This window comes from Hippoglossus hippoglossus, chromosome 10 (genome assembly GCF_009819705.1).
Source record: "Hippoglossus hippoglossus isolate fHipHip1 chromosome 10, fHipHip1.pri, whole genome shotgun sequence".
In the NCBI taxonomy this organism is placed as follows: Eukaryota; Metazoa; Chordata; class Actinopteri; order Pleuronectiformes; family Pleuronectidae; genus Hippoglossus; species Hippoglossus hippoglossus.
This window is the reverse complement of record NC_047160.1, coordinates 12,269,982-12,377,930: the sequence shown is the minus strand read 5'-3', so window position 1 is coordinate 12,377,930 and position 107,949 is coordinate 12,269,982. Positions and strand designations below refer to the sequence as shown.

Genomic DNA, 107,949 nt, shown 5'->3' with positions numbered 1-107,949 from the left:
TCATGGTGCTGATAAAGCATGTGCCTGTCAGCAGCTGTTAATGGAGTATTTCACATTCACGCGGACAGACCTCTTTAAATACAGTCTATGATTCAGACAGCTAGACAGTGGGCAGTATGAGAAATTATGAATGAAAAGAATACAAGGCCAGGCAGTGGAAGTGAATGATGCACTGCAGGACCTCGTATAACACACTACAAAATAAATCTATAGAGAGGTCCAAACAATTATTACATAGATCTGTTGCAATTCATAGCTAAAGTGGATGGAGGTACTTGATAGTTCACACTTCATTTTTCCTATTAATTATTGTGCTGCCCCACAGGGCCTCAAGAGGACACCCAGTGTCACTGAATGGGATGCATCGGTTAATTAGGCTATTAGAAGTGACCTGTAATTAATGAGTCACCTTTTCATCGTACTATTTAAATGCACATTTTGAGTTGTTTAAGGCAAGTAGGCCAAACATTTGAATGAAACGGAAAGAGAGGTCAGAGTTTTTTTTTTTTTTTGTATCACTATTAATTTATGATTTAGTCTGCAAAGGACAAATAACATTTTGTTACTTGAGAGATGCCAGTTCACACGTCTGCCTCTTCTGTCAGGCAGGATAAGTAGAATAACACAATTTTCCATAAGACAGAACACTCACAAGCTTATCTGTAAAACTACACACCGGGGGAACAATGTTTGGTGACCAGAATTGTAAATATATTGATGAATATTTCATCATAATGTTGGTCAATATTTTGAATCTGTCAGATGCATTTAGACATGCAACACAACCTCACCTGCCTCTAAATGTCGTCATTGGCCTCTAACCTTGAAGAGGCCTATTAGTGCGTTGTGCTGCGGCTCCAATTGCGTAAACTGGAATGAGCTGGAAACATGAAACTTGGACCAATAACTGGACATGATGTGCAAACATGAGATCAAACAGCCACATGGTGGCGCTAGAATTAATGCCCTATGCCAACATATTGGAAAGGCCACAGAGTCTGATTGACTTGAACTTTAACTCACAAGTCCAGAAATGTGCTCAGTAAAAAGAACCCCTAGACGTTAGAATCTGATGGGCAGAGTTGAACCAGTTTTGGTGATGTTACGTCTTTCTCAGGTGCCATATGATTGTGAGAATAGTGCTTTTATCAACAGACATTAAAGTAAAAAGTTTGAACAGGTTGGCTCCCAACAACATGAGTCTGTCTGACTTAAGATTCTGCACAAATATGCACTTCAATGACATTGGTTCTACACTTTTGGTATTTAAAAATCTAACAATCTAAATCAGGCCAAAACAAAAGTCTCAGCATCATAACAGCACCTTCCATTACTACTATCCTTGTTCTCTTTCCATAACCATTCCATTAACTCCAGTCAAATTATTTAATTTATCTAAGTTTTCTTGTGGTAAAATATTAATATTTTTTTTATAATCAAACAGCTCCAGAATACAGTATATTCACTGAATGGTGAACAAGATAAGATGTTACTTACTGTTGAAGATGATTTTTTTCTCCCTATTGTGATAACAGCTGTGTTCTCTCTCCACACACTCTTTTTTTGAACAGAATTAAACGGGCTGATATGACTTTGCTTTGTCAGACCTGAAACCCACTCACATCTGCACTAAGCTTGAATTTCGGGTGTTTGAACACAAATTTTGTAAGTTGGCCAGAACCCATTAAATATCCACTTGTGGTTACATTATCTTTGTATTTTTTGCTCAAGCCATGCTGCACTTTACAATGAGAGCAAGAGCTCGCAAAAATTGTCATTTTAATGTGACAGAAACATACAGATTTTTCTTACGTCACGCTAGCGTCCATATTGTTTTACATTACTCATGCTGAAGTTGCATGAAATTCAACTCTATTCAAAACATAGGCTCTAAGCTGGCAGTACATATTGCACAGGCAGGAAATAAAACAAAGAGGCAGGGAAATAGGCTCTAATAGGAGGATGAGTGAGATGAATTAGAAGCAGGGTTTATTGCACATATGGGAGTAGAATCATCCCCAAGCAGGGACTATAGGTAATAAACTCCAAGTCATGCTGTTATACAAAGCCAACACACAACCAATATGAGAATTTAGAAACCAAATCCCTCAGCGTAAACTACACCAAATGATATTAGATATTATTTCTTAGGTGCCCACTTAAATGTTACGATCACTTCACCCTGAAAACTTTACAATATCCTTTATAGTATACGCTGTAAAATCCAGCATCACAGAAAAGCAGATCACTGGTATGTTCACTGTCGCTCTAAATCCCCACTGTTTGAATCCCACTCAGTCCCCCGTGGCTGCTTAGCAACCCCTCTCCAGCACAATATACTCCGAATTAGCAGGGTAGAGCGTGACCGCTGCCTCCTCAAAACCAAGAGTCAAGGGTGCTCTCCCATCATCAACGCCTTCTCTCACTCAGCACTGCAGCAATGAAAAGCCTCTGATTTATGACAGGCTTGCTTCACATCACACACACACACACACACACACACACACACAAACACACACACACACACACACACACACACACACACACACACACACACACACAAACAAGCTGAAAAGCAAACAAACAAAGGATACACAGAACAATGTGGCTGTTGTCTGCCTGTCATGTGGACAGTGGACATAAGGTACCTGATACCTCTTATATATGAGACAAACCACCCAATCAGTACAAAAGCAGTCCACAATCATATTGAATTAATATTTACAATTCACTCCCTCATTGGTTGTATGTACCTTATAAACACATCTAGCTCATATGACCTAGATGATGACAAGCATTGTCAAGATGCAAATTCAGCCTCGCGTCTCACTTCCACCAAACTGGATTTTCCGCCCCACAGTGCTCGGCATCACTTTGGAGTATATGATGGCTCTATGACAAATTCAGTGAGCAGGCCCTGAGCAAAAATACAAGTCCCAAACCCCTGTCCTCCTGCTGTACTGTAATCCAGAATGAAATGACTCGGTTGAGAGGAATTTGTGAGTTTTCTCCCCCCTCCTTGTTAAAGGTGGGAGGGGGGGTTAGCCAAATGCACTAAAGTATTATGCATTAAAAGATTAAAAGACACATGGGGATGAAAATCAGTGAATTGTTTTATTTCTTTAAAATAGCACAGAGAGAGCGAGTGTGTGTGTGTGTGTGTGTGTGTGTGTGTGTGTGTGTGTGTGTGTGTGTGTGTGTGTGTGTGTGTGTGTGTGTGTGTGGTGGGCTGAGATCTGTCCGTGGTGCTGAAGTCAGAATTCACTCAGTCAAATCGATGAGGAAAGGATCACTTTTCATATTCAGTCACAGTGTTCCTGCTCATAGAGGTGATACTGTTGACTAAAGGCTCAGAGGACGCACAAGAGGGAAACTGTCATTTTTAAATTTCAGTTTATTTCCTTTAATATTTGAGTTCCTGTTGGAGAGTTAAGGAGTAGAAGTGTGTCTAAAACATCCCTGGAGATCAGCAGGGTCGTTTACGCGTGGCTGTCACTGCCAATGAGCCTTTGAGCAAGACACTGCATGGGGATGTAACCTGCATCCATCTCCCGGGATAAGCGCGTCAGCTAAAAGCGTTAAATGTAAATGCGAAAGCCTCAACGAGGAGTCAGAAGAAGAAGAAGAAGAAGGGATTAAAATCCGCAGCGCCGGGATGTTGAGGCTGCATTAGACCTGAATCCGCTCCGCCAGATGCCCCGTCGCCCGTGGCTGGATCAGGATCTCCCGAAGAACCGCACGGACGCACGCACATCAGTCCATTTCATGTGGATCTCTTGCAAATGTCATTTTCCTTTAAGATGATGTAAGACATCACTTCATGGGACGGTTGTTTCCCCCCTCTCTCCCTCTCTCACTCTCACTATCTCACTCTCTCACAGCTTAGAGCAGCATTATCTTAAACCCTCTGCTGGACCCAGCGTTTCCGCTCTCAGCAGTTTGGAGAATTGGGTGCGCACTGGAGTCCCGCGTCCATCCTCGGAGCATGTTTCAGCATCCCACTCGTCAGGAGCGACGCTCAGTAGCAGGGTGATGATGATGGGATGCATGGCACATCCTTCACTTTATCTCGGACGGGTGTGAACGAACTAGGAGAACGCGCGCAAGAGGGAGAATCTTTCCACGGAAAAACTTGAGAAAGACAAAAATGTGTTTTTACTTCTTTTGATGGAGTGAAGTGAGGATTGTGCTTCTTTGGAGTCGCAGTCTTGCCCCATCGCAGTGGATGTGTGTGTAACATGATGCTGGTTATGATAATCGATTGTGGATTCACCGCGGACAGGCTCATTTACGCATGGGGTTAAAGGATATATACTGTACAGGCACACCTTGGGATTGTTTGTCATTCAGACGCCGCATGGCTGTGAGGGCTGCAGCCTGAAACCAAGACTGTGCTCTGGGTCTGTGTGCATCAACACCATGCAGCTACAACTACCCACACCCTGAACTCCTGGGACATTTGCGCTCCGTGATCGAGACTCAGGTGTCCTGCAAAAATGGCACTGAGCGAAAACTGCAAAACGCAACCTGCAAAAGAGCAAGGCTCGGTGCAAAACCCTCCATCGGATGTTATTGAGCTGAATGTGGGTGGACAGGTGTACTACACTCGCCATGCCACACTGGCGAGCTTCCCAAATTCCTTACTTGGGAAGCTGTTCTCCAACAAGAAAGGGTCTTCTAATGACTTGGCCCGGGACCTCAGAGGACGCTATTTCATCGACAGAGATGGCTTTCTGTTCCGTTATGTATTGGATTACCTTAGAGATAAGCAAGTGGTCCTGCCTGACCACTTCCCTGAGAGGGGAAGGTTGAAAAGAGAGGCGGAATACTTCCAGCTGCCGGATCTGGTCAAACTTTTGAGCTCCGAGGAGTCAAAGCAGATCGCAGACGAGTTGTACTACAGTGATGTGGATGACGCGTCGCAGGGCAGCGACCAGAGGTTTTACCCCTCTTTCTCCCTGGACAGGAGGTATGGCTACATCACGGTGGCGTTGAAAGCCGTGTGCGCTGCGGGGGGCAGAGAGAGTAACACCGACGCAAAGGCCAAAAAGTTGCCGCGGATCTTCGTCAGCAGCAGGATCGGCTTGGCGAAGGAGGTGTTCGGAGACGCCCTGAACGAGAACCGGGACGCGGACCGACCACCGGACCGCTACACCTGCAGGTTTTACCTCAAGTTCAAGCACCTGGAGCGGGCGTTTGACATGCTGTCAGAGAACGGCTTCCACATCGTGGCCTGCAACTCGTCCCTGACTGCGTCCCCCGTCGGTCATTACGCGGATGACAGGGTCTGGTCCAATTACGCACAGTACATCTTCTACCGTGAGTGAAGAATTATTCCTGCACATAGAAGTGATGCGAATTAAATCAGTGCCTTCGACCTTCAGAAGTCATAATGCAAACAACAGGGAAGTAGAACACCAACAACTCATGTGAAAAGTGATAAATAAAAAAGGTGCCCCTCCCTCCCTCTGAATAACCACATCCAGGCTGTAGGAAGAACAGCGTGGTGATGTGAGAAGGATGCCTCACATATATTCTTGTTAAAAGATTACTTTAAATAGTTTCCCATGTGAAAGCCCATCTTTATGTGTTTGCATAACTGTCTTGATTTAAAGTCGATCTGCAGCGAGAGGTGTACAGCTCACACCACCAGGAGGCATTGCAGCGTCCCCTGCCTCCTTGACTCCTTGCACATACCTTGAAGTGGCAGACCTAAAACTTCCATCTGTGTCCCAGCCGAGAGGCAAAACTTGCCCACGGGCCTCAGGGGGAGTTGAGTCACCGTGTAGCTGCACTTTAAGTGCACATGCGTCATGCGTAAACATGGGTTATTGCTCAGATTGTGCCCAATGGTGGGTTATGAATAAAACAGCAACTGTGGGCAGCAGCATCTCCCATGGCTGCTTCTGCTTTGTCTGGAATCAGGCTTGATCTTTTACTTGATAAAGTTTAGTCATCAAACAAAACCGCCTCAATGGCTGCGAATGTGGTTCATCCCATCCTCTGCAGAGGGAGGAGTTGGAACATATGGCCAATTAAAAAGCACTTTGTCCATTATTCTGAATGGCTTCCTCTGGAAGAGCTGAGGAAAAATCAGTTGGTGGGTAGAGATTGGACGTGCGAGAGTAAGACATGACGTGTGGATTGCAAATTATTTAACATTACAGGCTAATTATAACTGCCTTGACCTGCAATAACATCCAGCCAGGTGGGATTTCCCATGTAACAGCATTGTGTGGGTGTTCACCCTCTCCACATTAACAGACGCTGCCCTGCTACAAAGGCAAGTGATGGGACAGATGTGAATGTGAAGGAGGGAAGAGATGGGTGACACCGCAAGAAGTGCAGCACAGAGGGGAAAAAGAGTAAGGGGAGGAAAATAAAAGAGGAATTTAAGGAAGCAAGCGTAAAGGAAGTGAAGAAGAGGGAGGAGAGCAGATGGAGGAGAGAGTGGCTGAGCACGAGGGATGAGACAGTAAAAGTTGCATGAGGCCTGGCCATGGGGAGAAAGTACTGAGGCAGAAAGAAGAGGGGGGGCAAAGAGCAAAAATAGATTAAAGCAAGTATCGGACAGGAAAGTTCATTGAGTGTGAGGGAGAGGCGTGGGGGATGATTTTGGGCGATGACACCCGGAAGACAGAGAGGCTGGGTTTTCATTGAAGGTGATCAGAGGAGGAGAGGGTGAAGGAAATCACACACACACACACACACATATATACTTTATCGCAAGGATGATGGATAGACACGTCAAAGGCACACAGACGTGAGAGCCCTTGCTTCACAGCAGCACAGCGGCCTGCATCCTCCTTCAAAACTAATAGTGTAACCTGATTGTGAATGTGGGACACTGGCTTGCCTAGGGCAGATAGTCCTGAACTAAGAATACACGTAAGTGCACCTTTTTTGAAGGGGGGGTCATAAAACAGATGTGCTTCGTGGTTGTTTGTTGTTTTCAGTCGAACATCTCACTGCTCTCTCAATTACCCCCCCCCCCCCCCCTCAGAACCCTGCCTCCTGCTATCCAGTCACAAGTGGAGTGAAAGATACAGGCTGGGTTTGTCAACAGTGTAAAAAGAACAATCCAGCGCAGTGTAGTAAACAAAGTGAGAGACTTGTCTTCCAGCCTGTCAGTTCCTTAGCATCAAGCGTGCTGCTCTTCTTGTTCAGTGCATCAGTTGTTTTCTACAGACTCCACTGACTCTGTTGTTTAAGCTGACTACAGTTTCCCAAAGTGCCCACAGGAGATATTCATCATTTTACACAGTGGTATTGTGCGTTTAAACAGGGAAGCGAGTCATTCTTTCATAAAGTTAAGATGCGCTACGCTCAATTATTATTATCCATTCCTGCCTGGTTGGACATTTGCTCTTGGTTTCTCCCTCAGACTGAAACAAATGACACACTTAGGGAGAGGGCACCCTCCTCTGGAGGCCACAGTGTCTGAGCATTCATCATGAACAAGAGGTTCTGCACCTGATGGCCATGATGAATAATTCACATTTAACCAGGTATGACATCTTCACCCTTCTAATAAACAAATGAGCACGAGAGACACATATTAACACTAATTATCTGCACACATCACAGGGAACAAGACGGGGATGGAAGCTGGTTTTGTCAAACCCGTGGTGGTTGCAGCATCCTTTGCTGCTTTGAATATGAAACATGCAGACGACCATTTCTGCCATTGAGCCTCTTTCGAAAACAAAAACATGACCTTTTCCCCTCTTCTTGTCAGAAATGGGCTTCCATCCTTTGATAATCCTTTCAGATTATAGATGTAGATATAGAATTCAGGCTGTTTAACATAATAATGACATTTGGTTTTTGACTGGCAGTGACAGCATCATTGTTATAGTGATTAACAACTCTAACCACCCACTTGGCGCTTGGGCTCGGTCTCTTCATTGCCAATTATCTCTGGGGAAAGAGCAGAGTGTTGGCTAATTTAAAAGCAATCTGTGATCCCAAAATATTTCCTCATCTCCACTCATCCACTGGAACTGCAATTTGGAGAGAGATAAATGCCAAGCTATTCTAAGAGCCATTTAAGATACAAGCCATACTTTAAAATAGGTTCTTTCAGTCACTTCACAGATGAATATTAGTCGTCATCCGGTACTAATAAGTCCCATCATAACCTGCTTTGACATTCCAGCCTCCCCATCACAGCGGCAGAGCAAATCATCATTGAACATCAGTTCTGTTAACAGCAGAGACAGTTTCATATGTCCTATTCTGTGCAGAAGAGTCTTGTCAAAAAATGGGAGACATATTCAAGATGGAAAATGATTATCCTTGCCAGGTGTGCTCTGTTAATATAACTCTGCAGTCTTCATTTGGGCTGTGAATGAGATGACGTGCGGCCACAATGGCTCCTGAATAATGGCCACAAGACGGCTGGGAGAGACGGGGGGGAAAGTAATCAATTGCTTGGGTGTAATGGAGGCCGAGATTGGCCCGTCTACGAGTTCCCAGAGAGCCTAGTTGGAGTCTGGATGGATTGGCAGTGCCTACATAAGATGAATGGCGCTCCCATGAATAACTCATACACGTCCTGAATAGCAGCTGGGCAGAAAAATGGTCCGAAGTAAAGCACAGGCGTGTGTGTGCCATATAGTTGCAGACCCTTGTGCAGTGCATCAGTTCAAGTAGACAATCTGGCCCACCTTGGGAGTAAATCTGAGTTTATTGAAAAGGTGCAGATGCAAAAGGAAAACGTAGTTTGTGAAATCAATCATTCTTTGGAGCAGTGTGTGCTGAATATTTAAGGAGCACGCTGGTGGTTTTTCATGCTTTAGGTCAGTTACTAGGAAAAGTTGGCCGCTGCTGCTGTTTGCTTTTTCCAAATCACACTTCAAGGTTTTGCATTGATCCATAGGCAGCCTCTGTTTTCCATTTCATCTCACTGTTCAGCATTAAAACGATGTTGGAGAATTAGTTAAGTGCAGATCGGTGGGTTCAGTTTCTTTCATGTAATACGATGCTTGACACTTACTCTCTCACACCGTCTGCACACGCTCATTGATTGTCTTATGTTTCGCTCACAAATCACAGATGTTGGGAGCCTCCTTGAACACAGCGGCAAGGAGAGTTTTCATGACAGTCCCTTCTTCATTACCCAGTGATGATGAGGCAATTTTGACAAATAAAAGAGAGAGATGATGCTGGTTATGATAAAGAGACATTGATAGATTGCTCATCTCAAGCAGTAATTACGTGTCATATTAAAATGGCTTCATGAACGGCAAAACATTTTCCTATACCAATTCCACAAACGTCTGTCTGTCTGTATGTGGAACACATTTATCGAGAACTGTCACACTTGGCATGTCTCATGTTAAATTGCCAGAGGAAGTACAGTGCTGATTTCGGTGTGATTTAGAAATCCAATACGTTCAATATTAAGAAAAAAATATTAAACAGATGACCAGCCTTCTGTAGCAGTCATTGGGGGGCAGGGCAGGTTGCTTTCAGACTGTGGGCCGACTTGAACATGTCTTCTTCTTTGTCCTCAGATCTACAGCAGTGATCGACAACTTGGTCAAACCTGCGCCAGATGATTTTGATCTTTAACTTAACTAGTTAAGTCAACATCGGTCTGATAGAGACAGACAGACTGACCCATGTTGGGTGCCCATATGGCAATAACAATCACAGAATGACTTCCTGTTTGGCAAGTTGTCTCCAAAGAAAAAACACATGTTTTTCGGGGTTAACAAACTTCATATCGAGCTGAATTACAGAGCTTTTATTTTGTAAAGTTGTGAACTTGGGTCTGAAGATTGTATCGGTTGATAAACAGACCTCTGAAATGAAACAGTAACACTAGTTAAGTAAATCATTTAAACTTGTATACAAGACACACACAGGCACAGTATAATAAAGCAAATTTAGTTTTATTTAAGACAATCGTTGACATAAACTCTTCATTGCAGATAAACCAGGTAGGATGAACACAAAGTTTTCTTTCTTCACTCTGCATCATAGACTCTGCGCACGATGTCCAGCAAGCAAACAATAAAAAAGTGACAAATTATTGAAGTATCTCCGGAGCTTTAACACCGGCCAAGCAAACAGCCCATTGCACTATTAAATCTCAACATGGAACTGTTTAAACTTTCAGTATGATCCTTTAAAAGAAGAAACTAAGACCTAATGTCATTGCTCAGCTGTCATTAGAATGGTGTTGGTTCTGCTGTCTGTGCACAGTGCAGCTCCAGGAGAACAGGTATGGCTGCTCTTACTTTCTGACATCTAACACCCCAGCCCCCCCAGAGGCACTTAATGGCTACCTGGGTGGAGAAACTCCTCACATTGTGGGCAGAGCTAAGTGTTTTCTGAAGACAGGGGGGATCCACTGAGGGGAAGCTTTGTAAGACAGACATAACTCAGCGTGAAGGTTCATGGCAGCAAGTGCGACCTTGTGCATATTAGACTGAGTGGATAAAGTTTGCTCCAAAGCTCTGTTGGAGTTAATGGTAGCGTATTGGATGCTTGAGCGTACTAGCATTACATGGTCCTCTCTGAATATGACCTGCTAGACAGGGAGAGAAACGTCAGAAGTCCCCTTTTTTTCTTACCTCCCGTCTCTCGAGGCATCGTCAAGGTTTTGACGAGAGCTCTGTGGAGACTAAGGAGGGCTTCTCTCTTCTCTCACCTGTCTCATCCTGCATCATCGCGTCCCGTGCAGCGGAGGGGTTCGGGGCTGGGTCAGGGGACAGGCCCGCAGGGAGAGGCTGATATAGACGTTTCTATCTGTCTGCATTGCTTCTTCATCTCCCTGTCAGGGAGCCACTCAGCGGGCAGCTGCCCTCTGACTCTGGGAGGGGACAGCGACCGCTTGTCATTAACAATCAGCCAGCCGAGCTGTCACTCTCCTCGTGGAAAGCAGATCATTTAGGCCGGGGCAGACGATGAGAGACTCTGTGTCCTTGAAATAGGTCATGTGAAGCTCTCTGACTTTTTCATCACCAGTTCTTTCTCTTCACTGCTGCTGATGAGGGTTGTTTTGATGGAGAGGGTTTGAGGTGACTTGTATCGACAAATTCAAATGCATGCAGATATTCCACACATTATTACATCTGGCAAGCAGCTGGCTGTAGCCATCAGTTAGGCTGTGTGGACACAAACTGCTGAAGTGATACTTTTGTAGTGAATAGGACTATCTTGGTGAAATGGATTTTCCTCTCTCTGTAAGGACAGTCACTGCCTTTGCAAGACAAGCCTTTTTCCTGCTGCAAGGACACGCTGGCCTAATTTGTGAGCTAACAAGCATGTAAACCACTCTCTTCCTGAGGCAGCGGCAGACTAGAAAATTATTTGTGTAACTGGATCTGGGAGCTGGAGAATATAAGAGTGTGTCTGAGATCAGAGCGTCTCCCCTCGTATGAGATTAACTCCCTGTCTAGCAGGATGAATATGCATATTCAACCTGCCACACAAAGTTACCCCTCATACATAAAGCAAAATTGTTTTCTTCGCCAGAAAAACAACCAAGTCTCAGGCTGAACTTCCCCCCCCTGATTTTGTCCTAATCTTGACCGAAAAAAAAAGTTTTTTTACACTGGAACCCTGCAGCAACTGAAGCATTTATAATTCACACCACTCGGCCTCACAGGATTTGTTGTGTTTGAACAAATAGCAAGCAGTGATGAAAGTGGATCTAGGAGACATGTTGTTTGAGAAATTCAGAAGTTCTTTTTTATTTTTCTGTCTGGACCAGACAGCCAGGATGTGAAATGCCACGTTGTGTTGAGAACTCACTGCAGAGACTCAAATATGAGAGGCGGACAGCTCAATTCTTCATATAAAAATAAAACTGGCCTCCTGGTCATGTGCAGTATTACAATAACATCACAAAATTGCAGATTGATTGAGTCTTTCTTGTTTGTTTTTATTAATTTTTTGCCTCAGCATATGATTGCACCGAGCCGCTCTCAGATTACTTGACTGAGGCTCAAAGCTGCTGTGCCGTTACAGAAACAAACATCAGACACTCCTGATGAGTCAGTTCAGGAGCACTGGTGAAAAGAAATACATTCACGTTTTGGTAAGGAACTCAGTGACATTTGGATCTGAGTTTGTCAGAGCTCCCTGCCTTCAGTTCTCATCATGTCCTACTTTCCTGCCATTTAAAAGCTAAACGGGTGAAAACCTGTCATTTAATTAAACGCCCAGTCGAGTTTTCATAAAAGTGACGTCTCTCAGGCACGCGGACAAACATCGCTGCTTTCATTAGATACAGAGCCGAGTTTGACAACACCCTGTGTGACACGCCTGCACACTCCCGCACAGAGCTCCACTCCTTCCCTCTCTCTGTGTTGTTTGTGAGAAGTGCAGACGCAGCCTGAGTCCGGCCAGAGGACCAGCCCCGCTCTTTTAATGTGGTTGGAATATGATCTCTTAGACAGACTGTATAGGTCTGAGAAAAACACAATCCAATCAATGGCTTCCCTGAAAAGATATCAAAGTGTATTATACACAGCAACTTGTTTATGTGTACCCAAGAGTGGCTGTGTTTCCTGACAAGGCTCTTAGTTGTTTCCTGCCGCTGATGGGGACGTCAAAGCTTCGACTGGGATTCAGTCCTACACGCATAGATTTATTTTTTGCATTGAAGACTGTAAAAACAAATCAATGTTTTCTTTAGTCCATAATGCAAAAGGTTACATCTACTTCAGTCCATAACACTAAACACTAAACACTCAACAGATCTGTGTACATTTCCATGTCCATATTCTGTTTTGACAAATAGTCATCTACAACACAATGAAAGCCCAGGTGCCTCTCAGCCCGTCAGTGGCTTTAATACAAGTCATTTCCCTGCATGGCCTAAAAATTTGATGATGCTATTATTGGGTGTTGGCTTGCTTCCTAACTGGGTTTCCCCTCTGGACTCCAGCATCCAGCCTTTTATAAACAATACTCAGCCTCCCTTCTCTTGATCCTCCCGGCTGAAGCGCCTGCATCCATTTGCCTGGTGCTGCTCGTCTGCTGGATCCAGCTGGATTCATTTTCTGTGCGGGGGAAATTGGTGCGCTGATTGGCCTCTTTACCCATGGATTAGCCATTAAAAAGCTGTTAGTGACTCTCTCACTATCAGCCCAATGCAATCATCACGCCAGAGATAAGGTCGTTATGACAGTGTGCACAGAGAGGTTAAAATCCCCCTTGAACTCTGCTCAGTATAAATTGGTGCCTGCTCTGAAAGGAGATAATGGACAAATTATTGCTCCCTCTGAAATATCATTGGTATTGAGTCTATATCATCACATTGGGAAAAACCATTAAGAGGGTTTTAGAGTCTGTGCACAAGAGTTTATTTCTCATGCACTGTTGTTTATATTGCAGCGAGCAAAGCATTTTTCAAGCCTGCACATTTCTACCTGTTAGTAGAATTTAATGAGAGCAGAGTTCAGGGATATTTTTGGAAATGAAACAGCGACTGTGTTTGCTGTCTTTACTTGAACACTTCACAAGCCAGTGGGCACTACGCTGCTTCTGGTTTGTAATTAGAAGTGTAGGAAGATGTGAGATGAGACACAAGAAAGAGGCACAGGGGGAAGAATGAAGACCATTAAAATCCCCTGCTTGCACGAGGTTCCCTGCTCCTCGAGTTCGTGACAGGAGATCAGGAAGCCGCAGGGTCTGCAGGTACATCTATTCACTTCACTGTTCACTGACCTGGTTCTGTTACCACCCAAGATATATATATCTTTTTGTGTTTACCTCCTTTCTTCCTCCCCAAAAGGTATAAAGTACATTTGTACACTTATATGACTGAGTGATCTGAAAAAAAGAAAATAATACACCACCTTCTTGACAGCCAGGTTACAATTCTTATAAGAAATTACAACGTCAACGTTTTTTTTTTTTCGGCGTTAAGACAAGCTTTGACCAAGGAAATGGGTAAGATGTTCTTTAGGGAGCCATGGTAAAGTGCATTAAGCCCTGAGGTACTTCTTATCAGGGGAGGCAATATGCACAACCCAGCAGCTCCTTCAGATTCAGCTATTTAATGTCAAACCCACTAACTTGAGTGGTTTTACATCTGTATCCCCCTAAATACTCCCCAATACACACACAAACACACATACATAGAGAGACACGCTCACACACACACACACACACACACACACACACACACACACACACACACACACACACACACACACACACACACACACACACACACACACACCCACGCTCAGACGCACACACATCATTCATTTGATATTCATTTGAAGATATTTGTATGACATTGAAAATGCTGTGTAGGCATTTGTCAGCATTTGTTTCAACAGTAGCTGTTTCTTTCGATTAGTTGTGGAATCTGTCACCACCCCGAGACTTTACATTTGCACTCTCTCTCTGCACGAAAGGAGGGTCGTGCTGTAAAAGGAAATTTAATGTGGTCAGAATGACTGACAAGAGCGTTTGTGTGTGTGTGTGTGTGTGTGTGTGTGTGTGTGTGTGTGTGTGTGTGTGTGTGTGTGTTTCCTAGGTGGGCCCTCAAGGTGGTCGTCCTCTCACTGCGACTGCTGCTGCAAGAGCCATAAAAGTGAGCGCGAAGGCGAAAGCGGCACTTCCTTCAACGACCTCTCGACTTCCTGTTCCGAGACCCAATCGGAGGCCAGCTCCCCTCAAGGGACCGTGATCTGCGGCCCTGTGAGACGGCGGCCCAACATCCAGACGCTGGACCGCCCCATGCCCAAAGGACCAGGTCACATGCTGCAGCACGCAGAGATGCGCCGCAAGACTGACATGCTCCGCGTGAGAACCTTCGGGGTGCGGGAGCGAGATGCCGCGAAGAGGAAAGCGAATAAGGACAAGATGACTCCAGAGCAGGAGCTGGAGAAATGCATCCAGGACTTCCGGCGCATTAGGATTCCAGATCGCTTTCCGGAGAGGAAGTACATGTGGCAATCAGACCTTCTGAGAAAGTATCGTCTCTAAATGCGATTGTGAAGATGAGAAAAGACCGGAGAAGTCAATAGAGATGGTGCTGTAGTATCGTGTCACCATCAATAAAGAGTATTTACTGCATCTGCAATAGACTGCACCCTCGAAGGCACACACTGTACTGAGAAAAAAAATAAAAACAATGGCCACTTTCCCTGCCAGCATGACTAGAGGAGCACACACAGTACAAGGCAGCGTGAGTCATTAATTTGTGACTAGTATGCACAGTGTTGTATATGATATACACATGCATAGATCAGGTTACTCCTGTTGGGGCTTGGATCGCTAACCCTGTCCCCACTTCAGAGAGCTGGGAGCCAGGCATACTAAAGGCTACTGTACTATATCACTAGATGAAGCAACAAAGCAACCTCAGGGGCAACATTGTTTCAATTCATCAACCTATCACCTACTGTACGTGCAAATGCCCTCAATAGATTTTTTTTTTAATGGATGTACCCAGATGGTGCTGTGAGTTAGCAATGGAATATCACTCTACTCCACTGATGACACATATACATATACTAAGCTTTGATAAAGGCACTGCATGTCATTTCACCCTTAGCGTAATTATGCAATTTCAAACAAACGTTCAATACACCGCTTAGTGTGATGGGTAGAAATGGTGTGTTATGACTGAGACTAACGTAAAATGAGGAAAAGCACCGCCTAAATCTGTTTGCCATTGTGAAAGTTCTTGTCTCATTATGTGTTGGATAGATGATGTTGTGTAGGTAGAATATAATGCCAATGGATATTGATCTAATCCTTGATTGTAAGTGTGCAAAAAAGCTAATAAATGGGTAAGAATTGTATCTATGGAGCTTCATATGACCTTCAACATCTTGAGATTCAAAGGGACATCACAGTCTTTTCCAACCTCCTCATGAATGCAATTCTCATAATTGGTCGTTCACTAATTCGCTCCCCCAAAACAGTGACTGATAAATAAACAGCAGACATGGATGCTCCCCAAAAGTAAAGCCAAAGAGTCTTGATCGCCTCCTGGTGGCTGGCTGCAGTGCAGGTCATAAATCCCACTTCATCCATGTTAAAGATAAATTTATAAGTGGAAAATGTAATTGAAATACATAATTTCAATGTTTTAGGCATAATTATATTGCGACTCCCAAGGTGAACTGACAGGAAGTAGATATTACAGATATAAAAAATTCTGTGACACAAGTTTATTGACAGTGTTGGGAAAATTTAAAACACAATATGCTGCTAAAGTCAAATCGTTTTTACATTCGGGTTCAGTTGTGGTTGAATTCAGCCACTATGGCATCGCTGTTGGAGGCAGAGGCAGAACAAGCCTCCGACAGATTATTTATCTCCTGTGCGACTACACTACGGTTGAGATTAAGACTGTCATGCTTGATTTGGCCAAAGGTTTGAATTGGTTGATGTAATGTTCATTTGGAAGGGACCACGCTTGTCCAGATACAAATTGAACAACATTAGCACCAGTCACGGCCGCAATTTTTTCAGAGGTGACCTCATTTTAAACAACAACTTGATTTGAGTTGAAGCTCCACTGGAAAAAAGCAAAAACATTTTGTCTTGTGCTGCACCCATCGTCACCAGCCCCCCCCCCACTAAATTTCATTCAAGAAGTGATATAGATCCTTCATTATTGACATTTAAATGCACACCTCATCCTCTGGAGTGGATCTCAAGGAAACGGACAGAGAACAATATCTGTGCATCACTATAGAGAGCACTATTTTTAGCAAAGAGATATCTGCAGTGTTGCCATATTGCATCGGTAAGGAGCAACGCTTGGGGACCGTATTGCTGCAACCCCCACCAAAAAAAAATGTGAGATGATAGATGAAGAAGTGCGTCTCTCTTGGGACGGTGAGTGTCCTCCCACGCAAGTTCAATGGAAAAACCTTTGTTACAATTTGGTGATACATTTTGCTATATATCTGCAGAAATACAAAAAAAACATACATATACCCCTGTAGCTCTTAGCATTATTAATCCTGGGCAAAAAGGAAGACAGCCTACACCAATATGTTACAGAAAAGAAAGTTTAAAGAAAATTTATATATTTCAAATCTCTGTTAAGCTTAGACTTTACCTCCAGACACTCATTAACAATCGCATTAGCTTCTTCCCTAGTGGAGAGTGAAACAGAGAAACCCTGGAAGGAGACTGTAACATAATAAATTTGTCAGGGATATCGTGGCCATTCTTCCTCTCCTCTTCCTCCCTGCACCCAGACACATATCTCTTCCTCTCAGCCTTCATTCAATAGAAACACAGCATGAAATCTCTCAGCTTGAAATCCAATGCCTCTTTCCCAGTCTTTGAAATCCAGATCCGCTTTGGATGGCGTTTCGCCCTCGCATCACATCTGAATCCTAACACCCCGATAAAAAATCGATGCAATCCGTTTTTTTTGCATATCAAATGTGCGCAGTCTCACGTCGTTAGCCTGGCTTGGCCTGGCCTGGCCTCACACTGATGACCGTGCTGGCCTATCCCACATTTCCACCTGAACCCAGCCGTTGCCACTCTGCTTTCATTACAGATCAATAGCCTCAGATGCTGGCCTTGGTCCTCTGGTCTTTATAGATGGTCGATAACCAACATCCTCCTCTCGGATGCAAAGTAACATTAAATCTTCAATCAAAAAACATCACTGCCACCGCTGACCACCCTCAATTATCCAGCAGGGTTGCCTGCAGGCCTTGCATTTCCCACAGCAGCTTTCTTAAGCATGAGACAGGTCTGACAGCGTGATTACACCCCCTTGTATTAGAAAATGACTGCAAAGCCTGTGTGGATTCAAGAGTGGGAGAATTACCCTGCTTATCAGATAGCAGGCGCCCAGAAAAGGCCGACATTCACACATGGAATAATGGAGGCATGATGTAAAACCAAGAAAACACGATTTAATTTTTCATATGGTGAATGCAAGGATTAGGTCCTGTATTATATGAGGCTTGGAAGATACTGTAATTCACTCTCCTCTTATGTCATAAATTTAAGACGATTAATGCTGGTATTGTTTTGCGACATAGGAGACTTCTGGAATCTGCAACAGGCACAGACGTGACATCTAGAATAAAAAGATAAAATATGCAATGTGTTGCTCTCCTCTGAAAGAATCCCCAAACTCTTAGTGGTAGAGGTCTTGTTTCCAGAGCACGTCTCAAAGACCAACATGTTTACCCTGCTCACTCACCTAATTTTAGATCACCGACATGTCAGAGTTTTATAAACACTGGGGAGGTGAATGGAAATGTGGGCGACTAACTGGGAGACAGGGGAGCTTTCTCCCGAGGTTCTCGTCTTTAGTATTTGCATATTTGTTCAGTGTGGTGGCTAAAAACAGCGTTTCCCAGGGTTGTGTTACCATACACTTAGAATTTTCAAATCAAGAAAGCCAGATATTGATCTCAAACAGCCGTTTCTCACAGTTTGACGGATGCTTATCCTTTAAAACAATAGGTGGATAACATTTACATTCTAATTCCAGTCACCACTTTGGTGCCCAGATTTCCCTTTAGTGTCACTTCATGTATTTATTTGTGAAAAAAAGACATGCAGGGTAATTTCTCCCTTTTCAAGCCGCACTGTTCTCTGAACTGTGATTATTCTAAACCTACATACTGTGTGCTCTTTCACAGGGAGCCTGCAGGGACGTAGTTAGAGACACGGAAGCCAATTTACAGCCTCGCGGTACATTTGGGGTCTTACTCTGGCCTGATTCTGCCAAACCCAATGTGCAGAAATACCAGTGGAACAGATTGCAAATGAATCCGGGGGAAGAAAATGACAAAATCATGGTGGATGTCAACACCGTCACAACCCTGCAGAAAACTGTCAGCGATAACCTGCTCGGTGGGACAGAGGAAGACACAAACCGAAGCAGTATGTGGACACAACGTGTGTTAACTCTTTGAGCCTCTCCTTATTAAGACGATGCACAAAGTCATTTATTGATCAGTTATTGGACCTTCTTGAAATTGTGGACTTTAAATATTCCACAGTACTAATCGACAATTGAAACTCTTTACAGGGTCTTTACCTAACTTTTGTAAAAAATTGCTTGATTTTCACTAATTTACCAGTTTATTTAGTGTTAATACTAAATTCTAGATATTTTGGGGGACAGCAGTTTGTGGTGCTTTTGAATTGTCTGGAGTTATACTGACTGGTATTTTTAATACTTTGTCCATCCCATTTATATGAGTGAGGTAAGCACAATATTACCAACACATCACAGTGTAATGAGATTACAGTCAGTGAGTTAGGATTTCTGCCCTTTTCCATTTGTTTGTTGGTTTGTTGGTTTGTAAGCAAGATTTTACAAACACAACCAAACAGATTCCCATGAAACTTTGCGGAAAGGTGTGGTATGGGTCAGGGAAGAACCAATTTTATTTTGGTTCACATCCCGATCAGGGGCCGGAGCCAGGATTTTTTCTTTCACTCTCTTAAAAATGCTGATATTGGGGTTATTTCAGTTTAACCACAGAATAATTCATGGATCTTGATGAAATAAAAATCAGACACATTTAGGGAACTGACATCTATGTGTGTTAAATTGGTGCAGATCGATTGAATTTAAGGGGACTGTTGGGCTTTTGCCTAGGTATGTGCTATTCTGAGCCATTGTAGTTGAATCAAATTTCCCTAAAGGGGTCTTTTGCAGGGTCGTCACTTAACTTGTGTAGTCAGAAGCTTTGTTTTACACACACACACACACACGCACGCACGCACGCACGCACACACACACACACACACACACGTATCACAGTGACAGGTGTCAGTCAGTAGTGCTGACTTCAGCAGGCATTGACTCCATTGTGAGTGTGCTTTTGCACTTCTTTGGCGCCCAATCTCCTCCCTCAGCTCGCTGCTCTGGCGCCAGCCAGTCAGGTACAACTACATACTCACGATCACTCACCTCCTCAGACAACCACTGTCAGCGATACACTTAGCTATCTCAGTTACATGTGCAGCTTCATATATTCTCTGATAATTCTTCCAGCTTCCTCCTGGGATCCATGCAGCCTCCTACATGCACTGCACAAAAACAAGGTTCTGAATCCAGGTGCAAAGCTTCTAATGAGACAAAATATCCAGGACTCCTGAGCCACGGGAGGAGGAGAGTGGGGGAGAGCGAGCCAGGTACTTGCATACCAATGCTCACCTGGGCTCCCCCTGAGTCCACCAGTGGTAAAGAAAGAGAGAAAAATGAGGATGTAAGAGAGAAGCCACTCCGCTGCCTAGTTATGAGGTCAGTTAAGTGTACTTGAAGCTCCATATCATTTGTGTAGGAGTACATGACTCTGTAGTTGTTTCATTTTTGTTGAACCTTTCAGCTGTAAGGAGACTGATTTAAAGCCAAAGTGTCTTCACCTCGTCATTTTTCCCCTCATTACCTTATCCCTTTCTCAAGGTCTGCTCTGGAGCATGTACAGGCTCAATTAAGCTGTTCTGACCGGAAATCCCATTGCTCATAAATCACCTCCAAGGGCTACTGATCAGCACGGCTACACCACAGCGTGAAGGAGCACACAATGGTTTGTGCTGCCGTGCGGGGCAGCGGCTATTATAAATCACAGGAAGAGCACGGAGTATATTACAGGGGATAAAACTCTGTGGGACACTGTGTCATAAATCTGGAAAATAATCACACAATGACTACGGCAGGTCAGGTAAACAGTTATGATGTTATGGGAGAATGGACAAGGACTTACTCACCTTCTGTATACAGCCAGCCTGAAATTATGACAGGCCCCTCTTATACTTTGCATTTTAATATGAAGCGTGTCAGCATGTCAGCACGCTGGAGCCACGACAGAAGAGTTCACTTTTCCGTCGAGCCAGATTTTGTACAGTCAAAATGTGCTGCACTCAGCCAATGTGTCGGCCTATTAAATAATCAGCAGGGAACTTGGTCTAAATTCCTCCCAGCATTTCCCTGTGCTGTTCAATTAGCATGGCGTGCCCCAACCATACCTTGAGGTGTCATTGCTCTATAAAACATCTTCAAATAGCTTCACAGCACTTTTCCTTACGTGTAATTCTTATTAGTGCATGAGCGAGATAAAGACTCTGTTGGCTGTTAATTTCTTTCATGCCTTTTAACGAGAGCCCAGGGACAAAGCCAGCTCTGAATTCATTACGGAGCTATTACTGTACAAGGAAAATAATCTTAGTATCAGATTTGAGCGTTCAATTTGACTGCGAGGCGATAGAGGGGGTTCGGGTTTAATTAAAACAAATCCTCCACACGACTTGTGTGATGTGCGCTTAAACTCACTGATAGAACAAAAAAAAGTTATTGTTGCTGGATCGGTCTTTTCACACGGAATTGCAAACTTTGTGGAATTGAAATGATGTTCAGTTGGAGCGAATCATTCACCGCGGCCGGTGAAGTGGCACACAAACCTGCAGCAGCCGAGAGTGAGGAGAATTTGCTCCCAGTCTGTCACAATTCTTTGAATGTAATCCAATCTATTACCAGAGGTAATCTGTTGCTTTTAAATTACGGGGTTTCCAGTACTGCACAACAGACGCCCCATATTACTGCCAAATGCATTATTATAGCTAAATTCATTGAACAGCATTCTTATCTTCATCTGCAGGATGATTTTTTTTATATCACAGCGCAGTGTTTTCACAAAGCCGAGAGTGTTTTGCATGTAAGAACCCCTCCATAGAGTTCCAGATTAATCCCTCCAGAGATTAAATGTTGCACACAGATGGTGGGCATGTTGCCTCCCCATCTACTGACCTGCTACAATCGCTCTGTGATTACCAGCACTGCACTAAACATAACTGCACACATTATTTATATGAATATCAGGCCCGAAAATATGAAATACACAGAAATATACATCACACATTAATATTCTAGTGTTTTCAGCAGTGAGCAGAAATAAAGCACTTAGGTTCACACGTCAGTTTTATCTCCCCAAATCAATTACACAAATAAACTTGGACAATAATGAAACAATGCAGATGTTAAAAATGGGGCCCGTGAAAGGAAATGGTCTATGGACAACGCTAGCACCATGGTTCTGTGGGAGGCTCTGTTGGTCTGCCAACGGCTATTGGATGGAGAGCCCAGTCCAGGTTCAGGGTTCAGGTTCTACATCATGGTTACCAGACAATGACTGGTAGTCTTTTACTTAAGTTCCAGTAGTGTATCCCAAAGAATTAATCCAATCTATGGTGGTAACTGGATTAGGATACGGGTTAGTCCCATTTCCAAGGCTTCTTCAAATGTGTCCTTCTATCCCCGAGAAATGAGGGCTCCAATGGGTGGATCCTTCACTGCCCGACTTATCCCAGGATTCATTGCGTTTCAGTGACAAACCATTTTTCAAAGAGGAAATGGCTCCAGCCAGCGACAAGACGTCCAATGCTTGAGTTGCATATCCTCGTTTAAGTGTTGACCTTTGGTTTCCTTGCTTATTATCTGCCACTGTAGGTTTTGTTTCGTTTCACGTAAGACTGTTTTGTTTTTTTCCAAGTAAATTATCCCTCACTTATCAAGCCGCAGTGCCTGCGTTTGTGTCGTCTGCTGAAACCTCGTTTCACTATAGAGCAACAGTACAGGGCCAGTAAATGGCTGTTGGATGGGGTGAAAGTGTAAACAACACAAACCCAAGCAGATGCTGTTTCTCTCGTTGCACTGAAAGTCTTAAGACCCCTGCACTCTCATTAATCTCTATTGGCCGGTGTCACCGCTCAGGGAGAGAGGCGAGATTACTCCCATCCCCAGCCTCACACTCTCATTTAGCCACGTACTTCAAGCCATTATTCAGCCATCATAGGAAAGCTACAAAATAAATGGTATTTACCTCAAAGACCATATTACCTCAGGCGGTAGGGGGACAGGAAGCTGCGAAGGCAAGCGATGGCGAAAAAAGGAAGTGGGGCATAAACAAGAGTTGGAAAGTTATTCATGGAACTGCAGCGCATTCACCTCGTCTGCAAGTGTCAGCGAGTCATCTGTCATCCAAGAACATGACAAACGGCTGAAATGAGCTGGAGAAGGATTTGACACAGATGTCTGACATCACATCTAATCCTTCACTACACTGGGGAAACGCTACGATGGGATGGACTTCATCGCCATGGCAACAGACTCAGAAATAATCCTGCGCACCCTGAAAGCCCGGGTGATTGGGTTTCGATTGTGATTGTGGTATTAAATCACAGACTGTTTTCTAAAACCAAAGAGTGACTGATTTCCAAATTAGACCGCTGTTAATTAGTCAACCTCTATCACAGTCGACAATGACAAAGCTTACTTATGTGGTTTTAATGTACAATCTTCTTACACAGCTGAACCAAAGCTTAGCCTCAGCCGTGACACTGATTAAATCTGTGCTACAGCTCCGTCCATTATTTGTTTTAAGACTCGTTCATCTGGGTGAAATATCAACATCTGGAGAGTGGTTTTATTTAAGCTGGAAGAGGTCCGGCACAAAAAGTGACGCCAAGGTGAAAGTGGACGGGTGATCCTGAACATGTGTGTGTGTGTGTGTGTGTGTGTGTGTGTGTGTGTGTGTGTGTGTGTGTGTGTGTGTGTGTGTGTGTGTGTGTGTGTGTGTGTGTGTGTGTGTGTGTGTGTGTCTGTGTGTGTGTCCGTCATGGATCAGGGACAGGTCTGCAGTGTGACTTACTTTAAGTAGAATAAAGACCTGGCCGAGCTGGATCATAGCTTCTCGAGGAAAGGCCGATGAGATTTACACACGGGATGGAGACCACCCTGCTCTCTACATGGTCGTGATCTGTTATTCTTTAAGAAAATGATACATGCAGATGTTTAACAATATATGTTTCAGACTAATGGCAGCCTGCATGTTTTTTGCGAAAACACTCAATTCGTGACAGAAAGTGAGAATGACAAAGCCGTATTAGTGTGTGTGTGTGTGTGTGAGAGAGAGAGAGAGAGAGAGAGAGAGAGAGAGAGAGAGAGAGAGAGAGAGAGAGAGAGAGAGCCTTGAGCAAATGCATAAACCCCTCTGAGGGACTGGTGACATTTCTCGGTTTTGTGCACCACACAGATTATTTCCACGGTTTAACAGGAGTCATGATCTGGCCTCTAGATGGCATTCATCGTCACCTTAATCGCTTCTGACACACTTTTCTTCACTGCCATGACAAAATCCACCACTTATCCAACAATAGGAAAATGGACTTGTATTTAAATATTTCCCCATACATTTTCACATATACACAAGCTTACTTTCCAAATTATTCATTGTAGAGTGGCCCACCAGGTAGTTATCTGAAAAAGAATCTAATGGGAGCGCTGCATCACAGATGTTTGTATCTGATGGATTTGCATGAATAACGATGAGGCAGAAAGAAAAAGAAAAGACAAAGGCCGCTCCACCCTGTTTTGAAAGCTCAGAGTCTTTCTCAAGAATTGATAGCAAGCAAACAGTGTGCAACATGCGTGTCTGCCGGCTGAATGGAAATTAGACACAAAAGCACATCAAAGGGTGTGTGATTGAGAGAGTTTGTTCCACAGGAAAAGAGTGAAAGAAACCCAGCCAGTCATTTCACATGTGAATCACTTTTCATCAGCCGCACACATGCAGCAGGCCACAATAATCGTGTTAGTGTGTTTACTTTGCGAAAGACAATTTTCCTGTTCACAGAGTCCCGAGGGACAAAAGAGGCCGTCTAGCGTACGTGCAAACAGGCCTGCTCGCTCTGCTCGTCATGAAAAAATGCTAAATCTCTGTCTGTAATGCTGCTTCACCTTTGAATTGATGCTTTGTAAAAATAAAAAAAAACACAAAAGCCACTTGGTAAGATGCTCTCTCAAAAAGAATAATGCTGACATTATTTCAAACTTTTCTTATTGTCAACAAATCCCATGAAAAGAGCAGAGCAGGGATGTGCTAATCCAACTCTCAGTACTTTGAGACGGTGGCCCTCAGCCCAAAGCCCTTTGTTCCCACATTAATCTTCAAAAATGGCTCGTAAAAGTATGGTTTCCAATTATTTTTTTCAGTTTAGCCACTTATTAAAACATCTGTGTACAGTTTAAAAACATTACTGTGTGTTTCAGAGTCCCAATTTTATTCATCATAACCCAGATTTTCCCCTGAACTTCACTATGTGTCATAGTCAGAATTTACTATAATTTACTATAACTACAACCTTCCTGTAACGTTTGTTTGTTGCTTTGTATGTTTGATTGTAAGTTATTATTCACAAAAAACAACTGAATGGATTTCCATGGAACATTGTGAAAGGGTGCGGAATGGATCAAGGCAGAACCCATCAGATTTTGGTGCGGATCCAGGAATTCTTCCATTACTTTCTATAAAATTTAGAGATGGGGCATTTTTTTTGCATTATCACCATTTTCCCAGGGAATAATTCATAGACTCTGATGAAAACTCTACGCGTGTGTGAAATTTGGTGCCGCCTGATTGAATTTAAGGTGATTGTTGGACCTTGGCGGAGGTATGCTCTCCACTAAGTGTGATTCCAGTTAGTTGAGTAATCAACAGTTAAAACGATCGCCAACAATTCGGACAACAAATGAAGAATTTCAATCATTGTTCAAGCACAAATGGTTTAGAAATACAAAATATTGTCTAGTTCTAGATTCTCAGATTTTAGAATTTCTTTATTTTCTCTGTCATGTATTATTATAAATGGAATATATTTGGGTCTTGGACTATTGGGTGGACAAAAGAAAACATTTAAAGACATCTATTTTCGACAACTAACTGAATTGACAAGAAAATCATTGGCAGATTAATCAATGATGGAAATAGCTGCAGCAGAAAGCAAGAATTGACAAGGGTTGACATTAAATATAATGCAGAGCTGGCAGAAAATTGTGCAATGTTTGCTGCTCTCGTCTGGTGATGTGGTTGGATGGGACACGTGACTGCAGCTGAATGTTGTGGCAGCTTTTGGAAACAGTGTCGCTAAACCTCAGGCTCCACTTGTTATTCAGTCACTTCATTGGTTTTGGACTTTTCATGGAGTTGTGAACAATTTTTTTTTTTTAATGTTGAGTATTGCAGGCATTTGTCTTTTACACTGGAAAATGCCAAATTGATCATTGTCAGATCTCAGATGAGAAGTTTATCCGCTGATGGAAAGTTATTTTATAATTAGCACAAAGATGCAGCTCCAACTGCTCCGAGCTTCCTGCTTGATGTCCCGCCAAACAGCACAGAAATGTCTGGCATTTTTCTCGCATGCATTTCAAACAGACATTTGCTAATATCGATATCTTTTTTTTTTACCCACCAGATTTTCTTTATTTGGGATGGATATAACAATTCTGTGTGCTTCTCAAAAAATTGGATCCAAGACTCCTGGAACAGAGACTTCAAATTCTCTGTGGTGAGCCAGTGTTCTAGTTTCCCATCAGGCTAGAGAATAGACCGTACCATGCATGGCGAGGAGGAGCGGTGTTCTGTTTCAGGTCTTTCATGCCAGCACAGGACTAACTGGACACACGATGCCTGAGCCAGGGATTCAGGCAAGTAGAAAAAGAGAGAGAGAGAGCTACTCTGAGAGGAGAAGGAGAGCAAGAGGACTGAGAGCAGAGTGAGGGGAGACGCACAGGCAGTCCCAAAGGCAGAGTATAGACGCAGCTGGCTCAGAGGTGTGCACGACCTATTTTTAGTTTCACTCGTGCACATCTCCAGCAGCTGCCGGAGCATTTGCACACCAAAAGACTTCTTGCAGGCAAAAAAGAAAGTCCATACAATAAGAGAGCTTCAACTTTACCCTGGCCCAGGTGTTGCCGTTGTGATTGGCTCAACTCTGTCCACTTCCCTCAGGTTGTTTTTTTAACGCAAAGGTAAAGCGTAAAGTCACATGACCCAGCGTGCTACTGATGCACACAGCCCTGCAGCCGGATTCAAGTAAAACAGCTGCACATAGCCTATAGTCCTGTGTGAGTAATGTATGAAGGGACCCAACAGGCTGAGAGAGCAGTCAGAGGAGGTCTGTGATGACGTGATGGGCTGACATGTCACACTGGTATCTTCTAGAAAGGCAGAAATGTCTGAATGTTCTCTCAAAGGCTGCTGGGAAAATGGTATATTTATTGTTACAGAAATAATTAATTCATGCGATTCATGAAGAAATCTAAAAATCTACCCCAGTAATGGCTCCAAACTGAGCAGGAGCACCAACTATATTTAAAACCATGTCTGTCATTAGCAGCTAAATGGACGGGTTAGATGCATATTCAAAAACAAATGAAAACATCCCTGAGCCAAACCTCATTTGGGGCGAAACAAGGTCAGGGCAGCAATAATAAGCTCCTGCGTAGGTAGTGGAGCAAGTTAGCGCGCTACGCAGAAGTAAGAAAAGAGGTTGTTTCATTTATTTATCAAATGTGAAATATTTATAGGATTCAATCTGCTGGCAGAGGAGGGCCTGGCAGAACAAACTGTGGGTGGAAGAATCAAAAAGTTTCTTCATGGATGGATGTAAGAAAGAAAACAAAAGCATGTAGTGGAGAGCTGCCTGCTGCTGTGCATTCATCATTTTGTCCTAAAATTGCATTCGCAGGCTTTCAGGCAGTCATGAGTGCATCAGATGACACAGAGTGACACAGCACTGCAGGCCGTTAATGCATCTCTCTGCTGTTTGCAGGACTTTGTCAGACAATGGGAGTGGACGCCTCCCCTGCATGAACAGCCGGAGGTGTCTGTGTATACACAAGCGCACGTGAAGCAAGAATACCTGCAGATGTACCGGTTGATCCAGTTTCACTTGTGTACTATCTTTCCCCCCGCTGCCTCACCTCACATTGTCTTTGTGAGGGAAAGCTTTTAAAAGAAAGTCTTTTATTGAGGCCAGTCAGTACGTGTCTCAAGAAAGAAAGAGAAACAACCCAAATGATTCACCTAATGAGCACCAGGGAACTGCTGCTACTGTGACACAGGCTAACGTTTCGGGTGGCGGATTATTTCTCGGTGTAAGAGAGAAGTTAATTATGTCGCTCTGGTTCAACTAAAGTGCTGTTCGATTTGTGGTTAATCCTCATCAAACTGCTGCACAAGGATTATGCGTTTGGACCGACACCTTGTTCAAATGAAACTGCTGCAACACATATGCCACAGGATCAAACCCAGGCCCAAACAGAGCGGGGGGGGGGTGAGACCTGGGGAAGAGCAATATGAGGGGAAAAGGCAATGCTGAGACAGATCACATTCAATGAGTTAGCAGCACTCTCTGAGCAAGACAGCATTTTAAATAAAACATGAAAGCGGGAGAAGAAGGCACTCCTCCTTATCCAGCAACTTGTGACAAGCTATGATATTCTGAGAGACAGCCCACTGAGCTCAGAGCGATCCCCAGGGAGACCCTTCCCTCTCCATCAGATAGACTATACATCAGAACCATCAAACACGGTCCCTCGTCCCACGACATCCAAGGCTCCTCGGTGGAGGCTGCACTGACCGTCGGGGCTGTGCGACGCTGATAAGCAACTAGACCTCCCCTGAGCAGCAAAACAGCTGCACTCCCTCCTCTGCGTGTGTCTTAGATTGGATGACAGAAGATCCATCGCTCGCAGAGGGGGGGGGGGGGCCCTGATTCATCAAGCTGTTAAGTTTCTACCCAGATAAAAAAAAACTATCAAGTCCTGTTTAGGCCCCTCTTTACTCTGCCAGAGCCATTCAACTGTGAGAGGCTTGAGAGGAAGGGCCTGTATCCAGATTGAGATGAACATGTAAATAAATCATGGATAATCTCTCTCTCCCTCTCTTTCCTTTTTTTTCCTGTTGCTCTCACTCGCCCTGTAAAAGCCATATGCACATTTTTAGAATTCCCCGAGTTCTGCTGATGCGAAGAAAGACATGAAAGATTCATGCTTGTTTAAAAAATTCAAACGAATGTCCTGAACTTTCAGTGCGTAGCCAATATGGATAAATGATTTAGTCCTGTGATGCAAGAAGGGGAATCTGGGGTTTAGACTGTGCAAATAAACTCCACAGAACAATAACACAACTGGATAAAAGTGTGGATTATGATTTGTGACTGGTTTGTGTGTGTGGTAAAGGCTGATACATACACAGTGATGGAGGATAGGGGGTTTCTGGTAGAGTTCAGGTTTGTCTGGTTTCCTTTCATGTGGAGGTTTCCGGTAGGACTGACGTAGAGAAAAGCTGCAGAGCTGGTCAGTGAATGCACCAGCAGAGGGAGACCATGTCACGTCACGCTGCTGTATATGCATGGAGAGAGCTAATATGAAATAAGCGTATGACTGTCCTACACCACTATTAGACTGGATTAAGCATCTCTTTTATATTTGATGTGTTTAATGTGATGCAAAATAGTACTGAAAACCTAAAAAAGTAAACCAGGAATCAGAATTTAATTGAAAAAAACGACACAATAAATACAATAAAACTACATTTTATTTGTACAGTGCTTTTAACAGTGCCCAGAGACAGTTTACATGGGATTACAAAAAAACTGAAAGCAGATAAAAGCACAAAACAATACATTTGAAGTACACATTACAATCACGCTTTGAAATATAACATACACGTCACAATCAAACATTAACAGCAGATATAACCTTTAATAAAGGCTTTACTTTGAAAGGTAAAGGTTTTTAAAGACTTAAGGTCTTTTTTAATGTACTTTAAAATAGTATTTCTTATTTTATATATATACAACATGTACATACACACTTTTATATAAAAACATGCATATATTTACTGTATACACACACACACACACATTCTTTTTCTTCTATCATAGTGAGGACACTCATTGGCATAATGCATTCCCCTGCCCCTTACCCTAACCTTAACCATTAAAACTAAATGCCTAACCCTAACCTGGATTCTAACCCGGATTCTTACCCTGATTCTTACCCTGATTCTAACCCTGATTCTAACACTAACCTTAGAACCAAGTCTTAAACCTCAAACAGTCCATTGAAAAAATGAGGACTGGTCAAAATGTCTATGTTTAAAATGGTCCTCACAAAGGTAAAAGTACAGGTACACACACACACACACACACACACTCATATAAATATAAATATAAATATATATATATAATTTATACATACATATAGACACATACACATACGTATATATATATATATAAAAATAAGAGTCATATATATGCACACACACGCCCGCGAGCGCGCACTCTCACACACACAGCTGATGAAGGGTTAAAGTGTGTTGGGCAGTGAAATCTGATACAGTTCCTAATGACTGAGTTCGGCTGCGGCTCAGACACACGGAGTTTCACCTGTTTGTCTAAAGCTTGATTCCCACTGGTCGGTTTCATGTCGTCACTGAAATGTGGACGGTGCAGCTGAGAGGTGTCACCGGAGGAAAACAAACGCCAGCAGCGCGTCGTCCCGTCCGCTGCCCAGGACGCTGCGTCATCGCGACAGAGCCGAAGACTTCAGTCGTTTCCTGACCGGAGTTAGTGTGAATTGAGTGGAGCTGACCGCGGATACACGTGTGAGTACGACATGTCGGAGTGCTCTGTGTCATTGAGAAAGAAAAAGTGGCCATGTTTCGTCTTCCGTGGACATTTCCTGTTAGTGTCAGTCTCACCTGGCCGCGCAGGTGAGACACCTGTAGCCTCAACAGCAGCGTGTAGCGTTGACTGACTTGTCTGCGTGAAGCCTGGCTGCTGCAGTCAGCCATGCTGAAACACCTTCACTGTGAAATAACAAACAGTAACATCTGAGCCTTTCTCTCTCTTCTCTCCCAGTATGGTGGAGGACAGTGTCTCATATGTACCAGCAGAGGCCCTTGTCTCTAACAGAGGTGGCCCCATATAAAATGGAGGAGCTGGCTCTGATGACACTGCTGGAGTGTCCTCTGTGTCTGGAGCGGCTGGATGTGTCAGCCAAGGTCCTGCCCTGCCAGCACACGTTCTGTGCCCCCTGCCTGCAGAGGTACGAGGTGGCCCACTCCCAGCTGCTCTGCCCAGAGTGCGGTGCCCCTGTCCCGGCCAGGACGGTGGAGGAGCTCCCTGCGAACCTCCTGCTCGTGCGGCTCCTGGAGGGGCTCCAAGGCTCCACGGGGCCCAACGGCAGACAGACTGGCCGCTATGCATTGCCCTTGTTCAGGGGCGGCTCTGCACCGAGGGAGGGTCAGCAGCAGCCGGAGGGTCAACACAGAGAGATGCAAGGCCACAGTGAGGTCAGTGCAAGACCCCGACCCAATCATCTGCATATCTGTAATAAGTCCAGTTTGGGTGCCGTCTATCATCAGTATATGATTATTCCTCTAAATCTGGTTCTTCCTTTCAAAACTGAGATGTTATTTTGAAATGTATTGATAACTGTAAGATTATTAAAGACTTCACTGTTAAAAAAACATTTAAGAACATCATCAAAAATCAACAGTGACTGTGAGGATTTTCTCTCCACAAAAATTAATTGGTTTCATTCAGTCGTGAGATAAAAGCCTGTTTACAATTTCAGTGTCCCCCGTTCGGCATGCGGAAGATACTGAACCCCAAATAGTACCTGACGGTTGTGCCAACACTGTGTGAGTGATGTGTTGTGTTATGAATGCACTGTATAAATATATGTATGAATGGGTGAATAGCAAAAAACTGTACTGGGAAGCGCTTTGAGTGACTAGACAGACCATTTAATATTTATCATCTCCCATTAGTTATGCACTTTGTGGAATAAGGCTTATATATCTCATCTATGACCTGTTGAATTGTTTTCTCACCCCAGTGTATTCACCTAACTTAAGTATTCTTTTTCTTAATAAGTGTTCAGCTTCACTCACGAATGAAGCTGGAAGGTATCAAAATGTTTCCTCTGGTGAAGTGAGCCTAAAGTGATGAGCTTCCCTCAAACCTCCAGGAGGAGTGCGCGTCATTATTTTTACAGACGTACTTCAGACGGAGGACGATTTACTTCTGACATCATAGATGATAAAGGGAACCCCACCCCCTCCTCTCCTCCTCACTGACAACCAGCAACCACCACATCACTCGATAGCAATAACTATCACGATAAATGTCTCATTATTATTTCTGTTAACTTTAAAGACAGATTTTTGTTGAAGGTTGTGGTTTTAAACTTATCACCCTGTGACCTGATTTAAACTCTAAGGATACCTCGCAGTCAGTCGGCCGTTACGCAGCGATCATTTGGTTCGAATGTTTTATTCTCCCATGTGACGAGAAACACAGAGAGCTGCCTTCTCAGTGTGTCTTCGTATAAACTGCTCAGAGCGTTCAAGAGTTTATTTGAAATGTGCAGCTCGAGTTCAGTCACAGTTCAAAAATCTGAAAACAGAGTCTGTGATGATTCTGGCATTTTCCCATGCGAAATTCAGAAACGCGCAGCTCAAACATGACGTGGTGTGATTTGTTCCAGCTTCACCAAAACTGTTAATTTTACTGTGTTCATCTTTAAATTACCTCTAACATAGAGATATGTAAAATAATGAACTCTGAGGAGATGAAATATGAGCTTAGCCTGACAGTGACAGGGAAAGGTGTGTTATTGTTGATATGGACAATAAATTAGACTCGCAATGAGATTATTTAAATGAAGCAAATTCTTTAAATTAACAATGATTTTCCATTTGTCTTATTCGGTGAAACCAATTTATGGATTGTAAACTGTACAACAATATTTCAGATTATTAAAATGCTGTATAATCTTTGAAAAAACTATATTTCGGGTTAAAGCTAGGGTTGGTAATCTGGGAAAATTTCGTAAGACCTGGCTGCATTTGGGCAAAAATGCAACCCACCTCCTTCCATCGTCCCTTTTATCAAAGTTACGCCACAGTATAGTACTATAGTCAAAACTATAAATCCTCTTAGGGGTAAAAGCACGTTTCTTATTATCTGCATATCCAGATCAGAACATGAAAAAGATGCAGAGGTTTTTTCAAACTGTCTCTCATCCTGAGTGAAACCTGTAACACGTTTTTTCCAGAGCTTATTACAGATTTATATACCTGTCCTCTCTCTTGTTCACCAGTCACCTCTGCACAGAACCTGGTCACAGTTTGGCACAGTTGAAGTAAAAGGACATAATAAATAGCAGTGTTTCACTCACTGTCAAATTTTGACAAGACAATTCTCGTGTTCTTCAAAAGGGAGTGCAGCCTAGAGGGCCTTTACATCCCATAATCCATAAAGTGAACGATCTCACCATCTTCAGAAATATGATTTTAGTCAAATAACTTCATCTTGCAGTATAGCTGACGTGTGTTTTTTCTTTTTGTCTGTTCCCAGCTTGCTTTCAGAGCTTCCACGCGAAACCTGCGTGATGACGGATCAGGAAAGCCGGCCCTGGCGCCTGGCAACGGTATCACCCCGAAACACAAAGCGGATGAAAAGTGGCACCAAGGAAACGCTGGAGACGGCAGCGGTTTGTCTGTGACTGCCAGCGCACAGCAGGCCGTCACCCTGGTGCCTCAGCTGCAGCCCCTCCAGCAGCACCCCCAGCCACTGGTTCTCTGCAGGGCGCTGTACAACTTTAATCCAGAAGAAATGAACCTGGAGGACAGTAAATATTGTCTCAGCTTCTTCAAGGTCTGACTCTCAAACTGTAGACTTAATGTAACAGGAAACACTTGATCTTTTTAAATTACTAGCAACTGCTTCCAACTCTTAGATAGAGAAGAATAAAAATGAATACGCAGCTACTACACAGGCCTTCAAGGATTAGTAAAATAAGTGTTGCTGTTGACTTCATCTACTAACGATGTCGATGCAGCAGGATATGAGTGCATGGCTAACTACCAGTTTCCTGCAGAAACCTTAGCTAGCATTTAGGATCGCTGCTAGTGCTGAAATATCATGTCATAAATGATTTTGATTATGTGTTTAGAAAAGAAATATAGTACATGTCATTATTGAAGATCCTTATTATTATTATTATTATTGAATATTTTATCAGAAGTTTATAAAATATCAGCACATTGTGACAAATGTTACACGTGACCTCTTTGTATGTCTGGTTTTGTTTGAGAGACTGGCCTTTATTTGTACTTTAGTAAACGTGCAAATGAATGACAAAAATGTAGTCAACTAAACGTAAAAGAACCACGTCCATTTTTCTATTTGAGTAAAAGTAAGTAAAGTAAAAGTTCTTGCAGAGTGTAGCCTAGTCCCTAAAGCAAAGTTTTACTACATCATTATCTTCTCTGGTTAATAACATTTTGAGTGATGTAAAGAGCATTGGTCCACGGGAGTTTTTTTTATGGATGAATGAAAGATACATTTTGTCGTTTTTAATAGAAGTCGTCTTATATTAGAAACATATTTTGAATATCAGATGTCCTTATCAGATCAGCATATATTCTCCCTGCTCCAATATTAGAGAAATTGTGTGTTTTTTTTTTGGACATGAACTTGCAGTGAACTGATTTTGTGTAGCACAGAAAGTTCCCAGTTGTACTAACACATAGTGGTGATAGCTTTTTTGTTCTTCTGAATGTTAAGAGAGACTTGCGGGGCCGGAGGTTCAGATCTTTGTTGCAGTGGGTTGACTTACCCTGAAGGATTTCTGAGGCAGTTATATAAGGGCTTCAATACTTGTGTGCTCTCCATTAAAGCACACTTGAGCTCGCCTCTTTTTCTTTTTTTAAATGCAGATGGTCAGATGGTTTTTTAGAGCGAGCCTGGCTGCAGAAAGGACTGGGCCTGCAGACACATAGAGCGCTGGGAGAGAAAGGGAGGGAGAAACACAGGGAGAGTTTTCCGAGTTGAGTGCTCCTCACTCTCCAGGGCGAGGACACTCTGTCATGACCACCTGGCCATCTTTTGTCTTATTATTCCTCCCCATGGTTTCTCTGCCTGTTCTCACCTTTTCACAACTTTCTCTAAGTTGAGTTCATTACTTATTTCTGGTTTACAGGGCGACATCCTTACTGTCATCAGACGGCTGGATGAGTACTGGATTGAAGCCAAGCTCGGGGACAAAGTTGGAATTTGCCCTCAGCAGTTTACTGAGGTGAGAAAATTTTTTTTTTTTACAACCTTCCTTTGTAGTTGGAGTGCAGGTTGTGGCCTTCTCAGAGTGATCAAGTTTGACACTTGCTGTTTTGCACTTTGATGGTGTCGCTCTTTTAATGAACTGAACCACAGACGTCGTCGCTGGATGTCATTAATTCCAGGTCACTGCCAGGGCAATACCTTAGTTTTCATTCAAATCTTTGATTCAGCCCTAAATGTTACTCTTGCGCTGCCAAGTGCTGAGGCAGAGAGCTAATCTGTGAAGCCCTGCTGTGTCTGCAGCTGCTCATTAGTCTGTGACTATGTGGCTTACTCAGGTCTGCAGTGCTTGCTTTGCTCGCTTGGCTGTCATTTGTTTTCCTCTGTACTTTCTGCCTCCAGGAATTAACTTCATACATGCTGGGGAAAACTCTATTTGTTCCTACAGTGGCTACATGTGCTGCCTCATTCACTTCTTGCTCACTTCTCTCACTTGTCATCAGTAGTTTTCCCTTAAAATGTCCCCCACTCCCATTAGTCCTATCCTCCTCTCATGCCTCCTTTCATATCCCGCTCACAACATTTCTTTTCCTAAAGCCCCGCCTCAGTGATGCTCTTCATCTTTATCTTCCTCCGTACTCTATTCTTTCATCCTCTACTTTCCTCCTCTCCTCTATCCTTCCCGAGCCCGCCTCTCCTCGTGTCGTGCAGTCAGGCGTGAAGACAGTAATGCTTTCTCTGCTTGGGTGGCATAACAGCACATCACTGTGGGGAGTGAAAGCATTAACCCCACCATGCCTGTCTGTGTGTGCAGCTCCTCTCTCAGCACCAGTCAACCCGTCCTGGCTTATTGGCTGGTACTTATCCTGCTGTCTGCCTGTCTGCCCAACAAGTAGTAGGGGTGAGTGGAGTAGTGATAAGTGGGTGTGTTTAGACAGACGTTTGGCTGCTCAGCAGGAGCAGAGGTTGACAGGCACCGGTAGGAGTGAGTTGAAGAGGATTTTCTTGACTGAGGATTGACTTCTCTGTGTGTTAGGATTTATCCCGATTTTCACCGTGGCTTCTCTTTATGAATTCATCTCTTTCAGCCAATCTCTGTGGCTGCCAAACAGCTAGAGGGAAAGAGTCGGCGGGCGAGTGACTCAGCAGATTCTCACTATCGTTCTGGTAAAGGGGGCAAAGACAAGGCCACTGACGCAGCCAACAGGACCAGCCATTACGGAGTCCTTCAAGTTCCAGCTAAGACGCCCATCATCAATGCTTTGCCCCTCTCCAGCCAGTGGAAACAGCCCGTGGCCGGCAGCAGCCACTTATACCAGACGACCAACATCAGCACCATCAACGGCTTCAACCGTCAGGGTCAGCCACTCCAGCTCTCTGTGCCCTCTGCTGCCCGGGGCCACTCTCACCCCTCCAGAGTGAACTCTCATCGAATAAGACGCCACTCTGACCCCTCGCACAGACACCTGTTACACGTGAGTCACATGCAAACATATCCGTCCCAATGCATTCTATACTGATGTGATAAAGTCGTTTATTTGTATCTTTATTAGATTCCTCTTCCGTAACCTTTGAGCTGAACCGTGTTGGGCTTTGTTGTGTCTGCAGTTATTTAATTTAACAGAAGACATGTGGTTAGCAAGAGGCACAGTGGTTTTGTCTGAGGTAATAGATGTTTGTATGAGTCACGTTGTCCTCAGGGTTACAGGGAGGGAGCCATGACACTAAGCTTAAGGAATGAATGAAAGAGCAGCATCGCCCTTGTGTTTTTGGTCGTTACATGGTAGGTGGCTCTCATTAAGACAATACAGATGTGGAGAGGGGCTGGATATGAAAGGAGTGAGGACAGGAGTTAAGTGAACTGAAACTTTGAAAGGTCCTTAATCATCAGTCCTGGGACATAAACCAGGGTTTTCCCTCAGAGATGAATAACACAGGGTGTGTGTCCTGGCCTATTATTTGTTTTTGTTAGTTTTTTTAAGGGTAGAGAGTTGAAGGAAGCTGTGAACTTGTTGTCTACTGATTCCACAAACGTCTGTCTGTCTTTATGTCTCTGTCTGTCTGTGGAACGCATATCTCACGAACCGTTCCTCTAATCAGCTCCACACTTGGCATGATTATTGTAAATTGTCTGAGGAAGTGCAGTGCTGAGTTTTGTGTGATTCAGACACGCAAATGTTCAGTATTGTTAAAATCTGAATAAACAGGCGAGTCACAATCTGTAGCAGTCAGTGGGGAGAGGGCAGTGTGCATTCAATCTGCGGACCGAGTTGAACGTGTCTTCTTCTACGTCCTCAGATAATCTACAACAGTGGTTGACAACTGTTAGCGGCAAATCATTGCCAGATCATTTTGATAATCGGATTATTTTGATTTCACCATGTTGGACTGACACGGACATTAACGGGCATCATGGATGACAATTTCCATCATGGCAACAACATTTAAGGCTCACTTCCCCTTTAGCAAATTGTCTACAAAGTAAAAGCATGTTTTGTTGCTGCAATGCTTTATATCGAGCTGAATTACAGGGCTTTTATTTTTGAAAAGTTGTAAGGTCTGAAGATTGTGTTGTTTGCTCAACACTCCTCTGAAATGGCAGACATGTAATGTATGAAAAAAAATATATTTTAATTATCAATCACAAACGAATGAGATTAAAGAGATAGTTCACCCAAAAATGAAAATTCACTCATTATCTACTCACCACAATGACGATGGAGGGGTGGGTGAAGTGTTGGAGTCCACAAAACACTTTAAGAGATTAGGAGGTAAACAGCATTGCAGCCAAATCCAATCCAATTTAAGTAAATGGTGACTGATTATTCAAATGTAAAAAAACAACAGAAAAAATCCAAGTGTCCGACATTTAGATTCAAGGTCAAGATCATTTACACCATGTTTTCAGCCTTAATGTCTGCTGTTATCCTCAGCCTGGAGCCAAGTTTGAGGTGGACTAACTCATGATAAGGAATAATTCTAAAGTAGCTCAGGAGCATCAACACAGGACAAGCAAACAGCCCATTCCAAACAGGAAGGTTTAAACAGGCACTGCACTTGTATTCTTAGAATACACAAGGTAAAGACTTTAACGAAAAGAGTAAAGCTCATTTATTTATAATAGAATGACAAGTGTTCAAGTGTATAACACAGAGGACCATTTAAATTACTTCTATTAACCTCTAGGAAGCACGATACCACTGGAAAAACCGAGCTCATCGCTACCTTCTTAATGAATCATTACGTAAACACTAGAGTCATGAACACACTTTCTCTCTGATCAGAATTTAGAAACGTACGGGCCTGAGGACAGTCTGCTAAATAAAGAATCCACTCTTTGAAACCTGCTGCATATTTGATAGGACTGCACCACATGATAAGATGATGGAAGGATGATGAAAGTCTCCAAGGGACAATTTCGTCCATTATTTTTTATTTCCCTAAATCAGGCAAGACAAGAGGAGTTTAGTGGCGGAGGACAAATCAGCTAAACATGACAATGGAAAAGCAACATGATAGAAAAACTGTAAGAGAACACAGTGTAAAATGCTATAAGATAATTCACTGATTTAGTCACTTTTTAAAGTTTAAAGTTCTTGATAAATTCATTTCCTATCACAGTTTTTATAAATAAAGCTGGGAGTCCTGTGAAATCATGGCCAGCGAGTGTCTGAGTGCAGTGTCAACATGAAAGCTTTAATAATACAGTGTAACCTGCTGCGAAGCGCCCCGCCTCTGAGACAATCATCTGTTATGTTTCATTTCAGATTTCACTGCTCTATCCCACAGTCGCACAGTACATTTCAGAATGTCAACATGCTAAACCTATACTGCAGTTTGGAGAAAAACCTAGACAGGAAGGGAGGTACAGGAGACTGAGAAAAATACGGAAATGGGAGAGATAAGAGGGGAAGAGGAAAAGGTGAGAGGGAATGTTGAAAACAAAGATGGCGCAGACCTGAGAGGAGAAACACAAAAGCAACATTTGTGAGCTGCGAAAAGGCAAAGCTGAAGTAGGAAGAAGGAGTGGGAGGCTTGGAGAGTCCCTCAGTGTGTCTGCTTATCTCTCTCATACTGACGATGATGAGTCACTGGTGAAGTTGCTTACATAACGGACCTCTCTCTCTCTCTCTTTCTCTCTTTCTCTCTCTCTCTCTCTCTCTCTCTCTCTCTCTCTCTCTCTCTCTCCCCCCCCCCCCCCCCCCCCATCCCCCCCCCCCTCCTGCCTTCAAACTCCTTCCTCTTCACTAGGCAGGTAACACTCACTTTCACATCAGGCAGATGAGCCGGGCACTTCCCTTTTTTAAGAAGCATAGGGCTCGAGCTCTCCACTGACCAGAGCCACGCAGCGTGCGCTCTATTCTTAGTGTCGCGTTCCATCAACCCTCACCTCTGGCTCGGCTGTTTTTAAAGAGAGGTGCAGCTTCCCACCAACTGTGGATGAAATAATGCGTATTAGTGTGAATAATGGCATGCTTATGTAAGAGCAGAACTTAGCATGGAAATGAGCCAAAAGCAAAAAGTAAACATCCTCAGATGCAACAGAGGAGAGTTGTTTCACTGGTACATTAGGGCACCAGTTAGCATTTTTACATAACGCTTATTTTTAAACCATCAACAATTGAAGCCTGGGAATTGACTGTATAATAGAGCTGATATAATTCGTGGATTAATTGATTGGAAGTATAAAAAAGGTGGGATTTGAGCAGATAATAATGAACTTTATTAATAGAGCACTTTTCAGAAATCCACATTACAAAGTGCTCTACAATGGCAGCAAAGGTGTCCACAAATCTTTACTGAAACAGGAAAGACTTCCAAACTTGAGGAGCCACAACCTGGAGTTTCCAATCACACCCTGAGGTCTTGATATTCATCAGACAACAATTTCTAAAAACCACAGCCGCCTTAATCTCAGGAGGTTGTTGTTGAAGTCAGCGTGAGGGCTGTGTGAGTCAGGATTTAATCTGAAAGAAACTGTCAGACTTTGTGTGGATGATTCAGTGCAGGCCTGTAGTGTGAGCCTAGTGCTGATATTCAATAGAGATGGTTGGTATTGTGTCATTTCCAGCAGAGCTCCAGCCAACAGCAATCTGACCACACGTCGTGTGTGTGTGTGTGTGTGTGTGTGTGTGTGTGTGTGTGTGGGTGTGTGGGTGGGTTGTGTGGGTGTGGTGTGTGGGTGTAGCATTAACGTCGGTTATTAATGCACATGGCACATTTTCACTTTGTGTTCATCTCTCAGCAATAATACTGGTTATCCTAAAAAAACTAAGTTTATCATCTCAGCCTTTGAGGTTATATATTTGCTCCTGTCCATTTGTTTGTCAGCAGAATTATGCAAAAAACCACTGAGGAGATTCCCAAAAACGTTAAAGGTGATGGGACATGGGCAGGAAAGAACCCATTCAATTTTTGAGGGCAGATCAAGGAATTTTTCATATCATTTTCTTTAAGTTAACGGTCATACATACGTGAATGTTTCAGTGGCGAACGTAAACATTTTGTCCACTTCCAATCTGTGAGAGTGAGGGGGCGAATAAAACATCCGCTTCCTGTGGCGAGGCAAATTACAGCGTGGCCACAGGAAGCAGATCTGTGACCGTACCTTAACATTGCAAGATACAGATTTTTTCCCCAATATATATATTTTCCCAGGGAATAATTATATTACGGGGAATTTATTCTTGTAGTTGTTTATTTCATCGTGGCTGATTTATTTATTTGATTTTGAACACTTCGGGGTTTCCTTAGGATTATGTGAGGTTGCTGGTTGAGTTCTCTCATTAGCAGCAACATTAATATTCTGTTAAGCAGATTATTTATTGCAGCAGGAACATGTCAACAGTTTAAGCCAAATAACACTTTATTCACTGCATGACCAATAGTGGAGTAACTGTATGTAAATACAGCCACAGCCACTACAGGGTGATGGTGCCTGGCCATCTCCAGCCTGATACAGCTGAAGTTTTGTATCTTTGGAGCTGATAAAACATTAACCGTGAGTGGTCAAAGTTCACATATAGATGTTAGATACTTTTTCGCCTTTCCCTCAAAAAAGTGATACAGAAAATCCAGAGTGGACCGCGGGCAATTCCCTGCTTTGCCCATCGTGTTGGAACACCCCCTGACACTCACCCATCCAACTCCCCTGTGTGACGTGAAGCTGGAATGTCTTCAGGACATACTAAATGCATCCCAACTGTATCCCTCTTTACTTCTGCCTCACAGCACATCCTTTGACAGAAGAGACTCTGAGACTCTGAGACTTACAGCGTTGGCTGCATCCTAATTATGGCTCTTTGTGTTTCTCTTGAGTTACAGTGTGAATGCAGTGCAGCTTAATGGTGAGAGAGCGGTGGGATCCATGGGATATACAGCACTGTTTATAGAGGGAACCCCAGGCCCACAGGCCAGCATTAATACTTTAAGTAGCAGTTGAGTGCTATAGTGCTGAAAATAGCAGCGAGCATCTGTGGACGTCACTGAGGAGATAAAACATTTCCACCTCTCTGTAATGATGACAATAAGAACACCTATGTGTGTGGGTTTGTTTGGTCAGAAGAGTAAATAATAATTAGAGATCTCACTAAAAAGCCCTCTTCAGTTCAGGTAATGAAGTCGTTGGGGATTAAAACTTCATGCTGTGTCATGAACCGCTGTGAGACACACCTCAGTATCACTCCCTGCTGTCGCTGGCTGAACCAGGCCTGACTCACAGCCTGCTGACTTCAAGCCAGTCACAGTGTGTTAGCGAAAATCAAGTTGGTTATTGTGTGCGTTTGTTTTTTTTATGTATGTTTTTACTGTTACTGGCTGACAATGTATTTCTAAACAGCATTTCAGGAGTGATTTCAAAGAAAATAACCTGAAATCATAAACAGAGAGAATACATATAATTCCAGGAAGCAGTGGTAAATGTTGAGTGAATGGTTTGACGAGAGATCTAACCGAGTTTGACAGTTCTCTCCACTGCCATCATAAAAACCCCAAACTGGGGGAATGTTTTGTTAATGAGAAAGAAGATAATAGAGGATAGGTCCCACATTTTGTCAAGTCCATCTGGAAACAGTACACCCATCCCCTTTTTGAATTGTTTTTGCTCCTATTCACAATGGCCAGTGAAATTGAGTGGAAGGGATTGGGGACAAAACACAGGTCTTTGTTCTTAGCAAGAGCATTTTCCTAAATTAATCTCAAATGAGGCTTCTGCAGTCTGAATTTAACCATTCTCTGGTCTGTCTACCACTTTGGCTGAGACTGAAATACTGCAGCATCTACTTGGTGGATTATAATTCAATTTTGCACATACATTCGTAGGATGAATGAGGGACTTTAGTGACCTCCTCTCCTCTAATTTGAGTCCTCTAAATAAAATTTTCAGCAACATATTTTGGTTTTAGATGAATATCATGGATTTCAAGAAGTTTCCAGGTTCGGATCCCAGTTCGGCAGGGGTCTTTTCTGTTAGGGTTTCCTCCAGGTACTATGGCTTCCTCCCACAGACCAAAGACAGGCAGGTTGGAGTTAGGTTGACTGGAGACTCTAAATTGACTATAGGTGAGAATAGGAGCGAGAAAGGTTGTTTGTCTCTGTATGTTGAACCTGCAACAAGCTGGAACCTTGACCAGGGTGAACCGCGCCTCTCCCCCAACGACCGCTGAGATTGGCTCCAGCCCCCCAGCGACGCTCAAGGGATAAGCTATTTAGTTCATGGATGGATGGAGGGATTTCCATGAAATTTTGTACACTGGTTAAATCATCACACATTAATCCAAGGGTTAAGATTGTAGCCTCAAAACTTTATTACTCCACTACTTTGGTTTGTTAACAGAATGAATGATACCAGCTGCGTGGCTGTATGACTCTTGTTTCCATATTGTTCATCATGTATCATGCAAATATGATGATGATTTTGAATCCATACCATTACAGAGTAAGAAGATGACCAGTGAGACTCCACCCACCATCTCTATGGCTCTGCTAAACCCCCAGATGTCCTCGGCCTCTGCTGACAGTAAAAACTCCTCCACGCAGCAGCTTTCCATCAGTGTGTGAGTCACTGTTTTAAACTGCATATTAATTGTATGATAATGTGGGGTCATGGAAAAAGGAACATAAACATTCAAATAATGCAGAAAAAGGCAGCTAAATATGAAAATACGTTTTATTATACATTATAGAGTTAACGGAGACACTCTTCTGTGTGACCCCCTCAGGTGTGCTGTCCTGTACTCCTACAAACCACGGCGGCCAGAGGAGCTGGAGCTGAGGAAAGGAGAGATGGTGGGGGTGTACGGAAAGTTCAAAGAAGGCTGGCTGCGAGGGTTATCACTCAGGACGGGCAAAGTGGGTATTTTGCCCAGCAACTACATCTCGCCTGTGCTTAGGTGAGAGACGGTGGGAGCTGAATGACATTTAGAGTCAGACCGTGATTTGACGTGGGCAAGATGACATGTCAACCAGCACACAGTTATCCATGAAATATATCACTGTATCACAGAGGCTGGTGCTTGGTTCAAATAAACTTTCCAATTTGTATTTTTCTCCCTGCAGAACGTCAGCCAGACTCCTGGAGACCAAAGCAGCTACTGCGTCCTCACAGTACAACACGGTAGCTGGAAGGAAACCGACTGCTGCCAAGAATCCTGCTGTGGTCCTTGCTCTTGATAGGGTGAACACTGATGGAGCAATACACTCAACAGGACAGGTTCCATCTGTGCCAAATGGAGCACAGCATGCAACGTCATCCACGGGCGCTGGAAAACCGTCCTTCTATGGTCGCTCCCAAGGTTGGGACACTGTGAGGCGTATCTTTAACCCTCATAGAGGTGAGTGTTAAACAACATCATGTCTTTTGATTTCTTAATTCTGTCACTAGGTTATTAGAGAATATCTTTTTTAATGTTTTTTTGTTTTTTTTTCAGGATCAAACCACTTCTCCAATATGTCCACTTTGAATGTCCTGTCCAACTCACAGCACTTTGCACAAGTTCAAGCGTCTGGCTACTCACCTGCCATGCAGAGGAAGAAAAACAGCAGCATCCTCTCCAGCTCTGGTAGAGCCATGGGCTGGATGACTGAGCCAGCAGCGCCCTCTGCTGCTGGAGTCCTGAAGGACAGGGACTTCACCGCTTCACACGAGGCAACAGCTCAGTATGATAGACACCCCTCCAGTGGGCCTCACTCGATTTTAGTCAGACCTGACTCGCACAAGAACAATACAGAGAAGGTAATGTCATACTGCTGATCTCTGTGCATACAGTCTTGAACTCTTACTCTCTATTTGATCACTGTTAAACATGTTTACATTCTGACAGTAAATATTTATGTTTCTAGCCTGCAAAGTCAGTGCGCTTCCTCACAGATGAAGACTCCCCTGCTCCAAGGCCTCGAACCTCCTCCTGGTCCTCAGGCAATCAGGTCCCCACCAACTCCCGGTCGGGCCCCCCTCCATTAGAAGTTTGGGCCCCATCGCTCACCCTGGGAAGAGATGGACCAGGGATCATTCTCAAGGAAGGAAAAGCTCCCGTTCTCCGGAAGGGCCTTGACAAGGCCATGTCAGACCTGAATTCTAACCCACAAAAACCAATGTCATCACAACAGTCCCTGTCAGCTGCATCAGCTCAGTTTATCCCCAGCAGGTGTGTTTGCCTGTGACATTAAGCAGTGATTGATTATCAGAAAGACGAAGTAGACTTGAAATTTTGTTATTTATTGAATGAACTGAAATATAATAATTTTTTTTCTTCAGACACAGAGTAACCATAACGCATTTGGCCCAGACAGAGTCAGAATTCAGTCTGCTCCAAGGAGAGCTCGTCCTTCTCCACAGACCTCGACCAGACGGACGGATTCTGGTTACTCAGGAGAGCAATGGGCAGACGGGGCTATTCCACAGCAGTGTTCTTCAAGCCTTGGAGAGGCTCAGCTGACTGTGTAGTACAACTGTTGTAGTAAATATTTCTATACTCCATATGTTCAAGCTGCCAAACAACTTGAGTGACCTGACGAACTGTGAGATGCGAGCTGAGGTTAAAAGGTTAAGGCTGCTAAATGACAATCCCATGAATGAGTTGTTTGTTTTTGTCCTGAGTACATATGAGAGTATATTGTTGAATATTCCAGAGGTATATTTTGTGTCCGTCAGCGTGTGTACATGTTTGTGACACATACCTTTGCACAAAAACCCATCTAATGACTGTTCCTTGTTTGATACCCATGTTACATACATTGGTGAGTGCCTTTGTTAAAACCCACACAGTAGACAAACTATATTTAAATATATTTAGAGATATTATGATGTAAAATATCTGTAATGCTTATGTTAGAATAAACTTCCAGAACAGTAGCAGTTTGATGTCTTCTGTCATGTGTATAATGTAATCCTTTGGTTAAAATAACAACTTCCAATGTCACATACAAAAATCCTCCTCCTTATCCATAAATCCCTCCATCCCGTCCCCCGTACCGGTCTGACGAACTCCACCCTCATACTCCATCCTGGAACCTACAGTCCTGAGATACAGGTCTGCTCACTGTCCCCTGTACCAACTTGAAAACCTATGGGGACAAGGCATTTAGTGCGGCTGGATGGGATGGGAGGGAGGTAAGCTGAGAGGAGGGGGGTAGGGCGAGAGGTGAGAGCAGGAGCGGTACAGGGTGGGGGAAGACAGTATAGGAGGGGACTGGGATGTTGTCGATGATGGTTGTTGGATGGTTAAACATATGATAAAAGCAGTCAAAAATCAAAAACTGGTAAGTTTACCATCAAAGACAGTCATTCATTCACAAGTGAGAAGCTGCACCAGTTATTCTTTGGGCAATTTTTGCCTGAAAAAATAAAGACTTACACGAATCAATCATTTTTATTTGTCAATCAACCAATTGAACAAATGATTTATGTTCTAGAGTACGGTTTGTCTTAAAATAAATACTACTACTAATAATAAAAATAATAATACTACCACTACTACCTCTCCTACTAATACTAATAATACAAAATAAAACCACTCCTACTAATAATAATAATAATAATACCACTACTATTAGACCTATGGGAACTGTTGGGTCTCTATATAAATCTAAGGTCTTGACCTTATTATATTATGATTTGGCTCTTAAAATTGAACTGAACTAAATACCTTTTATTATAATTCATTCTTCATTTTGCCATGGATTATTTTGTGTAAAGCACCTTGTAACCTTGTTCAGATAAGGGCTATTCAAATAAATGTATTATTATTATTATTATTATTATGACTACTACTAAGAACAATAATAACAATAATACCACCACTACTACTAATCGTAATAATAATACCACTGCTAATACTACTACTGCTACTTCTAATAGTAATAATAATCACAATAATAATAATAATAATGCAGTACAGTCATTATAACCAGAACCAGAGCCAACCGGTGTCAGACTCCCTTCCCTTGTACGCATGCGCAGACAGGCTCAGCGCTAACAACAAGCTAACGGCTGTGAGCCTCACATGTAACGGACTCTACGCTGGCATGTACATTCTTCGGATAAGCTAGTTTCCAATGACCGAATCCTTACGGACACAACGCTTATTCTAATCTCCTCTGTGCAGTCTCACCATGGCGGTAAGTCACCAGGCCTGTTTGCCTGTTTTTTTTTGTTTTGTTTGGAAGTGCGGTTCCTCCCTTCCTCTACCCCACCCTCCTCTCTGGTGTGATGCTAACCGGTTAGCATCGTTACAGGATGTAATGAAATGGCACCCAGCTCACTGCGCTGGGTTGTTTTTCTCACCTCAAATCATGCGTCAGGACGCGTTAACAATGTGCAGTTTTCACAGAGCATGTTTTCCAAATTAGCTTCTGTGCTAGTTGACATTAGCGTTTCGACGTTAGCAACGCAAGCGTTCGCCTGCCTAGCAACACAGCAAATGGAAAAAAAACCCAAAACGTTCCATAGCTAATACCGTGAGCTAAACGTTGAACAGACACACACACACACACTTGGCTTCTATCTTTCTATAGTTGAGAGGACACTCCTTGAAATAATGCAAGGCAAACATAGCCCCTTGCCCTAACCATAACAACTAAATGCCCAACCTTAAAACCAATTCTTAACCCCCAAACAACCCTATGAATTTGGGAGCATCATCCAAAATATCCTCACAATGATGCTAAAACTATAGAAACACAAACCCTGCTGTGTATCTTTGTACGTATAGTAGTGTTCCAGCTATTCCCTTCTACCCATGTTAGCTAGCTGACATTGTAGTTTAGTGAGTTAACTGTCACTACACATTAGTTGCTCTCCTGTGTCATAACTTAGTTTTTCTTTTCACAGAGTAATAAGCTGGAGAGACAGCAGGAGGTCGGTGATAAAGTCAAGGTGGTGGTGAGATGTCGTCCCTTCAACCAGAAAGAGAAGATGATGGGCCACAAACAGGTCGTCAATGTGGATGAGAACCGTGGGACCATAACTGTCAACAAGCTGGAGAATCCTCATGAGCCCCCCAAGACCTTCACCTTTGACACTGTGTTTGGACCAGACAGCAAACAGCTGGATGTCTACAATCTCACAGCCCGCCCCATCATCAACTCAGTATTAGAGGGTTACAACGGTACATTAAAAAAAAAAAAAAAAAAATCAATAAGCCATTGCTGTAAAATCAGGACCCTCACAGTAATGATTGTTGGACACTGTTACAGAGCCCGTTCAGACCTGGTATTAACATCTGTCCTAAGGGATCCGATCACGAGTGATCAGCGCTAAGTACAGGTCCTAACCCACTAAAATGTGTCCTGAGATCTGATCAGTCAGACCACATTGGAAGGCGGGGTGAATGCAGATGCCAACTCAACTTACGTCCTCTGAACCGCGACAGTATCACAATGAATCATATTTTACTAATCTCAGTCACCAATGCGTTGCTTTGTTGATGACACATACAAGGTCAAATACTGTGTAAAAACCACATAATTTTGGCCTTGGAACACAAATGGCAGTCATGTTTGCTTATCTATAGAACAGGAAGTGAGATCCGATCACATGTGGTCACAGGAGACACATCCGGGGCAAATTTTAATGCCAGGTGTGAACTGACCAAATTAAGGCTGTCTGCTTGTGATCGGCTCTCTCTAGACGGATGTTAAAACCAGGTCTCAACAGCATTCATGGCCTCCTCTACATTTAATCTCTGTCAGATGCTTGCCATCTGTGTTTTTATTGTTAACCCTAATAACTGCTATTGTTTCCTTTTAGTCTTTAATTTTCATATTCCACACTAGCACAGATGGTGTGAACTTACACTCTGCTGCTCATTTCAGGCACCATCTTTGCATATGGGCAAACTGGCACAGGAAAAACCTTCACCATGGAGGGAGTGAGAGCAGTGCCAGAGCTAAGAGGGATTATCCCAAACTCCTTTGCCCATATTTTTGGTCACATTGCCAAGGCAGAGGGGGATACCAGGTAAGAGAGGAATCAGTCAGGGAATAAAAACAATTTTTGGTCTACACAAATGGTTAGCCACTCCCCTAAGTTCAGTTGACAACTACAATGACCCCATTTACATAAATGCCAAATTAATTGAAGGATTTTGTGAAGAGTTAATATTTCTAACATGCACACTCCATCTAAAGCAACAAGCATGACATTACTACTGACACACTGCCTTGGTTTTGCACTGTCATAAATTGAGTAAACATAAATATTGAGCTTAAAGTAAGCATTATCTTTATCGCCACCCGCAAGTAATAACAGCTGTTTAAAAAAAGTCTCCCAGATCAGGAAGTGCTTGTAAATCACACGGAATGGCAGAGTGGCTTGTCATATACAATGCAACTCAAGTGGCGGAGCTCCCTAATTTTCTAAAGATATCAAATATTTGGAAGAAGCATTTAAGGAACAAATTTCCATCTGTGGTGCTCGAGAAAGTTTAGGTCACCCCTTTGAAAATCAATTTAATTTCTCTTAGATAGAAGCTATTACTCTGACTAGATTGATTATGTGAGATCTTTTTGTTTCTTAATGAAGTCAATCAATATTATCAGAACAAAATTCCCCATGTTAACAGAGCTTCTGTCAAAGTCCACAAGTGTTACAAGTGAGAAAATTATTCACAAAGCCTTTTCTTTCTCCATTTACCTCACGTTTTGTACACATTTTATTCTCACAGGTTTTTGGTCCGTGTTTCATATCTGGAGATTTACAACGAGGAAGTGAAGGACTTGCTGGGCAAGGATCAGATGCAGAGGCTCGAGGTAAAAGGAAATGTCTTTTAAGCCAGAACATACAGTTCAGTGATTAATACTACATCTGTCTAGGAGGATCTTTCATAAAGGCCACAAAAGATATTTTTCAATATGTGAAAAATTGTTAAAAGTTGCTGAGTATATTAAGGTGAATGAACTATTTGAGGTTGATGACAGTTTTCCCTGATAAAAGGTCTATTTTTTATTTAAAGGTGAAAGAAAGGCCAGATGTTGGCGTGTATATCAAAGACCTATCTGGTTATGTTGTAAACAATGCTGACGACATGGACAGGATCATGACAATGGGACACAAGAACCGTAAGTTGAAAGACGGACGTCATGAAGATGGAAATAGAGACCCATAAAATCTAACATGTTATTTTCCACTGAGATATTTACCTGTGTGATATGTAGTACAATCACCACAACAAGCAGCAGCTTACTTATAAGAAATGGATATTAAAGAGGTTTACACAATCTCGCATTATATACAATATTGAGAGTATTTAGCTGATTGACTTTCATAAATTTAAATTTAATATTCATTTAAGATATTGTTGAGAACTTGTTAAGCATGTGTAAAAAATACTTCACATGATGTTAGTCAGAAACGCCATAAAAGGGAATTTCACAAAGTGCAAAGATAATGATTTCATAAAGATTTTAATTTCCACTCACATTTTAAAGTTCAAAGATAACATGGGATGTTTGGCATATTAGTTTGAGACATTTGGACTCCACTTAACTGATATGAGTCATGTTGTGAAGTTTTTCTCTGTTATTTCACTGTGTTCAGGGTCTGTCGGTGCCACAAACATGAATGAACACAGCTCCCGTTCTCATGCTATCTTCACCATCACCATTGAGTGCAGTGAGAAGGGCGTTGATGGAAACCAGCATGTGCGCATGGGAAAACTTCATCTGGTTGACCTTGCAGTATGTATCTGCAGTCAGAAATTTCTCAGCAAAATTAAACTTCGTCCCAGAGAATGCGATCACACTGATTTTATATATGCTTTATTGCACACAATCCATCCAGCCACAACCAATTAATCAACCACCCCCATCCCACAGGGTTCAGAAAGACAGGGCAAGACTGGAGCCACAGGTCAGCGTTTAAAGGAAGCAACAAAGATCAATCTATCCCTCTCCACACTGGGTAACGTCATCTCTGCCCTGGTGGATGGCAAGAGCACGCACGTTCCCTACAGGAACTCCAAACTGACCCGTTTACTGCAGGATTCACTCGGAGGAAACTCAAAGACCATGATGGTACGATGAAAGTTTCAAAACAAGCTTTGGCCAATTCAAAGCATTTTGCCATACTTGATGCTGACATTACAGTTTTTGCCTCACAATTTAAATCTCATACATTTCCTCACCAGTGTGCAAATATAGGCCCCGCAGACTATAACTACGATGAGACCATCAGTTCCCTGCGCTATGCCAATAGGGCTAAAAACATCAAGAACAAAGCCAGGATCAATGAAGATCCCAAGGATGCCCTGCTACGCCAGTTTCAGAAGGAGATTGAGGAGCTGAAGAAGAAACTAGAGGAAGGTAATAATGCTGTTTGGTTTTTTTTTTGCTGTAGAATATATGCTTTTTAAAATACTCAGGTGTTCCTCTTTGAGGGAAAAATAGATACCATAAGAAGAAATTTCATTTTAGATAATTTTGGTTTGATGATTTCACCTAGAGATGGTCTAATACCAATATCAATATTGAAAATCAACCTCAGCTAGTACGCAAATACCATACGCTATATACCAATCTGATACCATGTCTTGTACATGTTATTTGTTTCACCCAAGGTGAAGAAGAAGTGATTTCCACTAGTGTGGTGTTAGCCAGAGCTAGCTAAAATGCCACCAATTTGGCAATATTTCATGCTGGAACAGCTATTTAAAGGAAATAATAGTTGTGTATTCCTAGATTTATTTAGTTGTGTTCTTTCTCAGTTATGACTGTAGAAGTAGATAACATAAGGCAGAATGTACAACAATGACAGCAGCCATCACCTTCATACAGGGTTAGTACCATACAGCTGTTAAAATATGGTATTTAAGATGTTGTATTTAGATGCAGCTGGTTAGCTGCCTCAGACAGTGTGTTAACACACCTGCAAATGTAACTTTGGTTTGTTTAGATGCTGATGTGGTTCTCACTCTTTCAAGCCTCTATAAAACCACACACTGTCCGTCAATGGGTTGTAGCTGCAGTTCTGATTTGTTTATTTCCTCTCGCTCTCAACTGGCACATTGATGATTGATGACTGATATTTCTGTTAACAATACATTTAAAAAAACTATTTTATTTTAGACTACAAGAATGGAAAAATATATGTGATTTCAATAGCACTTTTGAGACTGCCACTTAAATTGTTGTTGTTGTGTGATTGTAGGTGAAGAGATCTCTGGTTCTGAGGGGAGTGGATCAGATGAGATGGATGAAGGTGATGATGAAGGAGGGGAGGCAGGAGTGGGATGCAGGAGAAGACGAGGTAAGAATATGTGATAAATGCACATGAATATAAATGTGTGGCGCATAGACTGTATATAAAGATGGACGAGATGACAGCTCCCCATAAGTGAAGCCAAATCATCTTTATCGCCATCTGGTGGCTGGCTGCAGTATAGGTCATAAACCTTACCTCCTCCTCCTCCGTGTAAGTGGAAGAGTCATGGGGCTAACTAAAAAGTCAAAAGCACAAATTAAAATACAATTTTCTTAAAGATGGTTTCTGTCATTTTTTGATGTACTAAGTAGAAACATGTTGTTCAACTTAGTATACAGTCTATGTGCAGTATGACAGCAAATGACTAAAAATCGAATGATGCAATCTTCAAAATGTTGTGTTAATTAGTATTGGATATACATCGGTAGACATAGATGTCTACATGTAGTTCAATCCCTTATTAGAATGATAAGTTATATGAGTCAGATGTAAGGTTGTCAGATAATCATCAAGCTGAAGTTAGTTTCAGATCAGTGGTTATTCTATAAACTCAGGGTTATCATTCATAATCTTAACACCTTTCTCATTTAGGAGTTTCCCTACCCTTTACACCTTGCTATGTTTGAGAACAGTTAAAAACGGATGACAGTATGTTGCAATGATGACGCCTTTGTTCCTGTGAGACCATGTTCCAGGATGGTTCATACTGGTCTCTCTCTTTATTTGTCATCAATTTGTTTGCGTGTTTGTAGCATTTGGTGTGAAACAGTTTCTTATCTGTTTATATTCTGTAAATAGTTGGCGTGAGTGAAAGTTGATAATTGAGAGCTACTTGACGGATGTGTTGATGAATGTGTACTGATGAATGCAGTTTTTTCTCTGTAGGGTATGTAGGTGTTTTTTTTAGGGGGATTCCCAGTTTTTCTGGGTTTCTTCTTTGTAGTATTTCCGTAAGTGGGCTTAATGACTTCCTTACCCTTGTGAGTAGGGTGCACAAGATGTATATTATAGTACAGCAGGACTGCATGAAAAATGTGGATTGAACTTATCTAGAGGCCTCATATTACTTTGTATCAGTTGAAAGGTTCCTTGGAGGAAGTAGCATGTTTTTGGTGTTCATCCTGAATATTCTGAGTGTTTTTTAAAGGATTTCTTTTCTTATATCTATTATTTTTCAGTGTCTTGTTTTAAATAATTTATTCTTTTATTTTTTTTATATATTACATATTATTAAATTTGTATAACTTTTATTACATGTACCCAATAATTGCCGCTCATACTCTCTTTGAATGTGTTACCATCCAGATCCAAACAAGGATAACAAAAAAAATTGAAACAAATTACTCATTGTATTTATTATACTTGTTATATTTTTTATATATATTTTCTATCTTTGGAAGGTTGTTCATTATCTTACGAAGAGAGAAATATAATCTATATTGTGTCAACTATACTATTGACACTTGAGCTCTCCTAAATCCTGAGTAGAGTAGACATATGAATGTATTTTGACAATTTATGGATCACATTGCATGTGTGAAAGGGGCTTTAAACTTTCCGTATGTGAGGCAACAGCCCAGATCCCTCCTTTGTTTTCATGTCCCAAAAATGTATTTATTCATTTTTTATTGGATTTACAAAAAAAAGTTGCACACAGATGTTTCGGGACGGATCCCTGAGTTCACACCGGACAGTTCTTGGCGCAATAAGCTATTTCTGCACAAAAATCTTTTAACTTTATATCATCAGTTTCAGTTTACACCTCTTCCACACTATATTGTCTGCAGCCCATGTACCTTGAAGATGCAGTTCCCCAACACAATGCTTCATGTTTAATGTAAAGGGGTTTTATAAAATTTTCTCATCTCTGTTCACTGTCACTTCTCCTAAGGCATTTCATAATATTTGGGATTTTTGAGTTTGATCTCACTTTGTCTCTTTCCTTTTTCACATGCAGTGTTCCACTCTATAGAGCCATACAACTTTCAAGATTACTCTGTAATGTGTTGCTCTTTGTGTGTCTCTCTCTCTCCTTCTGGTGCAAATGCCGCCTGTCTGACTTGCTATATACTTCTTAAATCAAGAAGAAAGAGGTTGGTTTGAGAACCTACATGGTCCTACTGTCTCTGCTCTCATAAACTAATGCGCCATGCATAGCTATTTCACTAATTCTGACCGAGCCGACCACAGACTGTTGTTGGCATCTTTCTGTCTGTCGCAATAAGACTGTCACTGCCATGGGACTCATGCTATACATCTTCATAACCATCATGTTGTTTTACAGATTCTTGTAAGTTCCCTTCAATATGAAATTTTGCTTAGAGGTTCAATGTGTAGAATTTAGTGATATCTAGAGGTGAGTTTTCATGTTGCAGCTGAATACCCCTCACCTCACCTTCCCCTTCCAAACATGAAAGAGAACCTGTGGTAGCCTTCAGTTGTTATAAAAACTCAAAAAGTGTTTAGTGTGTCCAGTCTGGACGACTGTAAAAAAAAAAAAAAGGCAGCCTCTGTAGAGAGGACCCGCTCCCGATGTGAACAGAAAGTATTTAAATATAAAGGGCCCATTCTAGGGTAAAGAAAACAACAATTCGTACAATTTAGATGAAACACACTAGTGAAAACATCACTAGGATTATATTATATAAAATTTCTGCCAATAGATCCCCTTCACCTAAATCTTACACACTGGACCTTTAAACTAACAAGCAAATCATAAATATATGTAGGTGGCTCTCACTGACTCCCTGTTAGAACCAGGGTTCCCTTAAGAAACTCAAAATTCGACTTCTGCTGTGCGACTTACTGAACTAAACTGTAAAAATTAAATGATACTAACACCACAGTTTAAAACTAATCAACATGCTTTTAAACCAGTCTAACTTATATGCGGAAAAGTGCTTGGCATGAGAAGATACAGCGAAAACAACCTGTGAGTAAAGGACACTGTGGTTCCCCTGTGTCTCTCTGAAGGCAGGAAGAAGGTTTCTCCGGACAAGATGGTGGAGATGCAGGCAAAGATCGATGAGGAACGAAAAGCTCTTGAGGCCAAGCTGGACATGGAGGAGGAGGAGAGAAACAAGGCAAGAGCAGAGCTGGAGAAGAGGGAGAAGGACCTGCTTAAAGCCCAGTGAGTCCATTCAAGATATTTGTTTGAAAACCTTGAATATTTTATTTCACTGTTAGCAGACCTTGCAATAAATGAATGATTATTTCAAGTACTTTATTTATCAAGGATACAGTACCTTTCATACCTGATATAACTCGAACCCTTAGGCAGGAGCATCACCTTCTGCTGGAGAAACTGTCAGCTTTAGAGAAGAAGGTGATTGTGGGTGGGGTGGACCTCTTGGCCAAGGCCGAAGAGCAAGAAAAGCTCTTGCAGGAGTCCAACAATGAACTTGAAGAACGTCGCAGGAGGGCGGAGCAGCTGCGGAGGGAGCTGGAAGAGAAAGAAGTAAGGACAGATAACAGTTGGTATTGTTGTAGGCTACTGGAATATTATCACAATACCCTGCTGTTAAGAAGGCATTGACAAATGGTGCCGTCAAACTGCTGTAACCCCAACCCTAACCCTATGAGTCGTTTCGCGAAAGCGTTGCAGCCTGTGTGTGTAGCCCTCTTCTTCTACTCTCTGCAGGCTAAGTGAGCATGACGCACGTTTTTAGCTTTTATAATGACAACAAGCAGAGAGGCATAGCTGCTAATACAATTGCTCTTGCCGAACGTCCACTGTTTGCCAACGAAGCACATGCAAAGTGAAATATGGTTTTATTTCATTTAAAAACAGTCAGGGCAAACCCATGGTCAGCACAGATCGTGTCTGCAAGATGTTTGAAACCTACTCAGACCAGGAGTGTCAAAAACACAATTGTATGTATGCAAAAACATGCAATAAATCTGTGTATCATTACTTCATTTCATATTCATTTGAAAATCAAAAAATTTAAACAAATATAGCTTTATTTGTCGGACTGATTTCATGTTCAGATCAAAAATATAAAATGTAAAAAACAGGCCTGGGGCCGAATTTGATTTTGATACTTAATTTTCCCGATTTCTGCGATCTGAAAGTCAATCCGAAGGCATAGCTTTCTGTTCTGGTGCCTCACTAATTAATGTTTATATTGATCATTCGTGTTTGTGTTTGGCTTGACACAACATAAATCTGTGCATTATTTACATCATATTGAAAACTCTCAGTAGCTTGAATTAGTGTTTGTATGGGCCCTAACAAAATTCACTTCCGCAGTTAAAATGTGAAAAATGTGCCATCTTCACCCACACACGTCACATTGTTGGTCTACAACCCTGCAATATTTCAGAGCTACCTGGATATGACATCAGAAACCAAAATAGTTTGATTTACAGCATCATTTTGCTTTGTGGTACTTTCTCACTTTCTTCATCTACATGTAAAGTTAATGTTTAGAGAAAAGTCAAAGAGGCATGTCCCTTCAGTTTGAAATAAGCCTGATGTCAGGATATGAAAAATATTTCCTATATATTTTTATATGTATCTATATAGGTTCCTTGTAGCCATGACCACAGACCATAGCTTGCTTGCTGGAGCTTCCTTCTGACTAATCATTGCTCCCTTTGCCTCTTAAAACAGCAAGAACGTCTGGACATAGAAGAGAAATACACAAGTCTACAGGAGGAGGCTCAAGGAAAGACCAAGAAACTGAAGAAAGTATGGACCATGCTGATGGCTGCTAAATCCGAAGTAAGTATAACAGAAAAGCACCTGTCAGGGCTGGGTGGTGCGATATCTAGTGACAATCATATGCTCCGTAGGATCATTTTCATCAAGAATTTGACAGATTATTTCCCAGTCAAAATTCAATAAGATAATTTGTTTTTCTGTCTTTAAAGTGATAATTTTCTAAACTCAGTCCATATCATTTTGTCTGTTAGATGGCAGATCTACAACAAGAAAATCACAGAGAGATCGAAGGCCTCCTGGAGAACATCCGCCAGCTCAGCAGAGAACTCCGGCTCGAGATGCTCATTATAGATAACTTTATTCCCCAGGAATACCAGGTGTGTGTGTGTGTGTGTGTGTGTGTGTGTGTGTGTGTGTGTGTGTGTGTGTGTGTGTGTGTGTGTGTGTGTGTGTGTGTGTGTGTGTGTGTGTGTGTGTGTGTGTGTGTGTGTGTGTGTGTGTGTGTGTGTGTGTGTGTGTGTGTGTGTGTGTGTGTGTGTGAACCACTCTAACTGTATCACATGCACATGCAGCCAGTGTGGCCCGGGCACAGGTGTCCACATTGCAGAAGCACCTTTTTTCCTGCAGGTGCTGCTATTGCAGCTCTGCAGCTGGTGGTGCTTTGCATCAGTGGTAATGTCCTGTTTTTATATTTTCTCATGTTTTTCTGCGTAGGAGATGATAGAGAATTATGTGCACTGGAATGAAGACATCGGAGAGTGGCAGCTGGTGAGCTCCCTTTGCATAACTCGTGTGCACACTGCGAACTTTGATTTATATATGTTGGCCCTGAGTTAAGGATGACTTGTCTTATTTTGTGTTTTTGTGATGTCGTTCAGAAATGTGTGGCATTCACTGGCAACAATATGAGAAAACAGACTCCTGCTCCAGACAAAAAAGAAAAAGATGTGAGTACAAGAGGATACATTTTGTGTAATGGCTGATATATTTTTCTCTCTGTGCAGTGCATTGTTCACTTCTCTCTTCTCCTGTCTGTTTCTTCTGCAGCCGTTTGAGGTGGATCTGTCCCATGTGTATTTGGCCTACACAGAGGAGAGCATGCGGCAGTCACTGATGAAACTAGAGAGGCCCAGAACCTCCAAAAGTAGCAAGAGTGGTCGACCCAAGACTGGACGAAAGTAATTTACTTTGTACAAAGTGACACCATGTAGTTTCTCAGGGTACAGTGATTGCACCATAGAGTGTTTATAAAGATGGATGTCGCATCTCCACTTCCTCCCACTATCCAAACATTATGCCAAAATATCCAGGATAAGAACGCTGCCATCTTGCGCCAGAAACATAATTTGAACAGATCGCTGGTCAGTCTCAGCTGTCAATCATGACGTTTCAAATAGCTTACTAAAACCAAATATACAGAAAAAATTTGCGCTTGAACATACATCTGTGTAATAAGCACTTCCTGAAATCAACCTTTAAAAAAAATGTGGCATGTACTAGTTTTGTCACATTGCACCGTTTTTGTCCCATCCATTCACATGGAGGCAGTCATTTTGCCCACCTTAACATACAGTCTTTGTTCTGTCTACGTCAACTTGCTTACCACAAGCGTAGGTGCAGTTGGAGGAGTCATTGAGAGACTGCACCTTTCCAAACTCTGGCTTTAGTGCGTCTCAATCCACCTCCTGAAGTAGTTTAAACAATCACCTTTTTCATATCAGGTCTTTTTTTTTGATTTTGCAACATGACGACACTTAGAGTTATTGTTTGTAAATGGCCATTTCTGAAAAGTATTCTGGGGTAACTCAAAGATCAGTCTTTGCCAATTGTAAGTTCTAGGCCATTTGCCATTTTAATGTGTTTCAACAGTTTTTCATGAATACTTCCGTTAGATTACATAAAATAGTCCTATGAGTAAACAGAAGAGTTGCTAGTTGTGGCTGTTTGGCCTGACCCGACCCCACAATTTCTCTGTATAGCATATGGATATCAAGCGTAAGCATGATGCAATCTGCTGTTATCTTAATATTCTGTCATTCTGAGAAATGACAGGGCTGAAAACGTTCTGAGGTTTTTGATTACTCTTATCTTGCTCTCATCTCCCCACAGGAAAAGATCTGCAAAGCCAGACGCTCTTCTCGAATCCCTTCTGCAGTAAAGATGTAGAGGAAGGTCACACATCTCTGCAACTTTCGTTTTACTCTATCAAGATGTCATTAGTCTAAAGAAGTTACTGTTGAACATAATTTAAAAGATTATCTGAATGCACTGCATAGCTGTGAAGATTTAAGTTGTTGTTGTTAGTCGTTGGATTTGTTGTTGGAGGTGCAATAACTATAGAGTTAAGGACTAGTTATTTATATTATAATGTAAGACTTCTTTGAGGATACCCAACATTTTAGTGTCGCTGTGGAACACATTTCAGTTACCTGTTTGAAATTAAGCTCATTTATCTAAGCACCACTACCTTCAAGGGGGAAATCCTCTGTAAACATATTTCACTCAATAGTTCAATGTTGTTTAAAAGTGACCAACAATCTGAAAGCAGCTACAGATTTCTCAGAATGCTGGAAATATATATCGTGCACATAGCTACTGCATTCATAACCTTGAAAATGTGTACTCAGAAGTGTTGTGTGATGAACACAACAGATTAAGTCTTAACTGTTATACTGATTTCCTGTTTTGTGACAAACTGATTGATAACACATGGCCTATAACTGAATTCATAGAGGGTTGCATTTGCGCTTAAACTAAAGCAAATGATTCTTCTCTGAGCACAGGCTGTAGCTTTAGTCCATTAACATGGAGAGAAACATAGTGAACACTAATGTGTGGGATCAACAAGAGCAGAGTATAATTTCACATAGTTCAGTGAAAGATGTGCTTTATACTTTAAGAAGCATAAGGGAGTGCTTGGCTGCCTGCTCTCGTGCCATTTCCTAATCAAAGCTAGTCACAATTTAAATTTTCTAATGTCACCACGCTCTGTGTTTTATTGAGTTAACCCATGAATACTGTATGCCTTAGTATACTACTTTAATGTTATGTTCTGTACTGGAGGCTAACTGACTTTTATTTTGTACCATAAGGTATGCCAGATGTTTACACCCACCAAACCCCTTGATATTTTATTGATTAAATTATTTTACATGTTGGATCTCACACTCTTGTTGAATCTTTCTTTTTCCTGATTGTTTCAGGCTCCTTAAAATCTTTGAATGTCACAATATCATAATACCTATGTACAGCAATTAGATTTAAAATAATTAAATGTCTCATTCATATTCAAGTAGAAAATCTTAAATGTATTAGCATTGTCTTTATAGCCCAGAAACTGTTTAATTCCACTGATTGCTCATTAACAATTACACTTTTATTCATAAACAATAAATTATGGAATCAAGCAAGTCATTGGTGCTTAAGCTAAAGTCGAATGCTGTCCAGGTTTAAATGTGACAGAGTGAAGAGATATTCCATCTTTCAGAAATAGAATAGGTCACTGAAATGCTTGAATCTATATTTTGGGCAAATAAAAATAGAGGCTCTGTGAGGCACGTTATATGTGCTGCTGTTTAACGCTGTCTCTCAGTTCTTCGACTTGTAAATAAATGTACAATTCGAGTTGCGTCGCTCAACCTACATAACACATTGTTTTGTGGCAGAGAAGGCAAGAGAGCACAGTCTGCTATCTTCACTGTAGCAAAGGCAGACTGAGAAATGTCCACACATTCAGTTAAATCACCTTTATTTTTTTTAAAGAATAATACTAATAAGTCTGGATCTCTGTGTCCTCAATGGTATCTACGGCCATGTATACAGTATAAACATGCATAGCCGTAGCTACTATTGAGGACACAGAGGTCCGGACCTCTGTATTATAACATTTTAAAAAAAAGGTGATTTAACTTCCTAAAAATAACTTGTACAGCTCCAAAATAGGATGTGCTCCATTGTCTGATCATCACCATCATTGCTTGTGTGTGTATGTGGGCGGTGGAGAGGATCATCTTCTCGTAAATATACAATCTTTGGTCAACGCAATTCTGCTTTCTCCGCTGGTTGTTGTATGCTCCGTTCAATGTAGGGGTTTGGAGGTAAATGATGATGGTCTTCACAAGTGACTGACCTACGCAAGCCTATAGTTGCTCTCGACACATCTTAAAATATGCATATTTAGATCGGGGAAATCCCCCCCAAAATTCTGGGGATGCTGCCCTTCGGCCCCCGGAAATTGGTCCTCAGTATTGCTTAAATCCTGGTTACGGGACTGTATACATGTTTAATCAAATACAATTATCAGCAATTAAAATACTTGTCAGAGCCAATATAATGTAATAAATATATAGAAAATAGGATACAGAGTTAATCCAACTAGTTTACATATGATACATCATATAAAAATCCTTTCTTACTCACAATTTGTTTTACATAAATAAATATTAACTATGGAAAGCACCTCCTACTAATTATGTAATGTGATGTAACACTAATATTGTCCAGGGTTAGGGTTAGGGCTGAGGAGTTCATGTTTTAGGTGAACTGAGTTAATATCTCCTCCTCTGTGTGGAAGTTTTAAGTCTGAGTTTCTTCTCTTTTCAACCTTTCTGGAGATTCTGTCTTCTTCAGTGGAAGACAGCTGAATAGTTTAACGATATATCACTAAAACCTTAAACACTGTCAATTACTAAATACTTAACAAAAGCTTTATTTTGCAAGTTACCTGCACAGTTCTATTGTCCAAATAGCTGCAACACAGGATCGTCAGAAAACATTCTCTTCAAGGTCCCAACTACATGAACTGAGCTGGGTAAATAACCACATGCTTGAGCTATGAGACATCTTAAACTTAGAATTGTTACACTTTCAGTTAAAATCTTTTAATATCAATTTTCATAGAGTAATGTTTTTTTCATATTTATTTTCTGTAATTCATCATAGTAACTGATTCCTTTATGTTTCTATGTCTGTTCTTTGTTTTAAATCTGTTTTCTGTGTTTTAGTGAATGTGTGCGTGTTTGTATTGATTTGAAACCTCCGATACTTTGCATCTTTAGAGATATTGCATCTCTGTGGCATCTTCCTGGTTAAATAAAGAATAAATAAGTGGTGGAAAAAACTCGAAACCTCAACAACAAACTGCTGCTATGTAATAATTTATTGATATAAAAACACAAGAAAAATAAATTACATTTTATAATAAATAAGAAATAACTTATGCATATTATATGTGTCACTTAATAAAATATGGTCAATGCAAATCCTTCATGTCTTCACTTCGAGTTCATAAGAGAGCATGTCTTGATGCCCTCCAACAATTTGGATAGATGTATATGATGGGTCTTGACCTCGGTACAGTTGACAACCTGAAAAGAAACAGCTTTTTAGGAACTAAAATGATGGAGAGCATTTGACATTTTTGACATGAATTTGGTTCTGGAAATATATAAAAAGGTGGTTCGATCACATAAAAGCTCCTCTTTCTCCTACCTTGCTCTGTATGTTGTACTGCTTCACTAAACAGGTGAGTTTTTTCACCTGGTCTAAATTCTCGGACTTCAGAGATTTCTCGACCCAACAGAAATACTCCATCTGTGTAGAGAAGCGCACAGTTAGTAACAGCATCTTGCATCTACTAAGACGGATGCTTTTTACAATAATCTCAATACTTATAAACAAAAGGGTTTCCAACATACCACACAATTTGACTCATGTCCTCTTGCAAACTTCACTTGTTTGTTTGCCAGCTTTGATGACTTAAATGACAAAATATAAAAAATGTTAGTACCCAATTGAACAAACAACCAGATGTGACTTTCATAGTTTACTCACATTGTTCCTCGTCAGGTTAGACACTTCATGGTAGATTTCTTCCAGCCTATTTTGTAGAGTGGGCTCCTTCGTAGTTTCTAAGGAGATAGTCATCATCATCATCATCATGAGTGTGAAACTTTGAATACTGAAGTTCTTCATGTCTTTGAAATTGACCGTGGGCTTGCACTGACAGGTTGAGCAGTAAAGCTGAGTAACGTTCAAACTCTTACTACTGATGCTACTTATATTGTCACCATCTATGATCTATGTCACACGTCAGAGGTGGAGGACACCAAATAAGGATTAGGATGATATGTATCTGTGTTACTATCAAATGTTCCACTGGGTGCATATATAGGCCTCTAGTTATCTCTTACCAAGCAGTTTCCAGGTAATGCCAGGCAGGTCATCGCTGGGGGTTAACATATGATGAAGTTTGTTCTGATGTGGAAAGATGTGCAAGAAACTAATCGCCGAACATGACATCATATCAAATGACAAAATACAAAGTAAACTAACTGTTTCATCATGGCCGCATGCTCACAGATGAATATAATTTAATGGCACCTTTCCACAGCAGACATTATGAGTTTTCAGAATAACACACGAGGAACTGATGAAATGAATGATGATCCAACATCGTTCCATTAAAGCGAAGTGAACTGCAGCCATTGTTAGGCTAACCAATATCATTAGTAACACCTACAGTGTCATGGCAAAATGATCACGGTGTGTGGGCAAGTGGGAAATTATTTTGAGTCAAGTTTTATAACTTTATCCCACACATTAGGAGGAGGAAAATGTGACAGGGAAAAAAAAATCTTGACTTTTAGTGAGGTGAGGGGTATTAGGCTGCAACATGCAACTTCACCATTAAATAACACTAAATTCTACACCCTGAACCTTTCAATTCAATAGATCCAGATTTTTATTTGTATCTGCACTGAATTACACACACTCAATGGTTAGTCCCCTTAACATGTCATTAACATTTTTACCATTTTTTTCATCGAGCCATGAATTATTCTCCAAAAAACACCCTGTCTCGCAATTTCAAAGAAAGTTAAAAAAAATTCCTGGATCAAAATTTTAACAGACGATGAAACCATAAAAGATATATCTGAAAATAATAGAAATATCACTAAAGATAATTTAATTAATTACTACTGCTAGTAATCATATCTGTTATTGAAAAGGCAGAGCAACTGAGAAGTAAATGAAAATGCAGCATTTTTGTTTGACTGTCTGAAGTCTGAACGGTGTCACTAAAAACCAAGAGAGAGACTCCCTTCTGAATTGATACAGTTAATATCATTGCACACAAGCACATTCACATCATATTTTACATTTATTATTTCAGCAGCAGGATAGTTTTTACTGTTGCACCACCAGCTGACAAACCTTGAGGAAGAGCCCCATCTTCAGGTAATCATCTGCAAGTTTTAGAATTCACAATATTCACAGCACAGCAATTTGTTTAACGAGGCACAATGGAGGCCATGAGAGTGGGAGCCACTTTCAGTACAGGAATCAAGTTCTCTGACCTGTGCACAGTTATTGCAGTTGTAATGTGAAACTTCAGGGTACAATTTTTTACAAAATACCATGACAAACTCATCAAATCCATTGAATAAACCAGTGAGTCCCCACATTTTCCGCTTGTGACCCCTTATAAATGAGTGATGCACCATTTGAACTGCTTAGATAACTGTCTGAGTCTGAATTAAGACATTTTCAGAATAGTCTGCTTTCATATTTACATACTTAACTTCAATGATCACTCTCTTTTTCACAAGTTTCAACCAAACATGAAAAACTTGAATAATACTTAAACCAAGAAAAGGAGATGCATGTCTCCTCAATACAGTGCAGATGTCTTGTTGAGCATGAAAGTAAATAAGTAAGTAATTTGGGTTTTAACATAACATCTGATCATTTCTGATTATAATGTTACTGTTTTAATCTGACTAACACGAAAAGATAATCTATGTTTATGCTATAGGCCTATGTATTGCAGACCTGCTTTACCAAGTATCTTTCTGATGTTACTCATGATGTACTGAGTCAGCTGTGATCAAATATAGATATATTGTGTGACAGTATATTTTGTATTATATTTTTTGATAGTTGAACAGGCATTTGTTGTTTAGTGGCACACTTTTCCATATGTTTTTGTGTTTTTTCTAAGACTGTTCTTTGTTTGTTTGAATATTATTTACATATAATACATGTTTTTGCATTGACAAATTCTGGTGTGGTTCATCCTTGGTGTGACACTATCATCATTGGGTGTGATGATCAGATCAATCACGTGAAAAATATTATCAGCAAGAGTTGTTTTGGATGTATAACAAGGTTAGTCAGAATCAATTTAAAATATATTGAGCGATTTAGGACACAGCTCTTACTTTGTATGATGACTGAGAAAAATAATATACAAGTATTCAATTTGTACAAGGAAAAGCTGGATCTCAAGATAGTAATGATAAAGAAATATGATAAAGGGGGTAGCCCAACTTAGGAAAGGTAAATTGCATTTCCATTTTATATTCAATAAATGTCATGTTATACTATGTGGCAATTGTGACACTAATACAACAAATTGTTCAAATAATTCAGATTCCAACAAAAACCCTAAAAGATCCCATGATTTACTGGAAATCTAAGAGTCAGTTCAACACAACTCAATAATTTTGTCATCTCACAACCTTTTCATGGGTATAATTTGACCCTTAGGATGTTAAGGAATTAAAGAAATTAAAAGCAGTCCCAACTACAACAGACGTTTACACACGAATAACAAAATAATAGTGTTGTATAAGGCTGGGCAATCAACAAATAAGTATATTTTATAGAAATATACGTAAGAACAATAAGCCTTTATAGCAATATATTTATTATTATTTGTGCACTGAGGTAAAACACATAATTGATCTACTTCAGATTTACAAAGTGCTTGTCATCCTCTGTCCATATAGAATCATTTAAAACCTTAATATTTACTCATGAGCAAAAATTAGTCTTTAAACTTAAAGAAGATAACGATATCGACTGATTTTGAAATCTTTATGCAGCGATATTTTGGCCAATGTGGCCCGAGCAAAGGCCATTTTTTGGGATTGTGACTTTTCATCGTCATAATGCCCATTTGGTTTATAATAGTGGTGTACTTTTCAATCAGAGGGATTCTAAATGCAGAACTTAGCTCTTACTCCAGTATTTTTACATTCCTCCACCACAATTGCTTACATGTTGTTATCAATCTATCTGCCTACTGTGTGTGGATATGATGATCAGCATGTGGAGGGAGTTGAGTGACGCTGCAGCTGCAACGTCTATACAGACAGTGTGTGTGTGTGTGTGTGTGTGTGTGTGTGTGTGTGTGTGTGTGTGCGTGCGTGTGTGTGTGTGCGTGCGTGTGTGTGTTATTACAGCTGCGATCAGGGAAACAAAACAGCGCGCCGTTCAGCACATCAACAAATGAATGAAATGGAAATGGAGCCAGCAGCCTGATCCTTCCCAGGGAACATGAGTCCCTCGGTGCACCGACGAATCGCAGGTCTCCGGAGGGGCCGGACCAGTCGGAGTGGCAGCCCCGTCTGCAGCGCTCAGCCAATGGGAACACGCACAGGATTTAGGCTAGATGCGCCATTTTACTGCGTCCACAGTCATCCGGCAAGATGGTCCCCTCGCTTTGTCTGCCCTGACCGGAGTTGTTTCGTATTTTTTGCGGCTCTTCTCGCCTCCGCACTATCGCAAACCTGTGAGATTCCACCGGACTGTTTGACGGGACAACCAAAACAACACGCGTCTCCGGCGGTCGAGAAATGACGACGGCGGGAAGCAGGTACGGGCGCAGCTGAATGTGTTTGTTTGGACCAGTCGTTGTTACATTGGTCACTGTGCTGCCTCCGCTAGAGAAGAGCCGGGCCATGAGTGCCCGCCGCTAGCAAGCTAGGCTAGCCGAGTTGTAGCTGTTAGCCGATTAGCTGCACAGCCGGCAACATTCAAGTTCGTTCGCACACACGCAGCTGCACACGTGCACATTGTAGGGTGTTGTCAATGCGATTAAAAACCAACGATGCGCTTTAGTGTCCACATGCTAGGACTTGGTCTGTTGTTGTTGCTAGCTATATGTTGTGTTGCTACTTGTGGCTAGTGCTAGCAAGTGGCCAGGCTGCGGTTGTCTCGCAGCTTCGCGCCGCGGTGCAGTCGGAGCCCGGGAAGGCCCGTGCATGCATCCCCCCCGCCCCCCCGCCTCCCCGTTGCATCGCATGCACTGGAGCCTGGACTGCAAGGTTGCCAGGGCAACGTGCAGCAGTAAGAATAAGTAATCTCAGCGACAGCTAAACCGGCTACTGTTAGCTAGCCTCAACCTGGCGTCAGTCCGGAGTGTCTGTGTTGTGTCAGTGCTGAGGGGGGAGATAAGAGCGGCAAATGGAGTGTGAGCTGCTTGTTGCACCGCCGGCCTCTTTGTTTTTGAACGGGGGCTTTTTGGACCCATTTCAGGCCTGGTAGCTGCTGACGGAGTGAGAGCAGCTCCTCGCTGATCTAATCAGCACAGTGTGATGACGCAAAACATCCAAACAAACAGCGGCGCCTCTGTATCAGAGCGATGTGCCGCTAATGAATCCACGTCGGCCCAATAACAGTAGAATAACCCAGATGCTGGGATCGTGAGGCTCGCCAGCGCTCTCCCGTTTTCTCTGAATCTACTTTTGTTGTGGTCTTTCTGAGGCACTAACACGAAATAGCCCGACCATTGTCTGTTAGCTTTGACATCGCTGGGAACTGGCTCATAGACATAACAATGGTTAGCGCTAACTTTTTTATATCATTTTATTTATGTAAGAGACTCTTGTGACAGCGCAACAACGGGTGATTAAAGTATTATGTGATTAAAAAAAAAAAAGAAGCTTGGATTCGCTGTGGTAAGTTTCCCTCCTGCTGCTAGGTCTGTCCAGCTGTAAAAGCTCATGCTGTAAGTGTTATGCAAAACAGTATGTAAGTAAATCTCGTCGTGCAGTAGCAGAGTTTAGCCGTGACTTTTGTACCAGAGTTCCTGATAAAATGATAACAACTCTTGGAAAAATATCCTATAATTTAAGCAGCCTCGAAATGAAAGAAATATGTAAAACTAAGCACTTCTTATGGAAATACAGAAAGAATGGAAAGTTATATGAAAGACTGATCGGTACCCGGACAGTGAAAAAACACCATGGGTTTTCTCTAGTCTTGTATGGCAACAGTAAATGTATTAAATCTTTTTGTTTTTCCCAATCTCTAAAATGAAGGTACAATGTGTTGGTATTCTCATTAGGAAACACATTTTCAAATCTCTTTGCAGGTAATATGAGTCTGGATTCTGATTCAACCCTTGACCCAATGGCAGAGAAAGCAGAGGAGGTAAATATGAAGTCTCTTTGGCTGGCAAATAATGTGTGTTTACATTTGTGTGTTGACAATACTAGCAATGTAAACTATTCCTAGGAGGCTCATATTTAACTGTCTTTGTAAATATAATTTGTTCTTAATTGTCATGGTACTAAAACAAATCTTAAATCCCTGTCAGCCTGGTAGCTCCAGAGAAAAGATGAAGCCCTCCTCCTCTCGCAGCAAGAGGTGAGGAGCAGTTCTCTCAAATGAGGCACTCATTGTATTTGTTTGCACTTACATTCTCTCAAAATGGCACAGTCACGGCTTCAAGTGATCAAAGTCCTTGTGCTAACACATTACAGGAAGCCCACTACTGCAGCTAAGCACACTGGACTGAATGAATCCGACACCTCAGCTGAGAGTGACAATGACGGTGCCCCCTCTGACAATCCTTCCGACAGTAACACAGGCAGCGCATCTAAAGGTATGAACAATGGAGGTGCAGCGTTTCCTACAGAATCTCCATTCTATCTACAGCAGTGGCTTTTGGGGGCGGGGGGAATGAGGGTTTATTATTGTGATTGGCCGCTGAACTGACAGGTCTATTATGAAATTATAAAAATTGTAATTAAAAAAACAACAACAAATCAATTAAACTATGGTGAACCACTAAATAACGGGGGAACACCTTTTCCTCATACTTGCGATATCATTGATACAGATATCGTTGCTTAATTAGATGCTGATTGTGAGACACTTCTGCTATGTCTCTCTTTAGGCACTTTAGTGATGAGACCAGCTGGTAATGAAAACAAAGGTGCCATGAAGCTGAGAGTCGATTTCAAACCGAAATCTACAGGTAAGTTTAGCTTGTGTTTTGAGCATTTGTAGCATTTGTCTGTAAATCGACTGTACACCGCAATAAATCATTCAGTGAGTGGGGAAAAAAGTAAAAGGATGAAAGTTAAAGCAACCGATTTCTTTAGTCCTTGTAACAGATGATGCACTGCAGAAGAAGGTAAACTGCACTGCCTGTGGAAAACAAGTAAACCAGTTTCAACGCAACTCTGTGTATGAGCATCCCGCACTTAAAGTACTTATTTGCAAGGTAAGAAATTCCAAATACACATTTCACATGTTCATAGCCATTTCAGTGAAATTACCTCCTGATATTTTTCACAATGTTTTAGTGATCCCATATTTCCTCTTCCTCTAGTCATGCTACAAGTATTACACAAGTGATGACATCAGCAGAGACTCTGATGGGATGGACGAGCAGTGCAGGTAAGACGTTTTACACAACACCAACAAAACATATGATTTATCGGCTTAAGTGTTACACAACAGAAGTAATTAAATAAAAAAAATATTTTTTTTAGGTTTTGCCAGGCATCTCAAAAATACATAACATAACATTATTAATTTGACCATGATGCTTCTGTGTGGATGACATTCTTGGATCATTCTTGAATGTCCCTTTGAGATTGACATGTAATGAAATACATGAAAAGTACTGCTTTTCTGACCCTTTTATCCATTGTTCAGATATAGATTTTTCCTTGATCTCCACCCATGTGCAGTATAGATACAGTGGAAACCGTTTATGGTGATCAATGGATGGATCAAACGCTTGGGACAGAATTGTTCCTATACAAATGCTCTTTAAATACGCTGGTGATAATGATCAAGTACTTACAGTCATCATTTTGGGTCTTTCATGCATGTTTGGACCGTGAAAAGTATTTTTTTTACAGTTTCTACCGGCTGTCAGTAATTTACTGCTCCTCTCTATGTCCATTATTCGTGCTGCACACTGTCAAGCAAATCAAGCCAAAGAGAGAGAGAGAAAAGTGAGCAGCAGAGTCTGTCTGTGTGTGTGCATAGGCGAGTGCGCAATCTTACCTTTCCCTCAAGTTCCGGAACTATCATACAGAAGCTACGCAATTCGGTTAAAGTAATCAACCGCTTACAGTGAAGCGGTTTCCAGTGTAGTATGGAAGTCAGTATAAATAGTACTGACTATTTAAACATTTTTTTAAAATACCGTATTTGTTTAATGCCCTAAAACTGTTTAACTTTTCCTCCCCAGGTGGTGTGCTGAAGGAGGCAGGCTCATCTGCTGTGACTACTGCAACAATGCCTTCTGCAAAAAATGCATTTTGCGCAACCTAGGCAGGAGGGAGCTGTCAACCATTACTGATGAGAACTCAAAGTGGCACTGTTATACCTGCAGGTCGGAGCCGCTTCAGGATCTAGTCTCCAAATGCCACCGTATCATGGAAAAACAAGAACTTGAGCAACTCAAGCAACGAAAACCAGATAAAACAGAGGAACGTGAGAGCAAGAGACAGAAAAACAAATCAGTTAAAGAGCACAAAGCAGTTGTCAATGGAAAAGAACACACCGAAGGCTCAGGGACCATGACGTTTTCCTACAAAAAGCTGCAGGTACCCAAAGAACTTATAAAGAAAGTAAAAAAGCTTGTTGAAACTACAACTGGTCTAAACAATACATTCATCCAGTTCATACAGCAGGAAGTTGAGGAGCAAGAAGATAAATCTATCAGGTGTCGGCATTTGAAAGCCTTCAAGGCTGTGCTTGCTGATTTGAAGAAAGCCCACAATGCTTTGGAGGTGGCTTTGGAACCTGAGTTCAAAAGCATGGAGTTTCAGAATGGTAACGATGGGCAACATATTGCAAGAAAGACCAAGGCTGTTCCGCCCCCTGTAGAAATTGATAGTATGGATACTGTGGCGAATGCAATTGATAAGGTTGACGCAGCGGAGAAGTTGGACAAGGAGCCTGTTGATGAGCTGGATGAGGAGCCCATCGATGAGCCCATCGATGAGTCCATCAAGGAGCTGGATGAGGAGCCCATCGATGAGCCCATCAAGGAGCTGGATGAGGAGCCCATCGATGAGCCCATCAAGGAGATGGATGAGGAGCCCATCGATGAGCCCATCAAGGAGATGGATGAGGAGCCCATCGATGAGTCCATCAAGGAGATGGATGAGGAGCCCATCGATGAGCCTATCAAGGAACTGGATGAGGAGTCCATCGATGAGCCTGTAGAGGAGCTGGATAAGGAACCGGATGAGGTGCCCATTGAGGAGCCAGACGAGGTGCCCGTCGAAAATCCGGATGAGGGGCTGGACGAGGCGCAGCCTAATGAGCAGGAGATGGACAGTGATAAAGTTTCAAGTGAGATTGAAATGAAAGACGGCCAAACTGAAGTTGATGTAACCAAAAAGAAAAGAAAATCTGAAGTATGTGAAGATGACATGGTATCAGCTGGTGAAATGTCCTTGGATCAGGACATCATGTCTGTACCACCTTCGGTTCCTGAAGAGCTTTTTCAGATGGTGGAGAGTCTTGCGGATTCCACCATGCTCTCACAGAGCAACACAGATTTGATCACACACACTGATGCAAGGTCAAATGAAAAATCAACAGACTCTCAACGCCCCCACCCCAAGGTCAAGAACCTTATAGTCAAGCTGACTCCAGTCCCAGTCGTGACAACATGTGGGTCAAGGTCCTCCAGGTCCAAAAATAGAGTAAACGGTGGGGAGATGCAGCAAAAGTGCAAAGAAGAAGAAGGCAAGGAGAAGCGTGATGCAGTAGATGGGACAGTAAGCCCACTTCCTAGCCGTCGATCTAGTAGAGTTAAGACCACCCCTTTGAGGAAGCAGGCCGAGAACAAGGACAAGGTAAAATCCTCTGAATCTGAGTCAGAGGAAGAAAGTAAGGGGAAGGCCAAATCCAAGAAATTCAGTAATGCCAAAAAAGAGGATGGAAAGCATACCAAGGCCAATGAGAAAAAAACCACAGACTCTGACTCGGATGAAGTTCCACCCATACTGCTAGAAAAGGCAGCAGAAAGCCACAGCACAGATGAAGAAGAAGGAAGCAAGAGTGCTAAAAAGCGCTTATTCAAACTAAACAACACCTCCACACAGGATACAGACAAAGCCTCAAAACGTAAGAGAAAGTCTGAAAGCTCTGAGTCAGATACGGAGAAGAAAAGTAAAAAGACTCCCAAGAAGAAGAAGCAAAACAGCTCAAACTCCTCCAACTCGGACTCTGAGATCAAGAGTAAAGGCACAGCAAAGAGAAGATCTAGCCGCGTGAAGAAACAAGAAGAAGCAAAACAGGATGACAAAAATTCACCTGAGAGGAAGGCAGCAGACCGCAAAAGGTCTTATGAAAAGAAGCGCAAAGGAAGGAGCTCTAGGTCAACCTCAAAGCTGCAGTCTTCCTCCAGTGAGGACGATGAGGAGCAACAGGCTGAAGATTGCTCAGGAGAAGACAGCGACGAGCAAAAGATCAAGCCCATCGTGGAGGAGAACGTTGTGGGAGGCAGTGGTCCCTTCCATCAGTCCTCAGGTAATTTGGTGTAGAGGAGAAGAGAGTTTAGTGGTACTCAGCTTGACATCTGCTTAATTGTCACACATTTGAGTCAACCTGAGCAAACCTGAAGTTTGTCTTTAAAAAAGTTCGACATTTTGGGAACTAAGCTTATTGTCTTTCTTTCTGAGGTAAGATGAGAAAACAGAAACCTGTCGGATGTCTCTACTGCCAGCAACTAGTTAGCATTGTACAAAGCTAGCCTGTCTCTGTCCACAAGTAAACAAATGTGCCTCCTAGCTCCTCTGAAGTGCCCCCAAGAACATGTTCTTTTTAATTTGTTTAATTTTCACCAAAAACTGAGGTGTAAAAAGTAACTTTCTGAAGTTTTGCCTTGCAAGAAAGAAAAAGGGGAAATTTCACAAAATGTCTAACTGTAACTTGCAAGCGCTTCCAATAACGGTATATTTACTCTTTTGATATGTAGGAGATGAGGCGGAAGATAAAGCGGAAGTCTCTGAGGTTGGTGAAGATGAAGACGATGATGACCCTGAAAACAGGTACATACTCAAATCACAACAAACTGCAAAGATCGTCTTTACTGGGGCTTTTCGCCCTATTATATTGACTGGGTTCTGAGAGCACACGGCAATACTTGACTAACCAAACACAGTTCGGCTGCTCAGTCTGGTCCTCACTGAAGAATGTTGTGTTTTTTAAGTTTGCAATCACAACACATATATCACTCTGGTTTATCCCAGAGCATCAGATTTTTGCCCAAAAGTAGAGGTTGGCTGTTTTATCATTTTTTGTCATACATTGTATTGGACAAACATTTTTTCATCACAGATATATTGGTATTGATGTCTGTTGTCTGATATGCAACTTTTTTCCGAGAGAAATTTATTCTTGGGGTGCTTCAATGCTGTCATCAAAAAGTTTGTCCAGCAGAGTGTGCTCTGACTCTATTGTTTTCAATATGTGTGTATGTATATGTACTGGTCCTAAAAACCCAGTATCAGTTGGGCTCTACTCAGTAATGCCATTGCAATGTCATAAGCCTTGGTAGAGCATAAAGGAGGCAGAACATAATGTATAGATTCCGCTGTGCAAATTGTGTTTCTGTTTACAGCGCATCAGCACAGGCATCAGCCCTCATCACCAAAACTTCTCAATTCTTGTTGTCTTTCCTAGTTGAGAATTTGTTGGTCTCTTCTACGTGTCTGGCTCCTCCTTTTCAACCTGGGACTTGTATTCTTTTTTTTTTGCTATTTTTTTTTTTGCTTCTTCAGTTTTGTGTGCGCAACGTGTTAGAAATGGCATTGACACATCCAGGCTTTCGGTGAATTCTACAGACATTTTCCTGCTGTATTGCTACACGAGCAAACTCTGACTTTTTTGCGTATATTTTGCTAGGTGGCTGAAAGGAAAACTCAGACTTTTGCGTTCTCACACACAGTCCTGGATAGTTAGAAGAAAAGGGCCGGAGTTGAGCGTTTGTCTGAAAGCAGCAATAGTTTCATTCCATTCACAAGCCCAATGGAGAATTTCACACACATAAAATAAGAGTGGTAAATTGCTGTGTAGACACGACAGGGCAAGTGGGGGAATCTATCTAATAGCACACATCTAACTTTGTACAGTACAAATGAAATTAGTAAAAGGATTCGCACCAGGAAATGCTACCAAATAAACCACAATTCATTAATAATACTATGAAGGTTTAGTGTCACAGACATATTGTTAAACTTTTTTGTGAAATCGTTAAGAATAATATAAAACAAGTCTGTAGCTGAAGCTCATGAAGTCCTACCTGAGGTCCACCATGTCACAGGAACTCCTTAGTGGTCTATCTGTGAATAGTGTTAATCATGCAATTGCTGGGCAGAATGATGTGATTGATGACTTTGCATCAAGGAAGGTCAGGATGTAGCAGTTTTGCAATTTAGTTGCATATAATTGTATTTGCTAGCAATATGTTGTAACGTATAGGTAATAACTTGATTCTCTATTTTATTTGTATCTTAATCTTTAGTTTTTACGAGTGTTACGACTGTACATAGTTTTGATTGTAAATAATTTTATATTTCTATAATGTTATATTTCTGCAATTGTATAGACATTGTTCCAAATGTCTCAAGGAAAATGACTTGTTGTTTTTAATGGGTAGCAATTATTTCCCCCTGCATGCACGCTTTACCCCGACTGCTTCAATTCCATCCTAGGGGAAACACTGGATTAATGTTAACCTGCTGTGTCTGTGTTATTTCTTTTCTTCTGAAGGATTGCAAAGAAAATGCTTCTTGCCCAAATAAAATCCAACTACTCTTCGGGAGCAGAGAGCTCCTCTGATAATGAAGGAGAAGATGAGGATGAAAAGTCCAAAAAAGTTAAGAAAGAGGATGATGAGGATTATGATGAAGAGGATGATGAAGAGGAGCAGCAAGGTAGCACACATTTGTTGAATATAACCAGGTCTTTTTAAATAAGCCTGTTTTATTATGCGTTGTATTAAATGATTTGTTTCTCTCCTTGGAGAAGATTCAGGTTCTGATGTCGAAGTGAAGAAACATGGCCGACGACACAAATTGCTTCGTCATAAGCTCTCGCTAAGTGAAGGTGAATCGGGAGAGGAGAAAACCCCCAGTAAAGAGAAGAGCAAGGAGGGCAAGAAGAAGTCAGGGCAAAAAGGTGTTTTTTTTCAACTTTTAAGTATTGTCTAAATATTTTGGTGCCAGTAATCTGAGCTCTGTTAAATCAAATGAATTTTGTTTCCTTGTCCTCTATTTGTCTGTATATCAGTGGACAGCGATGACTCTGAAGACTCAGATTTTGAGAAGTCAGAGTCCAGTGAAGAGTCTGCATTTAGCGAGGAGGTTAGCGAATCAGAAAACGACGGGAAGCGTCGAAAAACAAGGTGAGAAACGATAACTCCATCCACTCAATAGTGGCAATTTTTACTGTCACTCGATCTAAATTGATCTCCTGCTCATGCTTAGACGAATTCTGCTGTGTTTGTAGAGCTTCAAAGAAGAAGGATGAGGAGAAACAGAGAAGTTACAAGCAGAAGAAGAAACGACGCAGAATCAAAGTTCAGGATTCCTCATCCAGCAACGAGAAGGTGTTTAAGATGCAGTACACTTGGATATTTGAGTTTCTTTTATTCATGGTAGGATTTGCCAGGTGGAGGAGATGGACCCGGATAACATTTGTCAGTCAGGTCATGCATGACACACAAAATGTTGTTTGAACTCACCCCTGGGAGTGTTGTGAGGATTATTGAAGTCACAAATTAATCATGGGGTTGCTTTTTCCCCCTATGGGCTGAAGATCAGAAGGCTGAATTTAATGTTCATTTCCACAGAGCGGGGAGGAAGACGGGGAAGAGGGTGAAGATGGTGAGGATGGTGAAGAGGGTGAAGACGGAGACGACGACGATGAAGAGCGCAAAGGACGCAAAAGGATTCGCAAAATTCTGAAGGACGACAAGCTGCGGACAGAAACGAGAGATGCCCTGAAGGAAGAAGAGGACAGGAGGAAACGTATATCTGAGAGGGAGGCACTCAGGGTGAAACTTCGAGAGGTAAATATGATAAGTCCTGATGTCAATCTGAAGAACAGACTGTGTTCAAAGCTCTGAGATGTTAAATTCATTAGGTTCGGGTAATCCCCCTGATTAAACTGCATGCAAGGTTAAAATGTTCAGTGTTCATTCGGTCCTCTGATACAATTTCAGGAATTTCCCCTAGGAAATTGGTTCTTAGAAGAAGGAATGCATAGAACTGTCTCATGCAGATTACAGCAGCAACCATTAGTCTATTGACAGAAAATTTATCTGCAACTATTATGATAATCCATTGCATGAGATGAGAGACCTTATCATTGAACAATGTCAATATGGCTCCACCTTCTCAAATGGGATGATTCGCTGCTTTTTTGTCTTGTTTAATAGTAAACAGAATATTTTTGTTTGCAAAAAACAAGCAATTTGAAGATGTGATTTTTGGCTTTTAGATATTGTGATTATTCAATGGTTTAATATGTTTCTGGCATCTTGTTGACAAAATGATGAGTTGAAAATGTAACCAGACTAATGGGCAATGAAAATATTGAAGGACAAAAACAGTCCAACAAAAACAGTCCAACCTGCTGCTGATTCCTCACTGTCTCAGAACCAAACAGCTGTAGAATCTTCTATGGGTTTTGCTTTAAGTAATTAAATTCCAGAATCTGCTCAGGACGGTGTAAAAAGCAGCAGCAGCAGAAAACAGCGTCTGTGTAGTCAGTCCATTCTCTCCACTCAGTATGTGTTTGACAGCTTAAGCTTGTAAAATGACAACAGGATTAGCTGTTACTTATATTGAATTTTTTTTTTTTTAATTAATCGGTGTTGAAGCATGTCAGTAACTTTCCTCACTGTGCGCAGGATCATGTGTTTTCCAGCAGAGAATGAAGTGTATAATGAAATTGAATTGATTTAATAAAATAATGTAGTTAGTGTAATTTAGCTTTTTCACCCTAAATCTGTGTAGTATATATTATAGTATATATATTAGTAGTATAGTGTATGCGAAAACTGAGTACGCCCATACTCAATATCACAACAATGTGAAGTAAACTCAAGTCCTTTCCTTTCAAAAATGTTTTTTTTTGCCAATGCCCAAAGGAATTAAGCAAAGTAATTTTGAAACAAAAACATTTGGCTAATAAAGCTATGATGAGAACTCAATTGTAAAGAAGTAAGTGCGCCCACAGTAGTTACTCTCTACGTTAGTGAGATTCCGCTCTTTTATTTATTATAGTTTGTATGTGCAGTTTTAGTTTTGATGATGCAGTCAATGCTCCTGGGCATGGATGACACCAGTATTGAACATATCTGTGGAGATTTTCAGCCATTATTCACTGATTATTATTTTTGATCTTGCTGGAAGGTTTTTTTTTTTCTCCAAAGGTGTATCTGTTGAATTCAAGTCAGGGGCCATAGTTTTTTTTTTTGTTGTTCTTTTATAAATATGTTTGAAATCATTGTTTGGAAAATTCCTCTCCCGCAAAGCTTCTAAACACTGGGAGTCATGTTTTCACTTCTTGTGTTTTAAATCTTTTCTACATCTTTTGCACTCACACAGTCTTATATCAGCACTCACCCACCTCCATTTTCAGAAAGTTGAATCTTCTAAGCTTTTGTGATATTACACAGGGGTGAACTCAGTCCTGCTGTATTGTAACTGGCAGTATATAGTTAATAATTAATTAACACATGGACTTTACTCTGAAAAATAGTGCTGGTTTTTTTCTTAAAGTTTTAATTAATTATTATTATACCTCCATGGGTATCTTAGCATAACTACTACATTATTGCACTAATTATAAGTACTGTTCATTAGATTAAATCATACAGTATATTAATGATGACAATAGTTTATTTTAGAAAGATGAAAGCTGGACTTTATTAAACACTTGAAGAACAGGTACATGATAAACTCTATCTCAAGGATATGAAAGACACTATCGGACATTGGCTGTAAAAGTAATAGTTTTAACTAAAGTCTATATTTGATTGACTGAACCTTCAAACTAATCTTGCATCTCTCTCTTGTGGTTCCCCTCTCCCTGGCTTTGCTCCTCCTTCAGGTGATTGTAGTGAAGGAGTCTTCCCAGATCACGTGTCCCATCACCACCAAGCTGGTGCTGGATGAGGACGAAGAGACCAAGGAGCCATTGGTTCAGGTGCACAGGAACCTTGTCACAAAGCTCAAACCTCACCAGGTTGACGGTAAGGACAAGGTGAACAGGATTATTAACAAACGCAATTCTTCATATGTAATAGCAAGATGCTCATGACTGATTTGGCCCTTCTGTCTTTTTGTTGTATTTCAGGGGTTCAGTTCATGTGGGACTGCTGCTGTGAATCTGTGAAGAAGATCGAGAAGTCTTCTGGCTCCGGCTGTATCCTCGCCCACTGTATGGGCCTGGGAAAAACTCTACAGGTAAGGAGGAGCGAGAGCACCATGCTGTTCCAGTTGGAAAATTGCTCTAATGCTGCACAATGTAAAACAAAGATGAAAACTGGCATTCTACAATGCTCAGGTAGAAGTGTTGTATACCGTCAGGAAGAGCCTGTCAAACCTTGATGAGTAAATCACTTCCAAAGTTGTGCCATCACATTGTGTTTAACTGTAGTTCTTTTTTGGCCTATAGGTGGTGACATTGCTTCATACTTTGCTGCTTTGTGAGAAACTGGATTTCACCACAGCACTGGTGGTTTGTCCCCTGAACACTGTCCTGAATTGGCTTACCGAGTTTGAGAAGTGGCAAAAAGGAATGAAGGATGAGGAGAGTTTAGAGGTAAAGACTGTGTGTGTGTGTGTGTGTGTGTGTGTGTGTGTGTGGGGGTGTGTGTGTGTGTGGGGGTGTCACTCTCCCAATTCATGAACCATTTTCCAAAAATCCCTGCATATCTTATTGATCTTTGCCATGTGTTTAACAGGTGGTTGAGCTGGCCACAGTGAAGAGGCCACAGGACCGAGCGTACGCTCTCCAGAGATGGCAAGAAATGGGCGGGGTTATAATCATTGGCTACGAGATGTACCGAAACCTCACCCAGGGCAGGAACATGAAGAGCAAGAAGCTGAAAGAGATCTTTCAGAAGACACTGGTAGATCCAGGTATGCTGCTCTGGCTTGAAACTTTAACTGTATGTAAAAGCAGACAAAATTGAAAACAATTCTCCCCTATGTATGAAATCTAATGAATGGGAAGAGAAACACTATATAGTCAGATTTTCAATTCTGATTTAGGTCTTTTTCTGATTTGTGGCTTCAGTCTAAACGGTCATTTTAATTGATGCAACTTTTAAAGCACTGCAAGCTTTCATTCATTATAGCAACCGCAGTTGTTGGTCTATCTAGTCATAGTTGTTTCTTCTGCTGTTAACATTTTTTACATTTTGATAATCACATAATCTTTACTCATGTATTTTTGTGTCAAGAATATTATTGCAGTTTGCTACTCAAGAATATTAATTTATATACACTACATATACAATATTAAAGCAATGTTAACTCTGCTCTTACTTGGTTTCTTGTTTAACTCTTAAAAAAATAGGGATATAAAACGTCTCTAAAGTCCTCTGTCGTTAACAGAGGCTACTAACACATACTGTTGTGACTATGTGTTTGCCTGAAGACTGCCTGGTGATCAAATATATTTTCAGTTGCTCTTTCTCTTGTCATAAGCTTCTCTTTTTGTTCACTGACACCAGGTCCAGACATGGTGATCTGCGATGAAGGTCACATCCTGAAGAACGAGGCATCAGCAGTGTCCAAAGCGATGAACTCTATCAGGACGAGGAGGAGGGTCGTGCTGACTGGAACACCTCTGCAAAACAACCTTATTGAATGTGAGAATACTTAGTTACGATCCATATTTGAAAAAAGGCTGTTAGTTGTTCTTGGTTTTAGACAGTGACATTTTATTGAGATAACTTAGTACCAAGATTTTGTTGTTGTGTCATCAATGTATGTATAACTAATTATTGTCTCCTTATCAGACCACTGCATGGTCAACTTCATCAAGGAAAACCTGCTTGGGTCAGTTAAAGAGTTCAGGAACCGCTTCATTAACCCCATCCAGAACGGTCAGTGTGCCGACTCCACGCTACACGATGTCCGGATCATGAAAAAGAGGGCTCACATCCTCTATGAGATGCTGGCTGGTTGTGTCCAGGTAAATAAAAACTGCCTGAGACAGTTGACTTTGATTCTCCTCATCCACCTTCTTGTTGTCTCCTAAAGTGGCTGACTGATTTCTGCTTCCCACAGAGGAAGGATTACACGGCGCTCACCAAGTTCCTGCCGCCAAAACATGAATATGTGCTGTCTGTTAGAGTGACTCCGCTCCAGTGTAAACTCTACAGATACTATCTGGAAAACTTCACAGGTGGGAAACACACTCTAATGAAGGTTTTTTGAGTTTTTGTTGCACAGGAGCAAAGGATTATGAGAATGGCAGTGCCACTGGTCAGCTTGAGAGCGGCAGAGCCTCTAGAGGCTGCAAACAGGGCTTTTACAGAATCAGATCTGATTGCTTGGACAGGGATTTAGCCTAGATTAAACCTTAAACTAAAACAAAATCCAATTGAAAGTTCCACTGTAAAAAGTGTGTAGTCTGGGACGAGGCTATGTCCCACTACAGAAATGTTCTCTGGACTGGTCTCTCACTTTCATGCTGTATTGTTAAGTCGTTTAGTGGACTTTCGTCTCTGAATGTGGCCCACAGTGTGTGTGTCTGTGTGTCTGTGTGTGTGTGTGTGTGTGTGTGTGTGTAGGAGTGGCAGCTGGCAGAGTGCCGCAGGCAGGGTTTAAGCCCAGTTTCCCACGTCTCCCTAATGAAGAGCCCTGGGAGAGAGGGAACAGAGGGTGGGGGGTAATAGGGGGAATGTGGGGGCATAAAGGAAGGGGAAAGACATTGTGAGGCAGGAGGGGGCCAGAGGTTTTACACCAAAAGTGAAAACAAAGAACAGGAGAACCGGTATGTTAGAGGAGTGATGGGGGGCTGTTGGTGGTATGTGCTGTGGCTCATTAGGCTGGGTTGGCCACGGGGCACAATGCTGATGTTGTGACTGGCTCTGGACCTCCTCAGTGGTGTCTTTGGGCCTAAGACCACCAGTCACTCTGCAGGGTGGGAATGGTCCCAAAAGTTTTGCCACAGCTAATGTAAAACCCACAGTAACTTCTGGCCCCATGTCAGTGCTCGCCAACATGCAGCGCAGGTACAAAGTTAACATTTCAGCAGCTGCCATTCTCTTGCATTTGTGATGAAACCATAATCTGATCAAGCAGAAACATCATGTCTACACATTCTAGACCTGACATCTCTGACATGAGATGGGCTGACACTTCTTGGGTTTTATCTGTTTTGTGAGAACAATAATAATTTTAATTTAATTGGTCCATAGAGAAGTGGTTACAGGTAGAACTCTGAGGGACCAAAAAGTGGGGCGGCTACCTTATTAGCATACAGAAATAAATAAATGTAGAAATACAGAAATAAATACATGTAGAAATACAGAATACATTTAAAAATGAATGAATACATTTAAAGATAAATGTAGAACGGCACAAATAAATAAATATATGAGAAAATACATAAATCGCCCTTTTCATTACCAAAATGTATTTATTTTTTCATTTATGTATGTAATACATAATTCCTGCATTTCTATTTATTTATGTCTACTTCATTTTTGGTCCCTCAGATATCAACGTTTAGGTTTTGTTCTATGTTTTCTCATCCGTATGCATGAGGAGGTTGAGGGCATGCTGTCAAGTACATAATGCAAACAAACATTCATCTTTCCCTTCATTCCCTTGTGTGCAGGTGTGGGGAATGCTGTGGAGGGGGGCCGTGGCCGTGCGGGGACCAAACTCTTCCAGGATTTCCAGATGCTCAGCAGAATCTGGACCCATCCCTGGTGCCTTCAGCTGGACTACATCAGTAAAGAAAATAGGGTAGGACCATAGAAGACCAGACTGCACCACACTAAACACTTACTCAAAACTGGGAATACAAATTACCACAAATCACACACATGGTGGGAAAACGATAGAAATGTAGTGCTGACAGGTCAAGCAGCAGGGGAGAACAACGCATGTTGCCTCTGCGGCAGAATTTCTCCCTTATGCATCAATTCTACTACCCACAATCAAGCTGTTTGTTTGACCTTTATCACCACACAGACAAGACTTACACACATACACTCTCTTGCAGGGATTCTTTGATGAGGACAGTATGGAAGAATTCATTGCTTCAGAAACCGAAGAATCCTCGATGAGCATGACCTCCGAGGACGAGAAGGCGAAAAAGTAAAATATCATTCGCCTAACTTTTTTTTAAATATATTTGCGCAGAGATGACCTCATTTAACTGCCCTTCTCTATTGCATCTGTTACTCCTGCTGACCCCAACTCTTCCACTGTTCCTCCACCCTAATAGGAAAAAGAAGCAAGGGAAGGGAAAAAAGAAGGGCTCTGATGACTCCGACAGTGACGATGTGGAGGTCATCAAGGAGTGGAACAGCAGCTCTCGGGGCAAAAATGGAGAGGGCAGAAACAGACCAGAGCCTGTTGAGGAGCGTAAGTCTGGTGTATTCACGACATATGAGGGGAAATATGAGCAGAGCCACATATGTGGGAGATTCCTTTGTGAAACAAGTGATGCCACTCGCCACCTATTTCCACATTCAGGATGGTAGCCTTGCAGAAGCCAAAAGCTCAGCCTTTGTTACTAGATTTCCTGAAAAATATCCCCTTTTATAATAAGTTGAGCCTGGGAGCCAGAAATTCAGGATTTGAGGGACTAGGAAGGAAATTCTATAGAGGACTATAGATTTCATTGTATAATCACATTTTGTGTAGCAGAAATTGTGCAATAGTGAAGCCCAGAATTTTAATCTTGTTGTCTTTGCTACAGTTACTTGTTTAGGGGAATCTCTGCCGGCATGAACACTAATCTGTAACTTCATGCATCTCAAACAGCTCGGGCCTCTGGCTCATCACCAGGAAATCCCTCTGCTGACTGGCACAGGGATTTTGTCACTGAGGCAGATGCTGAGATTCTGGAGCACTCTGGAAAGATAACACTCCTCTTTGAGATCCTGCGAATGGCAGAGGAAGCGGAAGATAAAGTGTAAGTGTACCTGTTGGTTCTCAGTGTGACTTGAAGGTTTTGGGGTTCATCCCAGAGTGACTGTGTTGTAAAATGTAGAGCTCAAACGTATTGGATGACTGATCAAAATCAGCCGATATGAGCCTTTCACACACATTGGAATCAGCGTTTGTTTGGCGATTTGTGAAACTTTAATTTTACAGCATAACTAATGCAGGAAAGAAGTGCATTCATGTTTACATTATATGCTCGTATTTGTTTTCTTTTAGTTATGTTTAAAAACGTTTATGGTTAATCTGTAAAATTTGAAGTTTTCAATAATTCAATAAATTTCTCTGTCATAAGGTTTTGATAACATCTTTAGAGTCAATGCAATAATTAAAAAATATATATAAATATATTGGTATCTGATATTTCTCACTCCCTATTATCAGTATCGACATTGGCCCACAAAAAATCCACATCAGTCAGGCTCTAGCAATCCTGGTGTAACCTCAATCTTTGTTTTTCCTCAGGTTGGTGTTCAGTCAGTCTCTTATCTCTCTGGACCTAATTGAGGATTTCCTTGAACTGTCGTGCAGAGCTAAAGATGAGGAAAAAGTTTCTCCATACAAAGGTACATTTTTAGTGCAGTCTGACAAGGCCTGTTGACATGTCTGTTAACATTATGCCACTGAATGATCCTATATTTGCACATGATCAGCTTTGTCTGTATGCTAACATTTACAAAGCAGCTCTTGGTTTTATAATGTATAGAAATTATCGACCAAAATTTAATAAAAATAAACCAGCTATTTATGTAGTTTGAGGATGTTGTCCTAAGATTCCATTTTGTGGTTTTATACTGTTGTCTGTAACATTAACATGGGGATTCCTATGGAAATGCATGTTTCACACTCATGAGACAGTCCACATGCAGCATGGATTCTTGTAATCGTTGGTTTGCTTGTTACCCCTGAACACACACACACACCGCTGCTGGTGTAAGGTCATGTTCCTAATTAAACTTCAGCAGATGTTTTTACTTTCATTTTGAAAATGATTAGACCTTGACTTTTTATTCCACAAAAAATGTTTGCTCAAGGGTTTGTAATTTGTAATGAAAAGATCACAGTGCTGTAATTGGAAACATACTGAAATGTTGGTTATGAAGGCTGGTAAGGGGGGGGCAGCCATTTTGAAGGCTAAACACAACTGGCCTCTAACCAACACAGTCATCTATCTGCTGTCTGTTAATACCAGAACTAAGTCCTTTTGACAAGGAAAAGGCTCTTTTGATGGCGAGACGTGTTATTTTGAAGGCTCTGTGGAGCGTAGATGGTGAAAAGTCAACAGTGTTGTAACTGTAGTGTGTCTCTGAAGGTGAAGGCAAGTGGTTCAGGAACATAGACTACTATCGCCTGGATGGTTCCACTAACGCCATTACCAGAAAGAAGTGGGCCGAAGAGTTTAATGACACCAGTAACGTAAGGTAATGTACCTCCATTATATGAAACGGCACAGAACAATATGGGAGAATGTAAAACTAAATTTCAGGTGCATCTAAATGCAAAAATGCTGAACAGGTGGTAACGCTAGCTCTCTCCCTCTCTTATGCTTTCCTAGAGGTCGTTTGTTCCTCATCTCAACGCGAGCCGGCTCACTCGGCATCAACCTGGTGGCTTCCAACAGGGTCATCATCTTCGATGCCTCCTGGAACCCGTCCTACGACGTCCAGAGTATCTTCAGAGTCTACCGCTTTGGCCAACTGAAGACCGTCTACGTCTACAGGTTCCTTGCCCAGGTGAGCTCAGTGGGCCGTTCTGTTTATGGATGTGGTGCTGATATGTAAAAGAAACCATCCGTGATCAGCCAACCTCAACTTCTGCTTGAGGATTTCAGTTCATGTGTTTGACACATTGTGAATTTGAGAACGTCCGTATCTGGAAACAGTTCAATGGACAGTTAGTGACTTAAGTTAAATCCTACACAGCACTAATGAAAACACCTATCTCATGCTTAAAGCAAACAGTAATAACACAGTGACTTGTTTAGGTAGAGGTAGGCAGTAGACACAGTCACAGTTTCTAAAAGAGACTGATGAATATGTACAGAATCTCAGTGGCTTTAGAGACATTGCCTCTGTCACTCATGAATTACAAAGTAATACATAGTAAGGTAACTTGCTCCTTTGTAAGTAGACCTTAATTTGTTTTTCTTTTCTTGGCCATCCACTCATTACGTTCTCATATTTCAGGGTACAATGGAGGAGAAGATTTATGAGCGGCAGGTAACCAAGCAGTCCTTGTCATTCCGAGTCGTGGACCAGCAGCAGATCGAGAGGCACTTTACAATGAACGAGCTTGCCGAGCTCTACACCTTTGAGCCAGACATGCTGGATGATCCCTCAGAGAAGAAAAGCAAGAAGGCAACACCCATGCTCCCTAAGGTAAACATGCATATATGCATCACATTTATGTTTTGATGCGGAGATATACATTTTTTTAGAAATTAAATTGAGCATAGATCAGATGTGTAATTGGTCTTTGCCAAAGCACTGACTGAGATTTCACGGGCTTCTTTAGACTGATCCCCAAAGGAAATGCAGAAAAGCAAGCTGAAACCTATTAACAGTAGTAAAAGAGTCTTTTATCCATCAACCAACATGGCACCGAATGCCTTTTTAAATGCCAAGCTTGTTTTTCCGTAACTTGCACCAAGTAGTATGTTCTTTCTTTTGAAGTTTAGCACTTCAGTGATAAACTGTTGTTTAGACACAATGCCAGCTTGTATCCTGCGTGACCTTTCCGGGATCTTTCTGTTTCTTCTCGTTTCCCTTCATAGTCCTAAACCTGCCTCTTCTCTGCGTTGCGCAGGTGCAGTGTCACTATTTGGGCCCCCTGCGGTTTAATAAGAACACACATCCCTTACATGGGCCATCCAACCCCACACAGCTGCACTGATTTATCTGTTTACTGCTATTTACTAAATAGTCTTCTTATTGCAACATTGCTGCCGCCCTGTTATAAACCTGCTCTTTTTTTCTGTTTTCATTCATTCCTAGCTGTCTTTTACTTCTCTGTTGATCCTTGAATTAGTTCCATCCTTTCCTTTTCGCAGTGTGGGGGTTTCTACGGATCATTTTAAGTGGTTTTACCTCTTTGTTTTGGTTTGACCCGGGTTACGATGCAGAAATGTGTAAACAGAATGGATAAGAGACGCTGTATATCTAACAGTTGCTCTTTCACTGGACACTCGAGGCTTTTCAGTGCACCTTAATGGAAAATCTGTTTTTCCATTTACACTGTCAAAAGATCTTTATCACTGTTCCCTTCATATGAGTATTAACAGGCAGAAGCACTGTATGAATGCACTCATTCGGCAGCTGATATCATTGCTCTCACCTTCTATATCCCTCTTAAGGAAGGAGTAGCCTACTTAGAGTGCAGGCGAGCACTGTTATAGATTTGAAGAGGAAAGATGTGTTCACTGAGCCCCGGTCTGTTAGATGCGTATGATCTTTAATGAGTCCAGTGACATTTATGTGACACAGTCTTCAAGCTGGAGAGGCTGACAAGCTCTTTAACAAGCGACCTGTTTTGGCCAGGGGGTTGACTATGATGTGGCAGCAGGACTGCAGTATTACGGAAGGAATTTGCCGTCTGGAATGATGTGAAGATGAGTCAGATGCCCTCCATCCCTTTGAGCCAACAGCGCTCTGCACAGAAGGAGAGAATGATTCGATCTTCACACCGGTCAAGTGCTGTTTTCTCAGCCACAGAGGGCATATTGGTGTGAAACCTGCGTTCACAAGGGCCACTGAGGCGCTGGTGGATATTTGTGCTCAAGAAGCTGAGTATTTCTGTCTCATCCTTCTGCTCATGTAGAGGGAAAACTCTGCAGATAACTGTTTTCTCTATCACTCCACCTTCCTCCTCTCCTGTTATGCTTCTTATATCCCACCGCTGTCATTACTGTGTCTCCATCACCTCGTATTTTACCTTTATTTCCTGTCCCCTGCAACTTGTCTGTGCTGATGTCCCCACTCTCTTCCCCTGTCCAGCATTACCCCATCCCGGCTCCTCTCAGCCATCTTCACAACCATCTGTTGCCCTGACTCAACACACTGCCTCTTAATGTTCAAAGCAAGCTCAGTAAAGTTGTTTTTCTTTTTCTCCCTCTGGCCTCCCGTGCATGATGAAGGGTCATTATTTAAACCCCCCTCTTAAAGATGTCTCTGCACTCTTCAGAGAAACTAATTGGAGACAAAGGAAGCAGGCTCACTTCCCCCTAATGACAAAGAAGTTCCATGCAACCCAGACATGAGATTTTGACTCCCCACCCTCTTTTGCCCATTTCCTGTTCATCACTTGTATGCACAATGTTGACATGTGTACAAAGGACAATGTGCATGTTAGTCTGGGGAAATTTTTTATACAGCGCTGCAGTGCTCCCTGCAAATGTTGCTGCATTGTACACTGTCGGTCAAGGTGGCAGGCTGCGGGCGTATCTCACTGTGTGTGCCCTCAGCAGGTGATGGCTGCAGTGTTCATTAGACTCTGTCAGGTACACTGAGGTTGCACTTGAACCTCAAGAGCAGGAGCAGACCGGAGCAATAAGCCACACCATGTTTGTCTCATTAGGGGTAGGAAGTCACTTTGACCTTGAAGGAAAACTCCCCCCTTAAATCCTCTTTCAGCATTCAGTCACTGACGATCTGTGGATTCCAGGACTTATATCCTGATACACGTGTTGTGGTGAACCCACCCTCAACCTACCCCAGGTACTTGTACTCTGGTAATAGGTTTCTCACACTTCCCAGAATGCTCTTTGCCTGCTTTCAGAAACCTGCCTGAGCTTGTTGCATTGCAGGTGGAAAGAGCACTAATGACAGTCACAGCGAGGCACCGAGCCATGGGCCTCATTTGCAGCGCTCAGTCTATTGGGAGTACTGACTGTGGAGATATCAGTGACTGTCCCTTGTGTGATTCATCTCTGTGTGGTTGCTTAACACAAACATGGAAATAGATGATTGTAGAAAAAATACTGTTATGTTGGACTCTGGTTTAATTCAGCTCAGCTGTCGTTTTGTCACTCTGCAGGAAAAGTCAAAATATACCTCCTGATAATTAAATGCCGACGCCTGTGTTTTAAAGGGTGATACAGTTTTCTATGTACAACAATCCAGTGTAATGACCTAAATTTTACTATAAAATATCAAGGCATTGATACACTGTTAAATTACATTGAGAACCCTTAGTCAGATAATCGACTTTGACTTTGGATCAAAAGAGATTTGTTTTTTTGCCTCCTTTCTTTGTTGCTGTCTTTTAATGTGGGCCCATGACAGACCAACTCAAATGATTATGTTGCAGGTGTCTAGTGTTGTCACTGAACTTCAAAACTCCAGTTTTCTCCCTGTGCACCTGCACCTTGGAATAACATGCAAAGCAATTTAAAGCTTACTTCATTACTCTTTACGGTGTTTTAGTTTCTTTATTTATTCATTGCCTTTATAATAAAATGTTCCCTCTTTTGTCTCATGGCCCCTTACAAGTTGTTTTTTTAACTTAGCTATAGTATAAAATGAAGTCTGCACCTAAATGTATTTCCGGGTTAATTGAAGGTTTTGCATCATCTCTCCACCTCTTCTATGATGGCAGGATTATCACCCTGTGGGGAACAGCTGTTTAGTACATGGCCTGATTTTTACATTTAGATTTTTACTTAAGATTAATTCAGAAACAATTTTTTTTAAAACTTTTTTCCCTCCGTTGGTAGTTCCACCATCATACTTTCACTGTCCCCTCATGAATCTTTCCTGACCAGTCTATCCAGGTCCAGCTGCCTGGACCTTTTTATAGCAAGTTTCATTAGAAACACAGCCCCCTACTGCTGCTAGCTGAGGCTGTTTTTTATTGGAATGTTTATAGTCTTTGTTTTGTGACATGCACAATTTTGTTTTCTGTCAACTAGCTGACATATAGATCAAACCTCTGACTTGTATATAGGCCCCCAGAGGGTATAAAGACAGCGCGGTCCTGAGGGTAGGGGTGGCTTCCTGATGTCCCGCACTACGCCCCAGTTTCTGCAGAGGAACTGTTTAGAGTGGGCCAATGGGCTTATGTGTATCATTTGTCTGCAGCTGGGGGAGAGGGAGTTTTGACAGGCTATGTTTAGGTATTACAAATATCTTAGCCACTCTCATTTCTCCTGTCTTGGCCCCCTCTGTTGCTATGTTAACATACCTGTGCGATAAAAGCAGTTTCTAGCAGACACCGCCAATTCGAATTCTTTCAGAAACGTGTCCTCCCATTCCGGATCTCTCACTTTTCGTGTTGCGATTGAAGCAAACATCTGTTTCCCCCAGCATATCTTCTTAACTTATTGTATTTCATCTCCTACTGCACATTTAATGCCTGTTTAATCTTTTTCTCTGAAGAAGTTTATTGTTGTGGCAATGACAAATAATACAGTGACTGTAGAGGCCTAGTGAAAGTGTTCTTAACACATTAAAGGGCCGCTTAGGTGCAGGAAATTGGGTTAACATGGCTGAGAATGTTTTCACCTCAAAAAAGTATCTGATAACACGGCCAAAATCCTGCCTGCACACAACCCGCCGCTGTTAATGCAGGCGGGTGTTTAATTGCATCAGACCCTTTAAAGTTCAGCGTCACCTAAAGTCTACTGGTAAAGTACGTGTGGGCGCCTGTGCCAAGTAGTAAAGTCTCCCCAAGTTTTCCTCTTTGATGTGAGAGCTGCTGAGTTTGAAAAGTGCTTTACATCACTTATGGACTCGTGGCAGGTTAGACATTTTCAAAATACATTTACTGTCTGTACAAGAATTTGGCTTAAGAAGGCCATAAATAGTTGTCTAAATGTAAAGAAAGGAAAGTGCTTCATATCGTGGTTCATGTCATGGATGTTTGATTATACAACAATTCTTACCCTAATTTTTCTACAATCAGTTGAGATCACTAGAAAAATCTTTCTCATCCTCACACATAGGTTCCCCCTCCATCATTACACCCATACATTCACATATTACATCCAAACATACATACTCTCTAATGCCAAATTGTGAAACCCTTTTCTAGATTTTACACTGTAAGAAATACCCACCCTGCACCTTCTCAGAGGGGTAATACAAATCGAGTTGAGTGGGTTAATTTACCTTTTTCAATCTCTGAGCATCTGCCCACCCAGCGTTCCTCGCTTTCTCTTTTCCACTGCAGCAAAGCGATAGGCTTCACCATGCAGCTCCATAAGGATGACAATAGCCCAGGTCAGATTACCTACAATCATTAGTTCTGGCTCGGGACACAAACACACACACACACCGAGCGCAACAGGATGGGAGATGGGCTGGACCACCCCTGAGCCATTACTAGTGGTGATTTCTTGGGTATCCCAGAATACAGTTGGTTCCAGTGGGAGCGTTTGTACTGTCATTTGACCTGCAGGTTCACTGACCTGTCAACATGAATCGATCATCAACTTAAAATACCCCAAAAATTTAATTGTGGTCTTTCTTTAACAAAGCTTGGACTATTTGAGCTGAGTGGAGCGACCAGGACGTCTTTCACAGTGTTAGTTTCTGTTTCTATCAGCAAACAGGCAAGAAGCTGCCAGCTCTGACTGGGCTCGAGCCTGTTGGCTGTAGTGGTCATTGACTTAAAAATAATCCTGGCTCAATCAACACAAAGCTGTGAAAAGTATTGTAGGGGTTGTCTTTTCTGGGGGAAAAATGTGTGATGCATAAGATTTTGTTTCTGCGTCATAGTTGGATGTACCTGCCATAATCCCCCTCCTTCGGAAAGGACTCCAAGGCCAGTTGCAAATCAGAGAGGTGGACATTTATGACGAATCAACGTGTTCACTGGATATCTGCGTGGTCACCTCTGAGTCATATTTAGACTTTGTCATACGATGCATGTTGTGTCTATACCAGTGCCAATATAATTGTCTGTGCTGGCATCTACTCTGGCCTTCATTTGACCTTGTGCTCACCTACTTTGGTAGAACAAACAATGATGGATGTCTTTTATCCGAGTCAGGCCAACAGGCTCGCCTGTGCTTTTATGTCCTAATTAGAGAGCAAAGCAGCAGCTGAAAAGCTGCCTCTGCTCTGAAATGTCTGCTTGTTCAGGGGTGGCCTGGTTTTGTCCTGATTGAGTGTGATGGCTAGGAAACATAAACATGTGTCAATGAGGAGCAGAATCAGATCCAGGGCCCAGGATTTTGGACGGGTTGATGAGTTGATAGATGCGCAGACGAGAAGCTCTTTGGCACCTATTTGTTCCAGCCACCTGAACTGTCGTTCTCTGGAGTTGTGGAGAACCTAAAAATAGGTTCTTGTGTAGTTTTGTTGCAGCTCTCTTCTCCCCCATTCAGGGATCCAGTTTCACTCCGTCTGGCCTGGTGTTTATTTTCAGTTTATTCAATACAGGTTTGCAATCACTGCTTAATTTCTTAGTGTGTTGTTTCTGTTTTGTATTTTTTTTTTTTCTTCCTCAATACCATTGACATGATTTATTTTGTTTACAACTTCAAGCTTATTGTCACCTTTTTAAAATGAGAGGGAGAGGAGACATGCGGAGCCCCTCTTGGTCCATGTGTAGGTTAATGATGCAACTTCTGTATGACGTTTGTTTCCAGAATGCAATGCTCCAGTTTAATGTAAAGCTAAGTTGAGACAAAGAAAAGCAAACGTGCTGCGGAGAGAGTAATTCAAACCATGTTTGTGTGAGTGGAGCCTGGCCCAGCTCTCTTAATTTTACTCAGGTATTGTTTTCATTAACAATGTAGTCATGGAAACCAGCCCCCCCCCCCACAAAAAAATCCTTCATTTGTTTATTTTGTATTTATTTACTTTGTTTGGTTTTGTACGTGTTCTTTTAATCAATTTATTAGCAAATTCAAGGTTCTTTTTTATATTCCTAAATCCAAGTGTTGGGTTGGATTCGATTCAGGGATGTTTGTTTTACCTCGTTCCCTCCTCATCTCCTGCCAACAATCCACATGTGACCATTGAATCAAGGCTCAAAACTTTTTTTAAAGACGGTTATAATTCTTCTTAATGAGGCATACATCTAAACATTGGATTTGAGCTGGAGCTCAAAACCACTGTTATTTTACTAGAACATTTTTTCCCTTTAAAAAGTGTGTAGATATCTGAGCATTCAGGTGACTTCCCAAAAACTTTCAGCAAAGATCAAACTAAAATTTTATAAGATTCTGTGCTCTGCAGCTCACAGAGCATTCTATTAAGAAACATTGTTTTAATCCAGCAAAGATCTTCCTCCGTTCATATGTGTTGCTTTGCAGAGTGCGTTAAGTCTTTTTTTTAAAGCAATTTGCTTCCAATATGTATATTCCCAAAACACTATTTGAGCTGATAGTAAGTAGATACATTTTTTTTTTTTCACTCAAAGTTAGTGTGGCCATCTTAAGCCAAATCTGCCTCCCCTCTAGTGATGACTGTAAACCCACCGTGACCCTTTTCATCTTTTTGATTTCTCCCCAAATGCAGGATCCCATTCTGGCTGAGATGCTGCAGAACAATAAGGACCAGATTAGTTGTTACCATGAGCACGACTCCCTGCTGGACCACAAGGAGGAGGAAGCCCTGAGCGAGGAGGACCGCAAGGCTGCCTGGACTGAGTATGAGGCCGAGAAGAAGGTAAGAGAAAATAACACACACAGAAGAGACATATCCACCATTTCCAAAATCACAGGCACACGTACAGTGTTTATCCCCTCTGTCGATCATTCTCCATGTTATTGACATCAAAGTGCAAGGTGAGCGAATCCCACTTGTGTGGGTTTGTGGTGGATCTGTATAATCCTTTCATCACGTGGAGTAAGCAGGTGACAGGGCCTCCCTCCTACTCCACTCATGGTGCTTTTGGCCCACCATCAGTTTAGTGATCTCCTGTACAAATAACTGAGGCTTTCCAAGTTGCGTCTAGCGTTAAGTACATAGGTCAATAGATGTTTAGGGACTCCTTGTCTGTCTGCGTTACACTTTTCTCTCTTTTCCTCTTCTGCAATGTCCCCTCAGCGTCCCTTTCCTTTCTTATGGTACAAATCAATGACCACTTAGTGGGGTTTATTTGGAGATGTATGGGGGGGGGGGGGCTTGATGTTGTAAACGAGCAGAAGCAGGTCTTCTCCCCCCGGTGTAATCCTAGATTCTAATTCACTCTAATGATTATTTTTCCAACACACACTCCCTCCTCTGCCCTCTGTGTGCCTTAAGCGGCTTTTCCCTCAGAGCTCCTCTGCTTTTCAAGAGAACAGAGGGTTCCCATTCGCAGGAAAAACTGCAGCGCTGAGGTCGAATGTGAGGATTTCAATTGTGTTCGCATCACTGCAATCTGTCACACACTAAAAGATGGAGAAGTGGTCACTTTCATCCATGAGAAGCTGTTCAGCTTCACGCTGTATACTCAGAGATTTGTAGGAGAAACAACTGGAACATAACCCGGCCTCTGCTAATGTCTTCACAACTTAAGGGTTTGGCCGCCTGTGGCCAGGAAAAGTTACGTGTATGAATATCAGACTTGCAACTCAGGAAACGGAACAAAAAACTGTGAGAACATGATCAGGTGCCCACAACTGAACCCAGGAGCCACCTGGGATGACTCCAGCTCAGTGTAGAGCTCAACAAGACTCATGTCATACATTTCTGACACAACGTTTTGAAAATGAAGTCAAGTCATGATTTTGTGTCTGTCTGTCTGAAGATGTTTGAGTTCTGAAGAGCATTTGAGGATGCAGCTGAAGTCCAAGAGCGGCTGCTTGTTAATGGCAAACCTGAAGTGTGTGTGTGGTGTACTCGATCATGTGTGTTGTGGTTTTGTGGTTGTTTTGAGGTTTTGTAGTGTTTAGGCCTGCACACCTGTCTCTGACCAGGTCCAACAACCCCCACTGGCCCCAACACACACAGACACATGCGCACACACATCCCTACATACACATACACCGGATGGCCAGATTACAGGGCACGGGACAACCATCTGCAGCAGAGGCTCAATTACACACAAACATTGGTATCCTGCTGGCCTTTACTGGGACAGGACTGTTTACATCTGGTCACTGCTCTCTATCTCTCGATCGCTCTCCCCCACACACACACACACTCACACATTTCATACAAGAGGAGCAGGCTGATATCACACAACGTGTTTCTCCTGCAGAGTGAAACACGTTGAACGTGCCAAGAGTTACTGACAAGTTTACTGACTGAGGCTGACAGGCCAAGTGAGCTGTCGTCTCTGGTCGACCACAGTGATACATTCTCTCCTATCACGCACTTGGTGACACCTGCCTAATTGATGTATACTATCATCTGTTTCAATTGGACGCTGGGGGGCCCTCTGCCTCCTCTCTCCCTCCTCTGTCTTTCATCTGACAGGGTCTCTCCATGAAGACCAACTACCAACAATACTCGCAAATGGACATGGGCTCTTCCAACTACTTCTCCTACAACGTGGCGGCTTTGGCCTCCATGACCAACCAGCAGCTGGAGGTAAGTAATGAGCTCCACATGCCCCTCTCCTGCCTCACACACCCCCTCTCCCTCCCCCACGGCATGGCGCCCCACATTCCTCAGACCCCACTGCTAATTGTGACAACAGTCTACGAGCCAACAAGCCCAGGCTGCCCCACTCCTCTACCCAACAGTTTGTAATGCTGCATGTCTGGGGCAGCAGCTATTTATACATCGTGGCTCATCTGACTGACAGAGGACATAAAGTCCAAGAGGCAATTTGTGTTGTTCAATAAGTTATAAGTGTAAAAATACTGAGTGCTGGCTTCAGTTCTTGTAATTGTGGCATGTGAGAAATTATGTTGTTACACCTCTATCTTTGTAATAAGGAAACACTCATAAACTAACTTCACCTTGCTCTGGCCCTTACTTCACCCATTGATCATTTCGAAAATGCTAAGAACTGGGCAGAGGACTGAGGAGAGTCTGAGAGTGACAGTGTAATTGTCGTGACATTTTCAGGCCATTAAAAAAATGAGCATGACACAGAATCTCGAGGCAGCTCTGACACAGAGGGCTCTTTAGAAGTGGAGGACGTTTCTCCCCCTGAATCCCCTGAAGAGTGTATTTCTGTGGGGGAGGACCATGATGGTCCTGAGACACATCAGTTCCAGCTGTTTGCTGCAGCGCAGTTACGCACAAAGGCTAATGTCGGCAAATGACTGACTAATTTGTAATTACCAATAAATTAAACATCCAATAAATGAAGCGTGACACACAGGCATCTCTACCAATTATGTCCTTTACTCAGGTGTCTGTGGGTGCGCTGCAATCTGCTGTCTCCCTTTTAGAGAATGTGTTGTAGGGGGGTGCCAAAGGTAAACACTACACTACTGGAATAAGACCATACAAATTGCTCTGTAAACACCATTTCCCCAGTCAAATCATGAACCTGCTCATATTTGATGAGACTTAACTTAAATATGAATCTCGCAAGGCCAAGAGTGACGTTATGAGCCATGTTCAACCACAGCAACATGATTAGTATTTATTTGGAATCCAGTCTTTGTCCCCCTGATGAATATTAATGGTAACACCCTTGTTAGCTGTGTGTTCTCCAACTCCTGATAACTTCTTCGCTACTTAGTCAGCACAGAGTTTATCAATCCCAGCCTGTATGTGGTTCCTATATTTAGAGATGCTGGTAGTATTGAGATTAAACACTTATTTGGTAGTTGCAGTTGATCTTCATGGCTTTGGGGCTCTGCTATGTCAATATTACACCAATGGGCCACAGCACTGAAACCAATCACCTGTTGTGGCTGCTCAGTGAAGAGCTGCACGATTCAGTGTCCCTATGAATGGTGACATTCAAGTTAATCATTTGATTCAATGTTAATTTTAAAAGTGTCAATAACGGGTTTTAAGATCTTCCATCATGTAGTAAATACCAAATCCCCACAGGTTATCTTTATTTAATATTCAAAATGAGAAACGCTCACCAGTGTCATGTTTTTCTCTTTTATTTGTCTTCAGGACCTGATAAACCAGGGACGACAGAAAGTCATTGAAGCAACAAATGCATTGAAGACTTTTTCACGGGAGTCAGTGGAGGACACCATTGCCAGACTGGTGAGTGTCAACACTTGTGCAGCACAGCGTCTAAATCAGTCTTTGTTGATAGTTATTCTTACTGCAAGAGTGTTAATCAGTCCAAAGAAGCATTCTTTCTGTCACTGAACTGTATTATGACTGTGATGGGGGTTGGAGTTGATGTATGTGATCTGTCGTCTCTCCCCACAGTGGAAGGAGAACCCGGCGCTTACAGAGAGTCAGGTCCAGTCTATGGCCCTGGGACGTCAGGCCACTGTGGAGCTGGAGATCAAGCGCAGGGAAGCCATTTACAGGGATGTTCTCACCAGGCAGCAGACGGTAAGAACTGGCTCTGGTAGTGTAATGTCGGCTCTCACTATTTTACCAGAAACTAGTGGGGGACTTAGAGAGCACATGCCTCCGCCAAGGCCAAACAGTCTCCTTATGTTCCCTAAATTAACTAGATCTGCATTTTTATTTTGATCTGTACCTAATTGCACACACTTATAAATATAGGTCCCCTAAACATGCCAGATTTTTTTGTCATCAAGGTCAATAAATTATGCTTTGAGAAATCAACGAAAAGGTTTAACACCCTACCTCAGAATGTTAAAGAAAATGGGGAAACAATCCCAATTCCGCCTCCTGATTCAGATCCAAACCAAAATTAAATGGTTTTATAGCTCAGGAAAGACCTATATCACATCCTTACTCCAGGTTTTGTGGTAATCCGTTGAGCAGTTTTTAGGTAATCCTGCTAAATAACACACTAACAAACACAGACGAAAACATAGCTGTAGTAGATGGAACTTGGCTGAAAAACCCACATGGTTATTACTCTACTTTCAATAACAATATATTGTTAATGGTGCTTAAAGGAAATGCAGTATGTACCCTGAATTTAAATAATTGATTATTATTGATGTGAATATTATTACCAAGCAGGTAACAGTATTTATTCATTCACTCTCCAAGGGCAGTCCAATAAGCTCAAGAGGTTGTGCTCTAAATGTATAAAGATCACAAAAAGACGACAATTCAATTCATACGATCAAAACCTAATCGTTTCACAGCTGTTATGAATCGTCCAGGCCCAGGCCTGTAAATCACCCTGGTCTGCAGTGGTAGTAGTATCTGAGTTTCTTCCTCTGACCCCTCACAAGCACTTAGTTAACCTTGACTACATCTGTGGGACAGTTATAATCAACCTCAGACATCAGCTGTAGAGTTGTTGTTGTGAAGTCTGACTAAAACTGAAAAAATGTTCTCATCACTCAAAGTACTGTCCTGAGAAAAACAAACTGTGCCTTAGCGTGACTTTCCAGCCTTTGTTCAGGAACTGAGAAGAAATCGGCTTGATCACCAGCTGTTTGTAAATTCAGGTTTTATAGTAACTGCATTTTTAGACCTTCTGGAATTTCCTGCCTTAACTTGATGAACTTGGTGTTTTCTTTCCCAACACATATTTTGTATATTCTTGTTTATGAGCTTATAATTAGGTCAATAATTAAATGAATCATTCCGTTGTACCATTTGAGATCATTATTTAGTCATATTTGACAATTTTTTCTTTTATTTTCCATTGTCCTTACATGTGCTCAGGTCATGTGAGGTCTGCAGCTGGTGGTCACTACAATAGTTATTTGTAGTTAATTTGTTTGTCTCTGTGTTTTGTTTTGTTTTTCTGTCCAGCTGATGATGTTCGTGCAGAAGCTCATCACCAACAGGAAGGTGCAGGAGCAGCAGCTGGCCATGGCTAACCAGGCCAGCTACCTGAACCAGCTGGCCCTGCAGAACGGCATGATGGGAGGCAGCGGGCTCAGCCAGATGGACCTGCTGGGACTCTACCAGCAGCTCCACGGCCTGGGCTCCCATCAAGGCATGGGCAAGAATCCTGGGCCCTCCAAGGGCCTGTAGGTCAGAGGGACTATTCCTCAGCCCCCGCAACCCATCCCCCTGCCCACACAGCTAGCCAGCTCCCAGTGGCCCAGTCCAAGCGTGGCCCTGTAACTAACACATTGTGAGACGCCTCAGCGCTCAAAGCAAACCGGAGCACCGAGCAGAGGGTGGAGTAGTTTTGAGACTAGGCCGCTGTCCGCTGGGGCCTCAAGTGGGCTAGACTGTCAGTCCTTTATTCTGTAGTTCACTGAGAGGAAGTGGAATATAATGTATAAATGACTGTGTGAAAGATCTGTTAGGATGTTTAACAGGAAAAAAAATGTATATACCGCCTTAATGTTATTCAAGTTCTATATCTTCATTTTTCATGTATTTAAAGACGAACAAGTTTTACCCCCAATGCTTTTAAGCATTGTTCTGTTTCCCCCTTAAGAGGGTTTCCTTATAATTTAAACTCAGTTTTTTATACTGTTTTAAATTCCTAACTAAACTGAGTGGGACCAGTGTCGTTGGTGACAGGACTCCATAACTGTAAAGGGTTAGGGTTACATGATTATTAGCACCAGTAGATTCCTTCACCAATATCACCCACAGCTGTTGGTGCTGCAAAGTCCTGCTCTTCTTGGCAAATAGAAGAAACTGATGAGTTGACAAAAACAGGAAAAAAAAGCATTAAAATTTTGGCCTTATTATATGTTTGTTTCCTAAAAAAAACTCTGTAAAGTTTTGAGATTTGTTCAGAACCTTTTTCTATTATACTTTTAAGTGTTTATGTTAGTTGTCACTGAACATGGTAATGGAATGCTTCTGTTGTTCAAAACTGCCTGCCCGTTCCTTTTCGTAACCTCACTCCCATCGTCACGTGTTGTCTAGCATAGCACTGTGTGTCCTGTCCATCGTTTATGTTCCACTTGTGTTGATCCCGAGGGTGACTGATGGGGCCTCGCAAAGCGTAACCACTTCAGCCACGTATCACAGGGCCCAAAACGTTTCCCTTTACTCGTCTGTCACAGTTTGACATGTGTTTGATCAGGTTGGATGTGACAGGAAGAAGTAAAGATTGGAAATCTTCTTATATCGGGCTGATGAGTGTTGTCTGCTTTGTGAGAATCCATCCTCCTGGATACTGTAGTCTCAGCAGGCAGACACCCAGACTACCTGTACTCTACTTTGGCACATTCTTGCTTCTAAATGCTTAAACTGGTGTAGCTGTTAAACATGAGGAATATGTGCATTTCTCATGAAGAGACGCCCATTTCTCTAGTTGGCTCCTGCGTTTGCACAAGGTGTATTTCATATGTGTCGAGAAACTTTTTTGCCCTCCTCTAAGAATGTTTTTATGTTATAATACACCAAGTTGATTTGCCATGAATTTGATCTGCTATTATCTTGATAAGTATTTAATATAACATTTAATAAAGTGACCAAAAGGATGAGCAACTCCCGTGTTTGAGTTATTTGTTTTTTAAGTGCTCTGCATTCCTCTGCACTGACTGAATTTATACTGGGGAATGTTGGCATTTGGTTATTGGTTATTTTTATTATTGAAGGTCTTCCACAAACTTTTTATTACACACCTGTATCATTACGTATCTGAAGCACGGCTGATGGTGGATTTTTGAGCTTTGTACTGACAGAGATATTTAAGAATATATAAAATCTCATAGTAAAATATTGGCCGGTAGTGTTCAGGGCTTGTTTTTATTGCCTTTATTAGACAGTGGATAGGGATGAGGAACGACATGTAACAAAGCCTCCCAGATATCGAGGATAGTATGTGTCAGGTTTTAAACATACAATCAATAAAGAGGAATATGTTGTGTGTAAAAATGTTAACTACACATAAAACGTACAGCAGGCAGGTAGCCTAGCTTAGTATAACGACTAGAAACTAATGGAAACAGCTAGCATGGCTCTGTCACAAAATCTTCCTGCTTCCACAAAGTCATTGTTCCTGATGAAGAACTACATGTCCCCATGTAAAAGTACAACTTTATATTCCCACAGTTGGGTTCATGTTTAAGGTTAAACAAGTTATAACGTGTTGACTGATGAGCTGGTAGGCAGATTTATGTTGCCATTGTTTGAGGCCAGACTACTCCCCTCTGCTGTGTCCATGCTAAGCTAGGCTAACTGTCTCCAGCCTCATATTTACCATACACACGAGAACAGTATGTTTCTCTTCATTTTGGCACAAACACAAATAAGTTCCGAAATTTAGTACTACCCCTTAACGGCTGACGGATCCATCCTGGTGTCCCAGTGTTTCACACCCTCTGTCCCACTCTCTTCTCCCTTCAATCTTTCATCTATTTTCCCTCTCCCGGTATTGTTTTCATTTCTCAGTCTGCCAGGGTTTTCCCCTGCATGTCTTTGACTTTTCCATTCCCTCCCCCCAGGGGAGCTTGCTCTCACAGCTTACAGATATCTGCCAGTGGAGAAACATTACAACTATTGCAGATGTTGAAATGTTGATCCCATCCCCTCTTAGCCCCAGATTACCACCACTCCACGTTTGCAGCAGCACATCCCCGCTGGTTCTCTGGAGCAAGCAGCTGTTTCTGTCCGTTGAGACGGACCCGGTGCGGACTGCGCCGTGACGGGGTCTGTGAGGCCCCCGCCGTGAACAACCAATCGCTGCCCTAAACCCAGGCTGATGTGTAAAGCCAATTAGGAGCGGAGGAGTCGGGATCCAGTTGCACAGGGAATCTCATTTTGTACGGTACATGTGGGCTGATTAAGACCTCATGGAGCCAGAGGAGGCCTGTGCACATTACTGGGTAAAGGGTTTGTGAGGGCAAATTGGCTCCGGGTTGTACGGGTGTTGCAACTTCTCACCCAATTTTCTCGCAAATGCCACATGGTCACTGTTTTACATTTAATACAACAATGTGCAAGCTGCATAATAATGGCCTTTCAATAGAGATATCTTTGAGGTAAAGCTACTTTGAAGTGAAATAATTATCAGGTGAAAAAAACACATGTTGGTGCTAGAGGAGAAGTCAGGGGAACACCAAAATCAACAGGGTCCATCCTCTGGGGACCTTGAATGTATATGCAAAATTCTATGGCAATAAAACAGATATTTTCAATAAGGAGTGAAGTGGTGGTGGAGCGAGCCACCAACATGTATAATTGTTCACAGCGCTGCACCGCTAACATGGCTGGAAACACAAGGAAAGAAATGCAACATTCACATTGATATCTATATCTGGTTTTAATTGGTACATCAGATTTTAATCCAAGCAAAAATAGTCTGTCACAATGAGTTCTTGATAGCAGGACAATTTTATTGTCATTTTCATTGCAGTTCTTCATAAACATTTTTTTTGCTTTTTCTATTTTGGTGTAATTTCAGTAGAATCTAACCGTCCAGATAACTTCAAGTTCATTACAAAATAAAGTCTTTGCAATAAATAAATATATAGATTTATATTTATACTTTATAGGTAGAAAATAAATATATTGTACATCTCATAAATAGGATCACCCATATGTACACCTCAGCTGCTTGCATTTTTAATAATGTTCCTGACACTCCGAACATTACAAGTCACAGAACCCCCCCCACCCCCCTCATCTGTCATTCTTTTCAACCACAGTCAGAGAAGTGCTTTTGTCCCGAGCTTCATCGTTTGTTCCGCATACAACTCCTACAAGACGCCGCTCCATGCTTTATCTAAACGTGATGAATGCGATCGTTAGACTGATGATTGCATGGGAGACCGAGCGAGCCTGCAGCTGGGAACTGGGGATGTGCAGTAAGTGCTCTTTTCATCTGTCACACATTCATCAGAGATTTTACGTCCCCGCTTTCATCTTTGATTTTTGAGGACAACTCAATAAAAGCTCCAGTTGTAACAGTTTGTTCCCGTTCGCTTTAGTACCCGACTATCCAAACCTGCCACGCTCCTTCTATCCATCCATCTCTGTGTTTGTGGAATGTGCCCTCGCTTACATTTACCATGACTGTGTATAGAGCATGACAAACGGGCCATGTTTCATCTGCAGTGCTTTCTGTTTCCTTTCTGCAGCTTTTCTTAAAGTATCTTTCCTGCCTTCTCATACCAACTTTTCTATTTTATTCTCCCCCACCAGCTTAGGGCTCCTCGCGGCTCCATTCGTCACTGCACACCCTTTCAGTATCTATGCATTTACCTTTAAAAAAAAAAAAAAAAAAGTGGTTATTTAGAAAACGTGGCACCTGATTGCCCCACAGCTGGGCAGTCATGTGGGCCACATTTGTCCCCATGTCCGTAGTGGTTTTACAAGACGGCTTTCTGTCCTCGCCGGCGTCGCAAGTCCACTACAGAAGCAAAGAAGCGACATCCAGGAGCGTGCACAAAGTTTATGTCAGTGCCGTATGTGCTTTGTAGTGGGCTGAGGTGTAAACACAGTGACCTCAGCGGGTGTTGAGGGTGAAGAGTTCTGTACCGGGTCCAAAATATCCACAACACCCCCCCTCTCCTCTTCGTTGACTTCTGTTCCTCCCGGTGGAACCAGCTCTGGTCACCTGTACTGGAACAAGTCTCTGTAGGCTTGTGGGATCTTTTCAATCTCCACCGGCCTGGGTAAGAAGTGGGTGAGTTTCTGGTGTTTCTTAGTCCTGTTGCCCTCCCTGGGCGAGCCGTCCTTGTTCAAGGCCACGTAGTAGAAGCGCCCCGTGTCGTTGTGCTTGTACACAGTTGAAGAGTAGGTGTTGTACCAGTTCTCCTCAAACTGATCCCTGAACACACATTCTGCCGTCAGCTTCTTCTGCAGGAGAGAAAACAACACATTAGTCATGTGCTGAGGTCCTGCTCTGCACGGCACTGAGCGAGGGAAAAGAACATTTGCAACAATAGACATTAAAGAGAGAACACAAGCGGAGATTGAGATGGACGATGCTGCCCTGCATGCAGATCTCCCTGTCTCTGACGGACCCGTTTGTGTTCGTCGTGAACTCCTTTGGTCTGCACCAACAGCTGAAATGAAGCAGCAGAAGCTCATCTAGACAGGAGCTCATTATGACAAACGAGGGGAAGTCATTACAGAAGGCTTTTCACTTCACGCCCCACACTTACTCCTCAGACCTGTTCACCTCTCGTTGTGCATGGAGAATTATTTCCCTCCCTGCATGTGCTACAATGAGAACAGTGAACGGGAGTACAGGCTCCTCTCTCACACACACACACACACACACACACACACCAAATTTATACTTCTATCTTACTAAGGACACTCATTGGCATAATGCATTCCCTAGCCCCTTACCCTAATCCTAACCATCCAAACTAAATGCCTAAACCTAACCCTAACCCTAAACCTAATTCTAACCCTTACCCTAAAACCAAGTCTTAACCCCCAAACAGTCCATTAAAGGTGGGTCAGAAAGTGAGGACCGGCCAAAATGCCCTCACTCCGTAGCTTGTAGGCTCAAAGTGGTCCTCACAAAGATAGCTGTACAAGAGCACACACACAGCCTCGGCCTTCACTGATGCCGCAGCATGAGCGATGGCTGCGGGTTCAGCAGGTGAGAGTGTGCTGGCTGAGTGACTGTGAGAGAACAATAAGAGCTGCTTTCCTGCCAGGACCGGTCAGTCTCTGCTGCTCTGCAAGACGGCCCCAAACTCAAAGGAGTCCACGGTATCACTGAGGACCCAGGCCCAAAATTGAAGGGTGTCCCAAAACAGTCTCTCCCTCCCACTGTCCCCCTGGACACACAAGGAATTGAACTTTTTTTATTTTTGGCTACGAAGGAGATAAATGTTCGCTATCGGTCGATCTTTTAGCCTTTAGCACACTTTATGGTGTTTGTGCAAGAGTCTTGCTTTTTATTACAGCAGTAATTTTGTTGATTGGCTGTCAGGCTGTGCTTGGCTGCGGCTGCGTGGTGAAGCTGTTGTCTGTAAACACAGCCCCGAGGGCACATGACTAGGTCAGCTTCATCCTAATAGACACGCACGCACGCAGACGCGCGCAGAAACCTCATCGGATCAAAAGCTCGTCAAGGTCTGGTGGTTGTGGGCCGGAAGCGGCCCTCTACCTGCTGGCCCCCTCCCGTCCCACCTCCTGGCCTCTCAGATTCAGACATATATATTTACATCGCTCTCTCTGTCAGTCAGGTGACTTATTCAGGTGTGCAATTACTCCCCCACCCCCCCCCGACCCACCAAATCATGGCCTCCCACCATCACCTCCCCTATGCAGGGTCAAGGCTCCGGGATGCCAGACTCTGATAGCAGTAACCATATCTGCACTTTCGACATAATGGCCGTGCTTAAAAAGTAGCCTCTGTTGGAAATATTCAGAGCTGGGGGCAGGGGGGGGGGGAGTCTGAGCTCTGAGGGGCCCTCAGGTAAAAGGCCCTGGGACACCTGATACAGGTAACCCTCACATACTTCCCTTTCATTGTTTTTATCTCTTCCATTTCCCCTCCCCTGTCCCCAGACACCGACCACATATGAGAGAAAGTCAGCCAAAACGTAACACACACACACACACACACACAAAACGCGCCCCCCCCTGAAAAACAGATGTTCTGTTGAAACTACAATCACTGTGGAAAAACACAAAATAATTCTTCTATATTTAACACTGCTGTCCAGCTGTGCACAGAGACGTAATCTCCACTGAACTCACCCTCCGCACACGTCCAAACGCTCCTGTCTCCACTTTGGGGAAAATATGTAAATATTTCTGCATTTCTCAAAACTAGATGAGGTCAGCTTGCTCTCCGAAGCTGTTTTTTCCCTTGAATCCTTTCACACATGGGGACCTCTGAATTCTTTTATTTGATACTGATGCTGTTGTTTGTGGTCTGGAAGTTCAATCTAGTGTCTCGAGTCGTTCCTCTGTGATGAAGGGAGGCAGCGGGAGAGAGAGGCATGAGACTCAAGGGTGTGAGAGAGACCCGGACGACTTGTTTTGACTCACTGCGGCTTTTCCCATCCGCCACGTATGGGAACCTCGATAACAAACGGACCCTCAGATTGCTCCTGGAAACATCTTTTTTGACGGCCCACTACTTACTGACGTGTATTCTCTTGTGCCAGACTAGTTGTGAATGAGAGGCTGCATGCATGGGGGTGTACATAAAAGAGGGGTTGGTGGGTGGGTTGACTCACCGACCCAAAGAGCTCTCCTTTTTCATTCATGCCGAGGTAGAGTCCAGCATCCACCCCTCTGATGCTGACCAGACCCACTGCCAGGCTGATGAACTCCAGGATACCTGAGGTCAAACACACACACACACAAATCCGTCAATGAAGCCCACAAATACAGTGGCCTCCTCAGCCGACTATAGCAGATACATGTATGTAAATCGTACTACTTTTGCAAATTGTCCACTGCCATCCGATAGGTTTTTAGTCTGAATTAATTGCAGTCAAAGAAAACCCAACATCCTCTTCCCACTCCACGCTTCCGTTGAAAAACATTTAATGGCACTAAGTGACTTGATGTTGTCATCGATTACAACAGAAAAGACAAATGTGCAGCACCAGTGGAGGGTTTCTTTGGTTTGTCGCTTTCTTTTCAAGTCTTGCTCAATTCATCGCGTCACTCTGTCATAATGGGCTGTGGTTGTCTATAAATGTGTTCATCCTGGCTTTGGGGATTCCAACTGGCCTCTAATACAGAGCGAGGACTTGGAGCTGTGGGCACAGTTGTTTGCTGACTCACAGGAAGTCGGTGCAAAAGGGGGAACATGTATAGTTCAAAGACCAGGAAACAACCGGTGAAATTAAAAGCCACGGGGCTGCTGTGATGATGCAGAGGTTAGTCAGAGAGGATCCAGCTGGCTGCAGCCGACTGGCAGAGGCCACCTGGTCCCCATCTCCTCGACCTCATCCGATGCCAGAGGATGACACAGACGATCCCTCAAATTTTTTTGCGGGGCGAAAGAGTGTGTCTCTTATTTTTTTTTATTTTTTTCCTTTTAATCAAAGCCACGTCGCTCCTCGCAGCTCTGACAAAGACCTTAAGTGGAGCCAGAGACAAACACGCGCGGACCACCCATCCCTGTAAACCGGCTTGTTTTGGCTGCACGTCTGAACATAAAAAAAAATGTGTTCCCAGAATTCCGCACTGGTCATGCTTTAATCTGGAGGTATTCCGCCTGCACCTGCGACATGACCGCACGGACACGAGGCGCGGGACATGTGCGCGTCTGCCCCCTGACCTCATGTGTTTATCGCTGTCCCGCGAGCCGCACCTCGCCCCATTTGCATCAATGGTACCAAATCTTCAGAGCACGAGCGCCGGAGACACCTGCGCCCCTCACGCACACACGCACGCGGCGGCGGTCGCCAGGGAAAAGGTGCGAGGCTCCGCTCCTCCTGCGCGCCTCCAGGTGACGGTGACGCACGGAGCTGTATTCACAGGGGGAAGTGCGGCAGGGGGAAACACGCTCCTTAATTAAAGTCAGTTTGAGATTGACAGCAGTGAGAATTATCTAAATTGATAGCGCAGGATATATTGCACCTCGTAAATCACCAAAATCTGCAATGAAATTCTGTAATAAGGATAATTGCTTCCCTCAGGATCCCTGGAGGCCTCAGCGCGACCCTTTTCATTTAGACATCCCTGTCAGTGACTGTGTATAATAATAATAACAATAATAATAACAATAACAACAACAACAACAACAACAACAACAATAATAATAATAATAATAATAATAATAATAATAATAATAATAAGTCACTGGTGGTGAACCAAGACGGACACATGATGAAATCCTCAGCATTCTAAACTTTTCTGAACTAAATCAAAAGGACCGTGGCCTCACCGAATCTGCTGTGGTCCTGTCGTGTCCCGTGCACGGTGCCGTTGGGGAATATCTCCAGCTGGAAGCCGGTCCTGCAGTAGAGCTGCCGCCGCCTCAGGATCCCCTTGAGGTGCCCGAAATCCGTCGGCGACCCCCGCTGCAGCCTCCCCTCGATCTGCCCCAGCCGCTCATTCAGCCCCACCGGAGGCTCCGCTACGGGCACACTCCCGAGCGCAGGAAATGTTTGTAAATCCAAGTCGACTGTCCCCAGAAAGCTCCCGACCTCTCCCATGGTGTGCACAGCTGTCAGATTAAGCGACGGCATTTGAAAGGTTTGGGCGACTCGAAGCGGGAGAAAAGTTTCACGCAAGTCCGGTCCATGCACGCACGAAGCCAAAGGGGCTACCCGGCGCGCCGCTGCTCCTCCAAATCAGTCCTCTGAGTTTATTGATGGTCCTCTGCTTTAATCATCAGTTTGATATCTCTGTTCATCAGATGGAAAGACTCTTATTATATACATACTCCCCACGCATTCTCACATTGGATGTTCAAACACAAGCCACGCCTGGCTGGCATCCCTTCTTTACGCGCATCAGTTTCCCTCACTTGAACGTGTGGAGCCACTTCCAGTCCAACTTTTTACTGCTGGTGATGATGCCGCTGTCTGTCACTGCTCTCTGTGGAAAGCTGCACCAAATCCTCCGATCACGCAAAATCCCAGTGCGGGTCCTCTCTTAGCTGCTGCGCTCTCTCCTCTGACAGAAGCACACGGTCTTTCCAGGGGCAGGGAACTCTGCTGGCAACAGCTTGTGGCGCATTACAAAGCGAGACAGACGCGCAGACCATCATTGTTAAAAGACAAAACAAAAGCAGCTGACACAAAGCCGAGAAGCTCTATCTATCATAAACTGTAACAAACCACTGCACCACAAAGGCGATCCATAATTTACTCTGACTGGTTTATGGTCACACCACGGCCTCTCCGGGAGAAGAAGAGGGGGGGGGGGGGGGGGGGGGGGGGAGAAACAGGAAAACCGCAAAGTATCAGGTGAGCGTTTCCCTCCCCGCAAGATTATCAAAATAATCTGTGCGTAATCTCGGAGCAAACCAGTCTCACGCACAAGTGCCAGTGCCACAGCGGTAGGACGTTTTTCATGAGAGCATTTTCTCCACCTCCTCGCTGGAAGCAGGTGCTTCCTCGCCCCTCTGCACAACGTTTGCAATGTGCTCCGGCAAACCAGCAGTTTAACCACTTGTACTACTGGCAAGGGGGAAAAAAAGAAGGAAAATCCAAATGTTGATGACGTGTAGTATCAAATCTGACTGCTGCTGAACTTTAGAAGACTCCAGAAGAGCTCGGATCAAATGTTTTTAGAAGTTTTTTTTTGTTGTAACTTTTCAACATTAATCTTCAGAAACTTTTAAATAAGCTGCTGCAGTAATTATGTAACTCAGAAAACATGAGTTGAGGCAGCAGCACATGGAGAAAATCCTGGATATGAGAGTTATTTACGGAAGTTTGCATTTCTTTAATATCAGCATTGTAAATATAAAGTTGATAAAAGACTTGTTTTTGCACTGTAAAAGTAAAGCGCTTCAACTTGTAACACAAATTAAGTTTTTTCAACTTAAAGCTAACGAGTTAGAATAAAACAATATCGAACTTTGATTTGAAAAAAAGTATTTGTGTATTATTTAAAGTTGGTCAACGATGATCCTTTTACACTGTTTTCTGCCTTATTATGTCTAATCTACACAGAACCACTGCTTCACTAGTT

At 42.4% G+C, this 107,949-nt stretch overlaps 5 protein-coding genes and 1 long non-coding RNA gene across 14 annotated transcripts; 4 read left to right on the top strand and 2 right to left on the bottom strand.

The window, feature by feature from the left end:
* Nucleotides 1-3,434: 3,434 nt before the first annotated feature.
* Nucleotides 3,435-15,773, top strand: LOC117769614 (BTB/POZ domain-containing protein KCTD16-like). Its single transcript, XM_034598625.1, has 2 exons — nt 3,435-5,319; nt 14,507-15,773. The coding sequence occupies exons 1-2, from the start codon at nt 4,497-4,499 to the stop codon at nt 14,956-14,958; spliced, it is 1,275 nt and encodes a 424-aa protein (XP_034454516.1). The 5' UTR covers nt 3,435-4,496; the 3' UTR covers nt 14,959-15,773.
* Nucleotides 15,774-20,134: 4,361 nt separating this feature from the next.
* Nucleotides 20,135-41,133, bottom strand: LOC117769250. Its single transcript, XR_004615180.1, has 3 exons — nt 40,894-41,133; nt 33,497-33,503; nt 20,135-20,145 (listed from the first exon to the last, which is right to left on the bottom strand). It is a non-coding gene; the product is annotated as an uncharacterized LOC117769250 (long non-coding RNA).
* Nucleotides 30,128-45,247, top strand: sh3rf2 (SH3 domain containing ring finger 2). 4 transcript variants are annotated; one of them, XM_034598042.1, is made up of 12 exons: nt 30,128-30,428; nt 30,685-31,118; nt 33,190-33,489; nt 34,817-34,912; nt 35,708-35,794; nt 35,982-36,368; nt 42,829-42,947; nt 43,113-43,283; nt 43,450-43,724; nt 43,821-44,125; nt 44,233-44,537; nt 44,683-45,247. In XM_034598042.1, exons 2-12 carry the CDS (start codon nt 30,708-30,710, stop codon nt 44,834-44,836), a joined length of 2,610 nt encoding a protein of 869 aa, XP_034453933.1. In that variant the 5' UTR covers nt 30,128-30,428; nt 30,685-30,707; the 3' UTR covers nt 44,837-45,247. The 4 variants fall into 4 exon arrangements, with proteins under 4 accessions (XP_034453933.1, XP_034453932.1, XP_034453934.1 ...); XM_034598041.1 differs by having other exon boundaries at nt 30,129-30,428; nt 44,648-45,247; XM_034598043.1 differs by lacking the exon at nt 35,708-35,794 and having other exon boundaries at nt 30,130-30,428; nt 44,648-45,247.
* Nucleotides 45,248-46,335: 1,088 nt separating this feature from the next.
* kif3a (kinesin family member 3A) lies at nt 46,336-59,420 on the top strand. Of its 3 annotated transcripts, none has more exons than XM_034598046.1 (18): nt 46,336-46,509; nt 47,222-47,498; nt 48,205-48,349; nt 49,056-49,140; nt 49,344-49,449; nt 49,928-50,067; nt 50,206-50,403; nt 50,517-50,691; nt 51,536-51,634; nt 53,677-53,682; nt 54,563-54,719; nt 54,866-55,046; nt 56,205-56,315; nt 56,507-56,632; nt 56,970-57,023; nt 57,134-57,202; nt 57,303-57,433; nt 58,365-59,420. In XM_034598046.1, the coding sequence occupies exons 1-18, from the start codon at nt 46,504-46,506 to the stop codon at nt 58,411-58,413; spliced, it is 2,115 nt and encodes a 704-aa protein (XP_034453937.1). In that variant the 5' UTR covers nt 46,336-46,503; the 3' UTR covers nt 58,414-59,420. The 3 variants fall into 3 exon arrangements, with proteins under 3 accessions (XP_034453937.1, XP_034453936.1, XP_034453938.1); XM_034598045.1 differs by having other exon boundaries at nt 53,674-53,682; XM_034598047.1 differs by lacking the exon at nt 53,677-53,682.
* A 6,266-nt stretch (nt 59,421-65,686) lies between these two features.
* On the top strand, nt 65,687-98,862 carry atrx (ATRX chromatin remodeler). Of its 4 annotated transcripts, XM_034597675.1 has the most exons (35): nt 65,712-65,916; nt 67,417-67,475; nt 67,642-67,691; nt 67,808-67,929; nt 68,224-68,304; nt 68,432-68,553; nt 68,662-68,729; nt 69,535-70,255; nt 70,304-71,831; nt 72,280-72,352; nt 74,076-74,239; nt 74,331-74,483; nt 74,595-74,709; nt 74,814-74,913; nt 75,157-75,375; nt 77,424-77,565; nt 77,670-77,779; nt 77,991-78,137; nt 78,280-78,457; nt 79,054-79,191; nt 79,342-79,517; nt 79,613-79,730; nt 81,171-81,301; nt 81,561-81,655; nt 81,786-81,925; nt 82,328-82,478; nt 82,973-83,073; nt 83,820-83,928; nt 84,063-84,240; nt 84,694-84,885; nt 91,969-92,118; nt 93,856-93,969; nt 95,467-95,562; nt 95,734-95,862; nt 97,216-98,862. In XM_034597675.1, the coding sequence occupies exons 2-35, from the start codon at nt 67,422-67,424 to the stop codon at nt 97,438-97,440; spliced, it is 6,390 nt and encodes a 2,129-aa protein (XP_034453566.1). In that variant the 5' UTR covers nt 65,712-65,916; nt 67,417-67,421; the 3' UTR covers nt 97,441-98,862. The 4 variants fall into 4 exon arrangements, with proteins under 4 accessions (XP_034453565.1, XP_034453566.1, XP_034453564.1 ...); XM_034597674.1 differs by having other exon boundaries at nt 65,687-65,916; nt 69,535-71,831; XM_034597673.1 differs by having other exon boundaries at nt 68,444-68,553; nt 69,535-71,831.
* Nucleotides 98,863-100,632: 1,770 nt separating this feature from the next.
* Nucleotides 100,633-107,210, bottom strand: fgf16 (fibroblast growth factor 16). The gene is made up of 3 exons (XM_034597677.1): nt 106,193-107,210; nt 104,529-104,632; nt 100,633-102,177 (listed from the first exon to the last, which is right to left on the bottom strand). Exons 1-3 carry the CDS (start codon nt 106,494-106,496, stop codon nt 101,932-101,934), a joined length of 654 nt encoding a protein of 217 aa, XP_034453568.1. The 5' UTR covers nt 106,497-107,210; the 3' UTR covers nt 100,633-101,931.
* Nucleotides 107,211-107,949: the final 739 nt, after the last annotated feature.

What these genes read in the sequence shown, in the direction of transcription:
- LOC117769614 (XM_034598625.1), top strand. Translation starts at nt 4,497, where the DNA reads ATGGCACTGAGCGAAAACTGCAAAACGCAACCTGCAAAAGAGCAAGGC. An exon ending in CGCACAGTACATCTTCTACC is followed by an intron (nt 5,320 to 14,506) that starts GTGAGTGAAGAA and finishes TGTGTTTCCTAG; the next exon opens with GTGGGCCCTCAAGGTGGTCG.
- sh3rf2 (XM_034598041.1), top strand. Translation starts at nt 30,708, where the DNA reads ATGTACCAGCAGAGGCCCTTGTCTCTAACAGAGGTGGCCCCATATAAA. An exon ending in ATTGTCTCAGCTTCTTCAAG is followed by an intron (nt 33,490 to 34,816) that starts GTCTGACTCTCA and finishes TCTGGTTTACAG; the next exon opens with GGCGACATCCTTACTGTCAT. An exon ending in CGCACAGACACCTGTTACAC is followed by an intron (nt 36,369 to 42,828) that starts GTGAGTCACATG and finishes ATACCATTACAG; the next exon opens with AGTAAGAAGATGACCAGTGA.
- kif3a (XM_034598045.1), top strand. An exon ending in AGTATTAGAGGGTTACAACG is followed by an intron (nt 47,499 to 48,204) that starts GTACATTAAAAA and finishes TGCTCATTTCAG; the next exon opens with GCACCATCTTTGCATATGGG. An exon ending in AAGGCAGAGGGGGATACCAG is followed by an intron (nt 48,350 to 49,055) that starts GTAAGAGAGGAA and finishes TTATTCTCACAG; the next exon opens with GTTTTTGGTCCGTGTTTCAT.
- atrx (XM_034597674.1), top strand. Translation starts at nt 67,422, where the DNA reads ATGAGTCTGGATTCTGATTCAACCCTTGACCCAATGGCAGAGAAAGCA. An exon ending in TCCCTTCCATCAGTCCTCAG is followed by an intron (nt 71,832 to 72,279) that starts GTAATTTGGTGT and finishes TTTGATATGTAG; the next exon opens with GAGATGAGGCGGAAGATAAA. An exon ending in GAGGAAGCGGAAGATAAAGT is followed by an intron (nt 82,479 to 82,972) that starts GTAAGTGTACCT and finishes GTTTTTCCTCAG; the next exon opens with GTTGGTGTTCAGTCAGTCTC.
- fgf16 (XM_034597677.1), bottom strand. Translation starts at nt 106,496, where the DNA reads ATGCCGTCGCTTAATCTGACAGCTGTGCACACCATGGGAGAGGTCGGG. An exon ending in ACAGGACCACAGCAGATTCG is followed by an intron (nt 104,633 to 106,192) that starts GTGAGGCCACGG and finishes GTTTGACCTCAG; the next exon opens with GTATCCTGGAGTTCATCAGC. An exon ending in AAGGAGAGCTCTTTGGGTCG is followed by an intron (nt 102,178 to 104,528) that starts GTGAGTCAACCC and finishes TCTCTCCTGCAG; the next exon opens with AAGAAGCTGACGGCAGAATG.